Here is a 121896-nt window from a genome sequence, read left to right as displayed (position 1 = left end):
TTTTGATCTGCGCAATGCAGCGCTGCCTGCGCGGGCATCAGAAGCGTCGCAGATGCCGGGGAGCGGGGTAAGTATAACCAGTATGAGGGCCTGGGCATTTTGGGGGGCATTATAGTGGTTGGATAATGCCTTTAAATTGCCGGGGAAAATTATATATACTGAGGGCACCAGGGGGGGGGTCATTATAGGGGTTAACTTAGTTTTACCGTGGTTCGAGGAGCACGAGCCCCATACTGTACCTCCACACACCTCGGATTTCATGCACGGCAGGCTCCATCAGGTATTCTCCGTTCAGCAGTGAAGGCCGTATGGCTAAAGGGGGTCAGTGCCAGCACACATGAGCCCTTAAAGCAATGAACTTAAAGGGGTATTCCGGTTAGATTAAGTTATCCACAGGATAGGGAATAACTATTAGATCGGTGGGGGTCCTACCGAAGGGACCCCCAATAATCACGAGAACGGGAGCCCCATAACCCCTGCAGCCCCCCCTTAAATGAACAAATGCACTTGGCCGCTCCATCCAGAAATTGCCGAGTACAGGGCTCACTTATCTCCGGAAATCCCATAGAAACAAAGGGAGTGGTTGCACATATGCGTGACCAGCCGATCCGGTCATGTCAGGGGAGCTGCAGGGGGTACGGGGACCCTATTTTTGTGATCTCGGGCGTCCCAGCATTAGGGGATAGCTTCAACCAACCGGAATACCCCTTTAAGCTGGAAAATCGAAGCAGGTGCGCTAGGTGCAGTGGAGTATTCCTTTTGGCGCATTATATGGGGGGTCCAATCAAATGCAAGAACATTGTGGCTTCTTGTGGGGAATAACAATATGGCGGCTTTTTGCTATAATGTGGGCTCTCTGATCTATGGTGCTATTATACATACACTACTGCCACCTATGCCGCTGCTTTCATTTCCTTAGGGCTCATTCAGACGGCCGTATGCTGTCCGCAAAAATGCGGATCTGTTTTTATGCGGACAGTTCAGCATGTTCCGTTTTTTTGCTGATCCATAGACTATAATAGGGCCATGTCCTGATTTTCACTGACAAGTATAGGACATGTTTCATTTTTTTGCTGAGCCGTGCAATGGAAGAAAAGGGCCCCATAGAACTGAATAGGACAGCATCTAATCTGCAAAAAAACGGATCCGCATTTTTGCGGACAGCATACGGCCGTCTGAATGAGCCCTAACACTAATTGTTGGGGCCCCACCTTATTTTGCTGTGGGTCCCTATGGATTATGCACGCAAACACAGCGTAAGGGCTCATGCACACGAATGTATTTCCTTTTCCGTGTCGTTCCGATCCATTATTTTTGAAGATCAGATGCGGACCTATACATTTCGCTTCCGCACGTCTGTTCGGCGGTCCTGCAAGAAAGATAGAACATGTCGTATTCTTTTCCATATTGTGCACAAGAATAGGACACAAAGAGACCAAACACAGATGGCCGCCATGTTATGTGATTTTTCCATTTCCATTCCGTTTTTTGCGGAACCATCTATTGAAAATGTTATGCCCAGCCCAATTTTATCTATGTAATTACTGTATACTGGATATGCCATACGGAAAAAAAACGGAACGGAAAAACGGAACAGAATCGGAAACACAGCGGAAAAGCCCTAATCCGGTACCAGCGAAGTGTATGAGATTAGACAAGTCTCCTGCGCACTTTGCTTTTCTTCTCAGGTGCGGTAATTGACCTGCTGTGTGGATCTTAAGGGGGGCGGACGGGGAACTTAAAGTGGCCCCGGAAAAAAATACTAAAAGTGGCCCCGTTTTCTAAGTCGGGTCCAAATCGATGGAAGGCGGGGCCGGCGATACCACATTGTGGCCCATTATACCACCGCAACAGCAGGGATCTCAAGTCTCCCGGAGGTTCAGGGAGTCTCCCGCTATTAGATAGCGGCTCCCTGACACAATATATCCCGGAAAGGTTTACTGATAGCAGAGCAGAGATAAGAGAAGTGACAGGACAGAGTTTACATTACAGGTTGAATTAACCCTTTAGGGTCAAATTGGCTTCTCAAGGAGATCTATATGTTAAAGACATCCCTCCTTCTGTCTCATTCAGTAGCTATTGAGAGAGATGTATTTTTTTTAAAATACATTTACACATTTAACCCTTCATTTTAATTATATTATTTACCCCAGTGTTAAATTCACCCCCCTGGATGCTTGTTTTTTTCCTACAGTGGGGTAGATAATTACCCACAGGGTTTTAAAGAATAAACTTCCTGACTCAGACCAAGAGCCGACTCAGCGAGTAAGCAAGTGAATCCAAGCATCCGCGCATGCGCATTGTGCAACCTAAGCTTCGGTTCACTTGCTTCTTGTCAGCTCAGCGAATGAACCGATTCATGTGAAAGATCCGAACTTCCCATCTCTAGTTTACTCGCAGTAAACCTTTCCGGCAACCTGTAGCAGTGTGTCCCTTTCTCGGCGCGTGCGCACAGTGCAAGAAGAAGCCGATGCCAGCAGTCCGCAACGGCGCATCAGGCTGAGCCTGTGCGCACGCGCGGGATCTCAAAGCGGGAGGAGGGGGAGGAAGGGAGAGGCGGCACTGAGGAGTAGAAGGCGGCACTGGGCACGAACGGCGATGCGTGCGGCCGGGCACCATGCATCCACAGACCTCCCCTGCTTGGGCACCTTAATTCAATGATTGACAGGTTAGTAAAACCTGTTTTTCCGCAGAATAAAGCCACAAATAGCTGTTATAAGGCCACCTTAGAAATCAGAATGCTGCCCTGGACATGAGCAGATGTTTAGCTCACAGGGCTTATAGGTGGTGACAGAATCCCTTTAATCATATACATAAATAGGATAATTTGGGGCAGGGTAATGAGCCCCGTCCTCCACACCATAGAGCAGAGTGTGCTGATACTGCAGATGTCTGGAAAATGTAATAAAAAGTTCGTGAAAGAAAAAAAAAGGAAAACCTCCCTGAAATGAGTTTTTGCAGGTTGGGATGTCTGCAACAGAGCCAAATACCGCAGTCCAACACAAAATGCTGCCATAAAATACATCCCCAAAACCGTCCAGTGGCGGCTGTGAGGAGGGCTCAGGCGGCCCCCTGGGTATCGGCCCACCGGGAGATTACCCTGCAAGGTCTATGGCCAATCCGCCCCTGGCAGCGTTGGTTCAGGCTAGGGCTACAGGTGTTGCAACTTGCGCAACATAATTTGTAACGCTAGTTTACGGTGTCACACTGCGACATGCTGCGACACGACCGGCGCACAAAAATTCGCCCTGGATGGATTTTTTGCGACAGTTGCAGCCTTTCCTATGTCGCAGTGCAACACCATAGATGTCGTCCTGTAGCCCCAGCCTTATTTGTGCGGATTTCACCCTTTGCAATGGAAGGTCGAAACCAGGGCTCTGCCGAAAACCTGTGTCAAATCTACAAAAAAATATAGTGTGGATTTCTGTGCAGTTTTGGCGCAGATTTCTTGCGGATTTTCTACGCATACTGTAGACCTCTGTAAACTCCTCCATTGTGTTCTATGGACTGGTGAAGCTGTGCTTGGGCGATGAAGGGGTTACAGCCCTACTGGCACAAGCCGCTGTGCTTCCAGCTGACACTTGTGGAGTCGGCCGCCAGTAGAGGGCGCTGCGGCGCTTCCTGCGGCTCCCACCTCCTCCCGCTATACGCCGCGGCGCCGGCTCCTCTGCCCTCAGTTGTGGCCGCCGCTGCCCTGGATGTGAACTCTCTGCTGCTGCTCTGTCCTCACTTATTCCTCCGGAGAAGATGCGGCTCCCGGCTGGGCTCCTGTTCCTGGGTCACTTTGCGGCTCTTTGCTGTAAGTTTCTGGGGTTTCTCTCTCCATTTTGCAGGGCTTCCCTCACTTTGCCAGTTGTGGACAGGTCCCTCTCTCTCTGCTTTGTGCTCCTGCCATTGTCCTGCTGGGGGGGAGGAGGACTGGCACCACAAGGGCAGAGGTGGCTACAATGTGTCCCCTCCACTTGTCCTGGAGACATGTGGAAACAATTCATCATCACCACAATCTTCCATCCTATTGTGTTCTGCTGCCCTTGTGTGGGGTCATACTGGAAATAAACGGATGCCAGGGGAGGTGGTATAGACAGCGGCGGAGGAGAAGGGGTTAACACTACCAGCATTGACCAGGTCCTACAATAAGTGAGATTCTCTCGGCTTCATTTTGAGGGACGCCCCAGAGGTTGGCACGCTGGGCTTCTCGGTGCCCTCCTACGTGCCAGTCTTATTTAGATGGCGTGGGGGCATTGCACAAAGTTGTGGTGAAGTCACGGTGGTGGCGTGTTCTTCAGGAGCCAGCCATGGTGGACAGGATAGGGGGTTGGTAGTAAACCCCCCTGCCCATTTTTAGGTGCTTGAGCCATGTTGATGTCTGTGAAGGATCCGTGTTTGGTCCGTGTGTCCGTTTTCTGCCCTCTGTGTCCGCGGACACTGGCTAGGCTAAGGGTACTTTTACACTTGCGTTAGAGGATTCCGGCAGCCGGGTCCGTTGCCGGAACTGCCTGCCGGATCCGGAAATCCGTATGCAAACGGATAGCATTTGTTTCCGGATCCGTCTGACAAATGCATTGAAATACCGGATCCGTCTCTCCGGTGTCATCTGGAAAAACGGATCCGGTATTTATTTATTTTTTTTACATTTTTAAAGGTCTGCACATGCACTTTGTACCGGATCCGGCACTAATACATTTCAATGGAAATTAATGCCGGATCCGGCATTCCAGCAAGTGTTCCGGAATTTTGGCCGGAGAGAGAACTGCAGCATGCTGCTGTATTTTCTCCGGCCAAAAAACATAAGAGGGACGGAACTGATGCGTCCTGAACGGAATGCTCTCTATTCAGAATGCATTAGGACAAAACTGAAGCGTTTTTTTCCGGTATTGAGCCCCTGTGACAGAACTCAATACCGGAAAAGAAAAACTCTAGTGTGAAAGTACCCTAAAAACGGAATTTCCAGAACATGTTCTAGCAATGATCTGTGAAGACCATGGACCGCGGATGGCATCGGCGTCCTGTCCGTGGTTTTCACGGACCCACAGACTGTAATGTGTGTGAGGGAACAGTGCATGCTTCCGTGGTGTCGCCATGTACCCGCTGATGTGGGAAGACTCGCAGGGAAGTCAGTGGAGACCACGGACAGCACCTGTCTGCCATTCACTAACCAAAGGGGCTCAAGTTGCAGGATGGGATTTTAGATTTAATTTTTTTGTGCAAATTGAGTTTCTGAATTCTTTTTTGCTTCGCCTTGCTCCAATAGACAGTGGTGTTAGGGCTCATTCACATGAACACAAGGGCTCCGTGCCCGTATTGCGGACCGCAAATGGTGGGTTGGACTTGAATGGATCCACAGTTTGCAAGATACGGCTAAAGGTAGGACATGCGGTGCAGAATGGAATGGAACCACGGAACGGAAGCACTGCGGAGTGCTTCTGTGGTGTTCCGTTCCGTGCTTCCGTTCCGCAAAAAGAGAACTTGTCCTATCTTTTTGTGGAACGGACGGATCGCGGACCCCATTTAAGTGAATGGGATTGTGATCCGCATGCAGCTGGCCCACGGTCAGTGCCCGTGCATTGCAGACTGCAGACGGGCACGGGCAGCACACGTTCGTGTGCAAGAGGCTTTAGGCAGTGAACAGCCTGCCGTACTTCTCCGGACCGGGCATTGACGGATGCAACTGGAATGGGGTCCGGCAGAGATCCGGCTGCAATCTGGCAAAAATGCAGAAAATTGGCCGGACAGAAAACGCTGCACACTGCGGTTTGCGTCCGTCTGATTCCCGGCATTCTCTGATGGAACTGGCGGCCGGATCACAATACCACAGATGGGAAAGTAGCCTTTGGGCTCGTGCACACGACCATAGTTTTATTCTGCATCTGATCTCCATTCACTTAAATGGGGTCGAAAAAGATGCAACACCGTGTGCTGTCCGCATCCATATGTCTGATCCGCGGCACCCGGAAAAAATACAACATGTCCTATTCTTGTCTGTATTAGAACGGTCAGTATCTGTGCTTTTCGGATACGCAATTTGTGGACCACAAAAACAGCTACGGCCGTATGCAAGAGCCGTAAGTGATATACTCTTGGGGAGTTATGTAAGTTGTCACCTGTGGCATCATGTATGGGGTCATATACATAACGCCCAGTAGTCGAATGCCAGCTGTTTTTACTCCGACGCGGTTTTTTATGCTGCCTATTGTAATAGGAAGTTTGGGCAAGGGTTCAGTGCAGATTCCGCTCGTCACTTCTTTTTTCCACTCTGCAGTTTTTAAAATCGAGAGCATAAAAAAACTCGCTGTGCAAGGCAAGGGCTACACGGCGACACTGGTCACGCGACACCTGTCGTGGCCCGGATCGCTGAGTAGCGGTGATTTTGTAGAAATGAATGGGATCGCCACGGCAGTCGCAAGATATCCAGCCGTGTTGGATTTCATGCGACTGTCGCAGCGATCCCATTCATTTCTACAAAATCACCGCTACTCAGCGATCCGGCCACGACAGGTGTCGCCGTGTAGCCCCTTGCCTAAATTAACACGTGGTTTTCCCATTGAAATCAATGTAGAACATTTTGCAATAGTTTTTAGGCACCTAAGACCCAGTTCCAAGTTGCTGGAACCTGAAACTTTTTCCATGAGGCTGGTTCAGAGGAGTATATTATGGGCGAGTGTCCCCGGGTCGGCTGACATGAACTCGCAGCATCCTTGGGATCTATGCACACAACCGTATCCGTTTAGCGGTCGGAAAACCGCAGATCTGCAAAATACGGGTACATTCCCTGTTCAAGCCGCATTTTCCTCAGCCATTCTTGCCCTCAAAACGGACAATAACAGCACATGTTCTTTAATTTTCGGAACGTCCACACAGATGCAGGCAGCCCGTGGATGACATGGATTTTTGGCAGACCCGTACAAATGATTGGATCCGCAAAGAGTGCGGATCAGGCGTGAACCGAAACGACGGTCGTGTGCATGAGGCCTCGGAGCGAGCGCAGCCGCAGCCAGGCCGGGACGCTCATCCGTAATATGGTCACATCAATGTGCCTGTAATAAACTTGTCTTAAAACCGGCCTTTGTCCAGGCTGATCTAAAATACAGTGAAGTGAAGGGGTTAAATGCGCCAGGCGTCCATTATACTAAGTGCTTGGTTCTATATCTTGATTCATGACTTGGGTGATAAAGCGCCGTCCTGGTGTCAGCGTCTTGGATCCTATTGCCGTACGCTGCTCAAAATGATGTTATTTCTGGAGAAATGCAGCCTGGCAGGGAACGCTGCCCGGAGAAGTCCGCGCCAGCTTAGCTTGGCACGTATCTGTAGTCCGAGCTGCTGCAGCATCGCGGGTTCCTTCTATAGTCCCTGATGTGTAGTCCAGTAAACTGGCTCCCACCGCCCCCCATCGCAGATAAACCTTGAGCCGACTCACGTGGTGAAAAGCCTGATACATAGAAATGAAATCATCAGGGTCACAGGAAACGGGCGTATAAAGTGGCACAATACAGCGCTTGTCGGGTGGGGACAGGGGACGTCCGAGACCAGCAGTAGTATGTATCATGTGTCTTATGGTAGATACAGAGAGACCACCACCCACTGAAAAGGGGTCTTCCGTATCGTCATTTCTAGTAATGGGAGTGAGAAATTGCTGATTGCACATGGAAGGTGTCCGTATTTTGTGGATCCATGGAGTGCGGACCACCACACGGACATAGCCTAAGGCCTCATGCGTACGACCGTATTTTGATGCATTTCTTGTACTTATGCCGGAAAGCGGCCGGATCCCATTCTAGTCTATGGCAGGAATCGGCGACCACTCAGCTGTTCTGAAACTACAACTCCCAGAATGCTCCTTTCACTTCTATGGGAGTTTCAGCTGAATAAGTGTGCATGCTGGGAGTTGTAGTTTCACAGCAGCTGGAGTGCTGAAGGTTGCTGATCCCTGGATTATGGGGTATGGCGGTGAACAGCAGTATCCGACTATGCCAGATCCGGTGAACTCTGGCATGCTGTTCTCTGCCAGATATGTTTACCGGAGACGTGAACGTGGCCTAAAACCGCCACCAAGTTACAAATCTGCCGCCAAAAAAAACAACCTGCTGATCTGCTACTGTTTTTTCTGCTGTGGATTTTAGTCATGTGAACATTTCCTGAGAGTGGATCATGTCATCAGCGACTTTCCTGCTAACCCTTTCACTGCCCTAGACCACCAGGGAGTTTTCAATTAGCCTGTTGTCCAGTTTTGGCAGTTTTATTTGGGAACTGAATGGCGGTACTGGGAGGGATATACAACAGTGCTGTGTAGGCATTATATGGTATCAAAGGGATTGTCCAATTGCCTATCGTCGGGATAGGTCATCAATATCTGATCTGCGGGGGTCCGACACCCGTGACACCCGACGATTAGCTGTGAGACGAGGAGGCGGCGCTCCATGCGAGTGACGCTTCCTGGTCTTCTCACTACGCCTCGACAGCAGGGGAGCACGGGGGTCCTAGGTGTCGGACCCTCGCCGATCAGTAATCGATGACCCATCGGGACGATAGATCATCAGTATTAACAGGTGGACAGCTCCTTTAATAACTGTACTCAATAGCAGCATTGTGTGGGAAATATGTCATATGGGCACTATATGGTAGTAATATTTGGATACTGTATGGAGATGTTACTTAGGAATGGTATGGTGGTGTTATTTGTACACTGGCAGTATTGTGTGGGATATATATATATAGTGCTATGTTGCCACTGTATGTTAGTACTGTTTGGATACTGAGTGGTATTATTGTGTGGGAAATATATGGTAGTGTTATGTTGGCACTATATGGCAGTAATATTGTGATACTGCATGGAGACATTACTTAGGAATTATATGGTGATATTATTTGGGTATTGAATGGTAATACCGTGTGACCATTGTATGGCACACATGTATTATGCATATAGCGACCAGAGCCCCATTTTCCACAAGGTTAGGCGTGGCGTTGTGTCTCTGTTGACCAGTCATAAGGCTCATGCACATGGCTGTAACCGTTTTTGCGTCCTGCAAAATTGTGGGTCCACAACCTTAGGCCTCTTGCACACGACCGTATGGCTTTTTCAGCGTTTTGCAGTCCGTTTTTTGTTTCAGTAGTGTTTCCGTTCCGTTTTGCCCTTCAGTTTTTCCGTTTGGTTTCAGTTTTTTGCGGATTGGAAACGGAAGCATACAGTAATTACATAGAAAAATTGGGCTGGGCATAACCTTTTCAATAGATTGTTCCGCAAAAATGGAACGGATACGGATGCATTCCGTATCCGTTCCGTTGTTTTTTACAGCCCCATTGACTTGAATGGAGCCACAGAACGTGATTTGTGGGCAATAATAGGACATGTTTTATCTTTGAACGGAAAAGGAATGCATACGGAGTACATTCCGTTTTTTTGCGGACCCATTGAAATGAATGGTTCCGTATACGAAATGCAAAAAAATGGAAAGAAAACGGAAAAAGAGGTCTTATAGAACTGTCCTATCCTTGTCTGTAATATGTTCTATTTTTTTGGGGTACTGAGGAACGGACATACGGATGCGCACGGTGTGTTGTCTGCATTTTTCGCGGGCCCAAAATGAATGGGCCCGCTTCCAATCCGCATTTTTTGACAAAAACAACGGCCATGTGCGTGAGCCCTTATACAGATTCTGGATAGAACGAGTCGGAATATCTGAGAACTGCCTTGTCACTGGTTTTTAAAACCCCCCCCCCGCACCACGGGTGGCTGCCGGGTAAAAATAAATGGGCGCTCTCCCATCTCAGCACCGGTCACATACTTACCTCCGCTACCAGACAAACCACATGTGAAACGCTCGGCATTCCGCATTCCTCAAATGATTGAAATACACCAAGGTGACAATGGGACGAGCGCAGGGAGCAGTTGTCTCTGCGGGGATGACATGTGCAGTGCGTCTGCGACAACCTGCGGCTCGTTATTTGGGACGGTTTCATTCCATGGATTGGAATCCTGCAGACGGTGTTAAGCTGGGGGTGGGGGGGGGGGTCACATTTCTAAACAGCATTTTTAGGATCACATATAAGAGAGCGAGAAAGCTGCGGCCAGCTGTATGGTGAGAGGGTGGCCGATACCACCGCTGCTTCATGGGCAGAATTATTCATAAAGAATGTGACTACATCAGAGGGGAAAGGAATGGCCGCCACAGCGTTGTCTGCGAAAACTTCAATAAAACTGCACATTTGGAGCAAACCGGTGTTAATTTATCCATAAAGTCACTTAGGCCCCTTGCAGACGAGCGTGTCCGGATTAGGTCCGGGTGCGTTGCATCTGCGATCAGGGAAAATCGTGCGAGTAGGTACGCAATTTCAGTCAGTTTTGACTGCGATTGCGTTCCAATGTTTAGTTTTTATCACGCGGGTGCAATGCGTTTAGCACGCACGTGATCAAAAACTGACTGTGGTACCCAGACCCGAACCCGGACTACTTCACTGAAGTTCGGGTTTGGGTTCGGTGTTGTGTAGATTTTATTATTTTCCCTTATAACAGGGTTATAATGGAAAATAATAGCATTCTTAATACTGAATACTTACTAAAATGTGGCGTTAGGGGTTAAAAAAATAAATAAAAATTAACTCCCTTCATCCTGTTGTTCGCGCAGCCGGCATCGTCTTCTTTCCGGACCTGCCCAAGAACCTTTGACGTCACCATGCTCATCACGTGGTGAGCGCGATTACATCATCAAAGGTCCTTTGGCAGGTCCTGAAAGAAGAAGAGAGAGGACGATGCCGGCTGCACGAACAACAGGATGAGGTGAGTTCATTTTTTCTTTTTTTTAACCCCCTAAAGCCACATTTTAGTAAGTATTCTGTATTCAGAATGCTATTATTTTCCTTTATTAACCATGTTATAAGGGAAAATAATACAGTAAATTGACTTTTATCCATTTACTTACATCATTTCCTAGCAACCATGCGTGAAAATCGCACCGCATCCATCCGCACTTGCATTTCTATGGGGCCTGCGTTGCGTGAAAAACGCAGAATATAGAACCTGCTGCGATTTTCACGCAACGGACAAGTGATGCGTGAAAATCGCCGCTCATCTGAACAGCCCCATCGAAGTGAATGGGTCCGGATTCAGTGCGGGCGCAATGCGTTCACCTCACGCATTGCACCCGCACGGAATTCTCGCCCGTGTGAAAGGGGCCTTACCCTCCTGCTTACATTCATTCTAGATAGCGGACCCCTGCAGTAAGGCTATGTTCACACGATTAAAATGTGCAGTAGATTCCGGAGACGGACGTTTTTCACCGTGGAATCTGCGATCAAAACTCCAACCATAGCTTCCCATTGACTTCAATTTGTACATGGTGGCGGGTTTTAATTTTCCAATGTTGATTTGTGGCATGTTACTTCTTTTGAAGCAGATTTTAGCCGTGTGCCCATTGAAGACAATGGTGAAGGGCTAAATTTTGCATTTTTTTCGGACCCATTGAAATGAATGGCTGTGCATCCTATCCGCAAAGTGATTGGACATGGAAGCAAGATACGTTCGTGTGCATTAGCCCTTCGGTTATGTTCACATGTCCGGCATGCTGGGCAAAAACTGTTCAGATCCCATTTCAGTCAATGGAGATCTGGCGGTGAACTGTAGAATCCGGCAGTGCCAGATCTGGTGAAATCTAGCAGGCCGTTCCATGCCAGAAAAGCTTGTCGGGTCAGCTGCTGCAGATGTGAAAATACCCTTAGGCCCCTTGCAGACGAGCGTGTCCGGTTAGGTCCGGATGCGTCCCGGTGCATTGCGGCAAACCCGTGCGAGTAGGTACGCAATTGCAGTCAGTTTTGACTGCGATTGCGTTCGGTTGTTCAGTTTTTATCGCGCGTGTGCAATGTGTTTTGCACGCGTGTGCTAAAAAACTGACTGTGGTACCCAGACCCGAACTTCTTTACAGAAGTTCAGGTTTGGGTTCAAGGTTGTGTAGATTGTATTATTTTCCCTTATAACATGGTTATAAGGGAAAATAATAGCATTCTTAATACAGAATGCATCGTACAATAGGGCTGGAGGGGTTAAAAAAAAAATAAAAAATTATTTAACTCACCTTAATCCACTTGTTCGCGCAGCCGGCATCTCTTCTGTCTTCATCTGTGAGGAATAGGACCTTTGATGACGTCACTGCGCTCATCACACGGTCCGTCACATGATCCATCACCATGGTAAAAATCATGTGATGGACCATGTGAGGAGCGTAGTGACGTCATCAAAGGTCCTATTCCTCACAGAACAAGACAGAAGAGATGCCGGCTGTGCAAACAAGTGGATTAAGGTGAGTTAAAAATAAATAAAAATTAACCCCTCCAGCCCTATTGTACTATGCATTCTGTATTCAGAATGCTATTATTTTCCCTTATAACCATGTTATAAGGGAAAATAATAATGATCGGGTCCCCATCCCGATCGCCACCTAGCAACCGTGCGTGAAAATCGCACCGCATCCGCACTTGCTTGCGGATGCTTGCGATTTTCACGCAACCCCATTCACTTCTATGGGGCCTGCGTTACGTGAAAAACGCACAAAGAGGAGCATGCTGCGATTTTCATGCAACGCACAAGTGATGTGTGAAAATCACCGCTCATGTGCACAGCCCCATAGAAATGAATGGGTCGGGATTCAGTGCGGGTGCAATGCGTTCACCTCACGAATTGCACCCGTGCGGAAATCTCGCCCGTGTGAAAGGGCCCTTAGAGATTTTGAATTGGGGCCCTGGAGCTTCAAGTGATGTCATTCTGTCTTAGGCCTGGTTCACATCTCTGTCTTTCACTGACGTATGCCATACACAATTTCCACGGACAGCATACGTATCCATTGATTTTAATGTGTTTGTTCACACATAGGTGGTTTTGTGGCCGTGGGTCACTGCAAAAATCGGAGACCTGCAATACGTTGGTCCGTGATGCAGACCATTGAAGTCTAAGGGTCCGTGAAAAATCACTGACACAACTCGGCTGGCATCTGTGTTTGGTCCATTTTTGTCCTATCCTTGTCCACAATACGGAAAAGAATAGGACATGGTCGGATGCGAACAGCACACCGTGTGCTGTCCTTATCTTTTGCGGCCCCGTTGAAATGAATGGGTCCACATCCGATCTTCCAAAAAAAGGGATTGGATGCGGACGAGCCATACGGTCGTGTGCATGAGCCCCTATCCATAGTCTGCGACAGGCCAAGGGTATTTGTTATGCCTGCTAAGCTTCTGAAATCCAGCTGTTCCTATGAAGCACCTTGGTTTTTAGCCTGATTTATCATGGGGAAAGTCCCAAAAAATGGTGCATTCTTCTTTCCACCTGCCGTAGCTGTGGCCGGTGAAAATAAGTCAGAATGTGAAAGTTTGGCCAATGCTAAATTTATTTACTTTTACACAAATAGACAAATGTGAAGACAAAGCTCAATTTGACCCGTGGTGATAAATGAGAGGCATTTATCAAGGCTGGCCTGCGCCATTGTAAGGCGTCTTTCACACGAGCGTGACGGATTAGGTCCGGATGCGTTCAGGGTGCGTTCAGTGAAACTCGCACCATTTTGCAAGCGAGTTCAGTCAGTTTTGTCTGCGATTGCGTTCAGTTGTACAGTTATTTTTTTCCGCGCGGGTGCAATGCGTTTGAATGCGTTTTTCACGCGCGTGATAAAAAACTGAAGGTTTACAAACAACATCTTTTAGGCCTCTTTCACACGGGCGTCACGGATTTTGTCCGGATGCGTTGCGGCAAACCCGCGCGAGTAGGCACGCAATTTCAGTCAGTTTTGTCTGCGATTGCGTTCCGTTGTTCAGTTTCTTCCGCGCGAGTGCAATGCGTTTTGCACGCGCGTGAAAAAAAACAGAATATTGTACCCGAACCCGGACCTCTTCACTGAAGTTCGGGTTTGGGTTCGGTGTTCTGTTGATTTTATAATATCATTCTTAATACAGAATGCTTAGTAAAATATCCATTGAGGGGTTAAATAAAAATAATAAACTCGCCTCATCCACTTGATCGCACAGCCGGCATCGTCATCTTTCTTCTTCCTGCAGGACCTGCAAAAGGACCGTCAAGGACCTTTTATCTTCATTTAGCAGGACCTGCGCTGACGTCACCGGTGTCAGCACAGGTCCTTTTGCAGGTCCTGCGGGAAGAAGAAAGAAGACTATGCCGGCTGCGCGATCATGTGGATGAGGTGAGTTTATTTTATTTTTTAACCCCTCAATGGACATTTTACTAAGCATTCTGTATTAAGAATGCTATTATTTTCACTTATAACCATTTTAGAAGGGAAAATAATACAGTGAACTGACTTTAATGGGGTCCGGGGTTGCTCATCCCTATTTACCAACATTATCTCCTAGCAACCATGTGTGAAAATCGCACCGCATCCGCGCTTGCTTGCGATTTTTATGCAGCCCCCTTCACATCACGCATTGCACCCGCACGGAACACTCGCCTGTGTGAAAGGGGCCTTAGTAACCATCAGTTAAAAACGCATTGCATCCGCACTTGCTTGCGGATGCAATGCGTTTTTCACTGAAGCCCCATTCACTTCTAGGGGGCCAGGGCTGCGTAAAAAATTGCAGAATAAAGAACATGCTGCGTTTTTCACGCTATGCGTGAAAAAAAAACGCTCCTGTACACAGACTTGGGGTCCATTCACACGTTTGTAAGTGTTCTGAGGATCCGCAAAACACGGACACTAGCAATGTGCATTGCCAGACCGCACATGGCCGGCACTATAATAGAAAATGCCTAATCTTGTCCGCAATTGCGGACAAGAATAGGACATGTTCTATTTTTTGGCGGAAACGGAAGCACGGATGCGGAAGTGCGGATCCGCAATTGTGGATGTGGAAAGCACATTCCGGCCCCATTGAAAATGAATGGATCTGCACCCGTTCCGCAAAATCCACGGAACAAATGCGGACCCATTTTACGGACCCATTGACTTGAATGGAGCCACGGAACGTGATTTGCGGACAATAGGACAAGACTCAAAATGTAGCGGAACGGGAATGCGGACATACGGAAACGGAATGCTCACGGAGTACATTCTGTTTATTTGCGGACCCATAGAAATTAATGGTTCCGTATACGGAACTTAAAACACAGCCCGTATACGGAACACAAAAAACATTAGTGTGAACAAGCCCTTATTGAAATGAATGGGTCAGGATTAAGTGCGGGTGCTATGCGTTCACGTCACGCATTGCACCCGCGTGGAAAACTCGCTTGTGTCAAAGGGGGCCTAAGATGCATCCAATTTATTAATAAATTAACCTTATTTCTGGGAGTCAGAAACTCAAGTGACAAACACAGCTCTGCTACATCTCTGTAAATAAGAAGCAGGTCAACACAATTTTGTGGTGCAAAAATAAATCCACCAAGATTCTGAATTTGACCCTAGTAAAGCGACAATGAAGATGAGAGTTGATTTTATATAAAGAATTCCTGGTTTCCCGACCACTTTGTGATCGCGTCCGTCTACAGATACTGAGTAGGACATGGTTTAAATTCCTGAGAATTAGTTATACATTTTTGGGGATAAGTAGGGGGGTGGCAGTGTTTTTATAGTTCCTCGCTGCAAACATATGTCTTGCCGGCCTGTCAGACTGGGCCAAGAGAGGAGCCTGACACCGGTGGTGGACAGGTGGCCGCCCGTGGAGACTCACGCTCAGCAGTGTTCCCATGTACAGCGTGTGGCACATTCCGAAGGGGGATGACTAAGTGCTGACGAATTATGTCACGTGGACCACAAAAATGTCACAGGAACAAAATTGCCAGGCGGTGGTGTGTGATATGTGCGATCCGTACAGTATTGTTTAATGACTAGATGTCGGTAGTAAGACAGGAGATGAGAAATGACTTGCTGCATACGCAAAACTGGTGTCAAGGAAAATGGCTTAGGTGCCCCTAGCAACCAATCAGATTCCTCCTTTCATTTCTCAGAGCCCCTTTGAAAAATGAAAGGTGGAATCTGATTGGTTGCTAGGGGCAACTAAGCCAGTTCTACCTTACACCAGTTTTCATAAATCTCCTCGATTTTGTGTGGAACAATGAGCTCATTAAAAATATATTAATAATACCATCACACCATGATATATATTGTTTTCCTTCCGGTGCAGAAGCAATAAGTTTGGAAAAGGAATGGCCCTTAGGCCTCAGTCGCATGAACATATTGGGGGAGATTTATCAAAACTGGTGTAAAGGAAAACTGGCTTAGTTGCCCCTAGCAACCAATCAGATTAGGGGTGCACCGAAATTTCGGCAGCCGAAAATATCGGCCGAAAATGTACCTAATCCATTTCGGCCGATATTGTTACATATCGGCCGAAAATATGGGGTGTGGGATTTGTCACCCACCATCTGCGGGCGGGCGGTTTACTGCATCTTTATTTTACCTTACAATCGTGACGTTCCAGTAAAAACTCTGCAGGCAGAGCGGAGGGCGGCGTAACGTCACTTACTCACGTGACGCGCCTGCTCCGCCTCCTTCATTCATAAAGTGGGCGGAGCAGGTGCGTCACGTGAGTAAGTGACGTTACGCCGCCCTCCGCTCTGCCTGCAGAGTTGTTACTGGAGCGTCACGATTGTAAGGTAAAATAAAGATGCAGTGAGTGATTAGTCTGCTGTGAGCAGCAGGGCCGGGGCTGTTATGGGTAGGGGGATCGGTCTATGGCACTGCTATGGGGAGGGGGGATCTGTGCACTGTTATGGGGAAAGGGATCTGTGCACTGTTATGCCCATAACAGTGCACATATCCCCCCCTCCATAACAGTGCCACCCACAGATCCCCCTCTCCATAACAGCGCCACCCACAGATCCCCCTCTCCATAACAGCGCCACCCACAGATCCCCCTCTCCATAACAGCGCCACCCACAGATCCCCCTCTCCATAACAGCGCCACCCACAGATCCCCCTCTCCATAACAGCGCCACCCACAGATCCCCCTCTCCATAACAGAGCCACCCACAGATCCCCCTCTCCATAACAGCGCCACCCACAGATCCCCCTCTCCATAACAGCGCCACCCACAGATCCCCCTCTCCATAACAGCGCCACCCACAGATCCCCCTCTCCATAACAGAGCCACCCACAGATCCCCCTCTCCATAACAGAGCCACCCACAGATCCCCCTCTCCCTAACAGAGCCACCCACAGATCCCCCTCTCCATAACAGCGCCACCCACAGATCCCCCTCTCCATAACAGAGCCACCCACAGATCCCCCTCTCCATAACAGCGCCACCCACAGATCCCCCTCTCCATAACAGCGCCACCCACAGATCCCCCTCTCCATAACAGAGCCACCCACAGATCCCCCTCTCCATAACAGAGCCACCCACAGATCCCCCTCTCCATAACAGAGCCACCCACAGATCCCCCTCTCCATAACAGAGCCACCCACAGATCCCCCTCTCCATAACAGCGCCACCCACAGATCCCCCTCTCCATAACAGCGCCACCCACAGATCCCCCTCTCCATAACAGCGCCACCCACAGATCCCCCTCTCCATAACAGCGCCAATCATTAAAAAAAAAAGTATTTTAAAAGTATTTGGGCAAAAAGGCAGTTTTGGTTTCGGTTTCGGTTTTCGGTCAAGGGCATCCTGAATTTTCGGTTTCGGTTTCGGACCAGAATTTTCATTTCGGTGCACCCCTAAATCAGATTCCTCCTTTCATTTTTCAAAGGGGCTCTGAGAAATGAAAGGAGGAATCTGATTGGTTGCTAATGGCAACTAAGCCAGTTTTCCTTTTACACCAGTTTTGATAAATCTCCCCCATTGCACTTGTCTTTTGTGAATTCAGGTCTTCCTGAAGCAGATTTACAGCTCCATAGATACAGTGGGATGCGAAAGTTTGGGCAACCTTGTTAATCGTCATGATTTTCCTGTATAAATCGTTGGTTGTTACGATAAAAAATGTCAGTTAAATATATCATATAGGAGACACACACAGTGATATTTGAGAAGTGAAATGAAGTTTATTAGATTTACAGAAAGTGCTATAATTGTTTAAACAAAATTAGTCAGGTGCATAAATTTGGACACCACAAAAAAGAAATGAAATCAATATTTAGTAGATCCTCCTTTCGCAGAAATTACAGCCTCTAAACGCTTCCTGTAGGTTCCAATGAGAGTCTGGATTCGGGTTGAAGGTATTTTGGACCATTCCTCTTTACAAAACATCTTTAGTTCATTCAGGTTTGATGGCTTCCGAGCATGGACAGCTCTCTTTAAGTCACACCACAGATTTTCAATGATATTCAGGTCTGGGGACTGAGATGGCCATTCCAGAACGTTGTACTTGTTCCTCTGCATAAATGCCTTAGTGGATTTTGAGCAGTGTTTAGGGTCGTTGTCTTGTTGAAAGATCCAGCCCCGGCGCAGCTTCAGCTTTGTCACTGATTCCTGGACATTGGTCTCCAGAATCTGCTGATACTGAGTGGAATCCATGCGTCCCTCAACTTTGACAAGATTCCCAGTCCCTGCACTGGCCACACCGCCCCACAGCATGATGGAACCACCACCATATTTTACTGTAGGTAGCAGGTGTTTTTCTTGGAATGCTGTGTTCTTTTTCCTCCATGCATAACGCCCATTGTTATGACCAAATAACTCAACTTTAGTTTCATCAGTCCACAGCACCTTATTCCAAAATGAAGCTGGCTTGTCCAAATGTGCTTTCGCCCACCTCAAGCGGCACTTTTTGTGCTGTGGGCGGCGAAAAAGGTTTCCTCTGCATCACTCTCGCATACAGCATCTCCTTGTGTAAAGTGCGCCGAATGGTTGAACGATGCACAGTGACTCCATCTGCAGCAAGATGATGTTGTAGGTCTTTGGTGCTGGTCTGTGGGTTGACTCTGACTGTTCTCACCATTCGTTGCTTCTGTCTATCCGAGATTTTTCTTGGTCTGCCACTTCGAGCCTTAACTTGGACTGAGCCTGTGGTCTTCCATCTCCTCAATATGTTCCTAACTGTGGAAACAGACAGCTGAAATCTCTGAGACAGCTTTCTGTATCCTTCCCCTAAACCATGATGGTGAACAATCTTTGTCTTCAGGTCATTTGAGAGTTGTTTTGAGACCCCCATGTTGCTACTCTTCAGAGAAAATTAAAAGAGGAGGGAAACTTACAATTGACCCCCTTAAATACTCTTTCTCATAATTGGATTCACCTGTGGATGTAGGTCAGGGGTCACTGAGCTTACCAAGCCAATTTGAGTTCCAATAATTAGTTCTAAAGGTTTTGCAATCAATAAAATGACAACAGTGCCCAAATTTATGCACCTGCCTAATTTTGTTTAAACAATTATAGCACACTTTCTGTAAATCCAATGAACTTCATTTCACTTCTCAAATATCACTGTGTGTGTCTCCTATATGATATATTTAACTGACATTTTTTATTGTAACAACCAACGATTTATACAGGAAAATCATGACGATTAACAAGGTTGCCCAAACTTTCGCATCCCACTGTATCTATGGCTGGGAGACGGCTTGCTACAGCAAAAACGTTCTCGTCACTGCTCTGTTCCACTTTAACCGCCTCACGTCCGCCCATAGGATATAAACGTCCTATGGGTGGACGTCTATTTCTGACAGCACGTTTTAGAACGTCCTGTCAGAAATAGCAGCTGCACGCTAATCGTGCAGCTGCTGATCGGGTTGCCCGCTGTCAGTGACAGCAGGGCAACCCTAAGACAAGGCAGGGACAGTGCCCAGGTGTCCCTGCCTTCACGATCGCTGCAGACACAGCGCTCACCGAGCGCTGTGTCTGCAGAGAAGGAAGCGCACATCGCTTCCTGTTCCGGCCCGGCGGTCATGTGACCGCCGTGACCGGAGTGTGCAGGAGCTGTGTGAGGTCTCTCAGAGACCTCGATCAGCCCTGCTGTGAGGCTGTACAGCGCAGGATTGCTGCTGTACAGCCTCTATAGGGGTGCATTTGTCCTGTAACTGGGGCTACTATGTCAGCCCCAGTTACAGGAGAAATCAACAGTGAAAAAAAAAAGAAAAAGTGAAGTAAATGTCCCCCAGAGGTCTTGTATGACCTTATGGGGGACGAAAAGTGTAAAAAAAATAAAAAAAAATAAAGGGTTGAAAAAATAAAATAAAATAAAGTTTCACATGTAAAAAAAAAAAAAGTTCCCAAGTAAGGAATAAAAAAAAAAAATTAAAAATAGAAAAAATAAAATAAAATAGACATATTAGGTATCGCCGCGTCCGTAAAAACCAGCTCTATAAAAGTATCATGTGAACACCGTAAAAAAAAAAAAAAAAAACGGTCAAAACAAGCAATTTTTGTCACCTTGCATCACAAAAGGTGCAACACCAAGTGATCAAAAACGCGTATGTCCCACAAAATAGTACCAATAAAACCGTCACCTCATCCCGCAAAAAATGAGCCCCTACATAAGAAAATCTCTTAAAAAATAAAAAAACTATAGCTCTTAGAACATGGAGACACTAAAACATCATTTTTTTGGTTTCAAAAATGCTATTATTGTGTTAAAGTGAAACAAATAAAAAAAAGTATACATATTAGGTATTGCCGCGTCTGTAAAAACCAGCTCTATAAAAATATCACATGACCTAACCCCTCGGGTGAACACCGTAAAAAAAAAAAAAAAAAACTGTGTCAAAACAAGCAATTTTTGTCACCTTGCATCACAAAAGGTGCAACACCAAGTGATCAAAAATGCGTATGTCCCACAAAATAGTACCAATAAAACCGTCACCTCATCCCTCAAAAAATGAGCCCCTACATAAGAAAATCTCTTAAAAAATAAAAAAACTATAGCTCTTAGAACATGGAGACACTAAAACATCATTTTTTTGGTTTCAAAAATGCTATTATTGTGTTAAAGTGAAACAAATAAAAAAAAGTATACATATTAGGTATTGCCGCGTCTGTAAAAACCAGCTCTATAAAAATATCACATGACCTAACCCCTCGGGTGAACACCGTAAAAAAAAAAAAAAAAAACTGTGTCAAAACAAGCAATTTTTGTCACCTTGCATCACAAAAGGTGCAACACCAAGTGATCAAAAATGCGTATGTCCCACAAAATAGTACCAATAAAACCGTCACCTCATCCCGCAAAAAATGAGCCCCTACATAAGAAAATCTCTCAAAAAATAAAAAAACTATAGCTCTCAGAACATGGACACATTAAAATATAATTTTTTTGTTTCAAAAATGCTATTATTGTGTAAAACTTTAATAAATGAGAAAAAGTATACATATTAGGTATCGCCACGTCCGTAACAATCTGCTCTATAAAAATGTCACTTGACTGAACCCCTCAGGTGAACACCGTAAAAATAAATAAATAGAAACTGTGCTAAAACAACCAATTTTTTGGTCACCTTGCCCCATAAAGTGTTATAATGAATGATCAAAAAATCATATGTACCCAAAAATAGTACTAATAAAACTGGCACCTTATCCCCTAGTTTCCAAAATGGGGTCACTTCTTGGGAGTTTCTACTGTAAGGGTGCATCAGGGGGCTTCAAATGGGACATGGCATCTAAAAACCATGTGGAGTTCCTTTTCTTCTGCGCCCTGCCGTGTGCCCATACAGTAGTTTATGACCACATGTGGGGTGTTTCTGTAAACCGCAGAATCTGGGTAATAAATATTGAGTTTTGTTTGGCTGTTAACCATCGATGTGTTAAAGAAAAAAATTGATTAAAATGGAAAATCTGCCAAAAAAGTGAAATTTAAAAATTTGATCTCCATTTTCCTTTAATTCTTGTGGAACGCCTAAAGGGTTAACAAAGTTTGTAAAATCGGTTTTGAATACCTTGAGGGGTGTAGTTTCTACAATGGGGTCATTTATGGGGGTATCCACTATGTAGGCCCCACAAAGTGACTTCAGACCTGAACTGGTCCTTATAAAGTGGATTTTGGCAATTTTCTTAAAAATTTGAAGAATTCCTTCTAAACTTCTAAGCCTTCTAACGTCCTAAAAAAATAAAATGACATTTCCAAAATGATGCCAACATAAAGTAGACATATGGGGAATGTTAAATAATAAATATTTTATGAGGTATCACTTTCTGTTTTAAAAGCAGAGAAATTGAAATTTAGAAAATTGCGAATTTTTCAAATTTTTGGGTAAATTTGGGATTTTTTCATAAATAAAGGTGAAATATTTTGACTCAAATTTATGACTATCATGAAGTACAATGTGTCACGAGAAAACAATCTCTGAATGACTTGGATAAATAAAGGCGTTCCAAAGTTATTACCACATAAAGTGAGATATGTCAGTTTTGCTAAATTTGGCCTGGTCAGGAAGGGGGCAAAGGGCCCAGATGGGAAGTGGTTAAGATTTATTGGAGGGTCATTTACTAAGGCAAAACTGGTTAGGGCGTTCTTTGCCTCATGTGCAGTGGTTATGATGCATAGAGATTCATTGTTTTTTGTTTTTGTTTTTTTGTCCCCGCATGAAGAAAAAAAAAAAAAAAACGCATGTGTGAATGTATCCTACGTTTTTTTTAAATAATGTTTTGCATAGTTTTTTTTGTCACTTTAAAAAAAAAAAAAAAATAGATATCTATAAACGTAGTGACATCTGGAAGGGGGTGCACATAGTTTCCTGTTTAAAAGGGCATTGTTTGAAAAAAATTGCCAAAAAATACATACAAAAACATTCTATTTGTAAAAGCTGACTTATTTTTTTTTGCTAGCGTTTTTTTGGTCTAATATTACAGAAAAATTTATCATAGAAAAATCCAAGGCAGCGGAGATCAACTAATACTCTTTATTTAAGTCATGTCAACGTTTGGCCGCTCAGGGCCTTTTTCAAGCCTTTTTGTGCCAAAATGTCACTTTTAATGTGACTTGAATAAAACATTTTTTTTTTTTATCTCCGGTGCTTTGGAGTCTTCAACATGGAATTTGGAGGGAAAAAGTGGACAGTCAGGTGTGCATGGGACCAATACGCATAGAGATGGCCAAGCAAAGTTTATGGGGGGGGAATTTATCATGAAGAGAATATTTGAAGTCAGTTTTGCTCGAGTTTCTTAAAGGGGTTATCCAAGTTCTCAAGCCTCCCCATATGCCGGGCCCCTCACAGGTAATATACTTACCCCACTCCCGGCGCCGCTCCTGGTCCCACCACCGTTGCTGCTGCTTCTCCCTGTACACGGATGAAATGGGGGGGAAGCATCCAATAGCAGAGGGGGACGGGCCTCCCTAGCGTCACCCACGATGCGTCGCCTGCCATTGGCTGCTCCCCCCCGACACCGGAGAAGCAGCAGCAGAGGTGGTGGGACCAGGAGCGGCACGGGGAGCCGGGTAAGTATATTACCGGTGAGGGGCTCGGCACATGGATAACCCTTTTAACATTATCAAATGTCTCGCGTTGCTTGATAAATTTGGCTTGTCCTTAAACCTAACACTTCTGTCTAGAGAAGCTGCTCCAGTTTTCCTACCCCACCCTCCTCCTGGAGTGAGACTGCGACTATTTTGCAAATTTTTTAAAAAGTCGCTATGATAAATCTCGAGTAAAATTCATTAACATATCTCACAACACTCACTTTTCCACACTTATTACAAAACTGGAGTGAGTGGTGAAAAAATGCAGTGAGTGAGTGTAAAATAGCGCAAATGTTTGCACAAGCGCTTAATTTTTGCGACTTTTTGATGTCAGAATTCTGGAGTGAAGGTATGATAAATCAGGGCCTACATGTGGAGGCCTAAAGAGACTCATAAGATGATATTCGTAAGCAGTTTTTGTTCTTTTTTTTTGCTTGTTTTATAGAGAGTTTATATAAAAAGACATTTCTGACATATTTCAGGTTTCCCATCTGTCAATGAACCTAAAGTCAGGTTTTCAAAGTTCAGCTTAAGACCAGCTGCTCATGTCATTCACTAATATGTATGGGGGCAGGGATACTTCTGGATTACATGTCTGTCCCCCTTTTGAAGAACACTACAGCCAGTCTCAACCTCATTATGTCCCGCTCTGGGTTTAGTGGCTGCATATTTAGTTTTTAATTACAGCATTTTTGAGGCGACCATCACCCCCCCCTCCCCCCCTCCCTCCTGACAGATCCAAAAAGAAAAAATGTGTAAATGATGTCACAAATGGTAGATACCACACAGTATGACTTTGTGAAAGATTTTATTTAAAATATAATAATAATAATTACATACAACACAAAATATTGATTTATATTAATATACATTGTGTGTGTATATAAAATATATATATATATATATATATATATATATATATATATAAAAAATTTGCATTAATATATATAGTGACACAGTGAGTTTTCCTCCCAGCATGTGCGGCTGGTCTGGTTTCCAGCCAGGTGAGGTCAAATACCGGACCACAGTTTAAGTGCTGGTCCGGGTTTTGGCAGCACCTGGCTGTCCTTAAATAGCCAGCTGGGCTCAGCAGAGATGTTTCTGGGATCTGAGGCTTTGTGCTGGGCTGGAGGGCTGAGAGCCGCACGCTGGGGAAACAGGCCCTCTAAAGCCTGCTGTGGACTACTGGAGGCAGAACTGCCAGCAAGGTGACTTGTGTTATATGAACTTTCCATTGTGTGTGAATTATCACCAAGACTGCAAACTTACGTGCTGTTTTGTGCAATTACCTCAAGTGTGAATAAACACTGACGTTTTGAGTTAAGAACTTGTATTTTGCCTCTGTACTGCGCCCGCTTACCCGATCTACCAGAGCGAAACCCCACTATATATATATATATATATATATATATATATATATATATATATATATATATATATATTATATACACACAAAATAGTAAAAATACTCCATCTAAAAAATGTTTCTTGCTTTTTGAATAGAAAAATAAATCACAAAATTAAATTAACTAATTAAGTCTACATATAAAGTATAATAAAATTAAACATTAAGTACGTACATTTCAGATTCCTTTACTTTTCCAGTTCATATTTTGTGAATTGATCCCACCTTGTTTTGTGTTCACGTTACTCTGTCCAGGAAAGGGTGGAAAAGTCTCTGGGAGGTCATTATGGAACTTGTCGCTTATGTTTAGTGTGTTTGCTCACAATTCCCAGAATCCCCCTGGTCGTGCCTCTTAACAAGGGGATGAATGGCTGATTGGGCTTTTCTATTGTCCCCTTTTTAAGCCTGTAAAGGAGGGCACTCAATGGGAATGTGTTTCCTTGGACACTATAGAAAATGTCAGTGAAATGTAGTGTGTTCTCACTGATCTCCTGCTGGGAATGTCTTGTCCTTTTGCCCACACTTGGAACCACAGGAGGAGCGGGTTACAGTATTGTTAGATGTTCTAATATGGAACGACCCAAGTAGCACTAAACGATCATCGATAGCAATGTTGTTCCAGTCGCTAACAACTGATAAACATGATCTTCCGTACATGCCGTGGAGTTCGTCAAAGATTAACATATGGGCAATAAACTTCACAAACAATCCCAAAATATTTTTGTAATTTTAAATTTAAAAAATTCCCTTTTAAAAACTGAAAGAAAATCAATTCCTAAAAATAAATATTAAAATAAATTAAACATGTCCATGAGTGGATAAATTTGGGTTAGGCTACTTTGATACCAGCGTTTTTGCTGGATCAGTAATGGATCAGCAAAAACGCTTCCATCATGATAATACAACCGTTTGCATCAGTTATGAACGGATCTGTTTGTATTACCTTTAAAATAGCAAAGACGGATCCATCATGAACTCCATTGAAAGTCAATGGGGGTACAAATCAATTTTCTATTGTCAGAGAAAACGTATCTGTCCACTTACATTGCAAGTCATGACGGATCCGTCTTGCTCCGCACCACATCGTGGACAGAAAAATGCTGCTTGCAGCGTGATTCTGTTCACGATTGGGACGCAACCAAACGGAAAAGAATGCATTCTGGTGCATTCAGTTTCGTTCAGTTCAGTTTTGTCCCCATTGACTATGAATGGGGGCAAAACTGAAGTGTTTTCCCCGCTATTGGGATCCTATGACGGATCTCAATAGTGGAAAGGGAAAGCGTAAGTGTGAAAGTAGCCTTAGGTCATTCTGTTGCAAAAGTGCCAACATCTGACACCAAAAGCCGCAAGTGTTCAGTTGTCTTCTTCAGTCCAGTTGTCACTCAGGAAAGCTGTGTGACAATCCTAAACTGTCTTTCAGACAAACGATTTGAAAATTGTACCGTGGCAAAAAATTTAGTTTTTTAGATGGACCGCACACTGAATAGCATCACTTGATTGGGTGAGTCTTGGGCAAAAATTCTGCGAACTTCTGTGCACGGACTGATGTGGAAAATCGCACAAGGGCATTGACCTGTTGACTATAATGGGTACGTTCTCAGTCTGCTAAGCTCGGCCAGCTCCAGGACGTGACCATCACTCGTCTCAATGGGTCCTTACTACTTCTATTGGTTGTGAATCTTAAATGCTTTTTTCACCTAAGGCTACTTTCACATTAGCGTTTTTTGCGGATCTGTCATGGATCTGCAAAAAACACTTCTGGTACAATAATACAACTGCATGCATCCTCCATGAACGGATCCGGTTGTATTATGTCTTCTATAGCCATGACTAGGGGTGAGTGAATCGACTTCGGATGAAACATCGGAAGTCGATTCGCATAAACCTTTGTTCTAATACTGTACTACTTGTAACCGAACCCAAGTTAACACTATTATCCTGGCATCCGATTATGTATTTTCATCCCAATTCTATAAGATATCATATGAAGCATACCTATTTGTGGGCATTTTCTAGTAGATCCCATCTTATTTTTAATATTTGTGGATATACCAATAAAAATATTGATTTGTATAGTTACATCAACCTATATGCCCCCTTCCATAAATGAATTTCAGCCCGTCAAATACTTAGAGTACCTTTCACCACTCCTGACATGCCTGTTTTAATAGATTCATGCATTCCCTATGTAATAACTATTCTGGAACATCTATTCTTATAGCTCTATGTTGTGCCATTCCTTTATTATTTCTACTAGAAGTTATGAATGAATTGCTAGCAGTCTGCAGTAAGGGCACAGAGGGGTGGTAACCAGTTGGGGAGGGTGTACCTGCACAGACTGAAAATGGCAACACTGATTGGATAGAGTCAGTCTGTGCAGGGACACACCCCTAACTGGTTACCACCCCTCTGTGCCCTTACTGCAGACTGCTGGCAATTCATTCATAACTTCTAGTAGAAATAATAAAGGAATGGCACAACATAGAGCCATAAGAAGAGATGTTCCAGAATAGTTATTACATGGGGAATGCATGAATCTATTAAAACAGGCATGTCAGGAGTGGTGAAAGTTCCTCTTTAAAATACTCGAAATCTGATATTTATGTTTAACTCCGATATAGATAATAGATAGATATACGTGAGAGATGAGAAATACATAGATATTAGAGAGAGAGAGAGAGATATTAGATAGATAGATAGATAGATACCCAGATAGATATGAGAGAGATGAGGGATGGATAGATTATATAGAAGAGATATTAGATACAGATAATGAAAAAGACTGAAATATTGCTTCTTTGGTGAATAAGGGACCCTACTTTTTTTCACTACAACTGGATGTGCTGCTGTATTTTATTTTAAATTTTTTGGCTGGCCCTCTTTATACAGGATGGTCTCTGCGCTGCTTGAATTTTGACTATTATGAGAGCTAGATGTTAGATATGAGATAGATACATAGATAGATGAGGTAGATATCCAATGCCTGTGATAAACATATCTCTACGCATTGCTAAAAATGAAAGGAGATAATGGCCGACTAGATGGGCCATGTGGTCTTTTTCTGCTATTTTTCTATATTAGATAGATGAATTGATGGATTGGTAGAAAGATATTAGATATGAAATAAATGATAGATATTAGATTGTTATTATATAAAGATAAATTATAGGTAGATGGGTTTTTATTTTTTTTCAACTGCGGCAAGGAATCCCATCTTTAGCTAGCGCGTTTCTCGTCCCTCTCGGTTTAGTACATATTGGATATCATTATAGAATATCACTTGTGTACAGCGGCATCTCGTCCTCGCGAAGCATGTCTGGACACGAAATGCCACTCTGTTCTCATGCTGATATCCTGACATTTATATATAGTACCACTTCTACCAGTGCCCACAGCAACGTCTTTAGATATATATATATATATATATGTGTGTGAAGTGTAAATATAACCATTTAGGATTTTCCAAAAATCCTCCTTGGGATGGGGAAACATTTGAAAAATGTGGTGTGCTCACGTGGTTGCACATGGTGTACAGTGTTCTGTCTGCAAGCATCAGGACAAGCTGTCGGCTATAGTTAGGAACATGATGCGGACTCGTCAAGATAATTGGAAGTGCGGTTTTATTAGTCACTTATATAGGCAAACCATTGCAGCACTGTGTCAGTCAAATCCATACATAAGTTGATGAATGGGTGTAACGTTGGGGAGAGCGATGGCCAACAACATCATAAATCAGCTGATTTGTAGTCTTTCCATAGTGTGGCCCATCTCCATATGTACTATAATACAGGCAGAGCAGTATTGCACCAAACGATGCATTGAAAACCTTATTTGCATAAAATTGAAAGAAACATTTCTCAGAACTAGGATGTCTCTCGCCCTTCTGCTCTTGGTTTATTAACCCTCCCTATTTCAGATCTGACAGTGACGATGCAGAGTAAGCTAGGTGCACTGAACAGCCCCAGACATGGTGCACCGAAAGTCTTATTTGATTACGCTTAGAGGACGGTATTTTTACAAGAAAGGTAAGGTTATGTCAGGTACTGTTACGGATCAGTGAGTGTGTACCCACTGTGCCAACTAACCGGTTTGGCGTGGGACTAACCCTAAGACCGTTATTCTGGCACTTCCCCGGTATTTGCCTTTAAACCCCTGTACAGGGACCTAGACTTTACTGTGTGTTAGCAACCAGACTGCCACCTCTTGGGATAGTCCTGGCGTAGTTGGCAGCTGACCACTTGGGTCTGGGACTCTGATTCAAGCGCCAGGAGCTCAGAATAGCAAAAATGCACCACAACCGCAGGTACAGACAAAACAGTCACTTACCGTATACTTGAATGCAGTTTTTGAGGTCCAAAAAGCACACTGGAAGTGTAGACGAATGAATACACAGGATAGACTGGCACACAGAGTAGTAGTACAGACACGGGCAGGGCAGGCTGGGTGTTTAGTAGAAATACAGACTAGGTAGATGGACAGGGTTAACTTAAACATGAACGGAACTCAAACCTGACTTAAAAGTGCAGGTGATTGAACACAGGCAGGACAGGTACAGGCTTGGAACGCACCAGGAGCACAGGCAGGAGATAACGCAGTATAAACGCAGATACGCTAGTTGCAGAAGCACTAAACTTTACAACACCTTTGCTGGTCACAGGGGAATCTGACTGGTGAGACTGCCATAAAGGGGTTGTCCAGTTTCTTATATTGATGACCTATCCTCAGGGTAGGTCATCAGTATCAGATCGGTGGTGATCCGACATCCAGCACCCCTGCCGATGAGCTGTTTGAAGAGAACACAGCGCTTGTGCGAGCGCGGCCTTCTCTTCACTGTTTACTTGCGCGCCGTCTGCATTGCAGTGACAAGCAGTGGCAAGCAGGTGAAATTACAGCTTCTCCGTCCCAGTTACTTGAATGTAATTACACTCCGTCCCATTCAAGTGAATGGGACAGAGGAGCTGTAACATCTGCTCGCCGCTGCAATGCCAACAGCGAGCGGGTAAACAGTGAAGAGAACACAGTAGCGCTACATTCTCTTCAAACAGCTGATCGGCTGGGAGTCAGACTCCCCATCAATCTGATATTGATGACCTTTCCTCATGAAATAAAATACCAAGGGATCTAGAGTCATTGGCTGGGGAAGATTTTGCATTAGCCCTTTCAGAGGCTGGAGGTGAGTGTGTGTGCACCCTAAGGGAACCAAGACTGGAGCACTAGGCAGCAGCATGCAGAGGACAAGGCTGGGCATGGTAAGTAGCACGGCTGGCATGGACCGCCGACCTAATAGGAGCGTTGATAGGGTCTCATACATTGGGGCTTGGGTCTTAATTTTTTTATGTGTTAAATTCTTGATCCAACCCCCAGCCCTACTGCTAAGGGCATATTTGAATGGAAATTACATTAAAGCCTATCACACATACAGGAGAATACAACACCCCATACCTATTACATACTGTGGTGTTTCCCCTGATGTAGACATTCTCTTTCCTCATCTTCTTCATTCAGCCCAGACAGCCATGACTACTTCTTTCAGCCGCGTCTTGTCTCTGCATGGCTTGCCACACAGACATCTGCGGTGTCTCAATTTTCATCCTCCTCCTGTTGCCCCAAAAGTGTTATCCTGCCGCTTTTTCCAATACTGTGCCTGCTGTGCTCCCCAATGCACCCAAATACTCTACTTATAATATATTAGTGCCATACAGATGGTTCCCAAAGTGTTCCCAAAAGTCCCACCAATAGTAATAATTCTCTCCCAGAGTACTTTAATTAGTAAATATGCCCCCTGATGTGAAGTAGTGGTGCCCTTGATATTATTCTATAGCTCCCAGAATAAGCTCTGTGGAAATATTGGAGGAATTCTGAAAGATGTCGGCTCTGAAGCAAGCAGAATTGTGAATGTAGCTCTGGAGTATAATACAGGCTGTAACTTCTATTCGGTGAAAGATAAGTGATACAATGTATGTACAAAGTGGCACAACTTTATACGTAGATTTATTCTATATAGGTTAAATGATTAACATATGCATTAAATAAAACTGATATCCCGTCACAGTCTGTGGTCATTTGTGTCAATTTACAAATTAACACATTGATCTGACCATATCATGTTACCGTCCTGTCAGTGAGCTTTGCTGGAGATCCACTTATAGGTGGAGTAGAAAACCTGCAGTAATTAGGGAGAGTGGCAATACTTCAGTCAACCACCAGTTATTATGCTGTTCCTCTTAGTCAGCAAATCCAGAATCTAAGTTGAATTCTAGATTTTAATTAATAAATCTAGAAGTGAACGGTTACCGATTCTCTTAGCCAAGTATTGTCTGAGTTCCAGTAGATCATTAGGCTTAATGGAATGCGTAAGAAGCTTCGTATTTTGTTTGTAGCTTTTCCTTGTGATGTGTCCTGAGGTCCCATAAGACAGCTGTACTACATTTGCCGCCCCTAGGGTTGGACTCTTATTATGTGTCCATGTAAGGTCACACTTATGTCTTGTAAAGTGGCACGACAGCTGATTAACTCTGAACTTGCTGCACATCTTCTTTTCTTGACCCTCAGATGTATTGGACATATATAAGAGTTGTGATCATGTATTAAAATAAGTCCTGGCGGTTTTTCCGGTACTTCAAAGAGACCCGGGGGGGGGGGGGGGGCAGTAAGGAACGGCGTGGTGCTAAATGCGCCTGGGTCACATGGAGGGCGGTCTTGAAACTTGTGCCAACTGAAAAATTATATTCAGAAATAATCGCTTGGGAAATCGAGATCTTAAACTATCTTCTGCCCAACATCCATTTGACAGCCAGGGTGGATCAAGGACGAATAACGTGATAAGTGCCTCAAGTTCCTTGATGCTTATAAGGAGGTGACTAAATCATCCTGCGAACGCGATGTGCCATCTGCATACCTGTGCACAACTTGGCTTATGAAATGTTTTACAATTCAAGCACCATCAACAGGTTATGATTTGAGGATACCCAAATGGAATCCTCTTCTACCTCACCTTTGTTGCCCATTATCATATTTGGGCATGAGCCTATTGGAGCCTTCTTTTGGTACTGTGAACCAGTCCAACCTTGCTATTAAGATTGAGGGCCTGTGATGGCAAAGTTCTAGATGATGATGATGATGATGATGATGATGATGATGATGATGATGATGATGATTGATGATTATCAGGTTATTTGCTGAATGATAGTTTTTGTACTGAAGACAATTAGGACTAAGTTTGAACTTGGACACCTAGCTCATGTACCCACCCAAGGTGTTGAGTCTAAAAAACATGCTGAAACTTACTCTAAACATAAGTGAACAATATAATGTTGGCCTTGAGTAAACAGGGCAACTTGTTGCCAACGTGGTGGTAGCTTCCTTCTGCTCATGGTAAACTGGATGTTTAATTTAGGTGTTTAACTCCAAGTGTGGTAGTCTGTGTGACCATTACAAAAGTCAATAACCTCTTCATGGTAACCACTAAGTATTCTGGTTTGCATGACTATTATGTGTAAGTCAATAACCTGGTATGGGCTATTCATGTCCACCACCAATTTTTGTAGTCTTTGTAACCATTATTAAAGTCAATAACTTGGTCTTGGCCCTGTATGTCTGCCACCAAGTATGGTAGTCTGTGTAGCCATTATGTAATGAGATATCCTTGCCTGTACTTGTCATATCCTTCAACATATATGTGTCACGGCTGTATGTGAGCAACAAGAGAATACACAGTAAATAGAGCTACTGACCGGACCAAAACTAGGGAGGATAAAGGGTGACCCCTGTCAGACCCTCAAAGCTCTCCCTATGCTGCTAAAGCACATGCCTGGATCCAAATGGTGGAACGAGGCATGCCCGCGTACCTAAGACTGATGACCACTGTAACCCCTACAATAGTGGAAGGGGCACGGCCACCGGTGCCCTGCTCAGTATAGGGAGGGAACCGTGGTCGCCTCAGATCCAGTCAGAAAATAAACAGATACACTACAATGTCTGCACACTTAGCTGAAGGAGCTGCAGCAGCAGAGAAGACGGATCCAAAGACAGCTGGCAATATCCGGAGTACTTGCTGCAGCAGAACACAGGTCCAGTGAAATGATAGCTTACAAGTGAAGATACTCAAGCAAGAGCTACAACTCAAATGAGAAATATAATCCACACCCTACAAAGGAGGAGGGGTGATTTAAAGGCAGGGAAATCAAACGCAGGAGGAACAGCTGGGAGGAAGGAAACAGAAAGTAAAAACCTCATCACAGGGGCGGAGAAACAGAGCAGTGAGAACTCCTCCAAGCTCTAGTAGTGACATCATCACAGGGGTGGAGAAACAGAGCTGTGAGAACGTCTCAAAGCTCTGGTAGTGACAATATGGTGATCTGTCTGACTTACATAGGTCGATAACCTGGTCTAGGCTCTTCAGGTTCTACACCATGTATGGTGGTCTGTGTGGCCATTATGTAATAAGATAACCATACTTGTTGGAGAACATGACAAATTCAGTCAAGGTTATCTGTGTAACTAGATGCAAGAGTAGGGGGGGGGGTTGGGGGTCACTCAATATCTGGCAAACAATGGACTAGTTAGTAGACAAGGGTTGTCAGATTGTAAAATATTTTTAAATCTGACAACCCTTGTCTACTAGTCCATTGTTTGCCAGATATTGAGTGACCCCCAACCCCCCCCCCTACTCTTGCATCTAATCGTTATCAGCATTTGGGAGTGCTGTGGGGTAGTGCACGTTTCCATACGTGGAACAGTGAATGAGCCACTATCTTTTGTATCTGTGTGACTGTTAACCTAGTCTTGGCTCTTCAGGTTCTACACCAAGTGTGGTGGTCTGTGTGGCTACCTATCTCTTTTCTCCTACATGATGAAATGCATGATGAAATAGAGTATATAATATAGGTAGAGTATGTAGTTTATATAGATTATGTGAACTTCTTAGGGCACACCGACTATAGTGCATCACATTAACCTAATCATCTGCACAGTCCAAATGGGATAAAACTCATACTGTAGCTTGCTAGTTGCCCAGAATAAAGCAGATCAAATGCACAAAAAATAACTAAGCTTAAAATCTGCATTGATCCCGTGTGACTGTTGTCCTGACAGTGACCAGGTCCTTGCTGTGCTCCACGTCCTGCTCCTGTCCCGGCATGGTAAGAAATGGCTGTGAATGCCTCTCAGCCAATCAATGGCTGCAGTGATGACCCACCTCAGCCAGTGATTCACAGCCATGTCCTTCATGACCGGAGCAGGATGCGGAATATAGCAGGGACGCAAGTACCGTTGGTGTGGCAGTGACTGAGGATCATTGAGTATAAATTATTATAATTTTTTTTGTTATTTTTTTGGCTTCATTTGCATCCCATCGCAAATCTTTGTTTTTGACTGGAATACTCCTTTAACCCCAGATGATAGAATAGGGTCCTGAATGGACGACCTCCTTATATTAACGTACCTCCTCATTCCAATAGGGTGAACGGAAAGGGTTGTAGACCCCAAACTGCATCTTTTCAAGATTAATCTTTAGGCTGCTCTTTCAGAATTCTTAGAATTTTTTCATTATAAGATTTCAAAAGTTTCTTATTTGGGCCTAATATAGATTGTATGGTCTGAGCATGTTTGGGACGCAATTTCTTATTCTAATCGGAGAATTATATCATAATGAACATTTCTTTATTATCTTCATTTCCTGTGTCTGACACAGATGCAAAGATGTAAATTATGAGGTTTTTTTTTTTTGAAGTTTTTTGGAAAGGATTGTATGATGATGATGGTGATTGCCTCCTTGACGAGTACTGTATATTGATTCTGTGTCCCAGCCTTGTTTTCTGAGCATAATAAAGGTAAATATGCAGATTACAATGACATTCAGAGAGGTCCTCTTTATTTTTAGCTTGTTTCTGTGATTTCCATAATGTATTCTAACATGATACCTGTACTGATGGGATTCATGGTTAGCTTTACGGCAAACCAGTGGTGTATGATGCTGGATCCAAATCCTATTGTTATTCTTGTTTTTACATTTGTACTTTTCCACTGTCTGTTGGGTATAGAGATAGAGGGACAACTCGTATTATTACACTAAGTTCTAGATGTTGGATTTTATGGTCAGTTGGATCAATTTGATTGTTTAAAGGGGTTCTCCCATTACAACAACTTATCCCCTATCCTACTCTGGGATATACTTGAGATCTGAGACTACTGCTGGTATTTGTACTGGGACACCCATCATCTATTCAGTAAAGGAGAGACTCTATTTTACTATAATGAAGCCAGCCTGATCATTGGTCTCCATATCCAACCCTCTCTATTCTTCTGCCTGGCACCCCGCTACCCGTACCTCTAACATCAAGGGAACTCCAGCCGTCACCAGGCGGTAGACCCAAAAGACTAGGGTGTGGCTCGAGGAGAAGGGTTGCTCCCCACCCGTTACTGCATGTGCAGCCTGTGAGAGTGATAGAGCAGGGTTAGCCACTGTGAGGACTACAACGACCCTCATTGCTACTGCTAATACTCCTATCCTCCTCTCCACCCCCATGCCTCCCCTGTGGCCCGTCGCACTGGACACTAAGTTCAAAGAAAAGATTCTACAGAATTATTTCATGGATTGTATCAATATTGTTTTGATCCCTCAAAGTGATTTTCAGATTTATTTATTTTCGCGAAATTTAGCACTTTGTACACCATTCACTTCAGTTTTGAAAAATGGGTGAGAAAGCGGACGTGGCTCGCTATGTTTAGATGTTCCACTCCAGACTTATCACTGCAACTTTGTAGAGTACAGTCAGGTTTGTGCATGTGGTTATGGAAGCCAAAATCAGGAGTGGATCATCACGGGAGAGAAAGTATAAAGGACATATAAGACTTCTCTTTTTTTGAATTCACTCCTGATTTTGGGTTCCAAATCTGCCTCAGGAAACCTGACCATGTGGCAGTACCCTAATAAAGTCGGAAAAATTGTATCAATGTAACTGCAATGACGGGTTTGTGTAGAAAGGGGAGCAACATCTCAAGAGATGCACCAAATTCCTCAAACGCTGTGATGAATTTGGGGAAAATTACGGCAAACTCCTGCAAAACTGACTTTAAAAATGATAAATCTCTCCCTCAATTTTCCAGCCGGCAGCCTTGCCCTTTTGCAAAACCCAAAGTCCTGCTCAAAAAGTACGTTCAAAGGATGGGCACTCTACTCATCCTTGTCCACAAATCCTTATGCTTTGAGTAATGCTAACCTGGGCTAATTAAGCAGGGTCAGTGATCGGCTCTGTGATCATTCCTAAAACAACATTTTGCAGGCTTTCCGTGCTGATGAGCAGCGCTAAAATGACAACATTCACATACAATATGCTCGGACCAGAGAGTCCTGCCTGAGCACGTGCGCAGCGGGTGACGCACCGCGGGAGCAGCTCGCCTCCAGCAATATGTATTTGGACAACCAGGTTATGACCACAATTGCGTTACTGGATTGAATGTAATACATGAAGGGAATCTGTATTATAGATCCAAATTTGTAAATTTTCAATGTGGTGGTTACCAAAACCAGTAGGGTGAATTTAAAACCGTTTAAGAATTTCTCTAATGATAAATCTTTTAGCTTTATTCTTAAATGATCTCTGCTTGCTGTCATTCAGTAGAATCTGGTTTTCTTTCAGCGGATAAAAATCTGTCCTGGTCATCAGAGATGGACACACAGGTCCACAGTTTGTTGCAAATATAATTAGGCTACGGCCGCCCGGTGCAGCAGGTCATGTCACTCTGACCCTTGGAAGCACTATTCTGTAGTAAAATTGCAGTGACCCAGTGGTTCAATGTGAAATTGCATGTTTTGCTTTTTAGTATTCCAGTGGCTGTGTATGGGGAATAGAGAGTTGATTTCCTGGCCGTGTGTAGCTGGTGCCTTCAGAGAAGCAGCCAACAGAGATATAAGGTTGAGGGCCATGTTAAGGCAGTGAAGGTAGCGCACAAATGTAGGCTGTCGCCTTCACTGCATTTGGTTGGAAGAAGCTCCCATACTTCTGAGACAGACTAGCCCTCTGTTAAAGGCTACACTCGGCAGCTGGGCATTTTGGTGCCATATTGAGATCCAGAACTTATTGTTAAGAGACTTTGCACCCCTTGGGAAGCAACCATTGGACTGCTGATATTTCCATATACAGCCTTGGGAAAAGTGACGGGCTTGTCATCCACCTAGATTACTTCAATAAAGTACAGTGGACTTGTTACGCCCAAGCCATCCCAGCCTTGCACTGTCACATTATTGATTCTCTTCAGAACTTTATGGGAGCCCTGCCTTGCACCCCAAAACCTGCTGACACCAAGGGCACCCCACCTACCACCAGGCAAGAGACCTTGAAGCAGGGTGCGACCCTTCCATCACTGCATAGTCCAGAGAGCACCAGAGTGAGGGCTGCCATCATGGCTACTACCACTCCTATCCTCACAACCACCACTACTCCCAGGCTCATTGCAAAATCATGCAGCCACTGGCCTCGGCATGGCTTGGCTGCACGCGGCCCCGTTCAGGTTTCCTGATGCAGTTTGGAAGCCAAAACCAAAGTAAATTTAAAAAATGGGGGGAAGTTGTATCTGTCATTCATAATTTCTCTCCTTTTTATGATCCCCTCCTGATTTTGGTTTCCAAAACTTCATCAGGAAACCTTACCTTGTGACCGTACAGTTATCACAGATTCATCTTCTAATGAGCCGAAGACCTGTCTGTCATCACCGGAAGTAACCAATGAATTTCCCACTAAATGACCGCAGCCAGAGATCCTGAAAACCATGAAAAACCGATCCAGCGGTGACGTATCATTCACACCGATGTGACCATGGCCTGCAGGCACAAGAAGTGGATGGCAATGGAGCTTCAGCAGGACTGTGGGGTGATGAGTATCTTCGTGTCTTTTTTGTTTTGTTAAGGGGCACAAATTAGGCCCATAGGGGTTGTCTGCTATGATGCCAGACCTCCCCTTTAAAGGGGTATTCCCATCTCAGACAATTGGGGCATATCACTAGAATATGCTCCTATTGTCTGATAGGTGCGGGTCCCACCTCTGGGTCCATAAAGGCAGCCGACAAAGTCCCGGAGGGCGCACTGCTCCGTATCCGAGGCTATTTCCATTGGCCCTATAGAAATGAATAGGAGCAGTGGCTGCGCAAGCGCAGTGCACTCCCATTCACCTGTATGGGAAGAGTGCTTGGTAGTGGCCAAAACCGGGGTCCTCCAGCCTCCATTTTCCCGGCTTCATTCTCGATTTTATATCATTCTCGCACCTATCAGACAATGGGGACATATGCTAGTGATATGCCCCCATTGTCTCAGATGGAAATACCCCTTTAAGGCTTCCATACATCTTCAATAGCTGTCGGCAGAACAATGATTTGGCCAATCTCTCTCGACTGCCTCATGCCCAGTTCGGCACGAGGCAGTCGTTTGTGTTTTCAGTGGGTACAGAGGAGGGACCCGCTGCCAGAAATTCAATTTGCCTGATCCTTCTCTCTTCATAATCATCATGTTGAGGATGATGGGAGCTCCCCATATGTTGCATTGTTGGCCCGCCCCACCGAAAACAGGAACTGGCTTTTAGGCTTAGTTTTTGTACTATTTTAAATGGCGTTTAGGCTGTGATAGAGCTTCAGGGTAGCTGCTGCTGCTGCCGCCGACGTTATGATGATTTTAGCAGCCAGGCTTTGTCTATTGAGAAGACAAAACCTAGTCAGCCTGGTGGAACAATGATGGACCTCACATGGAGCACACCGCTTTTATAACTGTATTTCAAAGGCTCTACGCAGCAGCCCTGCTCTGTGACCAAACAGGGAATAATGTGGACCCTTCTAATCGCTGCGGTAAAGTCAGTGACTCATGTACTGGCTCACCGTCAAACACTTTATTTTATCTCTATTTATTTTTTTCTCACTTTAGCCTGGTGGAAATCTAAGAACAAAGCGAAAACACTGGGAGTCCTTTAGAAAAAGTACAAGAAGAAATCAGACTAGAGACATAACCGCCAACCTGTAATATGAAGCTCTTGGGCCCCAAAGAAAAATTTGTTACCCCCCTCAGCCCCAACTATTACTTGTAATTTTTAGTATTGTATCTTCATAGGAAGCTGATGGTCTCAGAGGAAACTTTGCGCCTCCCTCAGGCTCCGGGGCCTATGTGCCACTTAGGTTTGCCATATTTCCTAACAAAAAATACCAGCTGTGTTTATGTGGGTATAAAGAGGGTGAGGTTTGGGGTACGTGGCTTAAAGGGATTCTGTCATCAGAATTTAGGCCTATAACCTAAACATATGGCGAGGTCCCTATGTTTAGGTTATAGGCCTAAATTCTGATGACAGAATCCCTTTAATGTGGGGTGTTGTTGGCATCAATGGTTTTATTATGTTTTGCAAACAGTGAGGGTCTCTATTGCTTTTTTCCTCAACCATGTAATTTCCTGCTATTTCTCATTTTCGGAAAACATTCATTTATAAGGGTTGTCCAGTTGAGAAAACCCATATTCATATACCTTATTGGTGAATTATGAGTTAATAGGGGCTGGGGTCTTCTGTTCAGGATCCTCATTTGTTGGCTAGGGCGGAGAGAGGCTACAAAGAGTGTCTCTCTTTTTCTGGAGGACCAGTCCTGTCTTGCATTGATCTGAGTGGCCGTTGTGTAGGGCTTGATTTCTCCTGTGGTGGCGCTGTAGGGAAATGTACCACTTACCGCTAGCTTTTTTCACAGATTACAGTTCGATTGATGCCCCACCATAAGAACATTTTGTGACCGGCTTATGGTCAAATGACCCATCTAATAATTAGGGATTGTACAAAGCAGAGGATCCTGTTAGAGCCTACGTCCATTCAAAATGGAAAAATCGGGAGTAAATTCAGTTGACCCTAGCAGTCCACTCCTCATATGTCATGCTGGTAGGGGTCCAGGAAACTAAGATATGAGGAGCTATTTCTTGAGGTCTGCTCATTGTGGAGCTGCGATGGCTGTTCCTGTGCCTGTTGTGACATGGAGGAAAAAAGGTGGTCACTAGTAATTATCTTTTCCTGACTAATAAGTGTTTAAAGGGGTTATCCCATGAAAACTATTACTATGCAACGAATAGGGTATTTTAAATGTATCCGTGCAATAAACTGTACAGTTTTTTTTAATGCACATTACATTTTCCTGTCTGGTAGTGCCCCCTGCTGTTTATCCTTCTGGTCCACCTTCTCCTGTATTCAGTGGTGGACCCGCATGCTTGGTAGTTTCCCCACTCCCTCCATCCTCTCACTGCTGGTATAATGATCTCATAGAGAAGCAGGTGAAGTGGTCCAGACACTTTTCATTCATTCATCCCTACTTCTAAATTCATAAGACTATGTAGCTGTATCTCTCCCTAGACAGTGGACATGAAAATTGAGTGAGGACATTACATATAGTGCTGTTTATTAGATATAGTTAAAATAATGGTGTGCGTTACTCCAAATGTTTTGCTTTTTTAAAATTAGTGGGACAACCCCTTTAAGGAGTTCACAAATATTTGTTATTAAATATTAAAGCGTACCTGAGTTTGCATCTTTGTACAATCATATCTCTGAAGGAACAGGTATTTTTTGGGCTTCTCTAATGTCTCTTTTGGCTATATTATTCCCTGTTTCAGCTGCACAGCCAGATGCATTTCACTCAGAAGCAGGGGGTATCTCTCTCGTCTGTGAAATCTGCCTGCACTGCTCTGACGCACTTTTTATTACTTCCCACTATGTTTGTTTTCAGCTCCGGAGCTCACAGAACAGATAAGACGGGATAAACCACACTTGCAGACACTTGTGAATTCAGAAGCTGTGTAGAAGCAGTTATTTTGTCATCTCTAGTAACAGGCCTCCATTTCCAGTGAGCCGCGTCTGTTACTAGAGATGACTCTTGCCTGACAACAGGCAGTGGACTGCAAATTAGGTTGAAGTGAGACCCCTAGTGGCCATGACTCTACAGCGTTTTTATGGTGGATGCATCTTAATTTTTAAATGAAGTGATTTAGAAATTTGCTAGTTACACCACTCTCTATTAAATGAAATGACGTTGTTTGAAAGTACAGTGACTCTTTAAGGCTAAAGTGATTTTCAGGAGTATAAATTGATGATCTGTGTAGGATAGGCCATAAATGTGTAACTAATGGGGTCTGACCATTGAGAGACAGAAAGAAAGGGGCACATCAGTCTCTTGAATGGCGCTAGGCTGCAGGCACACCTGTATGTATAGACAAGTTTCTGTGCCTGGATAAGCATGCTAAGGACACCATATCCCATCGTTCTGCTAATTAGAGGGGGTCCCTGGGTTCAGCCCCCCTCCGGTCATGCACAATTGGCCTGTCGTAAAAATAGTCCACCACTGTACACACTCAGAAAACCCCTAAATGACCTTAATTCTGGGTTTGCATAAAGTTAAACTTTAAAGGGAATGTCACCAGGAAATTCGGTGATAAACCAGGCACAATGTCTTGTACAGCTAGTCAGCTGAATAGAATGATAACTTTCACTTAAGGATCCTTTGCTTCATTCTGAAAAAAGTACTTTTAACCCATATGCTAATAAGCAGTTAAGTGCAATGAGGGTAGGCCCAAGCCACTATGAGCACCAGTCCTCCTGCTTCCTCTTTCAGCCCCTCCCTCTACTTGATTGACAGAGCCAGACGAGAGGACTATGTAGGAACCTGGTCCCATCAATCAAGAAGAGAGGGAGCGGCTGGCAGAAGAAGCTGGAGGAGCAAGTTCTCACCATCGTTAGTCAATTTGCCTTTTTCTGAGAGGTATTTCATTTTCTCTGTAACTGTCACGGACGTTCCCTCAACAGGTGGCAGGAGATCGGTGAGACTGGCAACACATGGTTTGATCTGACATGTTTTTCGTTTGGATCAACTGACGTCTGTGTTGTTTCTGGTGCTTGCTACACCTTCTTTCCCCAGGTGTGGCTATTATGGTCATTTAACCTTCTCTATTTATTGTTGTTTCTCCCACTATGCTATGCGGTTTATAGCTTCTGTTGAAGTTATGGATAGCTGGTGTGTGGATCTTGGCTTAGTTCCTGGTGCTGCTATAGCCACTTGAAGTTGTGTTTTTTGTATTTGGGTTATTTTGTGTATTGCATTTCCCTGTCATTTGTATTAAGGCCTGAGGGAAACTCCTGTTCGTCCTTCCTTTTGGAGGAACAGGTTGTCTCAGTCCTGACATTAGTACCAGGGTCCTATAGGGGGAGTTAGGACACTAGGTATTCCTGTGTATGAACTACCTCTGGGGTCTGTTCATACTGGTAGTTAGTCAGGACTTTGATTAGGGTTTTACTAGTAGGTGTCCATCTCCTTTCCCTAGTTTCCAGGACTTATTCCCTCACCCCTTTCCCTCCTATGTTCAGTGTGGTGTTTCCCTCCCACACCCGAACGTGACAGTAACCCCTTTGGGGATACCATTGTGTGGACTGGATGCTATATCGATGACTTGCTGATCATTTGGCGTCACAATGTAGTGTCCAAAGTTCCCTGGGGAATGTTTTTTCCCAAGGAGGTTTATTTTTTGGACCTGGTTCTGGGAATTCAAATAATGAATGTGTTAATACGTCTATTTATAGAAAGCCACAAGCAGAGAACAGGATCTTGGAAGCCACTTCTAGTCAGAAACACTATCTTGGAAGCCACTTCTGGTCATCCTCATCACACAATTAAAGCTGTTCCTGTAGGGGAGTGCACAAGGATTAGACGAGTGTGCGCCACTAATTCGGCTTTTCATGTTAAAATCCAAGAGACTAGTGAGAGATTACCTGAAAGGAGATATGAGAAATGGATGTTGGACAGGGCATCAAATAGTGTTTATAACCAGTCTAGACATTCACTTCAGTTCCAGGCACAGTCTGAAGGTATTGTAGAGTCAAAAAAAATGTTTTTTTCCACGTTAAATCAGTTGAAGCAAAAGGAGTATATTTCCCAAATATTTACCAGCATGGTATTATATAACACAGTATACACAGCTAAAATACATAAAAAAAATAACTAAAGAAGTAAATACATACAACAGAGAAGTGGAGGTATAAATTGGCCACAACCTACTTTATTAAACTTAACAAGTTACATGTTAACCATAATTTCTCAATAAGGCTTCAATATGCAAAAAACACGAATAAATCGTTCCCAATCTAGGACGCCTTTTTACCCAACCAAGGCAGACCATGAACCAATAACTCAATAAATAACAATACATCGGGAGGGCAGGTAACTCATACAGGATGTTGAAGAAAAAAAGCAACACAGGCTGTGGGAGCTACATTCACACTGCCGGCAACATATCTCTGGATCCGGCATTGCCGGACGATACTGAAATGCCTGCCGGCCCCATAGACTATAATGGAGTGGCTGCTACCAGGCAAATATGCCAAGATTTGGCCAGACAAATACCGCTGCATGCAACGTCTTTTCCAGGCGATTCCCAGCATTGTCTGCAAGACCTGCCAACTGCAGGTGTGAAAGAAGCCTAATATAACCCCATCGCCCCTCACATGTCCTTCTCAACCACCAAAAACCCTTTTCTGTCAAGGTTAGGATGAATTTACCCTCAACACAGGGACCTTATAGGTCCTAACCCTGACCAATCGAGTCCATAACTGGGCAGATTTTGTGTTAGAGTGGGAAAATTTTCTGCCAAAACTGCCCATCTATCACGTTAATAATGCCTTGAGGATCCCTCCTAAATGTCCAGTACCCAACATTTTACCGAGTTGACCTTTTATCTTCATATTTTTGAAGAAGGTTGAAGATGTGCGGCCAGAAAATACAAACTTTTGGGCAATACGTTTTCCTACCAGTTTATTCAGGTATGCCCCCTGTAGGTAAAATTTGGCTATCGCTAATAGGATTCTTTTTCCTTGCAGTGGAAATTGCTGCAGTGTTTGTCAGTTCACCAAGAAAAATCTAGACTTTTCTCGTCCTCCTCCTAACAAGATCTTCAAAATGAAGTCCTTTATTCACTGTGACAGCGCATATGTTGTTGGTATTATTTGCCATTTGAAATGCAGCCTTTTTTATGTTGGATGCACGACAAGGAAAGTCAAAACCTGTATAGCCGACCATATCGAGTTCATAGAGAAGAAACAAGCTAATGCTTCATGAGCCTCTAAACATTTTGTAGAACATCAAGGAGATAGTTTTATGTTATCTGGCATTGAAAAGTTTAAGAAACTGTAGAGGGTTGGAGACTGGCAGCGCTTACATTTTATGAGGGAGGCTTTCTGGATTCCTTAAAGGCTATGTACACCTTCAGTGGCAAATTTTTTTTTATGATTGCATTTTACTGATTTTTGTCCAAAAATAATTTTTTCAATTGGCATTTATTAAAAATATCGAGCCATTCTGTCACAAAGGGTTAACAGTTTTTCTAGCTGTGTGGTACTTTCACTTTGTGCCAATCATCTAATAAACCTTATCTCTAAACTGCTGAGAAGTTATAAACACTTACGGTATTTAAGCCACATTCTTATGAGTAAGATATGAACTGAGCTATGATGAGTGTTTTAGGAGGTCAGAGAGCAGAGATAAGGAGTCCGTCAGCTCCTGGTCTGATGGAAAAGACAGAAAATCCAAAGGGTGGTAGTAGAGCATGTCAGCTGTGTACCGAAAAAAGGGCTCCATCTTTTTAGCTCAAAACGAGAGCAATGCAATAATAATACAAAAAATGCCCCCAAAGTTGTCCATAGCTTTTAAACATGTTTTCTTATCTGAAAAATGAGTTCATGTATTTATATTTAAAATCTTATGTTTTGTATAAATTTTATTTATTGATTTATAATTAATAATCACTCGCACCCTCCCACATACATTTGTGTGATGAGAATGGTGGGTTCGGACAACAAAAGTATAATGTGTAGACGCGCCAATTATCGGGCAGATTATTACGAACAACCGTTCCTACAAACGCTCATTCCCGACAATCTGCCCGTGTAAATGTACCTCCCATTACCCGATGAACGAGTGAAACGCTTGTTCATCAGGTCATCCTGTCGTTTGTGCAGTTACCACCGATCATGGCTTCTGGGCAGCAGATCGTGTGGTCTAAACAGCGATCTGCCGCCCAGAAACAGTGATTCTGTATGGGGACTAGTCGTAATAGTGACCCCCTCGACCTCCTACTGTGGAGGAGATCGCTGCATGTAAATCGGCTGCTACATCGTGCAGTCTAAACCCTCCTTTCTTCTTTTATTCCAGGTTTTTGTCCCCATTTGCATGTGCCTTTATTAGCTCATTCATATTTACAGTGGTAGCCAGTATGAAGAAATGCAATAAAACCGATCCTGCTGGTAAAGTGGAGGCGATCGAATTTCACAGACTGCCCACTCCTAATTGTTATTGCCTCTTCTTGGAGCGCACTGCAGAATCCATGGTGGCGATGCATAGAGACACTCGCAGAGTAAACTCTTATATCCGCCTGTCATAACAAACTTAGAGACGTTTGACATCTGAGCCTTAATTCACGGTATATCCGAAGCGCACGGCACAAATCGCTCTACTTGATTAATGAACATGTTAATGGAAATTCCCCTTTAGAGTTTAACCCCTTATATACAGTGTATAAACTAATCTGCTTGTTCTTCCATGTCTTCTGAATCGTTAGGCCCCTTTACACGAGCGAGTATTCCGCCCGGGTTCAATGCATGATGCGAACGCGTTGCGCCCGCACGGAATCCGGACCCATTCATTTCAATGGGTCTGTGTACATGAGCGTTGTTTTTTTCACGCATCACTTGTGCGTTGCTTGAAAATCGCAGCATGTTTTATATTCTGCGATTTTCACGCAACCCTGGCCCCATAGAAGTGAATGGGGCTGCGTGAAAATCGCATCGTAGTGCGGATGCGATGCGTTTTTCACTGATGGTTGCTAAGAGATGTTGTTTGTAAACATTCCATTTTTTATCACGCGCGTGCAAAACGCATTAAATCGCATTGCACCCGAGCAATGAAAAACGGAACAACTGAAATCGATCGCAGACAAACTGAAGGAACTTGCTTGCAAAATAGCGCATTTTTCACTGAACGCATTCCCAGCGCATCTGGACCTAATCCACTCATGCTCGTCTGCAAGGGGCCTTACAGAGGCATATCATGTAATGTCCAGAATTGATTGCGTTTTAAAGGGCTTCTGTCACCCCCCAAAAGTCATTTTTCATTTTTGGGCTAATTAAAATCCTTATAGTGCGATTATTCAATATATAGGGCTCTTACCTTTTCCTGTGGCTTAGTTTCTTTAAAAACCGCACTTTTATAATATGTTAATTACCTCGCTACCAGCAAGTAGGGCGGTTACTTGCTGGTAGCAGCCGCATCCTCCTTTCAAAAAAACGCCCCCTCCTCCTGTTGATTGACAGGGCCAGCGAGCGCTCTCCTCCTCCGGCTGGCCCTGTCTGCAATTCAAATCCCGCGCCTGCGCCTTACGTGTCTTCATTCGGCGCAGGCGCTCTGAGAGAAGGACGCTCGCTTCCTCAGCACTTCCTCAGTGCGCCTGCGCCGATGACGTCTTCTCTTTCGGGTTTAGAGGTGACGTCATCGGCGCAGGCGCACTGAGGGAGTGCTGAGGAAGCAAGCGTCCTTCTCTCAGAGCGCCTGCGCCGAATGAAGACACGTAAGGCGCAGGAGTGGGATTTGAATTGCAGACAGGGCCAGCCGGAGGAGGAGAGCGCTCGCTGGCCCTGTCAATCAACAGGAGGAGGGGGCGTTTTTTTGAAAGGAGGATGCGGCGGCTTCCAGCAAGTAACCGCCCTACTTGCTGGTAGCGAGGTAATTAACATATTATAAAAGTGCGGTTTTTAAAGAAACTAAGCCACAGAAAAAGGTAAGAGCCCTATATATTGAATAATCGCATTATAAGGATTTTAATTAGCCCAAAAATGAAATATGACTTTTGGGGGGTGACAGAAGCCCTTTAAAGGGATGATGAAGATGACATACAGTTTAGATATGAGAAGACCTAGCACCAGTAGCATTTTCCTAATATAATGTTATTATGGAAGTCTCTCGGATTGCCGGGTGGGTGCAAGGACTATGGGAATAAATACTGATATGCAGTATTGTAGTGTTGACCTTTGGAGGCATTGCAGGAGTTAGCTGGAAATACGGTGCACTCTCAAAGAGCACAAACTTGGAGAGGGGTTGTCTCAAGACAGTTATACATCTCTACGATCATTTACAACATGTCTTTCAAAGTACGCGGTCTTGTAGTCTTCTGTAGCTGTCATTCATTTTCTGAATGACCTTTTTGGGACCAGTTCATTTTTGGGATCCATTAGTCTTAGGCTACTTTCACACTTGCGGTAGCAGGGTCCGGCGGGGAGCAGCCTGCTAACACTAGCCCACCGTGCCGCTTGGAGTCCGCTCCGGCCCCATTCACTATAATAGGGGCGGGCAGGAGGTCCGGCCACAGCACGGCAAACAAGCCGAGAGGCGGCTGGACAAAAACCACATATGTCCAATAGACATATTAAAGGGGTTGTCTCACTACAGCAAATGGCATTTATCATGTAGAGAAAGTTAATACAAGGCACTTACTAATGTATTGGGATATATATATTCCCCCCCCCCCCCCCAACTCCAAAAAAAAACCACACTGAGGGTAGTGGGTTATCTGCTTGCACTCGTTCTACAAAGTGCTCGTTCATCCATCAGCAATATTTCCCCAGTGAGTCAGCTTTTCTCCCCTGAGAACAGAAATATCAGACAAGATAAAAGCCATCTGCTTGATCTTTCTGTGCCCCACATTTGCCATCATTGAGAGGTCCCCCTCTGGAATACCCATTAATAGCCTGTATCAGGGGAGATTGGGACTGAACTGCAATACCAGATTGTGTTTGGAAAAAAACTGTGAAGAGTAGAGGAAATCTACCAAGCACCGTGGCCCATGCATTTTTCTAATCATTGGGGGGTCTGTGGTCAGACCCCCACTGACCACATATCAATGGTCTATCCTAAGAACAACCCATCACTGGGTATTTCTGTGCTTCATATGTCCTAGGGGATGTAACACTGGAGAGTCACGTATAGAGAAGAATTTGGGTGTCCTTGTGGATGGTAGATAAAATTACAGCATACAATGTCAATCAGCTGCTTCTAAGGCCACCAGGATATTGTCATGCATTAAATGAGGCATGGACTCGCAGGGCAGGGATGTAAAGCGTTGGTGCGGCCTCATCTGGAATATGCAGTTCAGTTCTGGGCACCAGTCCATAAAAAGGATGCACTGCAGCTGGAAAAAGTACAGAAGAGAGCGACTAAACTGATAATGAGCATGGAGGGTCTTAGTTATGAAGAAAGATTAAAGGAATTGAATTTATTTAGTCTTGAGAAGAGACATCTAAGGAGGGACATGATTAACCTATACAAATATATAAATGGGCCATACAAAAAATACAGGGAAAAACTTTTCCATGTAAAATGCGCTCAAAAGACAAGGGGGCACTGCCTCCGACTGGAGAAGAAAAGGTTCAGTCTCCGGAAGCGTAAAACCTTCTTTACTGTAAGAACTGTGAATCTGTGGAATAGACTTCCTCAGGACATGGTCACAGCAGGAACAGTGGGAAGTTTTAACAAGGGTTTAGATGAATTCTTAAAAGTAAACAACATTAATGCTTATGAAAATGTGTAGAAATCTGAGTCTCACTTCCCTCTGGGATTAGCGTCCCCACCTATCCCTTGGTTGAACTTGATGGACTTATGTCTTTTTTCAACCGTATTAACTATGTAACCTTTAAAGGGGTTGTCCAAGATTTAAAAAGGATAGGCCATCAGTATCAGATTAGTTGGGATTCTACTCCCTGGTTTCTGCAGATAAGCTATTTGAAGAGTCTGCCAGACTCAAATAAGGGATGTGACCTCTTCCTAAGTCACATAGCTTAGGCTCAGCTCAGCCCCTTTCAAGTGAATGAGCTGCAATACCAAGCACATCCGATATCCAATGGACACATCACCGGAGCTCTGCGTTCTTCTCAAGCAGCTGATGGGCTGGGGTTCCGGGTGTTGGACCCAGTCAATCTGATATTGATCACCTATCCTGAGGATAGGTCATCAATATCCAAATCTCAGAAAACCCTTTTAAGATTACCATCTGGTGCAGCTTTGGTTAAGTTGGGTCAGCACCCTCATACTTCGTAACATCAACCCATGAGGTGAAGTCCAAGGCCTGTAAGCCATTGTTTGGTCTGTCCCCATTTCAGTGGAGATCACAAGTAGAAGTCCACAATTGCAGAATAACAGTCTTCTGCGTTTGCGCAGAACTTGCAGATATCATGTTCTAGTGTAACCTTTGCATAGTATAAAGTAATACCGCTGCTGGTAAAATCCACTTGGAAATGACATCAAGAAGATCTTAACACATTTCAGACCATCTATGTTTTCTCTCACAGTTATGAGTGTTTGAGAGCATAATCTTATGTGAATGTGAAGATGTAAAGTTCTGTGGGACATATTTGGAGACTAGTCCATATCATGTATTAATTTAATGACCTTTTAGGGAACTTTGTCTCAGAGGATCTTTATCTAGAGATTGCTAGGAAAAGTTAGAAAAATAACTTGGAGCACTTTTTATACAGAAGAATATGGGTTTCAACTTATAACATGGCTACAACCCCTGTGTCCACATATAGAAGGAAAACAAAGGGTTATCTTAAATTCCAGAAAGTTATATATGTACACCCCCAGTTGTAAGGTAACAATGTGAGACAAACGCCTGTGTAATATAAAATATGAATAGATTTTTTTAAAATTGGATATAAGTTTTGAAATAAGCATTAAAGCGGTGTCTCAAGAAAATCCCATCTATATGACCCATTAGGGCATATGAATGTCAGAGGTGGGTCTCCCCTATAGATTGTAGGCCATGAAATACATAGAAGCCCATTCATACCAAGATCTTATTAAAGGGGTTGTCTGTGATTACAAAACCAGGGTCTGCTTTTCTCCAGAAACAATGCCACTTATAACCATTGGTCGTCTCTGGTATCGTAGATAAGCCCCATTCAAGTTTGAGTTTTGCTATGAAGTAGAGCTGTAGCTATAGGCATTGCAAAGGTTTTGGCCTCTTGAGGAGCCTTAGAAGTCCCTCTTCCAAATAGAAAGAGACCAGTTCTACAAATCATGAGTACTAGTTTGAGGGCCCTGTTACAGATTTTGTTTTGGGGCCCAGGAGCTTCAAGTTATGCCTTTGCTATGATCCCTCTACGTCTATAGTATGACTTTCCTTGATGGTTAAAAGGGTTATTTGTGAGTTTGATATTGATGGCCTGTTATCAGGATAGGTCATCGGTAGTGATGGGCGAACATCAGCCAGGACGATTCACGAACATGTGTTCTTGATCAAATGTTCGCGAACCACGCGTTCGCATCGCGCCCATTGACTTTAATAGCAGGCGAAACCTGGAAAACCTTCAGGTCATATTTGCAGCCACTAAATACAAACTATGATTACACAAATAGTCCCACAATATGGACAGTGATATACCAGAGGGGGATCATTGGCAAAAATTCCCATTCCCAATTTTAATCAGGGGCCATTTTTATGCATCTTAAAGGGAAACTCAAAATAAATGTGCCCTGCTGGAGCCGAGAAAAACCTAATTTCCTTTCGGTTTGATGTATACAAATGTGCAGCTATCTCCGTTCATTTATTTTTTATTTTTTTCAATGCGAAAATCGCATAGTTACATTTCTTATAATGCGCATGCGCAAAAAGGGCGTGGCCTTGTCTAGCAACTGGTTTGAGCTACCCGAAGTTTGATGCGATTAGAAAAGATGGTTGGAAGCAAATTTCGCGACAGTGAGGAAGAACTCCTGATCACTAAGTAATTTCACATTACACCAGTGTACTTGATTACATTTCACATGCATGTCAGACAAATCGTTTTATATGCAGATAGTGTTATAAAATATTCGCGATTGCGAAAATAGCCACTTATAATGCAAATATCTTTTTTGCCATACCTACAACTTCACTTTTTATCAGTTCTAAGTAGATATTGTTGTAACATCAAAGCACTGTCTGTAGCATGTACGTATGGACAGCATAGAAATATCTCTCACATGCACATTGCACATCCATTTTCCTGCCGCACACTATATACCCCTATACCGACCCCCCCCCCCCCCCCCCCCCCCCCACACACACACACACACACACACACACACACACACACACACACACACACACGGTCTATAGATTAGATTTTTTTTGTCCTGTTGGTCAGGACTCAGGCTAAGCTTTCTTTGTCAGACCGCCAGTATTTGCTGGTTCATTTAGAGTTACCCAGGGTGCACCACCGGGAGGCGAACCAGCTTTACACCCCATACTGTACCGTCACTTCATTAGACAGGTACATCTCTGCTCAGATGGCCAATATCCGATTGCTCAGACCCCACGCACATACAATCTCAATACAATCCGACCTTATAACAATAACATTAAATCTAATATTTTCCCTTCAAATACTTATATACTTTTTACTGTTTTGGTGAGAACATTATTTTCAATACTTGTAATCCAAAAAATTGGGATTATATGCTTGCATCTTTATCCTGCGGGGCTATGACCGCACCCGGGTCCAGGCTGAAAAGCAGCAAATTGTCTAGGGACTCTGTTATGAGCTCATTCAGAAATTTAATGCCACGCACCCGAAGATGACATAATCGCACGTACCTTCTCCAACTTCCCACTTAGGCTCCGGCCTGGTGCACCTGCCCGACCCCCTACCACCCCTGCGGAAAGGCCTGCCTCTTCCTCTGCCTATCATTTTCAAAATGACCCTGTGCCAAAGTCCCTAGAGAAGAGCAGTAGTTGTGGAAGCCTCAATCAGTTGTTAGTTGAAGCTGGTATATCACCCTCAAGCAGTAATTTTATGGACGCAGGTATATGGAAAACCTCTATCACTATTTTGTAGAAGCTGATATATGGCAGGCCTCAATCAGTTGTTAGTTGAAGCAGGTATATCAAAACCCGCAATCTTTATTTTGTGGACGCTGGTATATGGAAAACCTCAATCACTATTTTGTGGAATCTGATATATGGCAGCCCTCAATCACTATTTTCTGGACGCATACAAATGCACTATAATATACTTTCTATGTTAGAAAGTATATTATCAGTATATCACACCTGTCGATAGCACACCTATACCAGTCCTTAAAAGGACTTGTGGCCCTATTAGCTAGCGTTTGGTCCCTAAGTTCCTAACAGCCTGTCCCTGCTCCAAAATGCAACCTCTCCCTACACTGGCAAAACACATAATGTAAAATGGCTGCCAGATCGGGTTCTGTTATAGGGTTGGAGGTGTGTCCACGTGCTGAAACGTCTCAATTGGCTGTCCTGTTCCACCTGATGGATGTGTCATGGGTCAAAGTTTGGCGCAATGCAAAAGAATATGGCGGATGCGAATATCGCCATATGTTCGGCGATTTGCGAACGCGCAAAGTTCGCCGCAAAACAACCTCAGGGCGAACCGCAAGGCCATCTCTAGTCATCAGTAAAAGATCAGCTGTTTGAACAGTCTGCTCACCAAGCACACTGCCGTACATTGGATAGTGGCTATGCTTGGTGTTGCAGCTCAGGCTCATTTACTTGAATGGGACTGATGTATGGTGATGTCACTGGCCTAGAAAGAAGCCTAAGTATTCAATGAGCACCTGTCACGGACGTACCTAGACATACGGATGTCCTGGCGACGGAGGTCTGTGAGACTGGCAACACGTGGTTTGATCTGACAGGTTTTCCTTGTGGATCAATAGGCGTCTGTGTTGTTTCTGGTAATGTCCACATCCCTTGCCTCCAGGTGTTGTTTATGTGGTCATTTAACCTTCCTTATTTATAGTTGCTTCTCCCACAATGCTGTGTGCGGTTTATAGCTTCTGTTGGACCTGTGGATAGTTGGTGGTTGGATCTCAGCTGAGTTCCTGATGCTTCCATAGACCTTTTGAAGTTAAATCTTTCCTTTCCCTTTTGTATTTTGTTTGGGGTTTGTGTTGCATTTCCCTATTGGTTGTATTAAACCTGAGGGAGACTCCTGTTCGTACTTCCTTTTGGAGGAACAGGTAGTCTCCTGCCAGTCCATTAGTACCAGGGTCCTATAGGGCTAGATAGGACCCTAGATATTCCTGCGTATGAACACACTGGTAGTCAGTCAGGATTTTGGTTAGGGTTTTACTAGGAAGTGTCCATCTTCCTTCCCTAGTTCTCAGGCCTGATTCCCTGTCCGTCCGTCCCCCCCCCCCCCCCCCCCCCCCCACCTATTCTCTCCTATGCTCGGTGTGGTGTTTTCACTCCCACACCGAAGCGTGACAGCACCGCAGCCTATTAGAACAGCTGATCAGCAGGGATGCCAAGAGTCAGACCCCATCCAATCTGATATGGATGACCTATCCTGAGAATAGGCCATCAATATCAAATTCCCATGTAACCCCTTTAATCTGACAAGAATCTGTTTTACAAGCACATATAACCATTCGGGGTCTGAACAGTACACAAACATGGCTTCTATAAGGGGCCAGTAACACAGTCTTGTGCAGTGCACCATGCTGGCTGACAGTCCATTGGTCATGCCCATACTATTAGATTAGGTGGGCTGCCCAACACCTTGTAAATACACCCCACAAAGCACTGAGACACCCCAATCTCCTCAATATCACAGGGTCTGGCTGAATCTTGAAAAATGATAAACCTGAGGTATTAGGTGATGTTTTAGCCAAAATACATAAACTCCCAACCAGTGTCAAGCCTTATCATTGCCTTGCAAGTCCCTCCACAAAAATCCACACTTCAAGCAGCTGAGAACTCTATGGTGGCCTAAGCATAGCACAGTTGAACTATATGGGTCAGCGTGTTTAGGCTGCAAAATAAACCCTCAAATGTGGTCATGTAATAGATATGTGTTATTGACCATACTCAGGAGGACTCCAGTGTTTTTGAAGTTCAGGACTATATTACTCTGTCCATAAATTGATGCCTTCACTGGCTAAAGCAGTTCCTATTTATTTTTTTAATAATTTTGCACCATTACGGTCATGGCTGCATAGTGTTTCTCGGAGTACATGAATCAAAGTGTAGCTTAAAAAGAAGTGCTTCGCTGGGGAAAAAAAATTGTACAACCCAAGCATCTCTTTGGAGGCCGTTGACTGGGTTCACAGTTGGGGGGAGTCATGCAGAAGTACAGTTACCTGCCAGAGCAGAAATCTCATGTTTACTGTTGATTTTTCCGACATTTAAAGGCATCATTCCAGTTCTCATATTGTTTCCCATCTGCATAGCTATATGACATCTTGCTTGGGAAAAGCCTATTTTTTTAATAACGTTTTGCAGCACTTATCAAATTAATCTGTATGTTCTTTAATTTGGACCATGATTTATTTATTTTTTTTAAACGTTCATCTAACACCAGAAATAAGTAAACCATATGGTCGATCATATTACCAGTTTGTGCTGCGCAATGGCGTAGCTATAGGGGATGCATGTGTTGTGTTTTAGCTTCTAAAGGACGCATAGAGCCTGCGGCCACCCAAGAGAACATCAGCACTATGTAACCACAGAGCTGAGGGACTGCAATGTATTCATGCTAGATTCCGCTGTATAAATTACTACTTGGAGAGAATGTCCAATCTGCACAACCCCTTCAAAGAGTGAAGCTCACCTGGTAGTTAGCTGCTCACCAGTTTCTGTTTTTGGAGAGTGACTTTCCATACAACCACTTATGAATAGTGTTGATCACGAATATTCTAATTGCGAATTTTAATTGCGAATATTGGCACTTCGAGAATTCGCGAATATTTAGAATATCACTAAATATATTCGTAATCGCGAATATTTTTTTTTTTTTTTTTAATACCAGTTCATGCAAATTTTTATGCGAAAATTTTATGCGGATTTTATGCGAATTTTCGCAATCAAGAAAATAATGCCTGGAGATCATGAATTCGTGAATTTTCGAATATATGGCGAATATTCGCCCAAATATTCGCGAAATATCGCGAATTCGAATATTGCCCCTGCCGCTCATCACTACTTATGAATAATGGTCAGCCATGGTCACATTGAGTCTTGGTGGGAACTTGGTGGAATGTGCCCTAGTGGGGCATAAGAAGATCATAATGGTCTATCATCTTCATATGCTCCAATAAGGGCATTAGGGGCATGGGTTATCCAAATGGTTTCTTGCTATATTATATATAAATTCTAAACTTGGTGACGTCCTCATTTGATTCACAGTAGAACATGAAGTCCTGGATAGATGATCAGTCTTCTCCGGTGGTGCTATGTCTTGTCTATTATGCAGTATACACATACCACATATTCTGGTATCTAAAACTAAGATTAGGTTTGCTGCACAAACTAATTCCTAATTTTCATTACTTTTATTTTTAAAAAAATCCTAAATTGTGTTGAGCCGTGATGATTTAAAGCCATTGATGTCCAACTTCATAACAGTTTTTCTGTTGATCTGAAAGGAATTGAATTACCTTACCACCTACTATGGTTCATTTGTAAAAAAAAAAATTGTAAGAGTAAGGTCTTCATAGACCCGTTCTGCTTGTGACATATGCATGTGCCATGCTCTATATCTCCGAAAATTACGAATGTTGGCAGGTTCAGATGTGGTTGCTCTATCAGTCTTCTAGAGAGCCTAAACTCCCAGGAAATTGGCCTTTTTTTTTTAACAACCCTCATCTTTAACATTGCTTTCATACCATGCTGGGCTATTTAGGTTCGACTGTCACTATGTGATAACACACGGGACCTAATTTTAACCATAAAACAAAAGAAAAGTGTCACATCAAATACGCCTGGGACCAGCTGTTACATTCCTCTGTCCAGCAAGCAGAAGGGGAGGTAAAACCAGGAATGTTCTAGTCTAGTGTGAGGGTTCCTACATACACAGACAAGAGCCCCAATCTACAAGGACTCACACTGACTGTTGATTGTTTTCTCTTATTTACCTAATATTTCATAGTAAAATCATCATTTGGAGGACAAGATTTCTGAGATGCCTTCTGTTGCTCGCATTCCTAGGCTTTTTCACATACCACATAGTTGTCATAAGCTGGTAGCAGCATCTTGATGCATTCCTCGAAGTCCAAGGATACATTTTAGGCCACCAGAGTTAGAGATGCCACCTGGCCCTAGGTTTAGTGCATGACATACGTCACTAGCTGCTGTTGGCTCTTAAACCAAATGTTCCACTAACACTGATGCCTCCTTGTCTCATTCTGGAATGGAGAAGGTGTCTCCATGAAGACATGGTTAGAAAGAGGTTTTCATTATATGGAGTCAACCAATATTCTGATTAGGCTTTATTCATTATTTAAAAGGGTATTCTGGTTGTGAGATGTCATCCTCACAGGATAGGAGATGACTATTAGATCGTGGGGGTCCTGCTGCTCAGATCCACACTGATTACGAGAACTGGCACCCCATACCACTCACAGTCCCACAAAATGAATGGTGGGCATGCACTATACCGTGCCATTCATCTCTACGGGAGTTCTGCAGACAGCCGAGTACACTGCTCTTCAGTTTCTGGAACTCCTATAGATTGTGCATGTCTGACCTGGTGCTTTGTTCACTTCGGAGGGCTACAGGGTACCTGTTTTCATGATTGGGGGGGTGTGCCAGCGGTAGGACCCCCACCAATCTAATATTTATCCCCTATCCGAAATATTATTTTAAGTAAATGGAACTAGATAACTATTCATATAATATTCTTAAATTTAGATAGGAGTGTATTATATAACTGATGCTTAAAAGTGGTTTCCTGTGACGAGGTAACCTACAATGTCTGTATGATTGACCACTGGTCTAGCTGGACAGCAGTTAATTTTCCCTACAGTGGCCACTACAGGGGAAATGTAGTATTACATGCTGCCATTCTTGTGATTATAAGAATCGATGCTACAGAATTGGTATTACAAGGAGAATGCAAGTAGTTACTAAAATAGACATGTTTGGAGAGGAGACGGGTCCTCTTTTAAGGGTTTTTTCTGAATTTTGATACTAATGACTTATCCTCAGGATAGGTGATTAAATATCTGATTGGTGAGGGTCTGACACCCGAGACCCCCACAATCAGCTGTTTGAGAAGGCTCCGCCGGTCCTGTGAGCGCCGTAGCTTTCTCCGGGCTTACCAAGCACAGGCCGTACATTGTATAGTGGCGTTGCTTGGTATTGTAGATCAGGCCCTTTCACTTAAATGGGAATGAGCTGTGCCTAGACCACGTGACCGATGAACATGACGTCACTGCAGAGCCTCTTCAAATAGCAGATTGGGAGGGATGCCAGGAGTCGGACGCTCTCTGTTCAGATATTAATTCCAGAAAACCCTTTAAATATTTTACTATTATTAGTTTTATACAGAAAAAAAAAACACAGGGTCCAAAATAAGGCGACTCCATCTGAAATGGACTATGCAGCCAGTGGCGTCTCTAGCTTTCAAATTTTGGGGGGGGGGCACACTGGGGGCCAGGACAAAAGTAGGGGGGGCAGCTATAACAACGATACATTTACACAAGTATGCTTAGAAATGCTGCAATACTTTACCCAATACCTAAAACCGCAACAGGGAAGAAAAGTCCAGCTGTCTGTGGATGACACTTTTATAGAGAGGGGGATCTGTGGATGACACTGCTATGGGGGGGGATCTGTGGATGCCACATACCGTATATAGCATCTTATGCTATATGTGTCATCCACAGATCCACCCCATGACAGTGTCATCCCCATTTCCCCCTCCATAACAGTGTCATCCACAGATCTCCATCCCCGCCTCTCACAGGAGTGTACATATATAAAATAAACATATTTCACATGAACACTTACAGTTACTTGGCTTGGCCCTTGGGGATCTCGGACGCCACTTCCACACTTTGGCCGGTGGCTCGGCGGAGCTGATGTTGTTTTTTATCCTAATAAGAAAGATTTCATAATAAGGATTTGGAGAAGGGGCAGAGGGATAGCAGAGCAGGGACGGGCTGGTGCTGCTACTAGGGGGTCATACCATGGGGGAGTAATAAAACCCACCATAATGCCCCCCAGTAGAAATAATTCTCCTTATAATGTGCAAAACATACCCCCTTATGCCCCCAGTTGAGCTAATGTCCCCCATAATGTGCCAGTATAAAATACCCCTATATAGTGCCCCAGTAAATGCCTCCATAGTGCTCCTCTCCCCGCTAGTGCCCCCCATAATGTACCAGTATAAAATGCCCCATATATCGTGCCCCAGTAGATGCCCTCAGTGTCCCCCATAATTTGCAAGTATAAAATACCCCTTCTTAGTGCCCCCCCGTAGATGACTCCATAGTACTCCTGTCTCCCCTTCTCCATTGTACCCACCATAATGTGTCCCAGTATAAAATGCTATTGTACAGAGCCCCCCATATAAAACACCCCTTCTTTGTGGCCTCAGTAGATGCCCCTATAGTGCCCACCAATAATGTGCCAGTAATAAGTGCCCTCAATAATGTGCCACTGCCAGTAACAAGAGCCCCCCAATGTGCCAGTAATAAGCCCCCATCACGTGCCAGTAACAAGAGCCCCCATCACGTGCCAGTAACAAGAGCCCCCATCACGTGCCAGTAACAAGAGCCCCCATCACGTGCCAGTAATAAGCCCCCCATCACGTGCCAGTAATAAGCCCCCATCTTGTGCCAGTAACAAGAGCCCCCATCACGTGCCAGTAATAAGCCCCCCCATTACGTGCCAGTAATAAGCTCCCCCATTACGTGCCAGTAATAAGCCCCCCCATTACGTGCCAGTATTAAGCCCCCCATTACGTGCCAGTATTAAGCCCCCCCATCATGTGCCAGTATTAAGCACACCCATGTTCCAGTATTAAGCCCCCCCATCATGTGCCAGTATTAAGCCCCCCCATTGTGCCAGTATTAAGCCCCCCATCATGTGCCAGTATTAAGCCCCCCATCATGTGCCAGTATTAAGCCCCCCATCATGTGCCAGTATTGTCCCCCCCATCATCATGTGCCAGTATTAAGTCCCCCCATCATCATGTGCCAGTATTAAGTCCCCCCATCATCATGTGCCAGTATTAAGTCCCCCCATCATCATGTGCCAGTATTAAGTCCCCCCATCATCATGTGCCAGTATTAAGTCCCCCCATCATCATGTGCCAGTATTAAGTCCCCACCCATTAGAGCTGCACGATATATCGCAAAAGTAATCGAATCGCGATAATCGGCAAATGCGGTTTGGCGATTCGGCCGAGCCGAAAATGCCGCGATTATTATATATGAAGGGGCCCCTATTGATAAAGTCCTCTTTCCTATTGATAACAGGTCGGCCCAGCCTCTGTACTTACCTTCACAATGAATGCACTGCAGCGACGAGCGGGAGCGAGCGAGGCAGCCGGCCGGCGCGTGACTGACGTCACTTAGTCACGCTCCTGCTTCCTGAATTAAGTGGGAGGAGCGTGACAGTGACGTCAGTCACGCGCCGGCCGGCTCGCTCTCTGCCGCTCTCTGCAGTGTGAGTGCATTCATAGTGAAACTGTGAAAGTACAGAGGCTGGCCATTTTATGAATAGGAGAGTTAACACATGAAGGGACACATGGGGCCATGAGGGGGACCAGCATAAGATGCTATATGTGTGTCTTATGCTGGCCCCCCTCGTGGCCCCATGTGTCATAGCACACATCCCCCATAACAGTGCCCTCCGCAGGTCCCCCATAACAGTGCCCTCCGCAGGTCCCCCATAACAGTGCCCTCCGCAGGTCCCCCATAACAGTGCCCTCCGCAGGTCCTCCATAACAGTGCCCTCCGCAGGTCCTCCATAACAGTGCCCTCCGCAGGTCCTCCATAACAGTGCCCTCCGCAGGTCCCCCATAACAGTGCCCTCCGCAGGTCCCCCATAACGGTGCCCTCCGCAGGTCCCCCATAACGGTGCCCTCCGCAGGTCCCCCATAACGGTGCCCTCCGCAGGTCCCCCATAACGGTGCCCTCCGCAGATCCCCCACATAACGGCGCCCTCCGCAGATCCCCCACATAACGGCGCCCTCCACAGATCCCCCACATAACGGCGCCATCCACAGATCCCCCACATAACGGCGCCATCCACAGATCCCCCACATAACGGCGCCATCCACAGATCCCCCACATAACGGCGCCATCCACAGATCCCCCACATAACGGCGCCATCCACAGATCCCCCATAACTATGTCATACCCAGCCGCGTCAGCGGCTCATATGGGAAAATCCAAGCAAATAGACCTCTAGCACAATTCCCTTAAAATATCGCATCGCACATCGTTATCGCAATTTTTAGGGCCCTAATCGCAATCGCACAAAATTCCCATATCGTGCAGCCCTACCCCCCATCATCATGTGCCAGTATTAAGTCCCCCCCCATCATGTGCGAGTATTATGTCCCCCCCATCATCATGTGCCAGTTACGTGCCAGTAATAAGCCCCCCATTACGTGCCAGTATTAAGCCCCCCCATTACACGCCAGTATTAAGCCCCCCCATTACACGCCAGTATTAAGCCCCCCCATCATGTGCCAGTATTAAGCCCCCCCATCATGTGCCAGTATTAAGTCCCCCCCATCATGTGCCAGTATTAAGTCCCCCCCATCATGTGCCAGTATTAAGTCCCCCCCATCATGTGCCAGTATTAAGTCCCCCCCATCATCATGTGCCAGTATTAAGTCCTCCCCATCATCATGTGCCAGTATTAAGTCCCCCCCATCATCATGTGCCAGTATTAAGTCCCCCCCATCATCATGTGCCAGTATTAAGTCCCCCCCATCATCATGTGCCAGTATTAAGTCCCCCCCATCATCATGTGCCAGTATTAAGTCCCCCCCATCATCATGTGCCAGTATTAAGTCCCCCCCATCATCATGTGCCAGTATTAAGTCCCCCCCATTGTAAAAAGCCCCCCCAATGTGCCAGTAACACTATTGTAAAAAAACAAACAAAAAAAAAACCACTTATACTTACCTCAGTGTCAGCGATGCAATGCAGACTCTTCCTGTGTCCCGCGCTGTAAGGCTCAGGCGGCACGATGATGTCATCGCTCCGCCTGCGCCGGCCTCTGATAGGCTGCCGGCCTAGTGCCTGCAGCCTATCAGAGGAAGGGGAAGGGACACGCCTCTCCCTCCCCTGCACCTCCGCTGGCACAGGCAGGTTACAATGGAGATGAGCGCAATGGAAGCGCTCATCTCCCTGTGCCCGGCGGCGGCTCACTTAGGTCACTCACTGTGCGGAGAAATACAACACAGCCCCATTAACTGTAGCTGCCGCTTCAGAGCTGCGCTCAGGTACATATTGTATTTTTCTTTAACTCTATGGGGCTGTATAGTTTGCACATTAGGTGACACCAGCACGAGTTGTATGAAATGTTAACCTCAGTTCTGCACCGTCCATATCAATCTCAATGCCTGTTTATCATACCTATACGTAAAGACATATTCTGTGCTGAAGACGTTCAGTTTATGGAAGCGGCTTCCATTTCTATATATGGAAGGATCCTTCCTGATATATACCCCCTGTCTATGTGTCCCTTTCCCTCACGTGCACCGTACTCATTTATTTACTGTGCTTCTGAAAAAATGAGACCATTAGACTGGTGCAGACAAGATTTATACTGGGAGGACCTCATACAAACAGCATACTGGGTTAACACGTCCCGCTTGCTGGCAGTATGGTTCTTCGCAGTTTATTCTTCCGCTCTTCTGACCCATTGCCAGTAAATGCAACATCTGCTCCGCAGTTTTTATGTTTACATGTAAAAGGGTAACGTGATTGCGATGTCATTCATCCGTAATTCATAGAGAGGTTCATGAAGGGAAATCTGTAGATGAAGCTTTTGTGTACAAATAATTTAGAAATAGCTGAATATTTTTCCATAAATAAATTAGAGGATTTGACAACCATGGCTACCTAAAGCCCCCATTACACGGGTGTATCTCATCTGAGTGTTTCATTCATCGAAATCATACATATGGTCAGATTCAGGAGCGTAACAAGTAAGCACAGGGCCCCATACCATACTTGAAATGGGTTTAACTTAACCATATTCATTATCTTCCCTGTTACTTTTCCTACATTCCTTTAGCTCCTATGGTGTTATGGTGTAGATCTCCACTGTCCAATTCACTCACCTCCCTGATCATCCACAGTGATCACTAATTGCTTCTGACCTATAATTGTAGGTTGGACAATCTGGCAACCAGACTCCATGGTAGCACCACTGGACATAGCTTCCCCATTGTGTCTCTCTAGTGTTGGGACAGTCTGTTGTGGAGGTGCTACTAATGGACTCACAGCTTGGTGGTTTCAGTAAAATGGCACATGACTTAATTGGTACAGTTCTTTGGTGGGTCCATAACTTAGTAGTTACAGTTCTTTGGTGAACACCCAGCTTAGTTGTTTGTTCTCTGGTGGGCACACTGCTTAGCAGTTAGTTTTCTGGTGGGCACACAGCTTAGTGGCTACATTTCTCTGGTGGGCACACAGCTCAGTGGCTACATTTTTCTGGTGGGCACACAGCTTAGTGGCTACATTTTTCTGGTGGGCACACAGCTTAGTGGCTACATTTCTCTGGTGGGCACACAGCTTAGTGGCTACATTTCTCGTGGGCACACAGCTTAGGGGTTACAGTTCTGGTAGGCACACAGCTTAGTGTCTACAGTTCTGGTGGGCACACATCTTATTGTCTACAGTTCTGGTGGGCACACAGCTTAGGGGTTACAGTTCTGGTGGGCACACAGCTTAGTGGTTACAGTTCTGGTGGGCACACAGCTTAGTGGTTGCAGTTCTCTGGGCACACAGCTTAGTGGTTGCAGTTCTCTGGGCACACAGCTTAGTGGTTGCAGTTCTCTGGCAGGCAAAATGTTTAGAGGTTACAGTCTTGAACAAACATCTTGAGCAGCTCACGTTAACAGCATACATAAGGCCACTGTAGCTTGGCACAATGCAGACTAATAACAGTTTCAGTAGAATGGCACATGACTGACTTGGTACTATGATGTTCTTTGATCAGCATATTGTCACATTCGGGTGTGGGAGGAAAACACCACACCGAACATAGGAGGGAAAGGGGTGAGGGAATAAGTCCTGGAAACTAGGGAAAGGAGATGGACACCTCCTAGTAAAACCCTAATCAAAGTCCTGACTAACTACCAGTATGAACAGACCCCAGAGGTAGTTCATACACCGGAATACCTAGTGTCCTAACTCCCCCTATAGGACCCTGGTACTAATGTCAGGACTGAGACAACCTGTTCCTCCAAAAGGAAGGACGAACAGGAATCTCCCTCAGGCCTTAATACAAATGACAGGGAAATGCAACACAAAATAACCCAAACAATATACAAAAGGGAAAGAAAACACTTCAAGTGGCTATGGCAGCACCAGGAACTCAGCTGAGATCCACACACCAGCAATCCACAACTCAAACGGAAGCTAGAAACCGCATAGCATAGTTAGTTATCTGGTGGGCACAAGGTTTAGAGGGCCCAAGCGCCTTAAGCAGCTCACGTTAACCACCTCCGGACCGCTGTACGCACAGACGCGTCCTGGAGGTGGTTGTTTCATTCCGAGTGGACGCGCCGGCGCGTCCTCTCGCGAGACGCGAGATTTCGGTCACAGCCGGCCCGCGCATGCGCATCGCGGGCCGGCAAAAGTTCGAGGACAATTGCATCAGCAACCTGCCAGCCAATGATCGTCGCTGGCAGGTTGCTGATTTTTAAAAAATCGAATCACAAGCCATATAACAGATCATATTAGTAAATATGATCTGTTATATGGCTTCTCTGCTCCTCTGCTGGTCCTTTTCGTCGGTTGGATCCAGCAGAGGAGCAGACTGAACTGTGAGTACACCAAACGCTACACCTTAGCCCCAGATCACCCCCCTGCACCCCAATTAACCCTTTGATCACCCCTTTGATCGCCCCTGTCAATCACTAGTGAAAGACAAAAAGTGATCAGTGTAAATTGTCACTTTTTTTTTTCCACTGGTATTGGCTGTTTTAGGGATAGTTTAGGCCCCTTGGTTAGGTAGTTAGCGTCAGTTAGCGCCCACCCCACCGCACCGCAGTCACTTTTATTCGCTGATTAGCGTATCGCTAATCAGCATTTGTACTTTTATAGTATCTGTAAGTGATCAAAACTGATCACTGTCAGATCTATAATTGTATTAGTGTCACCTTAGCTCGCCCTCCACCCAAAACGCAGTGTTTGCCTGATCAGGCCTGATCGGTCGCCCACACGTGCGTTCACCCACGCCCGCCCCACCGCAGTGACAAAAAATTATTATTTTTTGATCACTGCACATTCACTTTACACGCACTGCGGCGATAAAAAAATCAGTTTTGATATTTTTTATCAACCGCAGCGGCCTCCGGTACTTCGCTAGCCTCCCCTTTGTAAGACAGGTTTGCTTTTTTTCTTGGGTAGTCTCAGGGAATACCCCTAAATTTAGTAGTCCAAAATGTCAAACGGGGTATTCTTCTGAAGAGGCCTACAGGATTCTGACCCAGTCGGATGAGGAGTGGGAACCCTCATCTGACGAATCTAGCGGGTCAGAATATGAACCTGTGGAAAGCAGTGGCTCTCTGACCCAAAGTTCGGACGAGGAGGTGGAGGTCCCTGATAGCACCAGGCGTACCAGGCCCCGTGTCGCTAGACCACAGGTTACGCAGGATCCGCTTCAAGAGCAGCAGAGTGGGGCTGTCGCTGCCGGATCACGTGGTGAGGCATACACCAGCAGCGCAGCCCTTCCTGGACCTAGTACCAGCACTGCCGTACAACCTGGTGAAGTAGCGAGCACCAGAAGGGCAGTTGAAGCTGGTACGGTGGCACGTGCACTAGTTACCCCGTCGCAGCCACCGCGCAGACAGGCCCGTAGAGCCCCTAGAATCCCTGAGGTGCTGGCAAACCCTGATTGGCAGTCACCAACTTCAGCCGCACCTGTAGTTCCCCCTTTCACCGCCCAGTCTGGAGTTCGGGTTGAGACGGCTCAAATCGGTTCGGCCCTGGGATTTTTTGAGCTGTTCTTGACTGCGGAGCTCTTGGACTTAGTCGTGGCAGAGACAAACCGGTATGCCACACAATTTATAACCGCAAACCCGGGAAGCTATTATGCCCAGCCTTTCCGGTGGAAACCAGTCCAAGTTTCCGAACTTAAAATTTTTCTGGGCCTTCTCCTCAACATGGGCCTGACAAAAAAGCATGAATTGCGTTCATATTGGTCCACGAACCCAATTCATCACATGCCCATGTTCTCTGCTGCTATGTCCAGGACACGATTTGAGACCATCCTGCGTTTTCTGCACTTTAGCGACAACACCACCTCCCGTCCCAGAGGCCACCCAGCTTTTAACCGGCTCCACAAAATTCGGCCCCTCATAGACCATTTCAACCAGAAATTTGCAGATTTGTATACCCCTGAGCAAAACATCTGCGTAGACGAGTCCCTAATACATTTTACCGGGCGCCTTGGCTTCAAACAATACATCCCAAGCAAGCGTGCCCGGTATGGGGTCAAATTGTATAAGCTCTGTGAAAGGGCCACAGGCTATACCCACAAATTTCGGATCTATGAGGGAAAAGATCAGACCCTGGAGCCGGTCGGTTGCCCTGACTACCTGGGGAGCAGTGGGAAGACAGTCTGGGACTTGGTGTCACCCTTATTCGGCAAGGGGTACCATCTTTATGTGGACAATTTTTACACAAGTGTGGCCCTCTTTAGGCATTTGTTTCTAGAACGGATTTGCGCCTGTGGCACCGCGCGAACTAGTCGCATGGGCTTCCCCCAACGGCTTGTAACCACCCGTCTTGCAAGGGGGGAGAGGGCTGCCTTGTGTAACGAAGAACTGCTCGCGGTGAAATGGAGAGACAAGCGTGACGTTTACATGCTCTCCTCCATTCACGCAGACACGACAATCCAAATTGAAAGGGCAACCCGTGTCATTGAAAAGCCCCTCTCAGTCCATGACTATAATGCGCTCATGGGAGGGGTGGACTTCAATGACCAGATGTTGGCTCCCTATTTAGTTTCCCGCAGAACCAGACGCTGGTATAAGAAGGTGTCTGTATATTTAATTCAATTGGCGCTGTATAATAGTTTTGTTCTCTACAGTAAGGCTGGGAGAATACGATCCTTCCTCAAATTCCAGGAAGAGATCATCGAGAACCTCCTGTATCCAGAAGGTTCCGTGGCCCCATCCACCAGTGTAGTTAGCCGTCTACACGAGCGACATTTCCCCAGTGTCGTTGCTGGTACCTCAACCCAACCGCCACCCCGAAAAAAATGTCGTGTCTGTAGCAGGAGTGGAATAAGGTGTGACACCTGCTATTTCTGTCCTGACTGCCCTGACCACCCTGCCCTATGCTTAGGAGAGTGTTTCCGGAAGTACCACACACAGGTACACCTAGCATAGGGATTGCATCTCACAGGACAGGCACACAGGGCTATTAGAGCCCTTTTACTCACAGCTGCTGCAAACCTCTCCTTTCACCTGGGATAAAGTGCATAACGTACTTCGCCACATCTTTGGGCGATTTGCGCTTTGCACATTGTCCCATGGGGAAGGAGAGGTTTGTTCTATAAAGGTAAAAAAAACTAAACAAAAAAAAAATTACCGGTAAGTAAAAAAGTTAAAAAAAAGTTAATATGTTCTGTTCTGAAGTTAATAAATTTATTGCGTTGCGGCCTGGTTTTTTCTTTTTTGTTTTGTTTTTTTTACCTTCCAGGTGGACCAACCGATCGACTAGCTGCAGCACTGATGTGCATTCTGACAGAAGCATTGCGCTGCTGTCAGATTACACGCAAGTCGGTGTATGCGGCGCTGCAAGACGAGATTTCTCCTCTGCAGTAAAAGATACGTTTGCCGAGGCATATGAGCTGAGGAGGTGGCGGTGTTCATATACTTTGGCAAACACTTTGTATATATAAAAAAAAAAATCCCGGCAATGATTTATTCATCCACATCGATTGATGTGAATGGAGAAATCTGGTTTGCCAGGGCATACGAGCTAAGTGGGTATGGATGTTGGGCGGAGCTCCTATGTCCTGGCAGACGCCTTTCCCCTCCTTTTTCTTTTTTTGGCAGAGATTTTTTCATCCACATTGATCGATGCGAATGAAAAAATCTGTGCCGTTCATTTTTTTTCTTTCAGCCCAGAGGCTGAACGGAAAAAAAAAATCTCATTACCCGTATGCTCAATATAAGGAGAATAGCAGAAACTCCTAATGCTGGGCATACATGTAATGATTGCGGAGACCCTCAAATGCCAGGGCAGTACAAACACCCCACAAATGACCCCAATTTGGAAAGAAGACACCCCAAGGTATTTGCTGAGGGGCTTATTGAGTCCATGAAAGATTGAAATTTTTGTCCCAAGTTAGCGGAAAGGGAGACTTTGTGAGAAAAAAAAAAATAATCAATTTCCGCTAACTTGTGCCAAATTTTTTTTTTTTCTATGAACTCGCCATGCCCCTCATTGAATACCTTGGGGTGTCTTCTTTCCAAAATGGGGTCACTTGTGGGGTATTTATACTGCCCTGGCATTTTAGGGGCCCCAAAGCGTGAGAAGAAGTCTGGTATCCAAATGTCTAAAAATGCCCTCCTAAAAGGAATTTGGGCCCCTTTGCCCACCTAGGCTGCAAAAAAGTGTCACACATCTGGTATCTCCGTATTCAGGAGAAGTTGGGGAATGTGTTTTGGGGTGTCATTTTACATATACCCATGCTGGGCGAGATAAATATCTTGGTCAAATGCCAACTTTGTATAAAAAAATGGGAAAAGTTGTCTTTTGCCAAGATATTTCTCTCACCCAGCATGGGTATATGTAAAATGACACCCCAAAACACATTCCCCAACTTTTCCTGAATACGGAGATACCAGATGTGTGACACTTTTTTGCAGCCTAGGTGGGCAAAGGGGCCCATATTCCAAAGAGCACCTTTCGGATTTCACAGGTCATTTACCTACTTAACACACATTTGGGCCCCTGGAAAATGCTAGGGCAGTATAACTACCCCACAAGTGACCCCATTTTGGAAAGAAGAGACCCCAAGGTATTCGCTGATGGGCATAGTGAGTTGATGGAAGTTTTTATTTTTTGTCACAAGTTAGTGGAATATGAGACTTTGTATGAAAAAAAAAAAAAAAAAAAAATCATCATTTTCCACTAACTTGTGACAAAAAATAAAAAATTCTAGGAACTCGCCATGCCCCTCACGGAATACCTTGGGGTGTCTTCTTTCCAAAATGGGGTCACTTGTGGGGTATTTATACTGCCCTGGCATTCTAGGGGCCCAAATGTGTGGTAAGGAGTTTGAAATCAAATTCTGTAAAAAAATGAACGGTGAAATCCGAAAGGTGCTCTTTGGAATATGGACCCCTTTGCCCACCTTGGCTGCAAAAAAGTGTCACACATCTGGTATCTCCGTATTCAGTAGAAGTTGGGGAATGTGTTTTGGGGTGTCTTTTTACATATACCCATGCTGGGTGAGATAAATATCTTGGTCAAATGCCAACTTTGTATAAAAAAATGGGAAAAGTTGTCTTTTGCCAAGATATTTCTCTCACCCAGCATGGGTATATGTAAAATGACACCCCAAAACACATTCCCCAACTTCTACTGAATACGGAGATACCAGATGTGTGACACTTTTTTGCAGCCTAGGTGGGCAAAGGGGCCCATATTCCAAAGAGCACCTTTCGGATTTCACCGGTCATTTTTTACAGAATTTGATTTCAAACTCCTTACCACACATTTGGGCCCCTAGAATGCCAGGGCAGTATAAATACACAGCTCTGAAAGTCAGAGCTGCTTCAAAAAGCGCAAATTCACATTTTTGTACCATAGTTTGTAAACGCTATAACTTTTACCCAAACCATTTTTTTTTTTTACCCAAACATTTTTTTTTTTTTATCAAAGACATGTAGAACAATAAATTTAGAGCAAAATTTATATATGGATCTCGTTTTTTTTTGCAAAATTTTACAACTGAAAGTGAAAAATGTCATTTTTTTGCAAAAAAATCGTTAAATTTCGAATAATAACAAAAAAAGTAAAAATGTCAGCAGCAATGAAATACCACCAAATGAAAGCTCTATTAGTGAGAAGAAAAGGAGGTAAAATTCATTTGGGTGGTAAGTTGCATGACCGAGCAATAAACGGTGAAAGTAGTGTAGGTCAGAAGTGTAAAAAGTGGCCTGGTCTTTCAGGGTGTTTAAGCACTGGGGGCTGAGGTGGTTAACCAGCCTAAACAAGGCCGCTGTAGCCTGTCACAATATAGACTTGGGTCTTTTTCCTAGTAGGAGCATCATGGTTTTACATTGAAAGTGGTCTAGAACCACTTGCAGACTCCACAGGATCAATCCCAGTCATGGAGAGCTGTCTCACCCCAACAGATCTAAGCAAAATAGCATTTGATTTGGAACCCAGACACCACACTGTTAGCAGTCGGCAACTGCTTGCCATGTTACAGCATAGTTTTGCCACAATTTGTACAAGATTAAACATTGCCACAAAACCAGCAAATGTAAGTACACCCTAAACCTGGCCAGTAGTTTAGTTTAGAAAAGATTGCCATCCTGCTACATGTCCATTCATTAGTAAACCGTACTATAGTCCACTACGAAGTGTATATGTCATGCTATAGAACAGGGGTAGGCAACCTCCGGCACTCCAGCTGTTGTGAAACTACAACTCCCAGTATGCATACTTGTTCTGCTCTTCTAAGAACTCTCATAGAAATGAATGAAGCATGCTGGGAATTGTAGTTTCACAACAGCTGGAGTGCCAAAGGTTGCTGATCCCTGCTATAGAAGAACCAATCAAATCCAATTTAGTAAATGAGAAAAACTTTACCTTTTGCACCATTTTAATTTACATATTGTCCAATGTCCATGTTTGTGTTTTATCATTTATATATCTGACAGCTAAACTACAAATGGAATAAATTTTGTTTTGAAAAAGGTTCACGAAGTGTTGATGCGTGGTTAGTGTCACGGTGGATTTTCTGAAAGATGGGTCTATTTAATTTGATCACATGCTTGCTTGGTAGCTTATGAAGCATGAACATTTTTCTTTGGTGTCCCTCTTGAATCAATTATCTACATCTCTGCAAATTTTACCACGGAGATTCAGAGCCAAAATGCAGACTCCTCACACCGTCCTGCATTCCGGCCTAATGCCTATACGATAATTGCATGAACGTTCTAATTAAAGATCTGGCGGATTCTCATCTGATTGTTCCGGGAGTGAAATAACAGTCCGAGCACTAGCCAGCAGTGTCCCCTCGTAGTCTAGGGTCATTGAGTAAGATATTTGCTGTGACCTGGGGCCATGTAACCGGCTACTCGGCTAACACAAATTGCTCTATTAGAGCATGGATGGCAGATGGATGTTCTCACATGTGAATTACGGAACATGAAAATGAGTCAAGAAAAACCTCAGTTTACCCCATAATTCTGTCAAATGAGTTATATGTTGATGTGCCCTCCCCTGTTCCTGTTAGTCTTTCATGTTTATCTTTTGTCCTCTATTGGGAATGACTACTATTATTTCTTAGTATAGTGGGAATGAACAAGAGAGGCCTGCAGAATTGCCACACATGTGCTTTGCCTTAAAAAAGTAATCCTACCCCTTGAACTTTTCTTATTTTATCCCAATAAAATGCATTAAAGTTTGTGGGTGTGACATGAAAAAATTTTGAAAAAGTTCAAGAGGTGTGCATACTTTTTCAAGGCACTCCATATGTTCCTACATGTTTTACCTAGAGACAAGGAGGCATTACTGCCATTGTCTATGCAGCAACAAGGAGGGGGGCGCAGGGCAGAGAGGATGGTAGTAGTGGTATTTGTGACCCTGAGGTGCTGTAGTACTCGCAGTACACGGTGGCAGTCTTCCCTCCGGAACTTCCCAGGCTGTGCACAGTAAATGGAGGATGCACCCTTTCTTTCCTTGGGGGCAATCCCTAACGTTTTGGGTCTCCTGTCTGATGGGGTTCCCTTGATGTTAGGTGGCTGGTAGAGTGCAAGGCAGCGGTACAGATGCACGGCTGGCAACAGGTTGAGGGAATTAATGACCAGGCCCGTTTGGTTGAAACCGATAACAGTCTCTTTACTGAAAAATGATGAGAGTTGCAGTACACATAGCAGCACTAGCAGTCCATAGGTATATCACAAGGGTTACTTTTTCCAGTGGCTGTGTATGGGCAGTGACAATGATGGTGGCAGTATTCTGAGTCTTTCTCCAAATACACTTTGTAAGCTTTCCAAGATAACCACAGGTGAGCAAATCTTTCTGCAATTCCCAGGCTGAGGGGTGCAGATCTTGGGTACAAATGGCCAGTCCTTCTCAAAGTGTGGAGGGTGCCAGAGGCGATTAACCCTTTCCACAAGCAGCAAAGTCCTAAACCATAAATCAGCGTCACCTTTGCTATAACGCATGGCCTTAGTGGTTCTGGACCTTCCATGGTTGTCTGTTCTCTTTCCTCAGGGGTATCCTCTCAGTTAAGCAACTCTCTGGTAGCTTTTAGTTTAAGGAGCCATGTCTCCTGGAGGAGGCTTCTCTGGGCCTACTTTGCAGTAGCTTGCACACAAAGGTCTTAGCTGTAGCTCCGCTCAACTAAGACTTACTAACCAGGGATGACTTAGGACATCAGCCTGGTAACCTAACCAAATCTGCCATTGTTAATTATATATTGCTTGTAAATTGTTGTTCGGTATACATAGTGCACAAAAGTGCTTTAACATCAAATCACAACATTTAAATCAGTAGCATTAATTTAACCTTTTTGCAGTGACCCTCTGGGGCACTACAGCATGACTATCTGTTCCTACATCATTTACAGGTAAAGACAGAGAGGCAGTACTATCTGTTCCTACAAAATTTACACAGACAGGGAGGCAGTCCTATCTGTGCCAATGTTATTTACAGGTAGTGACAAGAAGGAACTACCATCTGTTCCTACATCTTTGCATAGCCATGTACAATCATGATGCACACAGCAAAACCAGTCTTCTCTGCTTAATCTGAACTGCAGCAGATGTCATAGACTTCCTAAGGCCAGTTTCACACTAGCCCTTAGTATGCAGCAAGCTGTTCCAGCAGGGAGCAGCCTGCTGGATCTCTCTGCATTGCCGGTAGCTCAGGATATTCCCCCAATGTCTGATAGGGACCCACACTTATCTTTAGAATGAAGCCCGCAAAGTGGCGGAGGGCCCTCCATTAATTTCTATGGGAATGCCAAAAATAGCCAAGCAGTGCGCTTGGCTATTTTTGGAAGTCCTATTGAAATGAATGGGAAGCGCACCGCTAAAGCATGGGCACAGCTTCATTCTCTTCTATGGGGCTTAAGGAGAAATTTGAGACCGCGCTGGGGTATTTTCAACACTCCCATAGAAATGAATGGAGGGCAGACGTGCATGAGGTCAAAGATAAGAAGCTGTCAGCTGAGCTGCCTGATGGAGCAAAGTAAAAATACACCATCTGATACTAGAGAATCTAAAGACTGTACAGAGAAAGGGGCTCAACATTTTTAATAAAGACCGATTGAAAAAGTGATTTTTAGCTCAAAATGAATACAATGCAGTAATAAAAAGAACCCCTCCCCCCAGAGCTGTCCATAGCCTTGAAAGATAGACCATCAATACTTGATTTGTTGAGTTATTCTACCCCTAGCACCCCCTGCCAGTCAGCTGAAAACTTGAATGCGACTAAGCTGCAGTCAGTTGCAGTATACAGAGCTGATGTGTCTTTTTAAACCATAAAGGAGAGGTGGAACTTTGTGGCCCCTTCATTTAGCTGATTGATGCAGGTTCAACCGCCAACAATCAGACTAGTGTTTGATGTTGTTGGTATTTCCACTCTCAATACCGTTACCAATCAGTTTTTAAGTAGGTCAGAAGTTAATAGGTGTGGCCTATGACCTTTACTAAGTTAGGGCTCATGCACACAACCGTATGTATTTTGCTGTCCTCCAAACAAGGTTTCACAAAAAAAAAAAAGGGTGACATCCATGTTACATCCATATTTTTTGCGGATCCATTGTAACATTGGCTGTCCTTGTCTGCAAAATGAACAAGTATAGGACATGTACTATTTGTTTATGGAACGGACTTGTGGACATATGGCATGCACAAGGAGTCATTTCAGTTTTTTTAGAGGCCCCATAGAAATAAATAGTTCCGCATATGGGCCACAAAAAATTCTAAATAAATGGTATGGACACAGACAAAAAATAAATTTGTGTGCATGAGCCCTTAGGCTGCGAGCATTAGGTAAAAAAGTACTTACTCCCAGACAACCCCTTTATGTTCAGTTGAAGCCCATATTATTATACAATTCTTTCTTTATATACATTTCCAACTAAAGCATCATTTACTATCCTAACCTATGGACTCCTCTTTTTTATGTTTGTGGCGGCACTTATTCAAGTTGAACTGATAAGCTGCAATGTATTGAAAAAAATGGTTCATTGGGCAAAACGACTGCATCAAAATAGGCAACAGGAAACATCGATGTCACACAAGCTCAAGAAATGCACGTGTCTAGTATACTGTCTGTTCCAATTTATTCAGTTCTGCAGATACCAGGGGCAGAGGCTGCGGGAGGAGGGGAGGAAAGGCTTCTTTACTTCCATCTTTTCCATAGGAATATCTATACATCCACACCATTCTCCTTGGCCCAACTCTACTGTATCTCTTGCAAAATTCAAAGCTCAGTTATTATACTAGAGTTTATCTAGCAATGGTAATAGTCACAATATATTTACCTATAAAAATCACGTGAGACCACCCGGGGTGTCCAGATAAAAGAGGTGGGATTGGCAGAACATCAGCTGACACTGATGAGCAGCACCATATTACGCAACGTTCGTAAAAAAATGAGCCAGAGCTTTAAGAAAATAAAATTATTCAGTAAATGTATAATTGACGTGACTGTGTATTTACAGCTTAATTGACAGTGGTGTGTGAAGCTGTGTGTATGGATATCATGAGTTTATGATGGATCTCATTCACATTCGGTGAATATTCTAATGTCTGGTGAGTGTCATGACCAAGATGGATCTTATGAACACATGATGGTAGCAAGAGCTCATGATAAATCTCATAATTGTGCGTTGGCTCCACTAAGTATGGTGATTTCATGAACAGGCGAAGCAAGATTATGATGATAGTCTTGGGCATGATCCTGAGTATGGTGGATCTAATGAACATTTGAAAGTTTGGTGGATCTCCTTAAAGGATGGTGGCAAGATAAGTTTCATGAACATTCTGTGGATCCTATGGGAGTCTGGTGGATCTCATGAACATTCGGTGGATTTTATTAAAGTTTGTTCGATCTCATGAACATATGATGGGTCTCATGAACATTGAGCAGATATGAAAGTTTGATAGATCTCTGTATGTGTGGCATTGTGAATTTGGTGGATATAGTGGTTTTTGCCCAATTTATGGTGGGTCTCGTGAGTGTATGGTAAAACTTATAAATCTATTTAGTCTATATGATAAACATTTAAACATCGTATTCATAAATTTAATGTGTTAAAGCTAGTTGATATACGACCTTCTTCAAAACTCATTGTCCAGTCACTGTCTTCAGGTGCCATACAGATATTCCATCATGCCACCAGATGACACTAAAATGATACCTTTCTAGTATAAAGGCCCAGGCATGTTGCTGGACTAGGTACGTAGATCTCTGTAGAGAGGTTGAAAAGAGGAACCATTGAACACTCTTCTGGTTGACCTTTATTTTTGGGCTGTATTCAGATGACCATCGTGCAGCTGCATTTTACCAGTGATCTGACTTCAGTTCGTCTGAACCTTGGAAGATCCGGTGTTGCGGCTGCGATACGGACAAATGCGGCCTTACAATGTCAAGTATGAAGGAAAGGACATGTTGTGGGGCTGTTCCCAGTTTAGGCAGCTGACGTGTTTATTATTGTGGGGGAAAGGAACTTGTCTATTTGTGCATTTGACCAACCAAAATAGCACCGTGTGTTGACAGCTTTACTGGAGTCATGTTCTGACAAGAGATTCTGCTATTGGAGCTTACATGCCCATATTATGGGACCTAGCACACAGAGTTCTCGATGCCTTGAATTTTTGTAACTAAAACAGTTGCCTCTTGGTTATGGTTGCTTTAATAGAAAAAGTATTCCACATATAAATGGTCCAGAGTGCAAATCTTTTTTAATTTTGTCCCTTTCCTGTAGCATATCCATTTTCAGCTAATTTGGCAAACCCCATGGTGCGAACCCACCATGACTGGACGGACGTAGGCAGCATTTACTGGCTGAAGGCTTTTGCACTTAAAGAATGCGTTCTTACTATGTACTGAATAACTCACCAGTTATCATCTTATATTTTACAGTTTGGGATGCGTCCGCTGTGATAGTGGAGTCCGAGAACTATAACGTGCGACAGCTTGAATTTGAAGGTAACATCATCCTGTCATAACTATGGTTATATTGATTAATGCTTGCATTGTTTTCAGTGGTTTTCTGGTCTTTCGGTAATGATGACCGAAAGCCAATATGTGGGCGTCAGACACCGAGCACCCCCACCTACTTTGAATGGATTCGGAAGCTCCGTTCAAAGTGTTGTGGCCATGCTGGGATACTGCATCTCACCTCCCATTCACTTGAATTGTACTCCAGAGCTGCATTCACAATTCTGCAGGCTTCAGAAATTATTTTTTTTTCCTACTAAAATATTTAAGGATAGGTATTGGGTAATAAATGTGTGATGTGGAAGCCCCACCACTGAAACCCAAAACATCTCTAAAATACAAGTCTGCTGCAAAGAGGAGTTTAAATAGAGCAGTGGTCAAGCATCTGTGTTGTCACTCCAGGGGCGGATTGGCCATAGTCTACAGGTAATTTTTTACCAGTGGGCCGATGCCCATAGGGCCTCCTAAGCCCTCTTCACTGCCGCTGACTGGGTACATACTACTGGGGGAACTATAGGGGGTCATTATTAAAGGAAGTCCAGGCAACATGCTGAAGGTAGGGCTGGCCTGGTGTTGTGGCCACCTCACCTCCAGAGCTCACTGCTCCATATCCATATTAGAGACAACTGGAGGAGAACAGAATATGGCAGCTATTGATGGCCACCACAGAGGGACAGCTTCTGGGAGGGTATTCTGTGCTGCACTGGGGTATTTAGTTCAGTGGGATGGTATGTTGTGCTGCACTGTGGTATTACTGACCCTGACAACTTGTGTTGCCCCAACTTAAATCAATTTGGACCCACCTACAACATTGGGACCACTTTTAGTTGTTTTTCCAGGGCCGCTTTAAGATCCCAGTCCGCCTCTGGGTCACTCCATTCAAAGTAATCTGAACATGTAAATGTTTCCGTACATAACAAGAATGCAGATAAACAGGGGTTTGTCAAACATGTTGTCATTAGCAACCAGCAGAATTATAAATGCAGCTCTGGAGTATGACACTGAGACACAGTGCGCAGTGTGTCTCTCCAGTATTGATGATGATTTGGTTCAGGCATATTGCATATTGTGACAGCCCCTCTTGCTTAGGAAACATTTTTTACAAGTGGAGGTCCGATTCCCTATACTGTTAACCCCTGCCTCACTCAGGAGAGACCAAATAGGCAGAAGGAGCATAGCACTGAGCGGCATTGGAGCCTCAAGTTGTGTATGTGCGTTATATAAGGCTTATCTGCACTATGTATGAGCGAAAATCAGCATTGACATCTACTGACACCATATTCAGGATAATTTATTACGAGACATAATTCAGCCACTAGGAAATCAATATCCGTCCTCTTTCCTAAGTGCTTCCTAGCACCGTGTGGACATAGACTATCCCTTCTGTGTCAGAGTGCCAAAGAGTTTCCTGCAGTAAAATAACAAAAATCACCAATCAACAGAAGTTCTTGAATTGCTGCCCCTGCCCTTTTAATATCGGCCATATTGGTTGTTGTCTAGCTTTCCGCCAATATGTGTGTGGATTTTCTGCTCAGATTTTTGGTAATGCCGTGCTAAGGATATGAGATTTCCAAAACTTCATCTGCACAGTGCAGACATTTTCCAAGCGGTGCTGATTTTGAAATCTCCAGCATGTCAATTGTTTGTGCGGATTTTCAGTGCAACGCAAAAGGCGAAAAATTGAGAAAATCCAAGTCAAAATACACGTGTGACTCCTGTAGATTCTGGGGCAGATACAGTGCAGAAAATCTGCATAAACTACACTGCTGTGTGCATGTACCCTTAGCCCTTAGAGGACCTTGCAATTTTCCATTTTTGCGCTTTTGTTTTCCCACTACCCGTCTTCCCAGAGCCTTTTTTTTCTTTTTTTCTGTTTAGCCTTATGGGGCTTATTTTTTGCAGAACAAGTTGTACTTTCTATTGGCACTATTTAATATTGCATATGATGCAGTGGAGAGCTGTAAAAAAAAAAATTCCAAATGGGGTGGCATTGGAAATAAATGCAATTCTGACAGTTTTATTGGGGGGGGGAGGGGGGGTTCTTACAGCATTCTCTATGTGGTTAAATTGACATGTTATCCTCATTCTCCAGGTCAGTACAGTTACAACGATACCACACTTGTATAGTTTTTCTTGTGTTTTAATACTGCAAAAAAATGAAATAAAAACCTTGAAAACATTTTTTTTTTTTTCATCGCCATATTCTAACCCCTATAACTTTTTTGTAGTTGTGTACAGAGCTGAGGGAGGGCTCGTTTTTTGCAGGGTGATCTGAAGTTTTCAGTAATAAAATTTTGAATTGTGTGTGACTTTGATCACTTTTGATTAAAAAAAATTTCACATGTGGCGATGCCCATGATGTGTATTTTTATTTATTTATTGGTTATGTATTTTGATTTTGAAGAAAGGGGGGTGATTTGAACTTTATTTTTTTAAACTTTTTTTTTAGTCACCCTTGATGACTATAACTGGCAATCAGTAATTGCCCATTGTGTTCTGTGATGACTGTATAGCCATCATAGAACACTACATTTACAATATAACAATACAGTGCTGCCACCTGCTGGCCTGTATTGGTATATTCTAGTAATAGCTACCGAAGCCTGCTTGAGGCTTACGGCTATTACTATGAGGTAACCGGTTCCCCAATCTCAGCTGGGGAACGCTGTTACAGGTTCAGGAGCACGTGGCTCCTACTTCCAGACCACTCAGATGCCGTGGTCACATTTGATGGCTTATCCTTAGGATAGGATGCAATCCGTATCAGATCGGCGGGGGGTGGACTGCTGTTTGAAGAGAACGCGGTGCTTCATTGTTTACCTGCTGGCCGTCGATATCGTAGTGGTGAGCAGGTGTAATTGCAGTTCCGCTGTCCCATTCACTTCAATGGGACAGTTCCTTCTTATTCAACTGAATAGGGATTGAAGTGAATGGGACGGCGGAACTGTAATTATACCTGCTCACCGCTTCCATGTTGATGGTGAGCGCTGTAGCTCTACCTTAATGGCAGAGGCAGATTGGCCATAGACCCTACAGGGAAATTTCCCGGTGGGCCGATGCCCAGGGAGCCACTCAAGCCCTCTTGATGGTTGCAGGCCAGGTACATAATGATCTGATAATCAGTGGCCACAGGTGCCCTCCTGAACTCAACTGTATTGCTGTCCTCATGATGGTGATACAGTTGAATACTGTGGTTGGGGCTGTATTCTGTGCTGCACTACAGTATTGCAGGCCCTGCCTTCTTCTGTTGTCCCTGCCTACTTGTTTTGTCCCGTCTTCTGTCAGTTTGGACCCACCAACAACATGGGGCCACTTTTAATTTTTTTTTTTTTCAGGGCCACTTTTAAGTTCTCAATCCGCCCCTGCCTAATGGAGATTTAAATGTTGGGAGGCATCTATGCTTGAGGCTCCTGTGCAACTTTGAAATTATTACCACACCTGTGCACTGCCCCTTTTATAATATTGCTATTTTTGTATGTGGTAAGGGACATCTGGTCCCCTCAGGCATCGGGGCCTAGCTGTGACTGTAAGCTTTGCACTTACTGTATGCTGGCAGGATAGACCTTGCATCCTTGCGTGCTGGCCCTTTAAAAATCCGGATAGCCAAGGCCTGCTTACCTGTGCACTGACAGCCGCAGGATGCACAGTCACTGTTCTGGAGTTATTAATTCATACATACACTTGAGGAAACCTTCAGCCTATTTTGGTTGTCTCCTTGCAGTACAATTCCTCTATGTCAGCAGGGATATAACGGCAAGGACAGGCCGCCTTTCGCAGACACATTACACAGTTCTGCCGGATAACCCTGGATAAACCGCTCTACACTCCAGGGACCTGGTCGCATCATTATAGGACGAGGTCTGGAGCTTGTTTAATGCTGTTGTTTTATTATCAGATTTGAATATTTGAGAATTAAACAGAGGGGTCATTTTTAGCAATGCAAAATCTGTAACCGGGCCCCACACCTAGCATGTGCCATTTATAATTCCTGTACCTTTTTGTATGTCAGATGGGCGTTTAAAGGGAATGTGTCATCAGAAAATGACCTGCTATTTAAATCGCTTTTGTATGTTTAACATATTTGTTAAATAATTCTTGATGATGTTATTTTTTTCCAATTTTTTTATATTTAAAATAAAACCAAAAATCCTGCAGTTTTGGCACTGACCACTATGTCTAATAATTGGCATCACATCTTGGTCTGTACAGATCACTTTATTGCAGTTAACTCATTCTAATCCTGCCTGTAATGATATCACCTCTGTGTATAGATAAGACCGGATCCACCATTCACAATAGGTGATTGTCGGAGCTTATCTATTCTTTCCTTGCACAGGTCACAGATCATGCCTAGAAAACGCTACCATAGAAGACACTGAGGTCCCCTCCTGACCAGTGTGTCTATGGCCCATGGGGCTGCAGTAAAGCAATTTTTTTTAATGCTGTTTAAATGCTGTTAAGAACAGCACAGGCAAGATGGCTGCCCCCATAATTATGTTCAGGAAATAAAAAATAAAAAAAATCTACAATCAGAAAATTTATAAGAAATAAGAAAAAAAGAATGTGTGTTACTATTTGGTTTTAACTGGCAGATACAATTTTTGGTGACACATTTCCTTTAAGCCGCTTCGGCAACAGGGTGGGACTGGTAACAATGAGCCCCCTATAGCCAGACCCCTAAACAACAATACATTGCCATGGGAATTGTATATGAGATTGTCTTCTGAACAACATTTTATTTTGCTTGTTAAAACATCACAACCGAATGATCAAAATCACACAGAGCATCATTTAATCCCTTCAAGACCTCCACTGAACATGTACGGCGGAAGACCAGTGTTTAAATATGGCGCCTGCTCGCACGTGCAGTGGGCGCCATAGCCGCCGAGTTTCTACTGTTTAAAACAGAGGAGACCCGCGGCCTTATGGCTGATTTTTATATTTTTTTTTCCTGTTCAGATGCCGTTGTCCAATGTGACCATGGCATCAAAGCAGTCCGGAAGCGGAAGCTCCCCAATAATAAAAAAATTCAATAAATTTAAACGGAAAAATAAAAAAATACTATGGGAAGGCGGGGAGTGAAAAACGAAAACGCAAAAATGGAAAATCGCAGGGTCCTAGGGTTAAAAGGATTAAAGGACATTTGGTAATTTTAAAAGGGTTGTCCCATATGGACGAGCCAAGAAGGCGCCCACCTACTCACGAACCTATACTTTTTTGGTCAGTAAGGAAGGAAGGTTATTTCCCAGTCTGGACCTGAGCATGTTAGTGGGCTGCCTGATTGGGTCTCCTGAACGGTGAGTTCTAGGTTAGTATAAATTTCGGGGTAGATTGATCATCTCCACTCTGAAAATTCATGGTCTCTTTATGTTGACATTGCTGCCATTGAAATGGTTTCTTTGGGGTGTTACCTAAATTCTGTGGTTTAGCTAACCTGTGTAAGGAAGAGAATCTCTATAGTAGTTGTAGTCTCGACTTTGGTCTTTTCTAACTTCCTTCGGGTCCATCCACTGAGGTCCCAATCGGATGTGCTCCTGTGTTACATGCACCCGCACATTTGGTTAGGACCTCAGCAGAAGAGCCTGCAGTCAGAAAGGGAGGTCATCTGTTCACAGCCAAGATTGCGGCGTTGACTGTGTGATGGAAGGGTAAGCTCTGCTGAACGTTTCTTCCTTCCACAGGTTAGCTGAACCAGAGAACTTGGGTAAAGCCCTGAAGAAACTGTTTCAGTTCTACAGGATTCAGAATCCCTTTAATTACACGTGTGATTGGGGCCCTCGTGTTCTAATGACGGGGAATGTTACTCTGATCTTGTCTTCTTGTATATATTGGGTCAGCTGATGAAATGATTCATTGTCTTTTCTAATGACTATTCCTATGATTCCTTGCAGCGGCAATCCTCACCTGCAACTACAGGTTAGAAAAAGATCAAGTCATCCGGTTGGAATGGAAGAAGGTGGCTCTTAATGGCGACGTCTCCTTTGTCTTTTTTAATAACTCACTGGCAGGTAAAGCTGTGACATCTCCTACAAACTTTTTACAAATCAAATTGAGTCCGAATTCTAGCGCACATACCAAATTTCTTAAAATTCTGGCTCATAGCAATAGTTGGTATAGAGTCTGTTTTAGGACTTCATCTAAGGGCGGCATCAAAGGGATTTCACATCTTCACCTTCAGAATCCGCACACACAGAGTATGGATTTAATTGTGCAAATTGCTTCACCATAGTAGCACCAACAGTGACTGCCCATGACGTGCAGGTAGTATACAGGTGTGAGATACAGTCTTGGGGCAATAGAGAGGTCATTGAATGCAAGGTTAGGGCAGGCGGAATTCAAGCAGTATGGTTGCACAAATGTGGGTCCAGGTGGGAAGTAATCCAGAAACGCCAAATCCAGATGCAGCAAACCAATATATTCGCCTTTGCCTCAGCTATAAGGTTCCTAGGTTCTGCAATGTGAAGGTAGCAACGGCTCGTATATATTAGGGGGGCTGGATTGTAATTATTTTGTACAAATTCTCTAGGTAAGATTTATGATTACCCTGCAGCAGAATTGTTGCGCCAAAAATGAGCAGAAAAATGTGTTACTTTTTGTCCTTCTCCACCATGGTAGCAATAAAAAATTAAAAAAAAGTGGGCAAGGCATGGCCAGGAAGGCCAAAGCCTAAGTGGTCCAAAACATTTACCATTACTTATTCCAGTTTTCTGGCACAAGTAGTACCTGCAACCTACGTCAGCCCTCAGCTGGCATAGTTTACAGATTCTGGCACACAGACCGGCCAAGTTGCACCCGAATTATTAAGAGGCATAATAATTTTGGTGCATCTAGCATCACTGTGTTCAACTTCAAGATCATGATTGGCATTAGAAACAGCAGTCTTGGTAAATCTTTCCCACTCTTGTTAAGTATTAGTAGTGGTCAGGCTGCAGCAGTGGGTGTTAGAAAGCTCCACTGCAGCAGGGAGCACAGGGGAAGGTCAACCATTGGATCATGTAAATGACTGGCATCTTGACTTTCTTGATATGGAAATCTGGCAGCTCATGATGTGGACGTTGTGGCAGACTTTTCAAATTTAAAGCTTAAAAGGGGCTGTCCCATCTGGATATTTATGGCATATCCCAATATGTCCGATAAGTGTGGGTACCACATCTAGGACCTGCTCCTATCTCAAGAATGAATGCCTCGTCTTGAGCCACCATGAATGGAGAAGTAGCCATGCTTGCACAGATCTCTCTATTCACTTGTATGAGGCTTCTGAAAATAACTGACTGCACTTACTTGATCATTTTTGGAAGCTCTGGAGAGAGCAGAAGGTCCCAGAGGTTGGACTTGCAACTGTCAGACATTTATGGTATATCCACAGGATATGCCATAAATGTATAGATTCGAATACCTCTTTAAATCTTCCAGTAAAAAACACCCCTGTGTTTACAGCTTCCGAGAGCTGTCCCTGCCCCGCTCACCTACCTGGCGGTCCGGACCGACCTCCCACTGCCTTCTTTCTGGCATGTCCAACCACTGGGTCTGCTCTGTCTCCACGAAGGCTGCGGCTTGTTTGCCGGCTTGGTCTCTCCGCCTGTGCTTGTAGGGCATGAGTGCACATTTCCTTTGGCTCTTAAAAGGACCAGCGTGCACCCTTTACCAGCCAACAGCTGGCAGCCCTGGGGTACGGGCACTTTTCCCTGTGGGAAGGTGCCTGAGAAATAGATTGTCTAGCTTGCTAGTTCCTGCAAAGGTGTGCTTGTTTAACAACTTCTGCTCATTTAATAGATTCTGACCCTTCGCTGCCTGCCCTGACCCTGGACTGTTAATGTATTGCACATACTCTGTCTGCCCTGACCTTGGCATGTCCCTAAGATCCTACCTGACCTCTTAGGACTCTGCACCAGTATCTTTGACCCCTATGGTTCAGCTGTTAACCACACAAAGACTACTCCAGGAGGTAGCAGCCTGGTGGCTCCACAGCAAAGAAGTCCAGATCTCTTTATAAGGGTTAAAGGATAAACACCAGGGGACTGCCAGGATAACACCCTTAGTTAAATCTGCCCAAGGTCAAATCTGTTGATTGACACCATGTTACAGTACAACATAACCCTTTACTCTGTGCACATTATCACCATTTCTTAACTGTATTCCATCCCCTAGATTAAGAATGACTCCTCAACTAAGCCCAGGACTGAGAGCCATCTTCAATATCTGCTTCTATCTTCATGGATGGATCCTCATTTGCCTGTTCTTTGCATGGGTGGTCCATCCCTGCCCTTTATCTTCATGAGAGGAGCATCCCTGCCCTTTATCTTCGTGGGCAGAGAATGTCTTCCAAGTTTTTTGACCTGGCTCCTTTGTAAATTATTGATTGTGACCACCACAGTTAGATCTGTTAGGAGATGATACTCTGGGCACAGAGAAGGGAGGGTATTTTTTGACTACCGATGCAGACAGGGGTATAGCACAAATAAATCATTGCAATAGTGTTCCACTGCATATGTTTCAGAGCAGAAGTCACATTTTCTTACAAAACTACGGCTTTATAACAAAGGTTTATGGAGGACTTGTACCTAAATCAGGGCATCAGCAAGCTAAATACAGTCCTACTATACATTTACCTGACTTCTAAATAGGAAGTTAGACAGAAACCAAGTTTTTTTTTTTAACAGAGAGCAGTTGGTGGTAGTATGAGTTCCTCTGGGCTGCTAAAGAAGAATTTTTCTTTCTAGTGCCATAGTATATATCACCTGATCACCATCGGCGTTGCTGATTTGCCTAGAAGAATCACCCTGGATGTCCTAGTAGAAACAGCTTCAAAGTTGGGAATTTAAAAAAGTTTTAAAAAATTGAGACCTGCTGACTTGTGTTGTACTCGCTCTTACACATTCTTTGCATTTATTCTTTGCCAACAGCTGATTTACAGAAGCGAGCAGAGATGATAGGCCCCAGTGTCTGGTTCAAGAACCTCAGCAGAGGAGATTCAGGACAATATCGCTGTGAAGTCAGCGCACCTCAAGACAGGAAGAACTTCCAAGAAATCATCATTAATTTAGATGTTTTAGGTGAGTGCAATCTGTACTGTATTTTGTGACCTGGATTTATACAAAAATACAGCAGTAAGAAGAGAGTGGTTTCAGTCAGCCAAATCTCTATCCCCATTCTCTTCTTTCTGGCAACTGGTTGCTGGAGAGACAGATTGCCTGACAATTGCATGTAACGTTGGTGGTTGTTGTGCAAGTACAACCCAAGCAACCAGATAGAAAGTATGGGTTCCTTGGGACATACCCAAACAGGAGAACCATCTGAGACAGCATATTGGAGAGTCTACAAAAAGCAAGGGGCCATAATTAGTGTTCATCATAAATATGTCAATAATTTGACAAGCCTTTTTCCTGCTTGGCTGCCATGACAGACTGTGCCAAGATCCTGTTCCTTAAGAAGATGGGTCGGCACTGCGGTTTGCACGTGGTGCACGTGTCCAGGGAAGGCACCCCACTAGTATATAGCGAAGAAGGATCGGCACTCCTTTTCGTGATGATATGAAGAGACGTTTATTCAAGGCATAATAGCATCATCAGTGACTAGTTTCGGCTCAAGCCTGAGCCTTTTTCAAACTGCAATGGGAGGATTGTAACTTTACTCCAGTGGCTTCTATTCTAGGAAGACCCCACCAACACCATTACCATCTCTTTTTATCACCTTGGTCAGTCGACCATTAATTGACATTCATCTAATGTATATGACCACCTGACATCCTAGCTCCAGCACTGGTCATTCCTCCATACTCTTTGCCTTATTGTATGGCTGTATGTATATCTTGTGCAGCCACCACCAATGGAGAACATAAAATTGGAACCTTTTACTCTCTCGTCAGTCGAGGTCCTGGAATCTGAGCATCTCCGCCACTAACTGCATATTTCATCTACTGACAAAAACATTTTATTAGAAGACCCTGTAGGGGTCCTCTAGGAATAAAGACTTTAAGTGGTATCCAGAGGGTTTTGTTCATCCCCCCCCCCCCCCCTTTCTGTGAACTGTGATACTAGACAGAGCCCATGGACACCCTTTTTTTTTCGTAATCCTAGACAGACCATGATATTAAAGAAATCCCTGGGGAAAGATTCCAGGGATGGTATTGAATGAATGGATTTCTGTGAGCGCAAGTAACATGTGTGATTTCTGGAGACCACACTGAAATGCCCTGGGGTGTAAGTATCATTTCCTGCAATTCTTAACATGTTATTGTTTGGGGTCCAGATGGTTGAAGACACTGAGTGCTGGAATAGCAAAGGTTTCTCTCGGATCCATTCAGGAGTGGTGAAGATGGTACACATTGGAGTCTGTGGTCTGTCTTCTCCTAAGAGAAATTAAGACCCAATCCTAAGTGCCCTGGACCCCAGTGAAATGACAGCACTGATAACAACAACAAAAAAACAACAACAAAAAAACATTTTATTCCTCTTGCAACAGCAGTATAGATCTGATAATGATGTTGGGGTTTGCGCCCAGCCTCATGGTACAGGTCTGTGCTGCCAGTCTATAGAGCTCCAGCTGCTGCGTGTTGTGACCGCAGTCACCTCTGCGTTCTTTGCTCAGCATTCCTAAGAGGAGAAGGGCAGAGCCATAGTAACCCACCACACTCCTACCAAGGCTGGTTTCATGAAGAGGGGCCGGGACGTTATTACTGTTTCTAGTCGTGCCGCACTATGCCCTCTAGTGGCCCATGCCATCATAAATTACAGAAGAGAATGACCACCCCCCGATTAGTTTGAGGGTCTAGTTTTGCCTGAGAAACCGTGAGGACCTACATGTGTAAGCTGACCCTGAGCTCCGAGAACCTTCATCTCGAAGACCTCTACAGCCAAGAAAGCACCTTTAGGCAAGGGCTACAGGTCGACGGCTGTCGCGGCCAGGATCGCTAAGTAGTGGTGATCCCCTAGAAATGAATGGGATTGCCGCGGCAGTCGCAAGAAACCAAACACGGCTGGATTTCTTGCAACTGCTGCGGCGATCCCATTCATTTCTATTAGATCACCACTGCTCATTGATCCTGGCCGCGTCAGATGTCGCGTGACCAGTGTTGCCCCGTAGCCTTTGCCTGATCACCAAAGTGCTTTAGAGAGAAGGAAGTCAGAAGGTCCAGAATCTACATGGCTGTGCACTGGGGTCAGTCAGCAAGGTATTCTGCACGTTTATGGTAGAGAGACTTTGCTGCTGTGAGAGAGAACACTGCTAGCACACCCTTTCACACTTTAAAATGGTTTGGCCAGCTATATCTTATATCTGCATCCCTCAGTCCCAGAAATTGCAGACACATTTAACAAGAACCTTATTGATGCCTATAGTTCTTTAGAGACTTTAGAAAGAGTGGGAGAAGGAGTACTCCAACCCTCATCATTGCTACTGTTTATAAATTGCTATTGGGGACAGATTACTATGTGTTACATGCTTTGGAACTGTGACCTGCTAATGCCATATCTGACCGCTGAGCAGCATGTGATCACTGAGACCACTAAGTGGCTGCAGCTGTCAAATGTTGGCGGCTTGTAACAAAAAAAGTGCCGCTTTGCCTGGTTCAAAGAGGTGAGTATTGCTTTTTTTATTTTATTTTTTACAATGGTCACTCTTAGGAAGCAGCAGATTCAGAAAAAAATGAAACCAAGCGCTTGCCTTCTTAAAGATATATGGTTAAAAGGGTTGTCCAGAATTTGAAAAACGTGGCTGCTTTCTTCCAGAAACAGCTCCACACCTGTTGATAGGTTGTTTTGTGTATTGCAGCTCTATTGACGTGAGTAGGACTGAACTATAATACTAAAGATGGGCAGGTAAAATGCCGTTTTTCTAATAGTGACCAATCCCTTTAAGTGTGTAATGCTCTAGGACCTAAGGCAGCACCTGCTTTACTTAATAGTTAGCCCACCCCTGGATCCATAGGGTTAGTTAGAGGGGGGGGGGGGGGGGGGGAGTAGAAGCACCTTATCTGCTTAACTTTAGAAAATGTGGAGTTATTAAAAGTGTCCACCTTTCCCACATGGTGTCTACAAACAGGAGTAGTTGCAGCGATATTATTTGTGTCCAGGTAACGCGTTTCGGACTATCGCTTTGTTTTTTAACTCATCTCTGCTACATCTGTGTATTATTTGGATACAGCAGGTTGTAAACTCGGCAGAGATTTTCCAGGAAAGGACCCGCCATTAAACCCATAGTGTCTCTTGTATGTTTTCTGTATTTGACACCGTACAACTGTGCTGCTCCAGCTTTAAAAGGCCTGAAATGTTTTAAAGCTTTTCCTTGTCTTAAAGTATGTGAGATGTAATCTGGTTTTATTCCTCAGGTTGGCAACTTTCCCTTTTGTTTCTTATCCAGGAAAATCTTTATTTTTTTATTTTTTATTTTTTTTAATCTCCCTTCTAACATTCTGGACAAGCAAATATAATCATTCCTGGAAATGGTTTCCGACAGTTGTTTGCAATCTGTGTGTCTCTCCAGCTGTGGTGAAAATACGACTCCCATCCTGTAATATCTGGCTTTCAGAGCATGCCGAGAGCTGCAGTAGTGCTTGTAGTCCTATATGCCGGAGGCGTGTTATAGAGCAGAAGGAGCTGAGCAGATTGATGTATAGTTGGGTGGGAAAAGATTCGGTATAACTTAATTTTTCATAATTCATTCATATAAATCCGCGATTCATCCATGCTTAGGAGTCCAGTGGGCGGTCCTAATAAGTGTCTTACAGCAGCGGTCCCCAACCGCCGGGCCGCGGCCCAGGACCGGGCCCTGGAGGATTGTTAGCCGGGCCGCGGCGATCAGGGCAGTCTTTAACGCTGTACTATGGAAGCGCTTCATTAGTACAGAAGGACCAGGAAGCGGTGAAGGATCTGTACTCACCACTTCCCGGTCCTCGGCTCGGCTATCGGCTGTGCAGGGCTGCGCACTGCGCGAGGTCTCTTTGACCTGACGCTGTGCGCCGCTATACACAGCCGACAGCAGAATGAAGAGGATCGCGATGGTGACTAGGAGCAGGAGAGGTAAGTGTTTTTTTTATTTTATTTGCAATGAGGGCTGATGGCTGACCTGGGGGACATGGGGCTGACATGAGTGGCTTATGGCTGACATGAGGGGCTAATGGGGGGCTTATGGCTGACATGAGGGGCTAATGGCTGACATGAGGGGCTAATGGGGGCTTATGGCTGACATGAGGGGCTAATGGGGGCTTATGGCTGACATGAGGGGCTAATGGGGGGCTTATGGCTGACATGGGGGGCTTATGGCTGACATGAGGGGCTAATGGGGGGCTTATGGCTGGCATGAGGGGCTAATGGGGGGCTTATGGCTGACATGAGGCGCTAATGGGGGGCTTATGGCTGACATGAGGGGCTAATGGAGGGCTTATGGCTGACATGAGGGGCTAATGGGGGGCTTATGGCTGACATGAGGGGCTAATTGGGGGGTTTATGGCTGACATTGGGGGGTTTATGGCTGACATTGGGGGGTTTATGGCTGACATTGGGGAGGTTTATGGCTGACATTGGGGGCTGATAGATGGCTAAAGGTTTGGGGGTTGATCTGAGGTCTGATTAACATTGGGGGTCTGATTGCTGGTCTGACCTGAGGTGTAATGAAAAATATTTTTTTCTTATTGTTCTCCTCTAAAACTAGGTGCATCTTATAGGGCGAAAAATACGGTACAGTGCAGCAGAGACCATAGTCAGTTTATATAGTCGTTATATAGTGTTATATATTTTAATATGCACCTTGTGTTTTGTTATGCGCATGAATCAGTCAGCCCCCTCCCTGGGAAAATTGTCTTGCATGAAACCGGTCCTTGGTGCAAAAAAGGTTGGGGACCACTGTCTTACAGCCTGTATGACTGTGTATACAAAGATGGCTGTCAATCATGGATAGGACCGCCCACTGGACTCCTACGCATAGATTTAAAAGGAAAAAATTTGCTAGTTTTGTCGGAAAATATTCAGCCTCTCAATCTGCTCAGCTCAGCATAGATCAGACACCATGTTCAACGTGGAAGGTTGCCTCTAAGAAAGAAAGGTTTCAGATGTGATATGGTTATTTCAACCACACCATAAATGTATGTGATTCTCTTGAATTACTGAACTGATATATATGGTGTAATACCAGGAATGTGAGGCATCCCTTGCTGAATCAGTGTCTGCACTGAGCTCGTGTCAGTGTACGCACAGAGCTTAGTCTTTGGACACACTTGCTGGCTGAACTGTGAATGCAGCTCTGAAGTACGATACAGGCTAACTCAGGATCTATAGTGTAGTGTACGTTACTCAACTATGTGTACTTATACGTTACTCAACTATGTGGACTATTTCTGTATGTATACAGACCCGTGGTGTCCAAAAGGAGTGATAACGCCAAGACGGGTCCATAGTAACTGCCTGACAATGCTCTATTCAATTATAGTTGTCAGCCAACAATCTGCTTCTTGTACAGTGACCCCTTCCAAAAAACACATCACCCTGAAGAGCACTCCATTACATAATGGTAATGCTGGCAGTTACTACAGAAAGGAAGTCACCTATCTTCCTTCCTCGGAACGGGAAATACAAGATAAATTGAACAAAAACTAGATTTAAATTATGGGTAATTCAAGCATGTGAAGATTTAAAGTGCACACATCTCCTGCCTTCCGCAGAAACAGCCAGATTGTGGGATAGGATACACACTTGACATTTATAGCCTAATGGCGCATACATCTGTGAAGCCCTAAGAATCATTTTGTGGGGAAAGTTGAAATAATCTGAAAATTATTCGTTTTTCTATGGAGTTTCCCTTGATAATTATTGCATAACCAACAATTCCCTAATATTGAATTTCTAAGGGCTCATGCACAGGCAAAGGCACTGGCTCCTCCTCACCCTGACAATACTAACCCTTATTGGGCAGACTAGGTGGGCCAAATGGTTCTTATCTGCCGAAACATTCTATGTTTCTTCCACTGCTTCTTATGGGAACATGGCTCTCACCAGGCACTTTAGTCACTGCAACTGGTCACACCTACAGCCATCTCTTTTGCTAATGAGACCGCTGCTCCACAACCCAGGAAGGGACCTACTCAGGCCTAGTTTTTGGCCTGGTCTTTTGTGGACTCCTGGATGGGGGATCTGTTATGCCCTGGAGCAAGAGTCCTTTAGAGCATGGACGTTTGTGGAGATTTGCATCTATTGCTACTATGCAAACTATCAACTCCCTACTTTATTGCACTTTCAAGGGTTAACTTTCACTGTGATTTATGCTGTTGCTTACACTTATACTGTTTTATATTGTTGAACTCCGTTTATGTCTTTTATTGTAATAAATCCTGTTCATTTGCACTGTTATTGCACTATGCTGTGAAAAGGGTTGATAGTCAGCTAGCTAATACTGAGAGACTTTGGGACTTTCTACCTATGCACTGAGAAGATAGTACATGTCCACTGTTACTGTAAGAGAATATGCAGAGCTAAGTTTTGGAGGGAAGAAAACAGACACTGACCTTTTGACTGTCTAGTTAACGTTGTTTACGTCATCCCCATTGACTTGTATTGAGGCACTACAGAAGTCTGCGGCGGACTTGAATTGTAACATTGTTTCTGTTAGGCTGTGCTTCTTCAGCTTCACTCCTCCCACTAGAAAATTGTAGTTTAGTTAAAAACTGTATAAAAGGACAGCAGTCAGAGCCCATAGTTGTCTGCAGGGGACCAGTGTTCATTAGGAGAGCCTCTGCCACAGACCCTGGGTTACCAGCTCTTTGACTAGGGAGCCAGTTGTACAACTGAGCCACCAGCCCTTTGGCCAGCGTATCAGCCTTTTAAGAACGGGACTTCTAGCTCAGGCCTTTCCCATACCTCCCAACATTTTGGACGGTCAATGGGGGACACTTGTGGTTCATTATGTGACAGATCCATTTTCCTGCATACATATACACTTCAATAGTTTTCTTTTATATAGTAGCGCAAAAATTATCTGAGAATAAACATTTCTAAAATCCAAATTGTATCAAATAATGAAATAATATACAAGGCAGGCTCTAATACATAAGACAGGAACCAAACACTCTCTGGATCAATATTGTAAATTGTAAATCTATACCCCAGATCAAAAAGAGGGACATTTAAGGAGCAAAGAAGGACAGAGGGACTTGGGTCTAAAGGAGGGAATGTCCCTGTAAAAGAGGGCCAATTGAGAGGTCTGCTTTCCTCAGCATGCAAACATCTATCAGAGGGGTCTCGTGTACTCACTTGTACTCTTTTACTGCAGCAAGCCTTTATCTAGTGCTCACCCCCAGCAGGGGGCTAAGTCATACAAAGGAACGTGGCTTTGGACCGGCCCTTATGTCTGAGACGAGTCCTTCATAATCCTAACATCAAACAAAGGATAACACATCTCCTGTTTTGCTTATTCTCTTTAGAGCAGAGTATTGTTCCAATTGGGGTATGATCACTTCATCTAGTGGCCGGATCATGCCATTACAATACATTAAAGTCATGTAAATTAAGCAGGGCTAGCACTATCCTAATTTTTTCATTACTTTCGGGGAGAGGTGTTCTTCTTTAAGGTGGATGTGCTCCCCCAACACCTTACAAGCTGCTACATGTATATGGGGTACAAAGGCTGCTCTTACCCTCTGGTTTTGGAACATGAAGTGTGCCAAAAAGTCTCTCTGTTCCATACGACGCATCATAATTGTGGGTGGGTGGCATATTTTGAATTGGGGTCTATCATGGTCTTGTGCAGCCCCCAGCCGGTGATGTAATAACATATGGCTCTGCAGGGTGCCATATTTGTACTTTTATCTATTGTTTTCCTGCTGATGGTTTACAGACACAAAGCTCAGTGTAATTTTCTCTATATCCAGCCTAAAATAAATATTTATGCTGCCAGCTGCTTGTTCTCGAGCTGGAGAGGAAGCCATTCTCTAAAAATAAAAAGGGGGTATATTTTATTGAAAATCTAAACATACCAAGCTGATGAATGCTGCGCCATTTTTCATTGGGAGCCTGCAGAGAGATCACAGGAGCGGCCTTCATTTATCTTCTAGGTCTTTTCTAAATGTTATTTTCAGATGAACAAATATTTTCTTTCGGAGGAGCATCCTGGGCTAAAGAAATAGCGTGGATAGAGGACTGCATGATGGGAAATGGTTCCATTACTGGACGTTGGCATACAGTTTAGCTCTGTTCCTTAAAGCATAGGTTTACATTTAGGCGCCATCTTAAAGCATGAAAAATTAGGTATATTTTTTGTAACTTTTTTATGAATTCTGAGCGGCAGTCTGCCTGATATTTCTCTATTATCCTGATTTTGTGTTGAGTTCTTCTTTTCTGTAAACTCCCATCTCCCATCATTCCTTACTGGTTCAGAGTCTGCACAGAGATTTGCATTCTTGGATGTGTAGTTTCTGCACCAGATATTACAACCCAAGAGCTAAGGTAATAATGTATCTGCCTGAATACAGTGCAACTTAGTTATAGGAGTCAGGGGTGAGTCTGTCAGCACAATGTTGACGGATTCTAAGTAGCAACCAGCAGGATTCTGAATATTTGAATGTGAATGATTCCACTTAAAAGGGTTTTCCGAGATTTTTTCTTTTTTTTTTACTGATGACCTATCCTCTGGAAAATTCATCAGTATATGATCTGTGGGTGTCCGGGACCCGGGACCCCCGCCGATGAGCTGTTTTGAGAGGGCAGCGGTGCTACAGTAAGTGCCACTGCCTTCTCGCAGCTTACCAAGCACAGCATCGTACATTGTATGGTGGCTTGGTACTGCTCCTAGGCCACGTGATCGATGAACGTGTCGTCACTCGGCCTAGGAAAAGCAGCTGATTGGCAGGGGCCCTGGGTGTCGGACCCTCAACGATGAGTAAAAAAATCTCTAAAAGCGTTTTGGCCCAATGGCTTCCGTTACAAGATTTCTCAAGAGCAGCACAGTTTATTTTCAGCCTCATTGCCTCCTTCCTGTAGATTGTATTGCACAATATGTTCACATGATGCCAGTACTCTTCTGACTTTATTTCCTCTTTATATAAGCTTTTATATAAGCTATTTTAGCCAACCCACTCCATGCAGCTACTAGCCTATTCAGGTTCTTACTCCTGGCTTTTCTGTGCTCAGAGATCTTGGCTGCAAGAGGATGATGGGTCCAAGAATGATAGGACTCCACCATCTATCCAGACCAGAAAGCTGCGAGAAAGTTTGTATCAGTCACTGGAGCCCCCGGCATGTTTGTGGATTACATGGACAGCCCATTGATTTAAGTGGAAACCATGTAATACTTAATTTCTCCTGTGGTGGCACTGCAGAAAAATTGGCCACTTTCTGTCAAGTTCCTTCTTAGATTACTTGTGATTGCTGTGGGACAACCTGTGATCTGCTTATGGTTGGAGGGATCCATCTAACAAAAAGGGACAGTCAAAAACAGACATTTTTAAGGGTTATTTCAGACCTAAATATTTCACTATGTGATAAATGTTAGATTGGTGCTACCCCCATCAAGTAGATAAATGGAGCCCCCTAGCCACTTGGCCATAGCAAGGGGTTTGGTTAGAGTGGTCACTGTATTCAGACTCTAAGGAAGTGACAGAAACTGACTGTTTTTTGTTAATAGATTTCTGTTTTAGTAGTTTTCTTCCATCTAAACATTAAAAAGTGCAGGTATCACCAGTAGAGCATGTGAAAATATAACTATGAGTAATATCCATATTTTCTCTCTAAACAGTGGCCCCTAGCATCCCAGTATGCGACATTCCTAGCTCAGCCATAAGTGGAAGAGTGGTGGAGCTCAAGTGTCGAGAGAAGGAAGGAAACCCAGCATCCGAGTACCAGTGGTTCAGGAATGGCCATGCCCTAGATGTCAGTGCCAAAGCAACCAATGCAACATATAAAGTGGATAAAGCCACCGGCACTCTGGTACGTACTAGCATCTCATTGACCTGTATCTACCATCTATTGTGCATCAGCAGAGGTGGTCATGTTGCTGGACTAAAGGGGAAACTGTCATCGGGAAGGCTCTATTTTCATTTTGCTACTTTTGTCAAACGTCCTTATATTCTAATGACATTCTAATGACTAAATGGCCTTCAAAGTGCTCATCAGAGCTCAAGTAAGGAACTTGCCACATATCCCCTTCGTTTGGGCCTTTTCAGCCAGTAAGACAACCCTTTTCAGAATGCAATCATAGTGATCAACTGATTGAGGCAGGTTCAGCTCCCAGCACCCTCAGGAAAAAGCTGATTTCACCATGTAAATCCTTATCTGGTTGTTATTACGTTGTGGCGATTCAGATGACTCAAGTCCACCAAAGCAGAAGAAGCTGTTACAGAGTAAATCTCTAATCTGACTCATTGAGGTGGGTCCTGGTCAGGGACCTCCTTAATCCATATGCCTTTATAAGGTATGTGTACAGGAGTTCTCTTTTTCAGATCACTTTTAATGGGGTATTTCCAACTGGGACATTTATAACCTATCAAAAGGATAAGCCAGAAATGTTTGCTAGTCCCACCTCTGGTACCCGCTCCTCTCTCAAGAACGAGGTTCCCAAAGTGAATGTAGAGCAAGCTGCGCATGCACAGCCACCCTCCATTCACTGCTGTGAGACTACATTCATTGCCATAGACTTCTGACAATAGCCGAGCTACACTCGCTTGCTTGGTGTGCTCTTTGTTCACAGTGGGGCCCCGTTCTTGAGATAAGCGCAGTTCAGAGGTGGGGCCTGCACCTATTATACATTTATGGTATATCCTGTTGAAGGATGAGGAGGGGTCAAGTGATGAGCATGTCTGCATCTGTGCGAAGAACCAGTAGGAGACTATTTCTAAAGAGTTACGGTTAAGAATATTTCGTAATTATTACCTTAGGGGACTATTTAAAAGAAATGGTTGCACCTGATAGAGCAACTTTTAAAGGGAGCCAGGGGTGTATTGATAGGGGATGCAGTGATTGAAGGATCAATAGGGCTTTTGATCATGAGGGTGCCAAGGGTTCCTCTGCAACATCAGTGGAAAGCAGTATGGCACCATGTAAACCCTAGTTTAGATACATAATCAGAGCCTAGTAGCTTCAAGTTATGCTCAATAGGAGCTGCCCTAAAGAGAGCTTGTTCGGGTTAGAAGAACTGCTGTAGTTCTTCTAAAGTCATAACCTCATAAATGAGTCCATAAAGTCCACCAGTGAATGAACTACTTCCTTATCTTGTATATAGCATAATAATGATCATGGTCCATAAAATGGCCACCACCGCTATACACTATAAAGGACTTTTGTGGATCATATTAATAGGGAGCCATGGCTGTAACTATTGAACTCTAGAGAAGTTTATATTCAACCTCCACCCTGGGCCATACCAGGTCAGATGGGTGTGCAGAACATATATGGCAACTGGCAAGAACGAAATTAAAGGCCAAACCTAAAGAGAACATATCATGAGCAAGTCACATAACTAGATATATTTATCACATTGCTTAGAAGGCGTTGGAACTGTGATCTGCTTCCTCTCCTATGTGGCCAGATGTCTCGGCTGAGGTCTTCTCCATGGCAGCCTACGTGATGCATATATTTGATGCACAGCGCCGTGTGAATTCTTTTTATGAATTTTTTTTATTGACGGTCTAATCAACCATACTCAGGTTCCTTCCTAGGATGGCAACTGTTTGCTGTAGATGGTCGGCAGCACTGTGAGTACAGTCACGACTATGATTATGACCATGGTATTTTTGACATTATTTTCAATGAATTTAAAGAGGACCTGTCACCACTCCTGACATGCCTATTTTATTAGCTTCATGTATTCCCCATGTAATAACAATTCTGGAACATCTATTCTTATGTTGTCCCATTCCTTTATTATTTCTACTTGAAGTTATAAATGAATTGATAGCAGTCTGCAGTAAGGGCACAGAGGGGCGGTAACCAGTTGAGGGGGGGGGTGTACCTGCACAGACTGACTCTATCCAATCAGTGCTGCCATTGTCAGACCGTGCAGGTACACACCCCCAACTGGTTACCACCGCTCTGTGCCCTTACTGCAGACTGCTAGCAATTCATTTATAACTTCAAGTAGAAATAATAAAGGAATGGCACAACATAGAGCCATAAGAAGAGATGTTCCAGAATTGTTATTACAGGGGGAATGCATGAAGCTATTAATACAGGCATGTCAGGAGTGGTGAAAGGTCATCTTTAAAGGGATTTTCTCGCCAAGACATTCCCCTTTCATAGGCTCTAATATTATAGAAGGGGGTCTACATTCAGAAACCCAAACCGTTTTCTCATGCATGGTAGACATGTAATATTACATTTCCCTGCATTGGCCAAAGTGTATGGCTGGCATCAACTTCAGAGCTGATTGCCTGACCAGAGACAGCCCCTTTACTAGAAACCTTTTGCAACTGAAGACTTCTGTGTTGGTCCCATGTTCATATGTGCCCACATTGCTGAGAAATTCTGTTTTAATATATGCAAATGAGCCTTGGGGAGCAACAGGGGCGTTGCCATTACACCTAGAGGCTCTGCTCTCTCTGCAGCTGCCGCTCCCTCTGCACTTTGATAGGACCAGGCAGTGTAAACAGGCCCTATCAATAAAAATGGAGAGGGTGAGGCAGTTGCAGAGAGAGCAGAGCCTCTAGATGTAACGTCAACACACCCGTTGCTCTCTGGGGCTCATTTGCATATATTAAAACATCACATATGAACATGGGACCAACATAGAGCACATGCAACAGGTCAGCCAGTGTCATAGGTACAAATCTGCTGACAGACACCCGTTAACCCCTTACAAATCTGCTGACAGAGACCCTTTAACCCCTTGAAAACCTCTGCCGTACATGTACGGCAGAAGTCCGGTCTCTAAATATGGCATCCGCTCGCACGTGCAGAGGGCGCCATAGCCATCGGGTTTCTGCCATTTTAAATAGCAGAGAGCACATGTATGCGATCAGCCATAAGGCTGGGAAGGCGGGTAATGAAAAACCAAAACGTAAAAAGGGAAAATCTCAGGGTCCTCTAAGGGTTGAGCGTAGCACAGTATATAGAATTTACTGACTGTCCCCTTAAAATCAAATGGGGACAATTGAGAGCACAGGATTCTGTTTTCTCCATCATTTTGATACCGTTACACATGAGTGAATGGGGATTTAGAGGATTTCAAAAAATAGGCCTGATATTTTTTATTCATAATTAGTGCTACTCTTGTCCATGGGCTGTGCATAGTTACCATCAGTCCTGAATTTGCAAGGACTGTCCCAAAATTTTAGAGACAGTCCCGTGAAATGTGTGCTGTCCTGGCCTGAAAATGGATGGGGCATTTGTAAGTGGGTGTTCCTGGTTGTGTTTTGGACATTCCTGGTAAGTATGGGCTGTGTTGTGTCTTATATTACAGCTCATCTTATTGAAGCAAATCTCACTGAGGCGCTGTAAGGCACGAGCGAGTTTCCCGCGCGGGTACAATGCGTGACGTGAACGCATAGAACACGCACTGAATCCTGAGCCATTCATTTCAATGGGTCTGTGTACATGAGCGTTTTTTTTCACGCATCAGTTCTGCGTTGCGTGAAAATAGCAGCATGTTCTATATTCTGCATTTTTCACACAGCCCTGGCCCCATAGAAGTGAATGGGGCTTCAGTGAAAAACGCATTGCATCCGCAAGCAGGTGCGAATGCAATGCGTTTTTCACTGATGGCTGCTAGATGTTGTTTGTAAACCTTCAGTTTTTTTTATCACGCGCGTGAAAAAAGCATCAAAACGCATTGCACCCACGTGGAAAAAAGTGAACGCAATCGCAGACAAAACTGACTGAACTTGCTTTCAAAATGGTGCGAGTTTCACTGAACGCACCCTAAACGCATCCGGACCTAATCCGTATCGTCGTGTGAAAGAGGCCTAACAGACACAGAGGGGCTTGGCATCTGGTAAAAAAAAATCAGGCCCATTTTTCTAATCCTGGACAACCCCTTTAAGATGAACAGGAGAGATTTATAAAACTGTCTAAAAGAAACCAATCACACCCCAGGTTTCGTTTCTTACAGAGCTCTTGAAAAATGTAAGCTGCTCTGTGATTGGTTGCTGTGGACAACCATAACAGTTCTTCTGTTGGGCAGTTTCTGAACTCTCAACCAAACTGTCTGTTGCCCTTAGCAACCAATCACAGCACAGCTTTCATTTGTTATAGTGCTCTTGATAAATGAAAGCTGTGCTGTGATTGGTTGCTGTGGACAACAAAAACATATCATATTTTGGACAGTTTCTAAAATCTCACCCATTGTCTAAATTTTATTAAAAAAAACTTAACTCTTGCTGCAGTGTGACCACCACCTGCTTAGGCCTCTTGCACACGACCGTATGTATTTTGTGGTCCCCAAAAAACGGGAACGGAACAGCTGGCCCTTCATAGAACAGTACTATCCGTAATGCGGACAATAATAGGACATGTTCTCTTTTTTTGCGGAACGGAAATATGGACATACGGAAACGGAATGCACACGTAGTACCTTCAGTTTTTTTTTGTGGGGCCCCATTGAAATGAATGGTTCCCTATAAGGTCCGCCAAAAAAACGGAACTACACGGAAAGAAAATACGTCTGTGTGCAAGAGGCCTTATGGTGAGAGCGGAGACACCAGGAATTGTTTATTACAGTGCGTCCATTATAATGAGCTCGGCCGAGCAACCAGCGGTAACCGGCTGTACAGCACAGTCCTAATTAGCACCAGGGACTACTGATCTGTGTAAATCACAATCTATCTCTTCTCACAGCACTTCAATGCAGTTACCAAGGAGGATACCGGAGAATATTCCTGCGAGGCCAGTAACGGGATCGGAAAACCGCAGAGGTGTCCGGCAAAGAGAATGCAAGTGGGTAAGTAGCCGGCTTCTGTTCAGGGAAATGTCAGGCGGTTTCTATGGAAATAATACTAAATTATACATTTTAAACATATATTATATAAATTATACACGTGAAGTTATTGCCAGCATAGATTTTAGTTTCTGGCAAATGGACAACACAAGATGTGACAAATTTGTTCATAGGTTTACGCTTTATAATAGATTTGGCGCATCTTACTCCAGTGGACTCCTTGTTAAAGGGGTTGTGCCATAAACTACTTTTCGCTCTAACTTGTACTTTCATCATATACTCTAGCTCCCATTCCTCCTTGGATTTTTTTTATTTTTTTCAAATTTACCTCGTTTGCAGTTTTCTCTTATCCCCCATGTTTGACACAAACCATGCCCCTTGTTCTTACCAATGAGGCTTCCTACGTCCTGCATTAGAAGGCTGCTCTGCAGGACGTAACCAACAGTAAATGATATGGACGACCTGTCCTCAGGATAAGTCATCACTATCAGATGGGAACGGCCCGACTCCCAACACCTCCACTGATCAGCTGTTGGAAGAGGCTGCAGTGCTCCGTGGGCCATTGATGTCACATTCATCTCTCATTTGGCCTAGGGGCAGCTCAGTCTCATTCAAGTGAATGAATAGGGCTGAGCTGCAATACCAAGCAGAGCCACTATCTAATGGACGGCGCTGTGCTTTGTAAGCTGCAAGGAGGCCACAGCGCTCACCGGCCTCTTCAAACAGCTGATCAGCAGAGGTCCTGGGTGTCGGACCCCCATCAAGCTGCTATCCAGAGAATAAGTCATCAATATTAGAATCTTGGAAAATCCCTCTAAAAGGTGTGTATACGTTTGCAAGCATTTTGGTATTAGGGCTCATGCACATGATCGTATGTATTTTGCGGTACGCAAAATACTGATCCGCAAGAAAAAAAAAAAAAAGGAAGACATCCAGGTGACGTCCGTGTTGCATCCATTTTTTTTTTACGGATCCATTGTAACAATGCCTGTCCTTGTCCCCAACACCGACAAGAATAGGACATGTTCTGTTTTGCGGAACGGACATGCAGACATATGGACATGGAATGCACACGGAGTGATTTCTGTTTATTATTTTTTTCAAGCCCCATTGAAATGAATGGTTCCGTATACGGACCTGTAAAAAAACGGAACGGAAACGGAAGAAAAATATGTTCTTGTGCATGAGCCCTTACTCCAATGATTCTGCAGTAAAAGATGAGGCAACTTTGACTTGACTATGCATTTCCGGTTTTGTGTATGCATCTCCTCTGCAGGCCTATGTGTCCGCATGGCTATGTTTAGACCACAGTCAAACCCTGTGTGTAGTCGGACGCGCTCCACTCCATCCTCCCTCTGCTCCTGCAGGATCAGAATACACACGGGAAACGTTTGTAGTCTGTCACCATGGAGGCACATAGGCTTTTTGCAGAGTTGCTTCATTTTGCATGTTTCGGAGCAGGGTTTGGGAGCAAGGACAAATGGTTGCAAATGTTTACACCCCCTTTGTGTTCTCCTGCTAGACTTGAAGCCTTCTAATCCTAATATTCCAGGCTGCACAGAATTTTTACTTCTATGCGGCATCCCTGCAAATCTGTCAGCAGACTACAGGCTGCTATATACTGTGACTGCCATTTAACAGCCTGAGGGCCACTGACAGATTTGTAGGGGAGATGTGTTGGGTTTGGATTTCACCGTCTGCCCTGCACTTGGATATCAGGGGGTGCACACTCAGTATTTGTTTCCTGTCGTGCAGATGACCTGAATTTGGCTGGAATCATATCGGCGGTAGTAATCGTCTGTCTCGTTATCATCTTATGCGGCAGTGGGATCTGCTATGCACAGAGAAGGGGATATTTCTCAGGTAAGTGGCATGTACTGTGTTATCAGTGGAGACTCGGTGGATCAGCATTTCATGACCTGGAAACTTGAGTGGATGTCGAGCTCTAGATGCCCCCTTTAAGTCTCGCCAACCTCCACATCCTCCTCTGAACTACACATTTAAAAATAAAAGGGAGCCTGTTAGTAGCATTTTACTGATGCAACCACTGGCTCAATGCTAAGTTATAAAACCGCCACCCGCTGCTCATCTAGGCGGTGCGGTGGTGGTGAATAGTCCCGATGTCCTTACTGTTAGCCCGTCCATTCTTCCTTGATTGACTTGGCTCTGCATTGATCGGGCATGGGCATGCTAAGTGGGACTTCTTTTTTATGATAGATCCATATTAGATAGAAAGATATTACATAGATAGATATACAAAGATAGTTATAATGTATAGATATAAAAGTATCTTTTTTTCCCCCTCAAAATATAGGTTTATTAGTGGTGAAGGTAGCAGTGTGAAGTGATTGTATGGAGGGAGCGGTCACACTTCATGTTCCAGGGTTATAATTAGTTGCAGATAGCATTACTCTGGGAATGGGGCGCGGCCGCTTATTAATAGTATTGGAAAATAACATGTATTTGGAGACATTTCCTTGTGACTCGCATTGTGCATTGTAATGAACAAGGGCCATAGAACACGTTTAGGGAAAATGACCTGGAGAACCAATTTGTCTGTCCAGCCATATCTTAGTGTTTTTATATAATCTTAACTTTAGGGCCTGTCATGAGTCCAGGATTTTTCACAGCAAAAATAGTGCTTCAGATGGCGCTATTGTTAACATAAGTATATATGGGGTCATTTATTAAGACCAGCGTTTTAGCCTAAAACAAGCATAGAAAATGATAAATGATACAGGCCCTTCCCCGCCCTTCCCCGGGAAAAGTCTCAGATTCACCCTCAAATCCCCTTTGCGACTGAATCCTCGACAGATATACACCAATGATTGGCGTATATCTAATAATAAATGACCCCTATATTGTGGGAACTGAGCCCCTCCATCTGTAATGCATGTCAGCCTACATTACCATGGAGATGCATAGGTCTGCACAGAGCTGTAGACCCAAACTATATTTTTAATTTAAGGGAATCTTTCAGCTCCAAAACACCTCTTAAACTAGAGAAAGCGGTGTGTAGTGTAAGTGATGCCGAGTCCGATAATGTAATTGTTATCTTCATGCTCTTGTGCATTCTGACAAAGCAGCAAATTGCATGGACAGGACTCCTCTTTGAGTCCTCTCCATGATTTCTGTGAGCTCAGGAGTCCTCTCAATGCATTTTACTGCTGGTTTGTTGGGAGCACAGTGTCAATGTCCCGTTCGGGTGTGAGAGGGAAACACCACACCGAATATAGGAGGGAAAGGGGTGAGGGAATAAGGCCTGGAAACTATGGAAAGGAGATGGACACCTACTAGTAAAACCCTAATCAAAGTCCTGACTAACTACCAGTATGAACAGACCCCAGCGGTAGGTGAGTTTATACACAGGAATACCTAATGTCCTAACTTACCCTATAGGACCCTGGTACTAATGTCAGGACTGAGACAACCTGTTCCTCCAAAAGGAAGGACGAACAGGAGTCTCCCTCAGGCCTTAATACAAATGACAGGGAAATGCAACACACAAAATAACCCAAACAAAATACAAAAGGGTAAGAAAACACTTAACTTCAAGTGGCTATGGCAGCACCAGAAACTCAGCAGAGATCCATAACTCCAACAGAAGCTCTAAACCGCATAAACAGCAAAGTGGGAGAAACAACAATAAATAGAAAAGGTTAAATGACCACAATAGCCACACCTGGGGATAGAAGGTGTGGCAAGCACCAGAAACGACACAGACGTCATTTGATCCAAACGGAAAACCTGTCAGATCAAACCACGTGTTGCCAGTCTCACCGATTTCCTGCCATCTGTCGCGGCAACGTCCGTGACAGTCTGAATGCAAGTGAGTATGACAGATTCCCTTTAAATTAGTTTTTCGGGAGTTTGATATTGATCCCCTAGCCCCAGGATAGGTCATCAATGTGTGATTGGTGGCGATCCGACTTCTGGCACCCCTGCTGATCATCCCTTTGAAGAGGCTGCTGAGCTCCGGTGAGTGCCGCAGCCTCTTCCTAGGTCTGTGACATCACATTTGTTGGTTACATGGCCTAGGTCCTTGATGGCTAATCTCCAGCGCTCCAGCTGTGGTAAACCTATGACTCCCAAGATGTACACTCCATAGAAATGAATGGAGCATGCTGGGAGTCGTAGTTTCACCACAGCTGGAGTGCCGGAGGTTAGCCATCGCTGGCCTAGGTGCAGCTCAGTCCCATTCAAGTGAATGGTCCTGGGCTGTGGTAGGTTTGCTGTAAGAAGGCTGACCAGAGTGCCCCTGCCTCTTCAAACAGCTAATCAGTGGGGTTGCCGGGGGTCGGACTCCCACCAGTCAGATATTGATGACTTGAGGATAGATCATCAATATTAAACTCACAGAAAACCCCTATGACCTATTGCAGAGGTATTTTATTTTCATTTTAGATGCATCTGGAAAAGAAAATCAAAGGAGAATATAAGTTCCAATATAATACAATTATTCAGATAACATTCCTTATTTTATGTAAAGCATCATCCTATTCTTTATTGTGCTTCAATGAAGCAGCCTTCTAGTTGGTGCTTTCTTCGTGTTGCCAAAAAGCTATTGTGTACTGTATGTAAAGTGTAGAAGAAAAAGTAAACTGATAGATGAGGCTTGTAACAAATCAAACTGTAATGTACTTTCTTTAACAGTTTGAAATGAAAAACTCAATAAAAAGTATTGAAACAGGAAAAGAAAACCATTTTGGTTGCAAAAATTGACCTACCATTTAAAGGGGTTGTCCAATTTTTGGAGGGTTCGGCTCCTTCTCTCCCTGTCCTCGGCAGCCTCGCTTGGATCCCCCAATGTCAACATCTGTTTGGACACCTCTGTAGCCAATTGCTGGCCGCAGCAGTGACCTGCCTTCTGTCACGTGGCCTATTGACCTGACGGAGGGGGAACAGGTCACCGCTGCTGCCAGTGATTGGCTGCAGAGGTTCCTAGCGGATGTTGACAGCGGGGGTCCCGAGCAAGGCAGCCAAAGATGGGGAGGGAAGGAGCTGGTACCAAGCAGTGGGAAGCAGATAAGTAAATAAAACCTCCCAAAAGGTGGCCAGCCCCTTTTAAAGGGATTTTCCAGGATTTGGTCCCTTTCAAAGTGTGTCCCCAAGTGCGGGATGCCTAATGAAAGAATAATACTCTTCTCCTCCACCACTCCCATTCTGCACCCTAGCTCCATTCAGAAATCTTCAGGTCCCTGGCCTGACTTCTGGCCAGGGTGGGGACTGGTTCACATGTGCTGCTGTAGCCCATGCTGGCCTCAGCGGTAGCATTTCCCTAAGCGGCACCTTCATGCTGGGTTACATGCAGGGGACACGTCACCACTGAGGTCAGTCATTGGCAGGGAGCAGCAGAGTATGATTCTTTCATTGGATACCACACACAAGGGGGCTTACAATAAAAGGAACCAAGTCCTAAAATACCCTACAAGGAATCACTGCTAGGGGCATGACACCACTCACCCCCTGCTCAGGACACACTATGGCCATTTCCCAAACCTTGTCTGGAGCGGTATCAGACGTCCCTCCGACTCCTACAGACTTAGTATCTGACTTGCAGAAGTCGCTCTGCTGGATGCAGATCCCATTTCTGTAAAATCCTCATTAATCATCATTTCAGAATGGCCCATTGCCAGAGACAGTGAAGCTGACTGGAAGCCTGGTAATGAATTGGTGGCCGTTTTCTATAAATTAACTGTATCATTGGTGATACCTAGTGAAGGAGCCAGATCTTCTGAGAAGCTCCCTAGTGGGGTGGGGGTTGAGAACTGCAGACTAAGCACTTTACTCCTGCCTCAGAAGATGGCGGCAGGCCGTGGCGGGTCACTTGCACAGGTGCTCAGACTCTTTGGGCAAAGGCTCAGGAAATTTGAATGTCTATAGCAAGTTCTCAATGTCAGATCTGTTGTTTTCCCCCTAGATGAGCAGCACGGAGGTGACTTCCATCACTCGCCCTTCCTACATCCATAGACGCACACGGTGGAACATGTGTGTTACCAACCACCGATTTCCACAATGAAAGGGCTCTAGAGGGTTTCACGTTGGCACTGCTCATAGGTTTCTGGTTTCAGATCAATGACTGCTTTCCGGTTTTCAGTAGCTGAAATCTCTGAGCCGTGTCAAATGGGTTGGGGCACTTTATAGTGACCTGATGTGCTGGAAGTCAAGGGTGGCCTCTTGTAACTCCATGACATATCAAAAGATCATCTTGACTCGATTTCCCTTTTAAAGGGGTTCTCTGGATTGCAGATATTGATGACCAATTAGCCGGATAGATCCTCTGTATCAGACTGGTGGGGTATACAGAGCTCCGTACTATGTGTAGGTTCCAGTGCCGGCGTAGTGACGCCCAGCTCCCACTTGAGCTGCGGTGCGCCGTCTCGGCCACTACTTAGTATTCAAAGCTGTCCTTCTCCAGCTCCATACACTGTATAGTTTCCAGTGCGGCGACTCTAGGGGGGGAATGGGAGGATGGGAGGAGTGGTAGTGTCTGTGATGGGGTTACTAGTACTAGCAGTTCACGGTGTCAGTCCTCGCTTTGTCTCCACCTGGGCCGTGCAGTGATAGGGGGGCGCATACTGTCTTTCCTCAGAGTACGCCCTGGACACTTTGGGGGCTCGTGCCTGGTGGAAGTTGGGGTGCCCTTAATGGTGGATGTTTGACAGGGTGCAAGGCAGTAGAGCGTGTAGTGGGAGCGGCAGACGTGTGATGCGGTCAATTACAAGGCCCATTAGTTGCAGTAAATAAAGTCTCTTTTTACTGGATTGATGATAGGAGTAGTAGTACATATAGCAGCAATGGCACAGTTCCTAAGTATCTCACAGTGCAGTCTTTTCCCAATAGCTGGAAAACTTCTATGGAGGAGACCCTTTTAAAGGGGTTTTCCTACTTTTTTATACTGATAACTTAAGCTCTGGATAAGTCATCAGTATCTGATCAGTGAGGGTGCAACACCCGGGTCCCCCGCCCATCAGCTGTTTAAAGGGGCTATCCTAGGGACTCTCGTCCTTCTATTGGCTAACCCTGGCACCCACCACCCCTGTCGCCGGATGCTTTGATCCGCGCGACAGGGAGCTGCAGCAGCGGCCATGCGGGCATCAGGAGCGATGTGGGAGCTGGGTAAATATAATATATATGAGGGGGAGATAACCCCTTTAAGGGGGCCTCTTCAGAGCTCACCAAGCACAGCGCTGTACATTGGATACAGAGGATAGGCCATCATTGCTATCCCCCCTTTCCCATACATGTAAACACTTGGTTTGGCCAAGCATGCATGTGCTCTCAATGAGGACAGTAAAATAAGCTGCTCTCAGACCTATTTGCTTCGATGCTTTTTCTGCAGACAGATGAGACGTCTGAGCTCGGTGCCAGGAGAACAGAGTGCCCACCCTTAGCAATAAATATAAGTAAAAGCTTCTGCATTGCTGGCTTATCCTCAGCAGAATGAAGGGGCCACAGTGAATGGGACTGAGCTGCAAGTCATTCAGATTGTGCTGGAGTACTGGGCATGGTCGAGAAACATTGAAGGCGCTGGTGCCGGCCTGTGGGGTCCCAAGGATCAGACCCCCACCTATTGTACCGGAGGGTACATCATGTTGTGTATTGCTCTAAAATGTGTATTGATTTTAGTGATGTATTCTGTTTCTAGGAAAGCTGGGTGAGGGCATGGCAGCCATTACTGCAGGGGTTGCCCATCAATAGCGCATCAATGGAAAATATGCCGAGCTATGCAGCACTACATTCATCTCCAGCTGCAAAATCCGATTTTCCATTCATAAGCTGGGTGGGCACCCCGGTAAGAGCTGTTTTTTTTATGGTCACTCACATTTAATGCCACCCAGCTTTCCCAGGAACAGATACAATACGTAGATGTAATGAGTGGATGGCTGAGAACGTCTTCAGGTTATTTGTGTTGTTGTGTTAAAGAGAGAAATAAAAACGAGCAAAAAAACGTTGACGCCCTAAGAATCAGATGTGATGCCAAACCGTACACAAAGGCAGGAAACAGGCAGCAGAGCCGTCAATGAGTGGATGTGTAGGAAGTGACTGAGCGTAAGCTCAGCAGGCAACATCCCCGCATTACAGGGGAGATCCGCGTGGACGGCTAGGACATCTTCTGGGAGCCCTCAGAGCAGGAATACTTCTACCAGACAAGAGTCTGCACTGGATCTCCTGGATGATGACAGCAGGAAAGCAGCATCTTCTCTGTGTTTCTTAACTCGTAGTTCTCCTGGACCTCAGTCCATCGAATATGATTGCTGACATGCGGTCAGCAATGGGAAAAAATACAGTGCAGAATTACACACGGATTTCAGCCAGAAAACCGGAGGAATACCAATATACTGCAAATCTGTTTCAGGAATCTGAGGATCAGCCTCAGATTCGGGGGCGTAACTAGAAAAGGCTGGGCCACATAGCAGTTTTCAAATGGGTAGGCCACAAAGCAACTTCTCTGCAAACACAGTAGTTCTTCCTCCTTAGTGCCCCCTAACAGTAGTGCTGCCCCTTCACAGTTAAATGCTCCCTCAGTGCCCCTTTCACAGGAGTCATGCTGCCTTAGTTCCCCAAACAGTAGAATGTCCCCTTAGTGCCCCCTTACAGTAGTGAAGCCCCTGAAGTGTTAATAAAAATAAGAAAGTAATACTCCCCTAGCCCCGTCCCCTGATGAACACAGCACGTCATGCTCTGCCCCACAGCGGGAGCGATGCAGTGATGTCATCGCACTTGCTGAGCTGAGCAGGAGAGGGGACAGGCAGAGGGATAATCCTTGGCCTGTGCGCCGTCCTACTCAGCCCCGCAGGCGCGATGTCACTGCAACACGCTGCTGTGGAGAGCACAGGCCGGGCCCAAATCCAGCCTTGCCAGCCTATAGATGCAATCATTATTCTGTGTGTGCGGCCTGGTGGGCCCCTCTGCTACTGTGGGCCCCGTAGCAGCCGCTACAGTGGTAGTTTTGCCCTGCTCGGACTTGAACATCAGGTTTTAAGTACACGTGCCAACTTTTTGGCTGATCCTTCTGGGAGAGCAGGGCCAATTTTTTTTTTTTCAGTGAATAGACCCCCCCTCTCTTTTTATGAGTCACACCCCTTTTCAGAAAGGTAACGCCCCATTACACGATGTTCCACCGCCCCCTCACTTTGTGTTTGGATGCCAGGGCTTCGTCTAATGCTCACTTGGCTATTTTCGGAACTCCCATAGAAATGGAGAGCACACCGCACATGTGCAGTGCGCTCTCCTTCTCTATTGGGGGCACATTCTGGAGATAGGTGTGGGTCCTAGCCATATGTCCCTAATGTCTGAGAACATAAAACCCCTATCTCCATTCTCTCATCCCTCCCAGAAGTCATTCAGCTGATTTCAGGGACCAATTTAGACCGTATTTGTGGGGTCAGAAAGGATATTTTCTCCAAAATTTGGAAAAATATCCTGTATTCTCTTTTTTTCTTTCAGTGCTGATCGGTTCCTGTATCACTTCACAAAGGATCAGCGCATGAAATGGGGCCGGGGTTGTGATTTAAATTGTGGTTTGTTGTATTACGCAAGATATATTGGAACAAAAACTTCACAGGAACTCAAAGATTTCCGTACTTCAGAGGTGCGATTAGCATAGCCTTCTGTTTTGAAATCTGCTTTCTATAAGGAGTTTGTTACGTTAGTAACCAGCGCCCCCTGCTGGTCACAACACAATGCAAGACAACATGCTGACTAGACTTCACGTCCTGTGCAGCTACAAAGTAAAGAAAAGTGTATCTAAATTTGCTTCTAAGATAAAAACAAGGTAATTGTCTTGATGCATGGAGTCAAGAAAACGGCTGTAGAGTATCAAAGTAAAAATGCCCTATAGTGTCCAGATAATAATAATGACACAAAGCACATGTAAAAACAATTTATAATGCCCAAATAATAGTGCCATACAGTTCCCATAAATGCCACCGCACAATACCTCTGTACCTAAATAAAACCAAAGTACTGTGCCCACCCCACAGGGCATAAAATAATAACATCATCCAGTGCCAAAATAACTGTACCATAGAGAGTCAAAAAAATACCACCATACAGTGCCATATCATACAGTATCCAATTAATACCACCATGCAGTGCTCAGTAGTACCACCACAGTGTCCAAATATTACACCTAGACAGTACCCACCATACAGTGCATAAAATAAGACCTCCATATAATGCACAAAAATAATGCCGCTAAAGGGATTTTTCAGAAGCAGAATATTGATACCCTATCCTCGGGATAGGTCATCCGTATCTGACCAGTGGGGGCCAACGCCCGGCACTGCCACTGATTTGCTGTTTGAAGAGGCCACGGTTCTCCGGTGAGTGCTGCGGCCTCCTTACAGCATTACCAGCATTCGTCTCACAGCCACCTCTCCCCTCGTTCTAGCCTGTATAGGTGGGACGGATATGGAGTGGTGATGATAAGTTATATAATCAGTTACTTCTGAAGTGGACACTTTTTAAACAAAAATTTCCCTGTAATGTTCTAATTTGTAATTTCATACAGAAGCCAGTTACTGATTCATTAGTAATATTACTCACTATTTGCTTATAGCTCTGTGACATGGCATGTATGTAACTGTTTTATTCTTTGTCTCCTTACAGGTGGAAAATCTAAGTAAGTATATTATTTATATCTCCTTATTTGATTGTTTGGTTGTAATTTGGAAATTTCCAGTGATATTGGAGCTGTACACAGTTCTATACGGTGGAAACATGTAAAAGCATTGTTGTATATAAATAAAAAAAATATTAAAAATAAATATCTCTATACAAAAAATAGTGTTGATTAAAAAATTCTACTACTGTTCTTTACAAACAGCACCTATGAAGACCTTTGTCTCCATGGTAACAGACTACAAACACACCATGTGTAGTCTGATGCTGCAGTGATGTGTTCCTCTCTTTGATTCAACTGTTTGCTAATCTACGAATGGTATAGATGGAAGAAAGCAGGGGCATAGCTATAGTGTCGAACTCAGAAGGGGCCCGCCTGGAAGATTATATTGTTAGGGCCCCTTCAACAGTATTATACAATGACATTATATACAGTGACAGTATATACAGTGCGTCGATATACAGTATATACGTGCAGAAAATGGACAGAGCGGCTACTGGGCTTAGTCTAAGAGCGCGACTGTGACTAGCCGCAGGAGTGAGGGTTTCATTGGAGGAGGGGGTTGCTGGGTGGGCGGGGCTGTTCAAAAATTTGCTGTGGTGCCCAGTCAGTTTTAGTTATGCCACTGGAAGAGAGTAACAGATGACGGCAGGGTCAGACTACGTAAAGGGTTTGCTTGTAGTCTGTAACCTTGGAGACGCATGAGCCTGTACTGGAGCTGTAGACACAAAACATTCATTTTTTTTTATAAAGACTGTTTGCAAAGTTGCTTCTTTTCTTATTTTGGATGGATTGGAGCAGTACAAAAATGGGTGCAATGGTGGCCATACCATTTATAAGAAGCAGATTTAGGGTGACTCTTCAGGGATTCCCGCTGTCAGTGGTGTGGTGCACTGAATCATAACATCACTCTGAAGTATACGGGTAAAATTTATAGATAATGTATATACTGTGGATATGTTTGCATTCAGGCTTTAGTATCACCATTATTTTTTTTTTCTTTTGTCTGGCAGGAAGGAACACAATTCAGCATCACAGGCAGAAAGTGTAAGTATTATATCATTCTTGGTTTATCTAGCCACAAAAAAGCGGTTGTGGATTTCCGTCTGGCGCACGGACTGCCGGAGGAGGCATTTCATTTATGCCTCCTCCGGCAGTGCAGGACCTATGAAGACTGGCATAGCACATACCAGTCTTCATATATTAGCGTCCTAGTATGAATAATAGGGGAGTATTAGGCTGGGTTCACACTTTAATATGCCCCCCCCCAACTGGGTTTTCTGTTGGGGTCATAAGTTTGAATAACCCATAATGATATTCAAACCTATATAGGTACATGGACTCCCTTTGACCTGCTTTCTGTTTGTTTCTGGCTTTTTTCGCCAGACAAAATAGTGCAGTAGACCAAAGCTGGAAATAAAAGGAAAGCAGGGCAAACTTAGTCCAAAGATGAATCATTTGGACTCTGTATGCCTCGCTCCAGTCAATCTACCCATTGTGGTATATGTTTGCATACCGCCTTATGGTACTCATACGTATGGTATGGGGGTGGGGGGTAATGTAATGTGAACCCAGCTTTCCTCACAGTATACGGACAGCAAATACCTTACAGTCGGCACCTTTATCCCTGTAACCTTCTCATGCCTAGTGAAGACTCCTAAAATAAGCCTTTACAGCACAGAGGACGTCTCCGCTATAGCGTGCAGAACGTCCTGTCACTCACCATTTCTGGAGACATATTCTCCTCTGTATGTTAAAGGAAAACTGCGCTTTTCAGAAACCACTTATAGGTCCCTGTGGAAATGTGTGTAAAAGGCTGGATGACTTTGCTTTACACATCTCATGCTGATTTTGAGTAACATGATATTTTCACCTTGATTCATGTCTAAAGCTAAATTCAGATATACTGGTTTCCCAGATAGCGGTGGATTGTGGGAGCTCAATAGGCCGTTATATAGGAAGTTAAAGGGCTTTATCTCAGACAATGGGGGATTATTGCTAGGATATGCCCCCATTGTCTGATAGGTGCGGGTCCCACCGCTGAGACCCGCACCTACAATGAGAACACATGCGCAGCCGCCCTCCATTCATTTCTATGGGGCCGCCGAAAATGGCAGAGCACTGGTTCGGCTATTGCCGTCTGCCCCATAGAAATGAATGGGAGCATGGGGTCCTCCCAGCCACAGTGCTCCCCGCTTCGTTCTCGTTGTAGGTGCGGGTCCCAGTGGTGGAAACCACACCTATCAGACAATGGGGGCATATCCTAGCGATATGCCCCCATTGTCTGAGATGGGAATACCCCTTTAACGGGGTTGTCCTATTAAGACAACGTTCCCCTATCCACAGGATAAAGGATAACTGTCTGATTGGCGGGGGTCTGACCGCCCAAGCTCCCCATTTAAATGGAGCGATGGTCACAGATGCATGCTGCCGTTCCATTTAGTTCTATTGGGCTGCTGGAGATAGCTGACTACAAGCGCTTGCCTATCTCCAGCAGCCCAATAGAGTTGAATGGAGCAGCAGACACACATGACTGCCTGCTGCGTCATACAAAATGGGAGCTCGGGCCCCCTTCTCATGATCCGCGCCCCCAGCTTTCAGACCCCTGCTGATCAGATATTTATCCTCTATCTTAGGATTTGGGGGGTACAAGCTCTCCTTGGGGAGACTTATAGGCCATACATGATCCTCTGGAATTCTGGGAAGAAAGGGATGCAAATGAGCTCTTAACAAGCTCTGCCTCTGATCATATGGTGGCATTAGAGGCAGAGCTTGGTAAAGGGAGTCTGTCACCTACTTTGGACATATTAAACTGTTATCACTGCCCTGTAGGTGACATAAACAGTTACGGTAACAGATCGTATCTTTCTTTCTTATTTCTGTATATTTGATGTTGAATAACTATTTGTCACCTATAGGACAGTGTGTTCAAAGTAGGTGACAGACTCCCTTTAAGAGGCTTATTTGCATCCCTTTCTCCCCTATCCTTTGCATAGGGGATACATTTTCTTAATGGAGCAACCCCTTTAGTATTGCAATTTACAAAAACCCAATTAACCCATGGGGTCTTTAGAGGTTTTTCTGCCCTTTTGTGGTTTTTAGAGGCGTTTCTTGAGCATGCGGATTTTGATGTGTTTTTTTGCAGTAAAATCGCCAGCTCCAGATATTAACTAAAAGTCTATGGGAAACATGGAAAACGCTACTGCCATTTTTGTTAATTGAGCTGCGTAGGGGCCCTTAGATAATTTTGTTGTGCAAAGAGGAGGAACAGGGAGCTCGGGGCCGAAGTTGTAGTCATTTCCCCATCAATCACCCATTTATCACGTATACAGTAAGGTCCATATATATTTGGACACTGACACAAATTTTGTTTTTATTACCTGTTTACTAAAACATATTCAAGTTATAGTTATATAATGAACATGGACATAAAGTCCAGACTTTTAGCTTTCATTTGAGGGTATCCACATTAAAATTGGATGAAGGGTTTAGGAGTTTTGGCTCCTTTACATGTGGCACCCTGTTTTTAAAGGGACCAAAAGTAATCGAACAATTGACTCAAAGGCGGTTTCATGGGCAGGTGTGGGCAATTCCTTCAGGCCTTTTATGTGCTTACTTGAGAATGAAATAATGGAGTTGATTTGAGGTGTGGCGCTTGCATTTTGAAGATTTGGCTGAGAAGTAAACATGCGGTCAATGGAGCTCTCCATGCAGATGACACAAGCCATCCTTCATCTGCGAAAACAGAAAAAACCCATCCGAGAAATTGCTACACTATTTGGAGCGGCAAAATCTACAGTTTGGCACATCCAAAGAAAGAAAGAAAGCACTGGTGACCTCAACACTGCAAAAAGACCTGGATGCCCACGGAAGACAACAGTGGTGGACGATGGCAGAATAATTACCATGGTGAAGAGAAACCCCTTCACAACAGCCAACCAAGTGGACAACACTCCCCAGGATATAGGCGTATCAGTATCCAAATCTACCATAAAGAGAAGACTACATGAAAGGAAATACAGAGGGTTCACTGCACGGTGCAAACCACTCATAAGCCTCAAGAATAAGAAGGCTAGACTGGACTTTGCTTAAAAAACGTCTTAAAAACCCAGCAAACTTCTGGAAGAACATTCTTTGGACGGACGAAACCAAGATCAACCTCTACCCGAATGATGGAAAGAAAAACGTATGGCGAAGGCACGGTACAGCTCATGATCCAAAGCATACCACATCATCTGTAAAACACGGTGGAGGCAGTGTGATGGCTTGGGCATGCATGGCTGCCAGTGGCACTGGGTCCCTAGTGTTTATTGATGATGTGACACAGGACAGAAGCAGCCGGAAGAATTCTGGGGTTTCAGAGACATACTGTGCGCTCAAATCCAGCCACATGCAGCCAAACTGATTGGTTGGAGTTTCATAAAGCAGGTGGACAATAAACATAAAGCCAAAGCAACCCAGGAGTTTAGTAAAACAAAGAAGTGGAATATTCTTGAATGGCCGAGTCCGTCCCCTGATCTGAGCCCAATCGAGCATTTCACTTGTTAAAGACTAAAAGGCTCAGAAACAAACGGCAACGGAACACCTCTGCAGTAAAGGCCGAGCATTATAATGGAGGAAACACAGCGTCTGGTGATGTCCATGAGGTCAAGACTTCAGGCAGTCATTGCCAACAAAGGGTTTTCAACCAAGTATTAGAAATTAACATTTTATTTACAATTATTTAATTTGTCCAATTACTTTTGAGTCCCTGAAATGAAGGGATTGAGTTTAAAAAAAACTTGAGTTCCTCACATTTTTATGCAATTATTTTGTTCAACCCACTGAATTAAAGCTGAAAGACTGAACTTCATCTGCGTCTGAATTGTTCTGTTCAAAATCCATTGTGGTAATGTGCAGAACAAAAAATAGAAAAAATATATATGGACCTTACTGTAGGTGATAAGTGTCCCTGGTAGGACAATCCCTTTAAGGCACTGTCTGTTTCCAAAAGCAATCTGCAAGATTCTGAAAGCAGCAGTAAATATGAACATAAAAAAAGGCATAAAATAGCCCAAAATCAGTACAAAACCATAAAGAAAGGCCCCGTTCACCCGGGTGAGATTTCCGCGCGGGTGCAATGCGTGAGTTGAAAGCATTGCACCCGCACTGAATCCGAACCCATTCATTTCTATGGGGCTGTGCGCAAGTGCTGTGATTTTCGCGCATCACTTGTGCGTTGCGTGAAAATCGCAGCATGCTCCTCTTTGTGCGTTTTTCACGTAACACATAGAAATGAATGGGGTTGCGTGAAAATCGCAAGCATCCGCAAGCAAGTGCGGATTCGGTGCGATTTTCACGCACGGTTGCTAGGTGACAATCAGGATGGGGACCCGATCATTATTATTTCCCCTTATAACATGGTTATAAGGGAAAATAATAGCATTCTGAATACAGAATGCATAGTAAAATAGGTCTGGAGGGGTTAAAAAAAAAAATTTTTTTAATTTAACTCGCCTTAATCCACTTGTTCGCGCAGCCGGCATCTCTTCTGTCTTCATCTGTGAGCAATAGGACCTTTGATGACGTCACTACGCTCATCACATGATCCATCACCATGGTGATGGACCATGGTGATGGATCATGTGATGAGCGTAGTGACGTCATCAAAGGTCCTATTCCTCACAGATGAAGACAGAAGAGATGCCGGCTGCGCGAACAAGTGGATTAAGGTGAGTTAAATTATTAATATTTTTTTTAATAACCCCTCCAGCGCTATTGTACTATGGATTCTGTATTCAGAATGCTATTATTTCCCATTAGAACCATGTTATAGGGGGAAATAATACAATCTACACTACAACTAACCCAAACCTGAACTTCTGTGAAGTCGGTTTTTTATCACGCGCGTGCAAAACACATTGCACCCGCGCGATAAAAACTGAACATCGGAACGCAATCGCAGTCAAAACTGACTGCAATTGCGTTCCTACTCGCGTGGGTTTGCCGCAATGCACCGGGACGCATCCGGACCTAATCCGGACACGCTCGTCTGCAAGGGGCCAAAGTATTTCTGAACTTACTCTATACGCAGAAATGGTAATACCGCTATTGAGAAGCGATGTATAGTTTTTGCACAGCTAATTCATGTAATACATCTTTCTTCTCTGCAGGATTTCAAGCACACAAAGTCCTTTGTGATATGAGAAGATATTCTGTGTCGGTGGCCATTGCAGCGACCGTCTAACCTGGATGGCACTCGCCATTGCCACTACGATTGACTTGAAAAAGATCTATTTTTACATTAAATATTCTGTGGGAAAAAGCAAGATTTTTGTGCTGTCATCTAGATTGGGGAAGTAGTTCAGCTGTAACCTATTGAGTATCTTCCTACCGAGGCTGTGGCCATTGTGACCGGGAACGATCTGACGGCGTCTCTTGGAAACATTTCTTCCGGGAAAGACTTTTTCAGCTCGTATTGTTGTAGTCGCTATTTTTACACTGAACAACGCATGAACGTTAAAGGAACTGTCGTATGTGTATATAAAGCGATTTATTGCTGTACCATATTGTGTGGCCTAACATAGAGCAGACACTCTGTCGAATGAGTAGCAGTGTTAACCCTTTCAGACGAAAAGCTAGATTAATAGGCAATGTGCTAGTAAGAGAAGATATTATATACATTAGTTCTATATATTCTTTTAGATGCCTTAAAATAGCTGTAAAGTATCGGAAAGTGGGACAATGGGCCTGAGTATACAAACTAGAGCAGGTAAAAAAAAATGGAGGCGTGACCTGTAACAACCAATCAGATTCTAGCACCAGAGGTGGAATATGAAGCCCCTGCCCAACAAACAAGGGGCAGGCTTAACGCAAACCCACCCAAAAGTAGTTGTTTGGGCCATCCATAGGCATTCATTTTGACTCTTTAAAGGCTATAGACCCCTCCGGGGGCAATTTTTTTTATTATTGCTTTCTATTCAGTTTGGACTAACAATAACTTTTTCACTTGGTCTTACTGAATCCCGTCATCTGACGGCTCATGTGAATCCATTATCTGTGATCTCCTGAAGCTCGTAGACACTTATTTATGTCATATATTCTTATCAGAGTGACAAGAATTGAGCTGTAATGATATTTATGAGCTGTCAAGAGCTACAGACTGAGCAGGTAAATAGAAACTGAAAGTCTGCAGATATACTCTCCATTAACCCCTGTAGTAGAAGAACTGCTGGAATTTTTTAATAAAGATCAATTAAAAAAATGATTTTTAGCCCAAAATGAATATAATGCAATAATAATAAATAAAATAAAAAAGGCCTGCAAAGGTGTCCATAGCCTTTAAATGTCAGATAGTATGCCCACCTACCATGTGACATTTTTAGGACTGGTACCTCCTCACAGAGGGCCTTTGGCCCCCCACAAGAAACAGGACCTGGGTGCGACTACAGCTTCTACACCTCTTAGGCTGGGTTCACATCAGGTTTTTCTCATCCGTTTAACGTATACAAAAAAAGTATATGTTAAACGGATGTCTCAGACTGATGCCATACAGTGGCATCTGTTTAACATAGAGTTCCATTGTGAAGAAAAAAAATATACGTTTATTTTCTACTGCGTTTTTGTATTCTATTTTCTTTCTAGTGTATACATCAAATGGAGGCATAAAACGTGATGTGAACCCATCCTAACACCTAACTACACCCCTGCCCGTACCTCTCTTTTTTTGTAGTGCTTTGAAAACGCTGTAAATTGGTTGCTCTGATTGGTTGTGGGCAACAAGGTCTCCATTTTGATAACATTACACCTATGGTTTTAAAACCTGAAATGATTGTAATTATTGGGTTTTCTGAGTTGGACATTCTTCACGTCAAAATTGTAAATGTAATTGAACTGATTTGTTGTTCACCCGATTCGCCAATTTGGGTAAAAACCCGAAGCTCCTGGGCCCCAAATGTAAAGTCTGTAACAGGGTCCCTCAGCCTCCAAGTGCCATTAATAACATGTTACCAATACCTCTGCACCTTTTATAGCTTTGTCCCTGAGAAGCTCATAAAATGCAATGGTGGGCGATCCAGGGTCTTTCCCGTAGCTTGCACAGTGTACTTTTACCATATGTGCCAGGAAAGAGTGTTCCTCCGCTGGAGTTCCTTCCTTCAGCAATACCCTGTATTTAATGTATGGAACTGCAGAGCAGACTGTGCATTTCTATACAGAGACATCCAGTAAGGCTACATTCACACGACTGTATGTATTTTGCGGTCCGCAAAAAATATGGATGACCTCTGTGTTGCATCAGTTTTTTTTTTTTTGTTTTTTTTTGCTGATCCATTGTAACAATGCCTATCCTTGTCTGCAAAAAGGAAAAGAACAGGACATGTTCTATCTTTTTTGCGGGGATACGGAACTTTTTTGCGGGGATTTGCGGACTGTGTGCTGTCCGCATTTTTTGCGGACCCATTGAAATGAATGGATCCGCATCCTAGCCACAAAAAAATGTGGATCAGATGCAGACCAAAAATACGGTTGTGTGAATAGGGCCTTAAACAGACGTATATGCGTTATCGGAACTATTCTGTGTAGGTGCAGGCTGGTCACTGCCTGGTACAGTTTTCATGACTCCATGTTGGTAGAAGCAGTGAACGTTCATTGCATAGCATTCACATTTTAAGTAACTGCAGAGTATTATATTATTATAGCTTCATTTTGTATGGAGCTATAACAGAGCCCCCATAGAGGTGCATGAGGTATCAACCCTACCTCCATATGCCACCAATTATATGGGCATAATATACAACGAAAAGCTCAATAAGCGCTGTCCGTAGTTTGATAGGATGGGCTGCAGCCTGTGTATATTTTATTTCCTTAAGTTTACTTCAAAATCCTAATCAAAACTGTATGGAATAGTGACAACTGTTAGTGGAGTCTGATAATAGTTATGTTTGGAATTTCTGCCAAGATTTGGGTAATATATCTTTTTTTTTTTTTTATGATGATGTTTAATAAAAACATGAAACGTGAAGAACATTAAAGGGGTTCTCAGTTTCACAATGATTTTTTTTTTCTGGCCCTATGTACCCCAAACACTGCATATTTGTGCCCCTTATACCTCTTTTTCATGTCAGCACTTTCCTATCCCCGTTCTTATTCCTGCATCCTGGCAGGATGTTTACATGCAGAACTTCCTGTTTTCTTCAGCTTCCTGCTGTGTTTTCTAACTGAACCCAGGATGCTTTGCTCTAAAATATTTCACAGGTCCTGCTCCGCCTACCACACTGTTCTCTCTGTAGTAGTCACACAACCCATATCTCCCCTCTCCATGTTAGGTGGACCATGCCCTGTGAACAATAGAGCAAAGCATGCTACGTTTAGTTAGAAAACCTAAGAGGAAGCTGATGAAAACAGGAAGTTCTGTATGTAAACATCCTGCCAGGATGCAGTAATGATGAAAACAAAGATAGGAAAGTGCTGACATTGCAGGATGCAGTTTTGGGGTACTCTGGACAGATAAAGAAAATCAGTATGAAAACATAGAACCATTTATATGTCAAATCTATTGTCGGTGAAGTCCGTTTTCTTGCCCATTGCAAGTGGTCACAATTCTGCTCTTTAAGATCACTGCTATGGACTTCAAGTTCAGTTTTCTGTTCCATTGTGATAAAATTATAAGAACTATTATTCTTCATACCTCATGACACTACGTTTTATTAGTAAGATAGTTAAAAATTTTTGATAAATAGTAGGTGTATCTAGTCGTATATCTCATTGAGGGTGAACCTTCAAGACAATGAAGACCTAAACTGTGGCCTGATTGAGACCTTCCTAAGGACCTATGCAGACAGCCACCACATGCTGAAGGTACAGGCTCGCTTCTGTATTTGCCAAATCCTACAGAAAAAGCCTCTATAAAAACGAAGCCACAATATGGCCGTGTGCGTGAGCTCTTAGAGTGATCAGTGAAAGTGAGGCCTATATGGTCTGGTTTTCAAATTAACGAATATATCATCTTGTTTAAAAAATCAGTTCTCAACTAATAGTACAAATAAGACGTATTACGCACCAGTGTATATACAGTGTATACCCTCCAGCATTGCTAGCTTTCTATAATTTTGTTCTAAAATGTTGAATCTCATCTTTAAAGTTTTTGGTCAGGTTAGGCTAGATTTCCCAGCCCTCAAAGTTTTATGTACCTGGGCATTTATGATGTGGAGATCTTGTGTTCCCCCATGCCCGCTACCTCCCAGATTTTGACACCTTCATCCCTTAGTAACTGCTGTCATGTTCCTCTCCCACCACCCTAGTCTAGGGAGGAAGGGGTGGATTATAATATACCTAATGTATCAGACCAGAAGAACCTCAAGTTCTCACTGTCCGAAGGAAGCTACAGATACAGTGTCATATAATAGTAAATTAAACCTACAGCTATACAGAGTCACACTAGGCATTTGGGAATATTTCAGGTCTTCCCTATATGTTCCGGACATCTACTTTTACAATAAGATAGGTGTAGAATAGATCTTTTATATATAGTACCATTAAAAAAAAGTTTCTGCATTGCCAACGCAGTATTAACCAAGTGTAGAGCATTTCTCGACCCAAAGCCAGAGACTACAACATGTTGGACAGTCAATCGTAGACATCTGGAGAAGGACCTTGGATGGTGCAGTCCTTTAATTTCTGTAATTGTATTTATTTAAAGTTGTAAGAGCTTGTACATGTTACTGCCAGTGATTAGCATGGGAATCTATCTAATGTGCTTTATGTTCATTGTAGGCATGGAAGGACAACCAGCATTGACATCTAACTATTCGTGGTGCAGACAGTGGAGGCTTAAAGGGGTAGTCCAGGATTAGAAAAACATGGCTGCTCTCTCCTAGAAAGAGCACTTAACCTGTCCTTGGCCTGTGTTTGGTATTTTCACTCATCTCTATTGAAGTGAATACTAGGCGTTGAACATCTTTTTGAAAGAAGTCGGACAAATTTTTCTAATAATGGACCATCCCTTTAAGGTGCTTACAAATTGGTCTTTTTAATTTATCTTTTTTTTTTTTTTTGCTTTTACAAAACGGCCTGCAATCCTGGCAGTTTTTGGGATGAAGTCTATGGGAAAATGTCTGAAAAAAATGCCACACCGAGAGCCACACACCAAAAAAAAAAAAGCTTTTGTAGGGCATTTTTTATTTCCTGTTGACCAGCAGGTAACAACATCTGGCCACAGCATTTGTGGCTCAAAAAAATAATAATAAATTCAATGTTTTAGAAAAAAAAACTTTGTGGGAAAGGCAGTTTTAGATTATTTCATTCCAGAATGCAGCCTAGAATTAAAAAAAAGTGTAAAAAATGTTAAGAAAAATGCACTGCGGGTCTCAATAGAAAATCTTTTCTGATGATTTTCTAAAGTTGGATCCTTTTATTGAAAATACAAACTACTGTTCGCCAAGGCTTTAGATATGACGTATTATGATTACCTAGTATCTTGTACCAATCACTGGTATTGGCATGTACAAACCAATATTAATGAAAATGATTCCATCTTGGTAAAACAAAAAAATATTTTTCTTTGAAATTTTATTTTTATGTAAGAATAATAAATGTGCCTTAATTTAAAGTTCATATGAGAATGTATACATTTTTTCTACTGACTATATATAGTTTGCCGACCCTCACAGGCCTGTAAAGTTTGTGTTTCTTTGCTTCTGTTGTGTATTGCACTATAGCGTCTCAAGGACGTCTGGTAAAGCCTATTCATCTTCCTTTGTGCATGCCTGTAAAATGAAGATATACATAGCTTAGCACTTTTTGCAGATTATAAGCTGTAGAATAATGTCAGAAATAAAGTGGTTTTTTTTAGTAGAGCTTTTGTGTGTGGCATCATTATTCATATATGTATTTGTCTCCTTTCTATGTAGCTCCAACATATTCTGCAGCTCTGCACATAGATACTCAAGGTCTTACTGTGCTGCACATAGTTGCCAACAGTCACGAATTTGCAAGGGCTTCTAGGAACTAGTGGGGATGTGTATCCACAGGTGCGATACAAACCTGGAGTTAGATTGGCCCGGAAGAGGTCTAGGTGATGAGTGTCTGAGCCATAGCCCCTTACCGGCAGCAGGGTCTGTAAAGGTGTTTGCAGATCACTGAAGCTTTTCCTCCTTGCAGGAAGCAGGACCAGCCCACTCCTATCAAGAGCAGGGTGGTTAGCCTTGTTCCTGCCAACCATAACCTCTCTGCTGGAATATACTGCAGAACCTAATATTGCACATAACATAATACGTATTA

General features: G+C 44.1%; 1 protein-coding gene across 1 annotated transcript; it reads left to right on the top strand.

Annotated features, from left to right (window-relative positions):
* The first annotated feature begins 3617 nt into the window (after positions 1–3617).
* JAM2 (junctional adhesion molecule 2) lies at positions 3618–116628 on the top strand. The gene is made up of 10 exons (XM_040423212.1): positions 3618–3799; positions 75087–75152; positions 81056–81172; positions 84068–84217; positions 93882–94072; positions 98912–99014; positions 100767–100874; positions 109626–109638; positions 110652–110685; positions 115791–116628. Exons 1-10 carry the CDS (start codon positions 3748–3750, stop codon positions 115821–115823), a joined length of 867 nt encoding a protein of 288 aa, XP_040279146.1. The 5' UTR covers positions 3618–3747; the 3' UTR covers positions 115824–116628.
* The last annotated feature ends 5268 nt before the right edge of the window (positions 116629–121896 follow it).

The sequence above is a fragment of the Bufo bufo genome, chromosome 3 (genome assembly GCF_905171765.1).
Source record: "Bufo bufo chromosome 3, aBufBuf1.1, whole genome shotgun sequence".
NCBI lineage: Eukaryota > Metazoa > Chordata > Amphibia > Anura > Bufonidae > Bufo > Bufo bufo.
Note: the sequence above shows the minus strand (reverse complement) of the source record. Positions and strands in the feature narration are given on the sequence as shown.

Bases quoted from the DNA above. Each gene is read 5' to 3' on its own strand.
- JAM2 (XM_040423212.1), top strand. From the start codon at position 3,748: ATGCGGCTCCCGGCTGGGCTCCTGTTCCTGGGTCACTTTGCGGCTCTT. The intron at 3,800-75,086 runs GTAAGTTTCTGG...TATATTTTACAG, and splicing joins TCACTTTGCGGCTCTTTGCT to TTTGGGATGCGTCCGCTGTG. The intron at 84,218-93,881 runs GTGAGTGCAATC...CTCTCTAAACAG, and splicing joins CATTAATTTAGATGTTTTAG to TGGCCCCTAGCATCCCAGTA.